Below are 144,179 nucleotides of genomic sequence, written 5' to 3'. Positions count from 1 at the left end.
CATGCAGCAGCTACTTGCCGTAGAATGAGTAGCGGACACAGTCCTGAGTTTGAAATCAGGCTCTGTTCCCCTTACAGTCCGTACAGTTCTGGGAAGGTGACCTAATCTATGTCCTCATCACTTTCTAGGAAAACAGAGTTAATTCGAAGTCCAGGGTGTTGATTAAATATTAGACGGCATGATTCACTGTGGAGTAAAATCCATTTTGGACCAAACACCAGCAGCTAGGATTATGTTTGACAATTTTTTCCAGTCTGAATAGACTGGGTTATGTGTTCAGAAATGACTCCTAAATCTCAGGGATTTGCAAGATTCAGCTTATGCTCACACACCTGGTCCACGGCGGGGTAGCCACGGCTCTGTGTCCCTCACCTTGGGACCTGGGCTCAGAGCATCTCCCATGCGGGGCATTTGCTGGGGTCATGGCAACAGAAAGGACAGAATTGTGCAATAACACAGTGGTTTCTCAAAGCTTCTCTCAGGAGTGGCAGGGGTCTCTTCTGCTAAGTTTTCATTGGCCGAAGCCAGTCACATGGCCATGCCTGTCCTCAATAAACTGGGACTACGGCAACCCACTCCAGTGTTCTTGCCTGGAGAATCTTGCGGACAGAGGAGCCTGGTGGGTTGCTGTCTATGAGGTTGCACAGAGTTGGACGCGACTGAACTGACTTAGCGTGCATGCATGCATTGGAGAGGGAAATGGCAACCCACTCCAGTATTCTTGCCTGCAGAATCCCAGGGACAGAGGAGCCTGGTGGGCTGCCATCCATGAGGTCGCACAGAGTCGGACCCGACTGAACTGACTTAGCGTGCATGCATGCATATAATCCTCCCACAGGGCCAAACAGAAGAGTCTGATCTATCACTGCTGCATGTAACAGAAAATCCCAAATACCAGAGGCAGGTAGGAAAGCTGTTTCTCTGTCTTGTAAAATAAGAACCAAAATAGGTCATCTTGGGTTAACAAGGAAGTTAATCCCGGGGGACCCACGCTTTCTGTACTTCCCTCCTATCATCATTAGTTGGCATGTTATTTTCACATAATAGGGAAGAAGCAAGTGTTCTTTTAGGAATGAAAGGAAAGAGTGAGTCCTCGAACTGCATTTAGGAGTGGGCAGGAGAAACCCTTAGCTGAGTGGATGAGAAACAGAATGAATGGGAACTTGACCCAACCGATCCGTTACGGAACAGAAAAAGAGGAAACAGCAACATAAAACACTCAACATAGAATGGAAATAGTAAAAGCACGCAAATAGACTTTGACACCAAACAGGTCCACCTAGGAGCCTCAGCGCTCAGAAGGGAACAGCAGCCGAGCCAGACTGCACCTTTACTGTCAAAACCGGCAAGATCTGGGGGTGACTTCATCTTCATCCTTCCCGAAGTCTCTCGAGGATCCATGTGTTGTTGTGCCAGAGTCTTCCTCAAGTATTTGTCACCGATGGGGATGTGAGTGATACCCTGGACATCTGCACATACCTTTTGTTTCAGCTCCCTGTGTCTTTGTAAATGTCCTTATTAATTTTGGCTAAAGTTGGTGCCTGCCTTTATTCCACTTGGCACACGTTCTGTTGGTTGGACCGACCCTGCGCGGGAGGGTCCAGGGACCCAGCCTGTGGCTCCAGCTGGGGCCTGGGCTCCGAGGGGTCATGTGTGGACAGCTGTGCAGGAATCTTCCCATCTTTGAGGGAGGCCTGGGGGGGGATGCTCCTGCCCCCCCGCCCCACCCCCATGCTCTCCGACGCTGCTCTCTGGCCTCCTACATGTTCCCAGAGAGAAATCCCCCTCTCCCCTCTCCCAAAGGCTACAGCCTCACCTACAGGAAGTTCTGCCTCGGGAAAGCAGGTAGACCAGATGGTGGCCAGCCCTGTCCAGGTGCCCCCTACACAAGGGACGTTTTTGAACAGGTAAGTGCTTTGTCTTTTCAATGTGCACTTAGAAGCAGGGCCCAAATGTTCTATGGCTCCTGCAAAGCGCTGAATCAGAGTGGTTCTTATCTTGAGGCAGCTGGCAGAGTGTCCCCACGGCCCCCCCAAGGCTGCTCAGGCGGACTCCCAGACACTAGCGCCAGCCTGTGCCTCTGCATTCAGGAGGTCACGGCTGTTCCTTCCGCTTCTCTGGGAAGTACGATCAGTAAAGGCGACCCCACGGCCATCAGGATGGCGCCAGCTCAGCACGAGGGCAGGCCTGCCCTGGGTGGCCCTTGCAGGGCTCTCAGCTTCCGTGGGAACTAGGGAAGGTTTCCAGTGTCCCCCAAGGCTGGGGCAGAGCTCGAAGACACCTTCTTCCATCCTCGCATGGCAGGCTGGGCACACACTGGTCAAGCAGGAAGAGGAAACTTCCGGCTTGATTAGTCCCTATACAGGAGGGTTGCCCTTTATCTTCAGACTAATTATGCAGGCGGCCCTGTCCTGCCGTATTGGCTTTTTAAGGACATGCTCAACGAAGCGGAGAAACTGAAAGTGTTTAGCGGATGTGGCACCTCTCCAAGTGCATGTGGCCTGTGGGCTGTCCTTGAAACCCCAGCACTGAACATCAAGGTGAAATGTGCCTGGAAGCCCAGCACGGACTCAACTAAACACCATCATTAGGTTCACATCTCAGACTGCATCCCACTCACAAGAGCACATTTCTGCCAGGACCAACCCTTGGATGTTCTACCTCAATCCCAACCCAAAGTCTCCGCTTTCCTAGAAATATCACAAGGCCAGAGGGCTCCATGTGCTTCTTGCTGACCCTCCTTTCAGATAAGCAGGTGATTGTTCCTAGGTCCCCTGCTTCTCAACCTTGTGTCAGAAAGACGCCCAGGATTCCCATGCTCTGACCCTTTTCCAGGAAAGTAGGCAGGAACTCCCTGGAAAGCAACTCTGCCGGGAGATCCATATACCAGAGCCCAAGGAACTGCTGCAAAAATGGATGAGCTGGTTAACCACATGGGCTGCAGATGAGTTTTCTATGCCATGGAACAAATCACCACAAACATCATGCTTTTGTCTCACAGTTTCTGTGGGTCAGAAGTCAGGCATGGCTTAGGTGGGTCCTCTGCTCAGGGTCTCACGAGGCTGAAATCCACGTCTCCCCACCAAGGCATGTTCTCATCTGCAGGCTCAACTAAGAAATAATTTGCTTCCCAACTCCTGCAGGTTGTTGGCAGTATGCATTTCTTTGTTGCTTTATGAACCTCTTACTGGGTGTCGACTGAAGGAACCCTGAAGTCACAGAGGCCACCCACAGTTCCCTGTCATGTGGTCCTCTCCACAGGAAGGTCACAGCAGGATACTTGCTTCTGTGAGGCCATCAGGAGACACTCTTGCTCCAGCTGGCTAAGACACTCATATATTATTGAGTATAACTTTGAGAGTGATATCTATCACCTTTGCATTTTCTATGCATTAGAAGCAAGTGGCAGGTTCTGTCCACATTCAAGGAGAAGGATTATGCAAAGACATGACTCCTTGGAGGTTGCTGGAGGGTGGGTTCACCACCACTGCCCACAGATCTGCTTAGGTTTGTATTTTACCTCTTCCACTAACAAGTTAGGCGGCCTTAACCAAGCTACTTAGCCATCTCAGCCCCAGGTCCCTCATTTGTAAAATGGGAGTGAAACCCACGCAGTCTAGGGAAGATCAAATATTCCATCCTAAGTATTTCACAGAGTGCCTGGCATATAATAAGCTTTCAAATGTTAGCTATGATGATGGTGGTGGTAGTGATCAATATCGATATTGCTGGCACTGACTCCCAGATCTGCCTTGGATATTAAGAAGCAGAAAGGTAACTCTGTGTATGGCTACATCCATCCTGGTTACAAAACCCTCTGAGAAGACCAGGTCCACAACACTGGCTGCTCCAGAAATCTCAAGAGAGATCAGTTTCAACCATGGCTGGGAGCAGGGGCATCATGGGATGCCAGGCAATGGTGCCAACCTCCCAGCCACTGGAAATCTGTTCATCGATTAGCATGCTCAGAGGATGCAAGAAATTCTGTGCTGCTGAGATCAAGGGGTGAGTGGCCTCTCTGGATCCCGTGGAATAGGACACATTGAGCATCTCTCCCAGCGGGCCACGTCTGATGCCTCACCTGCATCCTGCAGAGAGCTCTCCTGAATCCTATTCATCCCTGCCTCTATAACTCTATCGCTTGTTCACACAGAATAACAAAAGCCAAGTTTATTATCACTAAGAATCTCATTAATTCCATGAGAATTTTTAAATATCAAGTAAAATACACATTCAACCCCAACATCACCGCAACAACATAAACACAACCATGAAGTGCACAAGTCAAAAATAATAATATCTATAATAACTCACACCAGTAATAACAGCAATAACCTACAACGAATTTTTCAAGTTTAGTGACACTGTGATCTCACACTGGCTCAGGGAGGGAGGTACTCTCCTGGCCTGGTCCCTTTCTGAGTAATGCATCATGGGAACTTGGTTGCTCTGGTGATGCAGTCAGGTGACGCCTCATTTGTACACCATTGCCCTGAAGGATGCTGGGAGGCCTAACTCAACCTGAGCCTCTCAATGCTATGGCATGCCTGTGCAAGGAACACATACTGGACACTTAGACCCTCTGAATTTTTTCATAGGAAAATTTGGGAAACTTTGAGCTATTTATTTTTCAGGGAGGTAAAAATTACTTTTCTAATTATTTTCCTTTTCTGAACAGCTGCAGTATGACTGGAACTTGAGGGGGTGGCTGTTTTGAGACTCACGGGCTTAGGAAAAAACCCTTGCTTTATTTCAAAGATGGAAATGATCTTTCAATAATATCCAGGAGAATTGGATGGGAGATAGTCATCAGCTCTTTTGGAATCCGTAGGCAGCTCTGTCATAGGAAGGGCTAAAGGTCTTCAGTCTATTTAGCTTTCCATTTGGGGAAATTTCCTCCAGAGGATTTTCTTTAGATCTGTAAAGCTCTATGTTTATGAGGCGTGGCGCCATATACTAAATAAGCCAGGATACACAGATGAGGGCTGCAGTTTAAGTCTCTGACTAGAAAACCCCATCTCGCTGCTTTCATTCTTTTGTTTAACAAACACTATGAGCACTTCCCATGGTTCTGGCCACGTGCTAGCCTTTGGGGATAAAACCACAAAGCCTTGGTGGAAATAAATATGGTCCTGTCCTACCTGTCCACTCTTAGAAGATAAAGACATGTCATTCCCAATATGGTGTGACAAGAGGCAAGCCCAGCAACCCACAGAGCATTAGATTAAGCATAGAGAAGGGAGGGACACCCAGCCCAACTTGGAAGAGGGACAGAGTAAGGCTTTCCACCACAAGTAAGTTCAAAAGGATAATCAGCACATGGGCGTGGGGTCCAAGGCAGTATTTCCTGGCCGAGGGGACAAAGTGAAAAGTCTCTTAAGCCTGAGAAAGCAAGACATGGGGGAGCTGGAGGCAGTTCTGAGGAGCTGGGGAATAAAGATGGGTAATGGAAAAGGAATCCTCTGGAAGGGCGCAGGGACCACCTCATCGTCCTTTCTGGGAAAGCAGCTTCACAGTGCAGCCTCTAAAAAGCCATTAGAACAACAAACCACCCAGCAGTTGTGAAGAGCCTGGATTGAGGGCTAAGGGTAAAGTTAACTTAAAAAAATTTTTTTTTAAATTTACTTATTTTTTAAATATAAATTTATTTGTTTTAATTGGAGGTTAATTACTTTACAATATTGTATTGGTTTTGCCATACATCAACATGAATCCGCCACAGGTATACACGTGTTCCCCATCCTGAACCCCCCCTCCCTCCTCCCTCCCCGTACCATCCCTCTGGGTCGTCTCAGTGCACCAGCCCCAAACTGAGCATTCCTTTATTTTTACATCATGAAGCTTTAAATCTTTCTGGTTTTATATGCTTGTTTGAGCAAACTCAAACAATACAAAACTACATGAGCTGAAAAGAGAATCTCCAGCAGAAATCCCTGTTAATAATTTATTGTCTTTCCTAATAGACTTTTTCTCTATGCATATACCAACGTATATCTGTATATCCTTGTTGATACTACTGTTATTATATACTCATTGTTATTATTATTAAATGAGTATTGTTCTAAGCCCTTTACATGCATTCTTATTTCATCCTGATGTCAGCAGTAAGAATTATCCCCATCTCAGAGACAGAGAAACTGAGACCCAGAGAGACAAGGTAACTTGCTTATGTTTATACAAGTGGTAAGAGGCAAAATTAGGATACAACCAGGCAGTGCTTAAAAGTTTGTGCATCTAATTACTATTCTCCAGTATGTGTTTGCATACACACACACAAACATATGTACATACAGTGTTTGCTATTTTACCAACTTGGATCATGGTATCCATACTGTCATTTTCAGCTAAAATATATCATAATTTAGGGACTTCTCTAGTGGTCCAGGGACTAAGCCTCTGCACTCCCAGTGCGGGGGGGGCCCAGGTTTGATTGCTGGTCAGGGAACTTGATCCCACATGCCACAATGAAAATCGAAAATCCTACATGCCACAACTAAGACCCAGAACAGCCAAAGAAAGAAAGAAAGAAATCCTTTTTGAAAAACATATCATAATTTAAAATTGAGCACAGGATTTGAACAGACATTTCCTGAAAAAATATCCAATGAACACATGAAAAGATGCCCAATGTCAATGGTCATTAGAAAAATGCAAATCAAAATCACAATGAGACATCACTTCATGCCCACTAGGACAGCTATAATTTTTTTAGTGGGAAATATCAAGTGTTGAAAAGGATGTGGAGAAATTGGAACACTTGTACCTTGCCAATGGGAATGTAAAATGGTTCAGCCACGGTGGAAAATAATTTGGCAGCTCCTCAAAAAAGTTAAACGTTCGATTTCCTGTATGATCTAGCAATTTCACTTCTTGGTATATAGTCAAACAAATTACAAAGAGATACTCAAACAAACGCATGTACACACGTGTTCATAGTAGCACTATTCACATAATTCAGGTAGAATATTCAATATTCAGTTGGTGTCCTCAGAAAAGTTTTGCGTCAGAAAAGTGGGGCAAAATTAGCCTAAGAATAAATGTTGCTTTGGGCCCATCTGACGAAACTTAAGAACAAACCTAAAAGAATCAGACTGGGTCTAATAATCATATCTCAGAACAGAGGTCAAGAATATTTATAGGCATAGAAAAATGGGTAGTAATTTTTCATTACATTCTCGGTATTACGATTGATGGAACATAGAGACTGGGTTTTCAAGTCTTTTGCTACAGAGTGTTAAACTTTATTTTAGCAGGCTATTAAATTTTTGATGGGTCACCTTGGTCTTGTTGAAGCTTGGTTTGAGTCTTTGTTAAGTCTATTTTGGCCTTTCCCTTAATCCTACAATGTTTTGATTACTCTTGGGGCATGGTCCTTATCCCTAAAACAGTCTTCCTGGGCTCTCCATTGAATGCCCTGTGTTTCTCCACTCTAGCTGAGTCAGAACTCCAATACTGGGTCCTCCAGTTTTCTGAAGTCTCAGAAATCTAACTCTCAGCCCTCAGCAGCCATTTTCTACCAGACCTTGTGAATGATCACCCTGGGGATAGGCAGCTTAGCATAGCAGTTGTCTGGGTTCCTGAAGGGAACCCCTTTATAGATTTCTGGGATCCCTTTCTATAGTTTTCTCTGCTCCATACCCTTAAGTTTCCACCGCTTCTGCAGCTCTGAACTCTGGTCAGTTTCCTCCACAAAACCTCTGCGTTTCTACCCAGTGCAACTGCGCCTCTGGGCTTGGGCTGCTCCTACCCCAGCTGAAGCTTCCAAACCACCTTCCTTGGAAGAAGGCCGGGGTGAGTATGGGGCTTGCCTCTTGTGCTACCCGCCTGTCAGGGTAGCAGCTAAGCACTTGCCCGAGGCCTGAAATCACTTGCTTCATATCTTCGTTTGCCTTTATAGCTACTTATAGTGGGAAGTTAAGGCTGATAACGGCTACTGAGTCATGGCTGGAACTAGAAAATCCATGATGTATATTTATTTGTTTATTTTTATCGAGGTAAAGGTCACATTAATATTTTAAAGTGAACAATCCAAGACTTTCCTGGTGGTCTGGTGGTTCAGAATCCACCCTCCAACACAGACGATGCAGGTTTGATCCCTGGTCTGGGACAAAGATCCCACATGAGGAGGGACCACTAAGCCTGCTTGCTGCAACTACAGAGCCCTCTCATCACAAGTCGAGAGAAGCCCGCACAGCGCACCAAAGATGCTCGATGAGAGGTCCCACGTGCTACAACCAAGACTCATCACAGACAAAGATAAATAGATATTTAAATAAAGTGAGCAACTCAGTTTGACTCTAGTTTATAGTAGTAAGTTCAGTGACCTAGAGGAAATTGAAAAGTTCTTTGAAAAACAAAACTTCCTAAGACCAACTCGGGAAGGAGTGAAAAATATGAATCACCCAATATCTGTTAAAGAAATTGAATTGATCGTTTAAAACTTACCCACAAAGAAAACTCTATGCCCATGTGACTTAACTGGTGGATTTTATTAAAAACTTTTAAAAAGAAAATGCCAATTTCGTACAAATGTTTTCAGAGAACAAAGGAGGACAATTCCAAATCAGCATAACCCTAATATCAAAATCTGACAAAGACATTACAGAAAAAGAAAATTCTAAGCCCAAATCACTTATGAAAATAGACCTTAACATCCTAAACAAAATATTAGCAAATTAAATTCACCAATTCATTAAAAATATACATCATGGCTAAATGCCATTTATCCAGGAATGCAAGGCTAGCTTAGTATTTAAAAACCAATGAACGCAAGTCACGGCATTAATAGAATGGGGGAAAGCAACCGTATGAGCACCTCAATAGACGGAAGAAACACATAACAAAATTCAAACTAATTCATTTTTTTAAAGAGAGAGAAAACTCTCAGCAAACAAGGGATAACAAGAAACTTCCTCAATCTAATAAAAATTCTCCATGGAAATCTATAATTAACGTCATACTAGTGGGGAAAGACTGAACACCCTCTGCTAAGATTCGTAACAACACAAGGATTCTTACCACAACTCTTCAACGTACTATCAGGGATCTTATCCAAGTAATAAAGCAATAAAAATAAATAAAATATATAAAATTGAAATTGAAGACCAAAACTACTTGCAGATAATTAATATGATTTAAATGCAAGGAGATCCAACCAGTCCATTCTAACGGAGATCAGTCCTGGGTGTTCTTTGGAAGGAATGATGCTAAAGCTGAAACTCCAGTACTTTGGCCACCTCATACGAAGAGTTAACTCATTGGAAAAAGATTCTGATGCTGGGAGGGATTGGAGGCAGGAGGAGAAGGGGATGACAGAAGATGAGATGGCTGGATGGCATCACCAACTAGATGGACATGAGTTTGAGTGAACTCTGGGAGTTGGTGATAGACAGGGAGGCCTGGCATGCTGCAATTCATGGGGTCGCAAAGAGTCGGACACGACTGAGCAACTGAACTGAACTGAATGCATGGAAAATCCAAAGGAATCTATTAAACCACTACTATAACTAATGGGATAATTTACATAATAAAAAGGTAATGTGAGCAAATCAACTGCATTTCTATTCACAATGACTCACAGAAAAAAAAATTTTTTTAATAACTTACAAGAATACCAAAAATGTTACATACTTAGGGAAAATTTTAACAAAACAGGGCATACTATAAAGCTTCTAAAAAACTTTCTGAAACAGGAAATATATTTATGATCTTGGGGTAAGCAAAAATTTCTTAAGACAAAAAAAGAGAAACATAAAAAATTGTACTTCATATAAGTTAAAAATTTCTGTTCTTCAGCATACCTAATTTAAAAAGTTAATAGACAGCCACAGACTAGAAAAAATACTTGCAATGCGTACAGTTGACAAAGGACTCATATTCAGAATACGTAAAACTCCTAAAAATTAAAAACAAAAGTGCAATAAAAAAGAACAAAAGACTTAAAGTATTTAAAAAACTGGATATCTAGTTTCTGATACCTAACAATCATGAGAAAAGCTGCTCCTGATCATTTGTCAACAGGGATATACACAATTAAAACCACAGTGAGATAGACCGTTATACACACTTAAATGGATATAGTTTAAGACACTGAAAGCAACTAGTGTGGGCAAGATTATGGAGCAACTGGAACTCTCATTTATTTCTGGTTAGAATGTGAAACGGTACTACCACCTTGAACAACTGTTTGGCACTTTATAATCAAGTCAAACGTACATTTATCATATAATACAGAAATTCAGGTTGGTCACACAACTTTATGCAGATTGACCCCAAAGTGGAAAAACCCAAATGTTCATCTATAGGGAATAAAAAACTGTGGTATAGAGACGAACAGCAGACAATTCAGCAAGTCTGCCCAGGCTGCCAGAACAAAATACCACAGACTGGATAACTTAAACAACAGACATTTATTTCTTACAGTTCTGGAGCCTGGGAAGTCCAGGATCAAGGTGCTGGTCAAACAGTTTTCTGAGACCTCTTCTCTTGGCTAGAAGGTGGCCACCATCTTGCTGTGTGTTCACTGGGCCCTTGCCTTGTGCTTCTTCTTATAAGGACAGTAATCCTATTGGATCAAGGCCCCACCCTTATGACCTCACTTAACCTAATTATTTCCTTAAGGACCACATCTCGAATATGGCCACACTGAGGTTCAAAGCTTCAAAATATGAATTTGGGGACAACACAAACATTCAGTGTACAACACCACCAACAAGGAAACTACAATTTCTTGAAACAGCTATGTAGTTGAAAATTTTAAAGACTGTAATTCCAAAAATATGAAGTTTAAAAAGAGACAAAATGAATCTATGGTGTTATAAACCAAGATAGCAGTTGCCTCTGTGCGGGTGAGGAGGAAAAGTAACATGAGGGAAATTTTTCAAATGATGGAAATATTTGTTTTTGATGGCTGGGATGATGACAAATGAATACATTTGCCAAAATGCATAGAGCTGTATCATATTTCCCCGAATTAGTACACTTATTTTATGTAAATTGTGGCTCACTAGAGTACATTTCTCTATATCAGCTCATAAGAATTTACATCCGTATAGCAACTATACAGTCTTCTATGTATGAATGCCTCATAGATTATTAAACTATTTCTGCACTGATATATATTTATACTTCTTACAAGTTTTTGCTATTATCAGTAATGCTGTAGTGAACATATTTAAAGGATAGACTTCTAATTGGGATTGTTAGAGCATTTTCTCTGTAAGGATGAAGAATCTGAAGCCCAAAAGCAAGAATGGACTTTTCCAAGGTCTCCTACAATTATGTGCTATGAAATCGGTGATGGAAATTGGAACTGAAGGTGTCTGTGTTACTCCACAGAAACACTGATGGGGGGGGCAGGAAGCAAATGCTAGGCTTCCAACCAGAATAATATAAACCATTTAGACTAATATTCCACTTCCTCCTTTGTCTAACTCCTACTCATCCTGTGGATAAATGATGCTTTGGGGCTACCTAATTAACATTATGCTGCATTAATTCCTGGAATCCCACAGTACCCTAGACTTAACTCACTATGTGCCAAGTAATGTGTTAGCACTTTAAATGCATTATTACCTTTAACTGTCACATCTTGTAAGGCACAACTGTTATGAATTCCACACCCATTTTATAGATGGGAAAACTGAGGCTTAATCAGTTTAAGTAAATTACCCAAAACAGTTGTATAAACAGGTTTCAAAACGAGGTCTCTGATATAGAAGGGACTTTAACTGTTACACTATACTTCTCCGGAACGATACTTCACAGGATGCTGTTGTAAAGGTTCAGGAAATGGTTGCAGTGTTGATTACTGACCTCTCAACAACCTGAAGGCACTTACTGTATCTTTATCGCTGTCCCCCTAACATCTGGCACATAGCGGAGCTCAAAGGGCTTAGCACCGTGCCTGGACACAGAGCAAGCACTCCATGGGCACTAATTATTATCATTATTGGAATCCAATAAACATTTGTTGGGTAAGTAAACATTGGCATGAATGACTAATTATCCAAAGTATTCTTTCCACAAATAAACAATGAGCAGACGGACAACAGGTTGCAGGCCTCTGCTCCTGCCAAGCATCTCCTTTGGAAGCAGCTGAACCGTGAAGGAGTGGCCAGCCCTCTGTTCACAGTCTGCTCCCCCGCAGGCCCCGGAAGGCCCCGCGCGGGCCGGGCCGTGTGAAGGGGAGAGCCGGCTGAGGTGGTGGCGGTGGGGGGGCTTGAGGGGCTGCTCAACACGAAGCTTTGGGCAACTCCACAGCACACAAGGAGCACACCGTCCACGCGCAGCAGATCCTGGAGCCTCCGGCGGATGTTCCTGTTCCGTTGCCGCCTCGTTAGGGGAAGGCCCGCGGCACTACGTCATGGGTTAAGGCTGGGAAGGGCCTGCTCGCCCGTGAGTCCGATGGCTGAGAGCTCCTTCTCCTGACCTACACGGCCCTGGGTGCTGGCCGGCGCTTGGCGCCTCAGTCAGCTGCTTAGCCAGCCTGGAGATCCGCCTAGACCTTACCCTGGGCCCCTCTCTGAGCCCGACTGTCTGTCTGCCTGGACCCTCTGCCCCAGGCCTTGAGCTTTGCTTGGCTTCCATCCTCAGCGGGGAGACCCCCTGCCCTTCCCAGCCCAGCTGCCTTGCTCAGGGAAGGTCTCCTCGCAGGCTTGAGATTTGACCCTTTCGCTGCTCTGTCCGACTGGCTGACCCTGCCCTCGTCTTGGCAGGGGTGGGGAGCAGGGGGCAGAGTGCCCCAGGAGTGTGGGGATCTGAGGTTGCACCCTAAGCGCTTGCCAAGACACAGTTTTCTTTGTCTTACCTGGGCCCTGTCTCACCCCGCTACTGCACTCTTCATTTTATGCCTTAAAAGCGCTCCCTCTCCTTTTATCGTGAAGTTTTCAGAGCCTTGCTCATTGAAGGCAATTTCGATTTATGTTTTATGATAATCCTGCAAGTCTTAAGTGAACATTTCTTGTTTGAAATGTCTGTCACTCTGTTATTATAGAAACAACGTAACCAGAAATACATTTTCACATAAGACTCAAAGTGAAAAGACGGATGGTTCTCGAGCTTAAATATCCTTGCATGGTTTGAAAACATCAAGACAAAGATATGGAAAAAAAAAGTTCAACACATGAGAAGTAGGGAGGAGGGATCAAAACAGGATCCAAGCATTAGGAGTTTCTGAAAAAGGCAGTATCGTATAATATCGGTTATGTGTGGAATCTAGACAAATTGTGCAAAGCAGGAGAGACACAGATGTAGAGAACAAAGATTCACTTCACTGTACAGCAGAAACTAACACAAAATCATAAAGCAACTGCACTCCAATAAACATTTTTTTAAAAAGGGGAGGAAAACACAGAGGGGAGGAAACTGTCAAAGAAATAATACAGGAAAATTTCTCAGAGACGAAGGACACAAGGCCTCAGAACAGCGAGTGAGGCAGGCCCACACCTGAAATGGGGAACATCACTGAGCAAGACGTTGGCCAAAATAAGGACAGCAGCCTAAAAGCTTCCGCTGATGGTTAGGTCCCTGTGACGTGACACCGTGAAAATGAATCATAGATTTCAAAAGGAAAATCTATATACCAATAGAGCGGTGCCTTCAAAGTTTTAAGGGAATTAGATTTACAACCTATGAGTCAATGCTCAGCCAGATCATCAATCATCCAAAGGCAAACTAAATAATTCCCAAATATAAAATTATTTCATGTTTTATATCCCACCATACACCCCTGCATAGGATGTCGCTTAGCGGTCTGCTCTGGCAATGTTAAGGGAAGAGACTCAAGACTGTAACCCAGATCTCCGAAAGTGTGGACTGAGCCCAAGAAACCAGTGAAAGGAAGTTTCTGGATGTTCACTGTCCAGACCGAAGCGCAGGAGCACAGAGGGCTCAAGAAGGTGGATCCTCAGGGAGAGGGAGTCTCCAGAGAATGCCTACTGGGAAGGAAAGTTAGGCAGAAATTGAGGAGATGACGAAGCCAACTAATGCAAGAAAAAGAAAGAAAAGCTGTTTGAAACTCCTGATCAAAGAAAAGTGTTGTAAGAAAGCAAGCACAAGCAGGAATGTCACTGGCCAGGCAAAGAGCCATATGCGTATGTATGCGAATCTCAGCCATGTAAACATTGTTTATTGGTTTTTAAATTTTTTTAATATTTATTTTTATATGTCTGTCTGCACCAAGTCCTAGTGCGGCACTGAGGCTCTTCAACCTTCATTGAAACCTAGTTGTGGCGCGCAAGATCTGCAGTTGCAGTTCATGAGATCTAGTTCCCTGACCAGGGATCAAACCCGGGCCCCCTGCATTGGGAGTGTGGCGTCTTAGCCACTGGGCCACCAGGGGAGCCCCTGTTTATTAGTGTTAGAATCAGTCTTTAAGCAAAGCATGGGCGGTTTCACGAATTACGATGGGAATGCTAGGGATGGAGACAATGGAAAAGCAGGTAGGGCGGAAACAGGGAGAAGAGGAAGGAGAAGGGAGGAGGGGGGCTGCAGGGTGAGCGGCCCCTTCTTGGGAAGCGTGGAGGGGGAGCATCATCAGAGCTAAGGGTGGGTGAACAGGGAGGGTGGAGTGTGTTTCCTAAAGTGACCGCTGTAGCCAAGACAGTGATTTGATGGTGTTGGGAAAATGAGACAAAGGAGAGGGAGGCGGGGTGAGTGAGGTGAACCGTTTTGCAACGGCAGAAAGTCAATGAATATGTTGTTAAAACATGAAATAGAGGATAGCAGTGTTTGCATAAGGATGTGCAGATAACGTTCAGAAGAAACAGCTCAACAGGTGAGAGGTGATTGCTCTGGGGATCGGAATGGAAGAATGGAGCACACGGGCTAAAAAGAAAAAATGTTTGAGAAGCGCAGGTACGCCCCCTGTGTTGTCGTTTTGAAGGTGTGTAAGTGCGTGATGAGTAAGCTTGAGATTTCTCAAATGCAGCTAGTGGTTGGAACGGCCGGGCAGCCGCCTCAGTGGCCGTTGGCTGCATGTTCGCTGGTGCAGGGCCCTCCCCACCCCGGCAGCGCTGGACACACGGGTCTTGTGGAGTTGAGGGGCAGTGGGGATGCCCACTTGTGTCTGGCAAGATCCAGGGGGGTCCAGTTCTTCCACCTCTAGCAGCTCATTTCATCCTCTCAGTGACCCTGTGAGCTGGGAATGGAGGGTCGGGGATGGGAAGGTGAGGAATTTCTGCAGCAGCCCCTCCAGGAGCGGCCTGTGGTCCATCTCCTATTGAGGGTGTGAGTGGGGAGGGGGAGGTGAGGCCAGGGAGCAGGGTAGACAGCTCCTGCAGGACGACTCTTGCTATGGTTTGAATCTCCAGGATCCAACAATGCCAGAGGGTGTGAGGGCCAGAATTCAGATGCAGGCTGTCCCCAAATGACCCCTAGCCACACCTATGTTTTAAAATTATATTCTTACTGTGAAAAATGTTGTGAAAACAGCATGCGGATGACTTTCCAAGAATGTGTTTCGATTGCCTGTAATCTTCCCCAGGCCTGTGCACAATAATCACTTACATCTCTTCTGTGATCCCTTCTGGTCTTTGTCTACATTATGTATAAATTGGGCATAGATGGGATCCCCCTGTCCGTATAACTCTGCAAGCACTCTGCCTCTCCTAAATGGTGTTGCTTGTTTCTACATAGTATACATAATTATCCATGTTAATAGCTGCATATTGTGTAGAATCATTTTTAATTAACAACAGCACCCTGGGTTAACAGTTCATCATTCTGCCAAGTATTACTTTATTTTCTAACCTCGCTTTTGTATAACGCTGTTCCTTTTTTGAGAACTCTTTCTTAACCACCTCAAAGTGTGTCGCAGGGGGAGCTGTTATTGTCCTGGCTCGATATATGGGGAAACTGCGACCTAGAGAGGCAATCGTGCCCAAAGTCGTACTGCCAGCAGGGTTGGGCCGAGAGGAAACCTTCTTCTGAGTCTTTTCAAGTTGAGAGCTCTTTTTGCCACACTGCCCTGATGCTAGACGTTGGTCAGTTCTTTCTCTTGTTGAGCCAGGTCCCTTCTCAGGAAGGAACTGTCACCTCATTGTATAGGTGAGCCAGCTGGGGCCCAGGCGAGGGCGGTGACTTGCCTAAGGTCAAGCTGCAAAGCCAGGAGTCAAAGCGAGGCAGGCTGACTCCAAAGTCAGATCTCTCTCCAGTAATTTACCTTTCACGTGACTGCCTTTCAGCTACTTCATGTAAGGTTGCTCTGAGCACTGGTATAGAAATAGCTGTCTGAGTCTCTGCTTTCAATCATTTTGAAAGAGGCAAAGTGAAAGTGAAGTCGCTCAGTCGTGTCTGACTCTTTGCGACCCGTGGACTGTAGCCCACCAAGCTCCTCCGTCCATGGGATTCTCCAGGCAAGAGTACTGGAGTGGGTTGAAAGAGGCAGGAGAGCTTTTAAAAACAAATCAAAACTTACACTCTTTGTTCCCAACTTTTCTGGCGGTAGGGGTCAAGGACAGAGAGGTAAGCACTATGTCAGAGTGCATGGGTGAGTGAAAATATTTGCAAACCGTATATCTGATTAAGGGGCACGCATCCAGAATATTTGAAGAACTCTCACAACTCAGTAATAAAAGACAAAAGACCCAACTTCCAGATGAAAAGGATGTGAATAGATATTTCTCCAAGAAAAATATACAGATGGCCAGAAAGCGCATGAAAAGATGCTCAAATCATCACTCACACTTCGCACCCACTGGGATAGCTAGACTCAAAGAGTCCGACAATAACAAGTGTCGTTGAGGACGGTGGAGAAATCAGAACCCTCAGACACTGCTGGTGGGAATGTGAAATGGTGCAGCCCCTTTGAAAACCAGTCTGGCAGTTTCTCAAAACAGTTCAAACATTGAGTTACCGTATGACCCAGCAATTCTACTCCTAGGGAAATACCCAAAATCGAAAACGTGTTCAAACAAAAACATGTACAGGAGTGTTTATAGTAGCGCTATTTACAGTAGCCAGAAGGGGTGGGAACTATCCAAATATTCATCAGCTGATGAAAGGATAAGCAAGATAATCATAATATACATTAGTATAGCAGCTGTATTCATTATTGCCCCAGCTTGGAAGCAATCAAGTTATCCTTCAGTAACTGAGTGGATAAAGAAAGTGTGGTGCATCCATACGGTGGAATATTAGTCAACCATAAAAATGAATGACCTAACAAGTCATGAAAAGACACGTTCCTAAAGGAAAGAGGAACGTGCTGAAAAGGTTATGTGCTCTGTAATTCCAGCTATGTGGCACTCTGGAAAAGACAAGACTATGGAGACAGTAAAAAGATCAGTGGTTGCCTGGGGTTAAGGGGAGGGAGGAGTGAATAGGAGGAACGCAGAGCATTTTTAGGGGTGACCTATTCATACGACTATACAAAGAGAAGGTAGATACACGTCGTTATGCATCTGTCAAAGTCGTGATGGTGAGGTGTCAGTACCAGTTCATCGGTTATAGTAAATACATTGAATGAAGTAAATGCATTTATATTTGACAGTGAATGTCAAATCTGGTAGCAGATTTGAGAGTAGAGAAGGTTGTGGGTGCAGGGGAGGGGGCCAGGAGGTATATGGAAGCTATACTTTTTCCTCAGTTTTACTGTGAACCTAAAATGCCTCTAAACAATAAAATCTAAAAATTAATGAAGCGTTGATACATGTTACAGCTTGGATGAACCTTAAAACTGTTATACTAAGTGAAAGAAGCCAGTCACAAAAGACCACATGGTGTTTGATTCCATTTGTAGGAAATGTTCAGACTAGGGACGTCTATAGAGACAGAAAGGAGAGTAGCGGCTGCTTAGGGCCAAGAGATGCAGAGTAGAGGTGGGGAAGAGGGAAGCAATTCTTCATGGGGATGCGTGTCTCTTTGAGGTCAGAAAGATGTCCTAAAGTTGTGGTGATAGCTGCACACACTCGTGAATGAATGAAAACAATTGAATCATGCCCTTTATTTTTATGTCTGATTTTTATCTGGCTGCATCGGGTCTTTGCTGCACAGTCTTTCCCTGTGGCACATGGATGCTAGCTGTGGCGCGCAGGCTGTTTTTAAAAAGAAGAAGGAGGAAGAGGAGACAGGACTGAAGTCTCCCAGAAGCCCCTCCTAACCACCTCCATCTGCAGCGAAGAGCCAGCCCCCAGCACAGCCCGCACTACCCCCGGCCTGAGGGATGGGCGAGGAGGGTGAGCTTTCTGCCAGGAGATCTCAGGAGCACAGCGCTGCTCCACTGAGCCGCCTCACGGGGGTCTTCGCCTGGTTGGGCACCTCAGCAAGCCACACCCTCTCCACCGTAACCCTGACGGAGACTGTTACGGATGCGACACGGTGACCTGTGCATTGGATTGGCAAAATGGGCCCACAGGAGACACGAGCAGGCTGAAGGCAGCCAGCCCTGCATCCGTCCCTCGACCTGGGCAACCACAGGCCAAGGCAGGTTCCCGAGGCCCACGGAGCCTGTCACTTGACCTGTAGAGTTTTCTTTAAAACGTTACTAAAGTTCAGAGCTGAAAAAGACATTGGAAGTTGTCCAGAGAGTGGCTTCTAGACTTTTCTATTTCACAGCCTATATCATCTCCAAATAGCTGGGAGACTGGCCAAGCTGACATTTTTCACATTGCTGGCTGTGTGCTCAGTCGCTTCAGTCGTGTTGGACTCTGTGCAGCCCTATGGACTGTAGCCCACCAGGCTTCTCTGTCCATAGGATTCTCCAGACAAAGATATAGGAGTGGGTTGCCATGCCCTCCTCCAGGGGATCTTCCCAACCCAGGGGCTGAACCTGCGTCTCTTATGTCTCCTGAATTGGCAGGCTGGTTCTTTACCACTAGTGTTACCTGGGAAGCCCTTTTATTTTGCGAAATTAAAACAATTTTTTAAAACTAACATCATTATTTGATTTAACAAAAGAACAATTGACAAGATAGAATATCAGAAATAAAGAGAAGCCATTTAAATGGAAAAAATGGAGCTTTAGGAAAAACTTGCTACATTTCTCCTTTCCTCTCCCCTCCTCACCCCTAGCTCCTGTAGCAAAAGCTTGCCAAATCCTGGAGCAGGAATGGCTTGGGGGCCCAGGCTTTGGGCATCAGTCCCCATTCAGCTCTTGAATCTTCCTGAAGCCAGCTCTGGAAACGTGTGTCTCCAACAGCTGGAGTTTAGGGTCAGATAGACCTTGGTTCAAATCCTGCCTTGTAATATCCTGGCTATGCACAGACTTCTGCAAGAGTCTTACTTTCTCTGAGCCTCAATTCCCGTATCTTTAAAATAATCCTTGTCTTACAGATTTTTTTTTTTTTGGTGGAAATTATCACAAAATAAAAGAAAAAAATATGAGAGTCTTTGGCATATAGTAGGCACTACATTGTTACTTCCATGCCATCCTGAGATAATCCAGGCCGTTTTCCTGGCATTTGAATCAATGAAAAGTTATTCCCTGAGTAGAGGTAAACCTGCCTTCCTGTAAATCCATGCTGATCTCATCCGTGTGCTTTAGGATCACATGAAATAAACCTAATCCTTCTGTCATGTGACAGATCTCAGTTCCTTTTTGATCTTCTGTTCTCCAGATAAGTATCCCATCTCTGTCAATCATTCCTCAGAAAAGTTCTCACTACCCTGCTTGTATTGGTCAGCTATAATAATGCTGTGTAACAAACCTCTCCCAAAACTCAAAGGTCAAACAAACAACTCAATGGCACACGTTTCACTTAGCAGGGTTTGACTCCAGGCTTCAAGGTGTGTCCAGATCTGCTCCAGGTATCTCTCATCTTCCTTGAACTCCCCAAGGCCTGTTCTTTTAATAACAAAGGTAGAAGCGTAAGGAAAGTGAAAGTGACGTCGCTCGTCGTGTCCGACTCTTTGCAACCCCCCAGGCTCCCCCGTCCATGGGATTCTCCAGGCAAGAATACTAAGTGGGTTGCCATTTCCTTCTCCAAGAAGTGTAGGGAACTATACTCATTTGCGCCAGCATATTTCCAGGCTTTGTTGCCCTCTCATATCATTGGCCAAAGAAAGTCAGAAGGTCAAGCCTGAATTCCAGAGGCCATGGCAAATGTATGGATGCAGAATATGGAGGAGAGAGGAAGTGAGACCGATAATTCAGTCTTTCAGCTGTTCCCTTCCCCTTTGTCCTGTTTCCGTTGACTTTGACGTCTTCCCATTAGACGCATTTTTCTATGATCTCACTGGGATGCAAGGAGTGAGAAACTGGGGAGGAAAAATCAAGACCTTGCCTGATCAAGCCCTACCTACCTCTCTGACCTCACCTCCTACCCCTCTCCTTACTGCCTATATATTAGCCGTACAGGGTTCCTTTAATTTTCTTGAAGACAGTAATTTCTTTGCCACCCCAGGGTCTTTGCGTGTGCTATGCTTTTGTGTGGAAAACTCTTCTCCCCCTTAACCTCTTCCTCTGCTCCAAGATAGCTTTCTTCTCATATTTAAAATAGAACTTACCTGTCATGTCCTAAAATCGATGTCTTTCCAATCATTGGATTCAATTAAGCCTCCCTCTTTTGTTCTCTAGGGTCTTGTGTCTCTTCCTCCGGGTACTTTCCCTTCATCTGTATTTATGTGCCTATTTATTTTTGTTTTTCTTCCTCTACTAGACTACAAGTTTCACGAAGGCAAAGGCCAAGTCTGCCTTGCTCACTGCTGCATCCCCAGTGCCCCGCAAAGACCCCAACACACAGCAGATGCCTCCTGCACGTTTACTGGGTGAAGAAATGTAGGATTAAGTGCAAAAGGATAAATGAATGAATGGATTCCATCACTTTCTTTCCACTGCATTCATCCACATCCTCTTGCCCTCTGTTCAATGACAGAAGGCAAAGGGGGAAAGGAGGCATAAAACTGCTCTCAGAACACAGCCCGGCAGAGGCCCCTCATCTTTTCTCAGGTGCACGGCCTTTGTCACCAGTGCTTAACTATTTTTGATGAGGATTTGCTTCCACGACTCATTTTGCTTAGAGACTTGCTCAGAGGAATTCATGCCCTCTGACCGCACGCTCACCGTTTAGAGAGGTGACCAGATGCGCGCCAGATGGCTTAGGATCAAAACCATGCCGCCAATCAGTCACCGGGGGACAGACGACAGGGTCCGCACAGGTGGACTGTGGAGAAATGGAGGTCCAGGGAGCTAACTGCTGCTTGCAAGGTGGAGAGGTTTGGTTTTCGATGCTCCGAGTGCCCAGTTCGGTCCCCACTTCAAAATCCTTCTTTGTCCTCCCATGTAAGCTTTTCAATGAGACTTTGCTCTTCACCCCACCCCCCCCCACACACACACCCCCCACAAACCCTGAACCAAGAAAAAGGCTTGGTCTTTTCGGTCTGCGGTTTTTTGAAAACATCTACACCTGTTTCATGAAGCCCTCTGTAGCATAGAGAACAAGCACACCGTGGGCCAGAAAGTCAATGTGAGTCCCATCTCTCTGGCCCTTACCATCTGGAGGATGCAGGCAGGTAGGTAAGTTAAAAACCCTCAGTTTCCTCACCTGAAAATGGGCATGGACACCTCTAATTATTGAGCAGTGTTGAGGATTGGTTGAAACAAGATAACATCAAAGTGCTTCCTGAACTGTGAAAGGTGATTCAAAAGTGTGATGTTACTTACCTTCTTCAGTCAACTAGGGCTGTGTCATGGAGAATAAGGGGTTAAAGATTCAGGAACAAAAAACTCCTTCTACAACAGAAGAAAAGAGAATAATGCCCACTTCCAGATGCACTTGAAGGGCAGATTGCCTAGGATGGGATTGCAATCGGGTCTCCAAGTGAGAGAAATGATTGCCATCCTCATCAATATTACTGCCAGCTAAGGCTGTGTGAGGCGCGATCAGGTAATTGAGGTCCCCAATTCAGTTTTCATCCAGACACCAAGATTAATAGGAGTGACTTCTGGGAATTAACTCTTTATAGCTTTCTAATGCACAATGCACTTGGGATTTGACATTAACATTTAGACCCGCACATTTGGAAGGCAGAGATCTGCTGTCTGGTTTAGCTAGCCCAAATGTTGCAGAGGCCAAGGTCACTGCATTTCTGTATAGTTGTCAGTTCTGGTTGACCTGAGGACGTTCACCTACCTGAGCCCCTGGGCAGCCACTTCCAAGAGGTTGTTGTAGGTCAAAAGGACCGCTGGGAGAGAGAGAATGGTGAAGACTGGGGGCAATCCAACTTCGATGTCCTAGAAACAACAGCAGACCAACGGCACAGAACCACAACACCTCTAAACCACGCAGCAACACTCTGCTGGGTCAGGGCCGTGGCACCCACATCATTAACTCAGTAAGTGTTTACTGGACCTTGATCATGCACCCAGTACCATATTACTGGGAAAAACCCTACAGTAGACACAGACAAATCCCTTAGGGGAAAAAACCTTACCCATTTTCATGATGAAAACACCCAACAAACTAGGAGAGGAAGGGAGACTTCCTCACCCTTTGTAAAGCCATCTACTAAAAACTCTCTGCTAACGTCACACTTAGCCTGATGCTTTACCCCTAAGTTCAGGAAGTAGACAGACAAGCTCACTTCCGCCCCCTTCTAATCAACATTGTACTAGAAGTTCTAGCCAGGGCAGTTAGGTAAGGGGGAAAGTGATCCAGGGTGGAAAGGGGAAAGTAAAACTATCTCTATTTATAGATGATCTGATCTTACAAATGGAAACCGCTAAAGAATTCACACACTCCAACACCAAAAACAATTAGAGCTAATAAGCAAGTTCAGCAGCGTTGCAGGATCAATACACGCAAATCAGTTGTACTTCTCTACACTAGCAGTGAACAATTCAAAAAGGAAGTTAAGACAATAATTCATTTCACAAAAGCATCAAAGAGAATAAAATAACCAAATAAATCTTTGGTTAGGAATAAATCTAACCAAAGAAGCATATGAGTTGTACTCTGAAAACTACAAAATGTTGTTGAAAAAATTAAATAAAACTTAAATAAATGGAAAGAGATCATGTGTTCATGGATTGGAAGACTTAATGTTAAGATGCAAAATTCTCCAAAATGTTGTACAGCTTCAGTGCAATCTATATAAAAAAATCTAACTGCTTTCTTTGCAGAAATGAATAAGCTTATCCTTAAATTCACGTGAAATTTCAGGGGACCCCATATAGCTTAAACAACCTTGAAAAAGAACAAAAGTGAGGATCTCATACTTTCCAATTTCAAAACTTGCTACAAAGCTACAATAACCCAACACCGTGGTACTGTCAAAAGGATACATACTTGAAGTGAAGTGACGTGAAAATCGTGCAGTCATGTCTGATTCTTTGCGACCGCACGGACAATATAGTCCATGGAATTCTCCAGGCAGAATATCGGAGTGGGTAGCCAGTCCCTTCTCCAGGGGACCTTCCCAACCCTGGGACTGAGCTCAGGTCTACCCACATTGTAGGCAGATTCTTTACCACCTGAGCCACAAGGGAAGCCCAAGAATACTGGAGTGGGTAGCCCATTCCCTCTCCAGTGGATCTTCTCGACCCAGGAATTGAACTGTGGTCTCTTGCATTGCAGGCAGAATCTTTACTAACTGAGTTATCATATATAGGTCAATGGAATAAAACTGAAAACCCAGAAATAAACCCATACATCTATGTGTGACCAATTGTTCTGTGACAAGGAAGCCAAGGCCATTCATTAGTAAAAGAATAGTCTTATCAAGAAATGTTGCTAGGAATGGGATATCCACATGCTTTTGCATGAAGTTGGATGCCTATCTCATGGCATAAACCAAAGTTAATTCACAATCAGTCCAAGACCTATATATAAGAGCTAAAACTATTGAACTCTTGGAAGAAAACATAAGTATAAATATTTGTGACCTTGGATTAAGCAACAGTTTCTTAAATATAACACCAAGAGCACAAGCCAATAAAAGAAAATACAAAGTAAACTTCATCAAAGTAAAAACTTTTCAAGAAAGACCCAGTGATTTCACTTTGGTGTGGAATCTGAAAAGCAAAATGAACAAACGTAAAGCAGAAACAGGGTTATCGACACAGAGAACAAACTGGTGGTTACCAGAAAGGAAGGACTGGGGGGATACGCGAAAATAGGTGAGGGAGATTAAGGGGTATGAAATTCTAGTTATGAAATAAATGTCACAGCAAAGTAATGTACAACACAGGGATATAGTCAATAATATTTCAGTAACTGTATATGATGACAGATGGTAATTACCCTTATGGTGATCATTTTATAATGTATAAAAAATACCAAATCGCTGTTGTATACCTGAAAATAATATAATACTCTAAGTCAGTTATACTTCAATAAAAAATTTAAACTCATGTATCAGAGAACACTATCAAGAAAATATTGGGTTGGCCAAAAAATTCATTTGGGCTTTTCCATAACAACTTACAGAAAAACCTGAACAAATTTTTTTTGGCCAATCCAATAAAAAGACAACACACTTCTGTGTGTTCCAGAGGAAAAAATCTGGACTTCCCTGGCGGTCCCAGTGGTTAAAATTTTGCTTCCACTGCAGGGGTACAGATTTCATCCTTGGTCAGGGAATGAAGATCTCTCATGCTATACAGCCCTCCAAAATTTTTAATTTAAAAAATTTAAAAATTAAGTTTAAATGGAAGAAAATACTTGTAAAGCATACATATGAATAAAAGTCTAGTATCCAGAATATATCAATAGCTCTTATAACTCAACAACAAAAAGACAATCCCATTTTTAAATAACAAAGGCTTTGAAGAGATATTTCTCCAAAGGACATATACAAATGGCCAATAGGTGCATCAAGAGATGCAACGTCATTAGTCACTAGGGAAATCAAAACTATAGTGAGATACCACTGCACCCCCACTGGAATGATTATAAATCATCAAAAAGGCAAACGATATTAAGTGTCGGTGAAGATGTGAAGACATTGCAACCCTCATGATTTGCTGGTGAGAATGTAAAATGTTGCAACCACTGTGGAAAATAATTTGACATTTCCTCAAAAAGTTAAACATAGAATTTCCACATGTCCCAGAAATTATTCTCCCTAAGAACTGAAAACAGATGTCCAAACAAAAATTTGTACGCAAATACTCATAGCGGTGTTATTCACAATGGCTAAGATGGTAACAAGCTCTATGTCCATCACTGATGAATGGATAATCAAAATGTGATATATCTATGCAGTGGAATATTATTCATCCATAAAAAGCAATGAAGTACTGATTCATGCTACGACATGGATGAAACTTGGAAGCTGCTGAGTGAAAGAAGCCAGACCCCAAAATCCACACATTTCAATGCAACGTTCAGAGTAGGAAAATCCATACAGATAGAAAGCAGATTAGTGTGGGTCAGGAGCTGGGAGAAGATGAAATGGGAGTGATGGTTTAATGAGTGTGGGGTTTCTTTGGCAGGTACTGATTATGTTCTATCATTGGCTGGTGGTGATAGTCGCAAAACATTGATGCTAAAAAAAAAAATCACTGAATTGCACACTTGAAAGTGGTTGAAATGATGACTTCTGCATTATAGTTTAAAAGAAAAATACATGGCAAGTCAAGATGTTTGCTGGTGGACTCAGTTTCACCAAGACTAAAGGTAATCTAACTCTCTGTTCCCTGAATGTACATTTTGAGGCCCCTATTTTTAACCCCGTTATGACTTTGACCACACATGGCTCTCCACAAGATTGTAAACTTTATGAGGGCAGGGTTGGAGCCTGAATCCCAGAAGTCTATCCCAGTACCGACAAAACACTGGAAACAGTGGGGCCTCAAAAGCTCAGAGATGCCACAGAGACAGCTGATCTAAGGGGGAAATAGCACAACCTTTGTTCCTGTCCAAATCTACGGTCCCTCTTAGAGTAACAGTATGAGAAGAAAAAGAAACTTCCCCCTAACCCTGCCGCAAACATGTGATAGCACAGAGAAACAATTTGAATTCCCTCCTCTTGCCTTCGTTCAAATTCTAAGGCATCAGGGCTGGAAAAGAAAGCATCTCTTGCAATGGATGCTAAGGTTACCGAAGGGAAATCATGTTGATTATTGAAATGTGAAGATCCATCCACTCAAAGCGCCAGGAGCTATAAAAAGCAGAATGAGCCATCTCCGTGGAAGAATCAGGCAGCCTTTCAGGGGTTATGATGGCAACGCTCGGAATGCTCATTTCAGAGCAAGTAGGAAAAAAGGAAAAGCTGAAACTATACTTCACCACCTGACATTTTCACCGTCCTCTCCGGGCTTGGCCAACCTCCACTCTCAGATGCTTGGACACTCGACTCATCTTCCTCTCGCGCCACAGTGAAGGCATATCTTGGGGTGTGGGCTAGAGTTTCAGCTACATCAAAATCTGCTAGTGGCCCACCCAGGATCTTACCTGGGTTCAGTCTCACAGCCTCTTGCATTTCTCCAACCAGACATGTCCCTAGGTCTTGGCTGAAGCTGACCTCTCCCCCAACACCACCGTTCCGAGTAACTGACCCTTATTGTTCCGTCAAGACTCAGCTGAGACTTCCTCTCCAGAGGGAAGTCCTTTCTGATCCCAGGTTGCATAAGACTACCCTGTTTCCATCCTCACAGCCTCCCGGACCACTCAGCAGAGCCCACCCCTGTTCCCTGCCTTTTCTCACCAGCCTGTGAGTGCTTTGAAGGCAAAGGAGCTCCGAGTTGACTGTCTTTATTTAAATCAATAACCAAGTAAACCCTCTAGGCCATGTTTCCGCCTTCGTGAAATAATGGGGTTGGACAAGATCCTTGATGTGGTCTGAATACAGCCCACAGATTGATTTGGCTGACACAGTATTTATTGTATTTAAGCAAGTCTTTGAAAATTGGGCAAGTTTATATTAAAGTCTTGATCTCTGCCTTATCTTGAAAACTTGAGTGATTTGGCAGCTTTGGGCCTCATTCGTGGATGGAGCGGTCAGATGCCTCTCTAGGTGGGGTGTGTATTGGTCCCTTACTCATCTAGACTTCTGAAGGCCTTGAACTTGAGTCCTGGTCTAGATGTCTTCTGCAGCTCCAAACCTGCGGCTCCACCACTCCCTGTTTCCAATTTCGCTTCTTTTTCCTTCATCCAGTCAGCATCATCACTTTTTTTAATCTTGGTGAGAGCCAGTGAATTGAGACCTCCAACTTGCCTTGTTCTATTTGCTCATCTGTTTACTGTCTTGGTACTTCCAGGCAGTAGTCACAAGCCTCCCTGTTATTTCCTAAAAATTAATCACTAGGTACAAGTTAATAATCCCTGAAAACCATTAATGCCAGTCCTCTGAAAAGCACTATGGCTTTTAGGTTAAAAAGCACCCTCCTCTTTCCCAGCACTGAACTGGGAACGGTAAATGCCAATTTCCAAAGCACATTTCAAAGGTAATCCAACTGAATATGGACTTCTTAAAAGTACCTCAAATTCCTGAGCAAATCCTACCTATATATAACCACTTAAGCAATTTCAAATACATTTCCATTGCATAATTATGCAAGGGCTTTGGTCATAAAACATGCTGCTGCAAACTTGAATGAAATCACCAGAGATTGTTACTCATAAGAAAAATGCCCAGTTGCAAGGATACCTGTCATCAATTCCTCAATGGATTTCCATCTTGTCATTTCCCACCAACCGAGTGGCCCCAATCAGCCCACACTCAGCTCGTTGGAAAGGCTGTACAGAGCGAGCAAGAGCCCTGCCCGGAGAGGAAACTCAATTAGCATCTAGCTGGGCCTAAGCAGATTGGCTCGTAATGCTGGGGATTTTGAGCTTGAAAGCACAAGTCATTATGTTTCTGTATATTAGTGAAAAGGGACCATTCTTTCCTCCAGAAACCTGCTCTTCCTCCTACATTCCCTAGCGACAGGGTTTAGGGCAGTGGTTCTCATCTTTAGCGTACATTAGAAACACTCGGGGCTTTTTTTGAAAAAGCTGAAGTTCAGACACTGCTGATGACCAACTCGGCCAGACTTTCAGAGAGGGAGCCAGCTGACATCAGGATGAGACGCTGATCCGGATCCCAGAGCACGGCCTCGTTACTGGGCTGCTGTTACCGTGGTCCCTGGACCAACTGCCTCAGCATCACTCGGGAACTTGATAGAAATGCAGAACGCTGAACCAGAAACTCTAGTTCTGGGCACAGTCATCTCCAGCAGAACAGGTGTTCCAGGTGATTCTAATATATGCTAAGGTTTGCGGACCACAGGTGTCATGGATTCAGTCAGGTTTGGGTTTTCTCAAGACAACCACTTACTAACTCCGTGACCTGAGGCAAGTGCTTTCCCTAGCTGAGGCTTGGTTTTCACATCTATAAAATGGGTATAATGAGGAATTAAATGGGACAGTGCACAGAGTGCATTTGATATGCTTTCTAATATAGAATCAGCACCCAATTAAATGTCAGCTAATATGATTGCAGCCATGAAATTAAAAGACACTTACTGCTTGGAAGAAAAGTTATGACCAACCTAGATAGCATATTCAAAAGCAGAGACATTACTTTGCCAACAAAGGTCCGTTTAGTCAAGGCTATGGTTTCTCCAGTGGTCATGTATGGATGTGAGAGTTGGAATGTGAAGAAGGCTGAGTGCTGAAGAATTGATGCTTTTGGACTGTGGTGTTGGAGAAGACTCTTGAGAGTCCCTTGAACCACAAGGAGATCCAACCAATCCATTCTGAAGGAGACCAGCCCTGGGATTTCTTTGGAAGGAATGATGCTGTAGCTGAAACTCCAGTACTCTGGCCACTTCATGCGAAGAGGTAACTCATTGGAAAAGACTCTGTTGCTGGGAGGGATTGGGGGGCAGGAGGAGAAGGGGACGACAGAGGATGAGATGGTTGGATGGCATCACTGACTCGATGGACGTGAGTCTGAGTGAACTCCGGGAGTTGGTGATGGACAGGCAGGCCTGGCGTGCTGCGATTCATGGGGTCCCAAAGAGTCAGACACGACTGAGCGACTGAACTGAACTGAACTGAATATATCCAGGTCTCCAACTTGGAAGTTTCTTTCCCATTTCCCTTCCCCATCACGCCCCCTCCCAACATCAATCCTTAACCAAGTCTAAACATCTTTCACTCATTTTTTATATTTGCTTACTTGGCTGCGTCGGGTCTAAGTCGTCACACAGAGGGTCTTTGCTGCAGCGCGTGGGAGCTTTCCATTGCGATATCTGGGCTTCTCTCTAGTTGTGGTACCCGGGCTCAGTACTGGAGCACTCGGGCTTAGTCGCCCTGAGGCGTGTGGGGTTTTGGTCCCGTGGCCAGGGATCGACGCCACGTCCCCTGCACTGGGAGGCAGAGTCTTAGTCCCTGGATCACCAGGAAGTCCTCTGCCATTCACTCTAATACTCCCTCACTCCTCCACTCCTCCACCACTGCCTTTAAGTCCAAGATCTCCTCACCCTGCACTGATGGGAGAAGCAGATTCTGCACAAGGGCTGATGCTAGCAACGAGACAACAAAGGGAGCGAGACAAAGGCGCCTTGTGGACGCCAGAATCACAGTCCCTCCCGAGGAAGAGACTGAGCCAACGCCGGTCTATTCTGTCAGCCCTTTCCTTCTGGAATGTCACGCTGGGGCACAAGTTTGGCCCTGAAATTTTAAGAAAACCCTTACGCCTGCAGACCTGCTGCCCAAGCCGCAGAGTCAGAGCCGGAACTCCCTGAGTTACTTGTTGGGGCCCCAGGCAGTCTTGAGACCTGCTGGAAACGTCTCCTGGCCTCTTCTCAGCAGCTCCCCTGCTCCCCCAGCCAGAAAGTGAGAAAGCCACGTTGAAGACCTAGGCCAAGGAGCCTCATTTCTAAGTGAGTCTCGATTGATTTGTCCACGAATCCCACCTCCAGGTGGGCCCTCGCGCCTCCCCCTTGAAAAGCAAGATTGCCTGTCGGGAGAAATGGCCCCTCACCCGTTCTTCTGGGTAACTGTGCAGAAACTGTTTCCCCCGGCAGCAGTCACATGGGTGGAATAAACGAGACAGGGGGGCTGGGGGCCAAGGCTTGGTGACCCAGGGAATGAGGCTTCACCGCGGCCACGTGTGTTGGGACCCCAGGGCCTCCATCCTGTGCCTCAGGCCCACAGGACACCTTCCCACCCTCAGGCCTCAGGCTGGTCCTTGCCTCTTCCTGGCTCCTGCCCCCCACCATGAGTCCACAGAGCACCCCTCATCTCCTCCACCCTTGGGTTCAAGGATCGCCTCTCACCGAGCTGGCCTTGACCAGCCTGTTCACAGCAGAACAGCCCCCACAAACCATGCACACCCTCTCCATCTGCATAACCTTCCCTCACTGTGCTCTGCTTTTCGCTGTTAGCTACCGTCTTTGAGCTCAGAGCCTCTCAAGCTTGAGTTACATCAGCATCATCTGAAGGGCTTGGTAGAACACAGGCCATTCCCCCAGAGGGTCTAACAAGCCCTCGAGCGACACTGCTGCTGCCCATCCAGGGACCTGGCTGATGTACCACAGACCCTGCTGGATGCAACCCCACGGCAAGCTGGAGAGGGTGGTCTTGAGAGTCGGACATCCCTGGGTCCAAGTACTAAGTCTACCCCTTCCCAGCTGTGACTTTGGGCAGATTAGGGACAGTCCTGGGTTTCCTTGACTGTAAACAGGATGGTCAGGACTGGTACCAAACTTGCAGGGCCCAGTGTAAGAAACACACATGGAAACACACAGTTCAGTTCAGTTCAGTCGCTCAGTCATGTCTGACTCTTTGCGACCCCATGAATCGCAGCACGCCAGGCCTCCCTGTCCATCACCATCTCCTGGAGTTCACTCAGACTCACGTCCATCGAGTCCATGATGCCATCCAGCCATCTCATCCTGGGTCGTCCCCTTCTCCTCCTGCCCCCAAACCCTCCCAGTATCAGAGTCTTTTCCAATGAGTCAACTCTTCACATGAGGTGTCCAAAGAAGGTCATAACTTTTCTTCCAAGGAGTAAGCGTCTTTTAATTTCATGGCTGCAGTCACCATCTGCAGTGATTTTGGAGCCCAAAAAAACACACAACACCCTGCTAAAAAACGATGATGGATTTCCAGGTGTTGACAGCAGAGTATTAAACTGAGTGCAGGGCTCTTTCTGAGCCCAGGGCCCTGCATGCTGCCACTGTTTGCATGCCCGAGCTGCTGGGCCTGGGTGTGATAATAAACAGTATCCGGTTTATTAGGCTGCTGTGAAGACCAGTCAGCATGGGGAAGCGCCTTATACAGTTCCTGGTATAGAGTAGATGCTGAAAACACGACTGTCCCTGCTTACGTAACTTTTAAATTTCATTTATCACCTATTTACGGCTGTGTGGAGAGTGGAGACTGCTCTCTCGCTGCAGTGCCGGCTTCTCTCTGCAGGAGGTCCCTTTGCTTCGGAGCACGGGTGCTAGGCGCGCAGACTCAGTAGTGGTGGCCCACGGGCTTGGTTGCCCCAGGGCTTGTGGTATCTTCGCGGACCAGGGACCGAACCTGCATTCCTTGCATTGCCAGGTGGATTCTTAGCCAGCGGCCCACCCAGGAAGCCCTCCCTCCTGAAATCTTACCTTCCTTTCCACCATCTGTTACCTCTCGGAGGGAGCTTTCCGGTACATGGCCCCAGTCCTCACCCTCGAGCTTGGTCCTCCTGGGAGCTGGCGGCAAAGCCCTCCCAGCCCAGCATTCAGCTGCCAGCGGCTGCAGATTGCTGGCTCTGCTGCTCCCAGGAGTGAGGGAGCGGACCCCCTTCCAGGGACCCTTTGTTGCCTGGGAAGTCCCAGTGGGGACGTTCTGGGAGGGGCAGGCTGGACCATAGAAGAGAGCAAAGGCCAGCCCATGGCTGGGCCGCTGGCCCCAGAGCTGCTCCCCAGGAATGAGGGCGAGCCGACAGGCGGGCAGGGTGACCGCTTAGCTCCCCCGGGGTTGACGGAAACCCACGCTGGGCTGGTGGCTTGCTCCTCCCACCCATCCGAGGGAAGAAACCGAAGGACACATATCTAGACCTGGAAGCACCCCTTTCTCTAGCTTTACTATGTTAGCTCACCCTGCAGACTCTCAAAGTATCAGGCCGGGCAGAAAAGACCAGCTCCTCTGTGGGTGCTGAGCTGGGGGGCCTTGTTGAGCAGCAGGGAGAAAGCAAGAACCTGGCCCCCAGGCACCATCTTGACGCCAGTCCTGAGCGCTGTTGGCGCCTCCGACCACCACCCCCCCAACCGGCCTAGGCCGAGAGCCAGCTGAGGTCCTTGCCCCACTGCAAACAACGACAGGACACCCAGCCTCCTGCAGCGGACACATGACAGCAGCAAACAGGGTGGGTGGGAGGGGCGGGGGAGGCGGGGCCGTGCAGCTCCTGCTTTAGGTAAAATCTCAACCATAAAAACCTACAGACCCAAAGACAGGGTCACATTTTCCAACAGCCTCATCCTATCATCGCCCACTAAATTCCTTTTTGAAGTCAACTCCCCAGGTAAATAATGTAATTCAATTCGCAAAACATCCCTTGCGCTTCGTCTTTCAGAAACAGCCACGTCTGTCATGGGAAGTAGTGTGCACACACACACATCTGTGTGTCTTGCGCGCACGTGCAGCTCACAGTAAGGGGGCCCGCTGGCCCAGGAACCGCACGGGCGCCCTGCTGCAGGGGAGGCCCTGTGATGGCCCTCCCTCGCTCTGCGACCCCGCACGAGGTCCTTGTCTTTCTGCTGTGCCTTTTTCTCTTTTGTTCCTGTAGGAGTCGTGAAGACGGGTGATAATGAAAATTAACGAGGTGCCTGACACAGGGTAATAGCTAATCAGAGCAAATGGGTAAGGTAGCTAGGATGGCCACACCAAGTAGGAAACGCGCCCGGCATGTGGAAGCTGCCCCCCAGATGTCTGCTGAGAGGAGTCGAGGACCCTGAGTTGCATCCCGTGGGGCTTTGCCTGATCCCACATGGAGAAATGGCAAAGCGGGATTGCCTCCTCTCCCTCCTTCCTCCGGCGGTCTCCTTCTGGGGTTCGTAGCCCTTTCCTGACCTCTCTAACTGGGAGAACACCTCCCTTGGGTGTTCTCACCATCACTTGGATGGCTGGAGGATGAGGAAAGTCTGAAGTACAGCGATGTGATGGTTAATTTTATGAGTCATTTTGCCCGGGCCGAGGGAGGCCCAGGTAACTGTCTGGGGACTTCCCTGGTGGTCTGGTGGTTAAGAATCCTCCTTGCCATGCAGGGGATACAAGTTCAATCCTTGATCCAAGAGGATCGCACAGGCCACAGAGCAACTAAGCCCATGCATCACAACTACTGAGCCACACTCTGGAGCCGCAAGCCGCAACTAGAGAGTCTATGCGCTGAAACGAAAGATCCCCCAAACACAAGGAGGATTCCACACGCCACAGCTAAAACCCTACACAGCCAAGGAAGTAACGCTGTTGTTGTCTTTGTTCAGTCGCTCTTTGAGACTCCATGGACTACAATGCAACTTCGCTCATTGTCCGACTCTTTGCGACCCCATGGACAGCAGCACGCCAGGCTTCCCTGTCCTTCACCATCTCCCAGAGTTTGCTTAAACTCATGTTCGTTGGGTCGATGAGGCCATCCAACCATCTCATCCTCTGTTACCCACCTCTCCTTCTGCCTTCAATCTTTCCCAGAATCAGGGTCTTTTGTCTGTGAGTCAGCTCTTCCCATCAGGTGGCCAAAGTATCAGAGATTCAGCTTCAGCATCGGTCCTTCCAAAGACTATTCAGGATTGATTTCCTTTAGGATTGACTGGTTTGATCTCCTTGCTGTCCAAGGGACACTCAAGAGTCTTCTCTAACACGACAATTCCAAAACATCAATTCTTTGGCACTCCGCCTTATTTATGGACCAAGCCTCACATTCGTACATGACTACTGGAAAAACCGTAGCTTTGACTATATGGACCTTTGTTGGCAAAGTGATGTCTCTGCTTTTTAACATGCTGTCTAGGCTGTTACAGCTTTCCTTCCAAGGACAAGCGTCTTCTAATTTCATGGCTACGGTCACCATCCAGAGTGATTCTGGAGCCCAAGAAAATAAAATCTGTCACTGTTTCCACTTTTCCTTTTCTGTTTGCCATGGAGTAATGGGCCTGGAAAATCCCATGGACAGAGGAGCCTGGTAGGCTGCAGTCCGTGGGGTCGCTAAGAGTCGGACACGACTGAGCAACTTCACCTTCACTTTTCACTTTCATGCACTGGAGAAGGAAACGGCAACCCACTCCAGTGTTCTTGCCTGGAGAATCCCAGGGACGGGGGAGCCTGGTGGGCTGCCGTCTATGGGGTCCCACAGAGTCGGACATGACTGAAGCGACGCAGCAGCAGCAGCAGCAGCAGCAGCAGCAATGGACCTGGATGACATGATATTAGTATTTTTTAGTGCTGACTTTTAAGCCAGCTTTTTCAGTCTCCTCATTCACCCTCATCGAGAGGCTCTTTAGTTCCTCTTTGCTTTCTGTCATTAAAGTGGTATCATCTGCATATCTGAGGTTGTCAATATTTCTGGTAGTCTTGATTCCAGCTTGTGCTTCATCCAGCCTGGCTTTTAACATGAGGTACTCTGCATATAAGTTAAATAAGCAGGGTGACAATATACAGCCTTGACGTACTCCTTTCCCAATTTTGAACTAGTCATTTGTTCAATGTAAGTTTCCAACTGATGCTTCTTGACCTGCATACAGGTTTCTCAGGAGACAGGAAAGGTGGTCTAATATTCCCATCTCTTTAAGAATTTTCCACAGTTGTTATAATCCACACAAAGACTTCAGCATAGTCAATAAAGCAGAAGTAGATACTTTTGGAATTCCCTTGCTTTTTCTGTGGTCCAACAGAGGTTGGCAATTTGTTCTCTGGTTCCTCTGCCATTTTTAAACTCAGCTTCAGTCAGTTCAGTTCAGTTGCTCAATCATGTCTGACTCTTTGTGACCCCCTGGACTGCAGCACGCCAGGCTTCCCTGTCCATCACCAACTCCCGGAGCTTACTCAAACTCACATCCATTGAGTTGGTGATGCCATCCAGTCATCTCATCCTCTGTCGTCCCCTTCTCCTTCTGTCTTCAATCTTTCCCAGCATCAGGTCTTTTCCAATGAGTCAGTTCTTTGCATCAGATAGCCAAACTCAGCTTATACCTCTGGAAGTCCTTGGTTCACGGACCGTTGAAATCTAGCTTGAAGGATTTTGAATATGACTGTGCTAGCATGTGAAAAGAGCACACTTATGTGGTAGTTTGAACATTCCTTGACATTGCCTTTCTTTGGGATTGGAATGAACTGACCTTTTCCCGACCTGTGGCCACTGCTGAGTTTTCCAAATTTGCTGGCATGTTGAGTGCAGCACCTTAAGAGCATCATCTTTCAGGACTTGAAATAGCTCAGCTGGAATTCCATCATTTCCACTAGCCTTGTTTGTAGTAATGCTTCCTAAGGCCCACAACTTCACACTCCACAATGTCTGGCTTTAGGTAAGTAACCACATCATCGTGGTTATCCAGGTTATTAAGACCCTTTTTGTACAGTTCTTCTGTGTATTTTTGCCAGCTCTTCTTAATCTCTTCTGCATCTGTTAGGTCCTTGTTATTTCTGTCCTTTACTGTGTCCATCTTTATATGGAAAGTTCCCTTGGTATCTCCAATTTCCTTAAAGACATCTCTAGTCTTTTCCATTCTACTGTTTTCCTCTATTTCTTTGCATTGTTCACTGAAGTCTTTCTTATCTCTCCTTGCTATTCTCTGGAACTCTGAATTCAGTTGGGTGTATCTTTCCCTTTCTCTTTTGCCTTTCACTTTTCATCTTTTCCCAGCTATTTGTAAGGCCTCCACAGACAACTACTTTGCCTTCTTGCATTTCTTTTTCTTGGAGATGGGTTTGGTCACCTCCTCCTGTACAATGCTACAAACCTCTGTCCACGGTTCTTCAGGCACTCTGTCTACCAGATTTAATCCCTTGAATCTATTCGTTACCTCCACTGTACAATCATAAGTAAATAAGTAAATAAATATTTTTAAAAACCACAGCATGTCTTGGTGTATCTTGGAAAAGGTTAGCATTTGAATCAGCAGACAAGAGTAAAGGAGATCACTCTCCACAATGGAGGTGGGGACCCTCCAATCTACTGAGGGCGCTAGTGGGGCAAAAAGGCAGAGAAAGAGTGGACATGCTCGCTTTGCCTGAATCAGGACACCCATCTTCTCCTGCCCTGAGACATCAGCCTTCCTGGGTCTCAGGCCTTCGGGCTCAGACTAAATTACACCGCCTGCTGCCCTCCACCTCCTGTGGGCAGAGAGCAGCCAGGGGTGCCTCTGACAAATATAGAGCAACATCCGTTCAACTCTGTTTCTCAGGAGAATCATGACACAGGCAATCCCTAAAACAAAGCAGGGCCTCAGTGGGGTTTTCTGAACAGATAGGGACCCAGTGGGGGCACCTTGAGGCCCAGGCCTCAAGGAAGTCCTGTGTAAACTTGGACATCTCTCCAAAATGTTCAGTTCAGATCCTGACACTGACGCCACCCAGGACGTGGCATCCACCCTCCATCTCTAAATGTCGCTTCCATGCTCGCGCGCGGATGTCAGAATGACGGCGCCGTATAACACTGAACACACACACACCCTGTCCACGGGAAACAAGTGCAAACACTGAACACACACACACCCTGTCCATGGGAAACGAGTGCAGAGGGCCACCAAAAGGCGGGCAAGAACATCGCCTTAGTCTGATCAGGCCACAGACTAGGCGGCTCATGCACAACAGAATTTTTTTAATTGGAAGGTAATTGCTTTACAATGATGTGTTGGCTTCTGCCATACAACAAAGTGAATCCGTCATAATTAAATCCATATATATTCCCTCCCTCTTGAGCCTCCTTCTCGCCTCCCACCCCAGCCCTCTAGGTCATCGCAGAGCACCAGGCCAGGCTCCGGCGTCACAGAGCAGCCTCCCTCTAGCTCTCGGCTTTACACGCTGTAGCATTTACGCGGCCGAGCCACGCTCTCAATCCTTCCCGCCTTCTCCTTCCCCTGCTGTGCCGTTCTCTACTTCTCTACTTCTGCGTCTCCATCCCTTCATTGCTCGTTATTAGAGACATGCAAATCAAAACTACAATGAGATATCAGCTCACCCCAATCAGAATGGCCATGATCAAAAAAAAAAAAAACCCCACAAAAACTTCAAATAATAAATGATGGAGAGGATACAGAGAAAAGGAAACCCTACTGCACTGTTGGTGGGAATATAAATCGGTAGACCCTCTAAGGAGAACAGTATAGAGATTCCTTAAAACACTAGGAATAAAACTACCACATGACCCAGCGATTCCACTTTTGAGCATACACCCTGAGGAAACAGCAGAAATGTATTCCTCACAATTCTGCAGACACGGTGTCTGGTGAGGACCTGTCTCCTGGTTCGTGATCAGCCATCTTCTTGCTCTACCCTCACGTGGCGGAAGGGGCAAGGGGACTCTGGGGTCTCTTTTATAGGGTCACTAATCCCACAGCATAATCACCTTCCAAAGGCCCCACTTCCAGACATCACGATGTTGGGGGTTCCGTTCTAGCATCGAATCTTTGGGGGAAACAAACATTCAATGAACAGTAAGTGCTCATAATAGCTTATTTGTAATAGTTCCAAAACGGAAATAACCCAGATGCCCATCAATAAGAGAATGGGTAGATAAATTGTGCACTTTCATACGATTGGAACGCTAACAATAAGAATAAACCACTGCTACACACAAAGATATGGATGGTCGCATACATTATGTTCAGTGAAAGAAGCCAGACTCTGGAGAATGTACTTTGCATTACTCAATTTATATGAAATTCAAGAATAGACAAAACCAGTCAATGGTGACAGCAGTCATAATGGTGGTTATCTCTTGGGGGGTAGGGCACAGAGGACCCTCTAGGTGCTGTAAACATCCTGATCTGGTAGGGTGACGGGGCTGTGTCATGCTCACGCCGTCGCTTCAGTCGTGTCTGACTCTTTAGTGAGCCCCATGGACTGCTCCCCACCAAGCCCCTGTGTCCATGGGATTTTCCAGGCAAGAAGACTGGAGTGGGTAGCCATGCCCTTCCTGACCCAGGGATTGAACTGGCGTCTCTTGTGTCTTCTGCTGATTCTTGACTGCTGAGCCACTGGGGAAACATATATACGTGTGTGTGTGTATGTGTGTGTATGCACGCCATCAAGTAGTATCCCTCAGATTAGTGTACTTCACAGACACTTTGCTATTTGTGTTATATTCCAATAAAAACAAAAGAATGCTTATATTCCTTTACCAGATTCTACTGTCTGTGTGAGCTGTGAACAAATAAATCCAGTAACTGTCTTGGAAAAGCACTTTTAAATTGCTTTATATTATTTTTTGTGCTAATGGGCTTAACTTTGAACATGTTTACATTTGAAATATGCTACAATGTTTACAAGCCATTTTGACATGTCTTCATTGGGTAATAAACCACAGCTTAAAGAAAGGGCCCCTGGGAACCTCTGGGAGGTCTGTGCTGGATGCAGACCCAGGACAGGTGAAGGCGGCGGGAGAGGTCTGTGGACTTCCAGCACACAGCTGGAGACGGGCAGCGGGGAGGGGGCAGACTCTGCCCACGTGCCTGCGCGGGGGCCCCTGGGGGACAGGAGGGTGGCCTGGGGTGCCAGTCTGGGCTCCAGTCCCAGCGCAGCCCCATGCTGGCTAAGGCATCTCAGCTGAGCTATGAACCTCTGTGCCTCAGGTCCTTGGCTGCAACATGAGGGTAACAGTTTAAACAACCCCAGAGAAGGTGTCAGGAGAGTTAAATCCGCCACCAGCACCCGGCCTGGCACATTACAAGTGTTCAGTAAAGTTTCCTGATTAGCCTTAAGATGGTTGAGGGCGGATTATTGTGGGTGCAGTCTTGCCTGGACCTGCCTTAGAAATGCCTTTTCTAAAGGCAGGAGCCAAAGAAAGAAGCTTTAGGATTAACTCTTCCAAAATAGCAAATGTTCTCTCTTTGGCGTTAGGTCTAACTCTGGCTGCCTTATTACACCCCAGGAGAAATGTGTCCTCATCAAGTCACAAAAGCCTGGCTTCAACCTGCAGAGGGAACAGGGAAAAAAAAAAAAAAAGCCTGAAATCTTGAAAAAGCCGATAGCTCCAGGTACACGTTATCCAGCCCATCTCTGATTTGGAGGTTCGCTGAAGCATGGCGGACATGTGGTTATCTTGGGTCCTATATGTCGCTTCTGTAAATAGACTTTTGTTTTTAAAAAAATGACTGACTTGGGAAAATTGAAAGAAAGACGAGGAGTGGGGAGAAATGCTTTTTCTCTCTAACCTCTCCCGTGGAACTGATGGGTCTGAGAACTCCAAGGAGCCCGGCTATTCACACGTTTATTAATGTCTTGCAGCCTCTGCTTCTCCGCTTTTATGAGGGACACAGCCGGCAGAAACTGGGAATGCAGATGCTGGAGTCAGACCCCAGGGCGTGTCTTCGCACCATCACTTCCCAGCTGCTGGGCCTGGGACCAGGCACTGGAGCTCCCTGTGTTTCTGCTTCCTCGTCTCTAAATGGAGGAGATTATGACCCCTGTCTCCCAGGTTCTTGTGAGGGTGGTAATATATGTACGGAACAGTGCCTGGCATAGTAAGTACTCAATAAATGTTTGCTGCTGAGCACAAGCATAGAGCACCCAGACACAGTCTTGCAGAATAATGAGTCCGTAGTAGCTACTACGTCGGGCTTCCCAGGTGGCTCAGCGGTGAAGAATCCACCTGTCAATGCAGGAGATGTGGGTTCAATCCCTGGGTCAGGAAGAGCCCCTGGAGAAGGAAATGCCAACCCTCTTGAGTATTCTTGCTCGGGAACTCCATGGACAGAGGAGCTTGGTGGGCTACAGTCCGAAGGGTTGCAAAAGAGTCGGCCACGACTTTGCAACTAAACGACAAATAGCAGTGTCAGCTGTTGTTATTGCCATTTAGATGGCCCCACGGCATCTGGGCCTGTGGCTGCAGGTCTCTACTGAGAAATACAGCTTCAGGGGACGCACCAGTGATGCTTCAAGGCCTGGGAGAACACCTCCACCTTCCTGAGGTCTGCCCAACCTCCGAGGGCAGCAACCTTGCAGCTCAGAGGCATTTTAATGTCAGAGCGGGAAAAACAGGACTTCGAGCAGGGCTTGCCAACTTCTGGGATCTAATGCCTGATGGTCTGAGGTAGAGCCGATGTCATAATAATAGAAATAGAGTGCACAGTAAATGTGATGTGCTTGAGTCATCCCCAAACCACTCCCCACCCCTTCAGTCATCTGTGCAAAAACTATCTACCAGGAAACTGGCCCGTGGTGCCACAAAGGCTGGGAACCACTGGAAGGAGGAACCAAGGCTCAGAGAAGGCAAGCGACCTGCCCAAGGTCACAGAGCAAACTCGGGGCTGAGCTGGGAAGACAGCTCAGGGCCCGTGGCTCTCTGCAGCCCTGCGCGGCCCAGCCCCCGCGGTCCGCCGTGCCGGAGCTCCTGTGTCCTCGCCCGGTCCTCCCCTCCTCCCCATCTCCTGGGCGGGCTCTCCATCAGGTTACGAGCTCACCTAATTCTTGGCCACATCCTGCTGAAGATCCATTTTTCTTACTGAATCAGGCCGCCGTTAGGTCCTGAAAGCCCCATAAGTCTTCTATGGCTGAGCAGATCCCGTAATCTATTATTCCACAGTCCTATTTATATGTATTTATCCATATGGCTATATAAATAGGGCTTTGAGACATATACGTGGCAGGTTATTGCTGTAGCATGGCTGTTCTCCCCAAGAGGAAAACAAAAATGATGTATGGCTGAGGCCCTTTTCCATGCAGAAAGCGCCCGTCTGATTTATTAAGAGTTAGGTGGCAGCCACATGCTCCAGAGGTAGAGAATCTATTGCAAAGTTATCTAAGAACAGGACAGTCTCAGCTCCAGATGCCAAAAGGCAAGGCTAGGGTGTGGCAGGCGCTCACAGAGGCTTGGAGCACCTTCTCTCCAGGCCCTGGCCGCTCCCAGTCTGCTAACTAACGAGGAGCGCTTTGGGTGCAAATTGAAGCCAAAATGGAGATTTTGGTCTAACAGTACTGGGGTGTCCGGGAATCCAGAGAGGAATATGGCCAGGTCTCAGGAATGGCTGAGTCTGGAGAGATGACACCGGCGTGTCTGTCTGTCTCTCCGGCACCTCTCCATGCCTTGCTTCTGGGTCCCTCCAGAGTGACCTCCTCCACACAGAAGAAAATGTCCCCAAGTTCTCTCATTGCTTCCAGGGGCTGACTCTGTGTTTCTCTGATCCCAGATCCAAAACCCCACGGACCTGAACTCCTGCCCTCTGCCTGGTCCAGGGGCCATAAGCGGGACTGTGAGAGACCAGAGCAGCTCCTGCAGGCATCTCATGGACGGACTGGGTGCGAGGAGAAGCAGTTCCCGGGTGAAAGTGAAGGGATTTTACCTTCTCTCTTACTCAGAAAAGGCATTTAACCTCCCTGTGCTCCCGCATCCCTGAGCGTAAAACCAGAATAATGGTATGCTCAAGGCAGAGATTTGCGACCGTTTTTGTTCCCTGATGTCTCTCCAGTGCCTAATCGAAGCCTGGAACACGGTCACGTTCCATAAATATCTAACAAATAAATGAGATATAAATCTCCAAATAAATGAATGAATGATAACTCCCTTGCAGGGTTGTTGGGAGGATTAATTGCAATAATAAGAACTAGCATTTAGAGGTCACGGGGTCAGAGACTGCTTTCTGCGTGTAATTTAGTACATGACGTGTGCTCAGAATAGTGCCCTGTGCACGCATGCACACGTGACTATAAACTAGGGCCCCAGGAAGCTAGGCACCGTGGCAGACAGCAAAAGCAGGATCCAGGTCCTTTCTGAAGAGATGAGGCCAGCTTCCCCGTCACTGACGTCTCTAGTCCAGCAGTTTCCGGCCGCGGATGGAGAGGTGACTGAGGACGCTGGCGCAGGGGTGCAGGTGCGTATAAAACATGGTGATGAAGAAACAAGTTGATCACAGATACCTTTATGACCATTTCAAAATGTAATGCACATTGCCGTGTTTAATGAAATACAAATTCATTGTAAATCATTCATGAGCTCAGAGTAGCCTAGCATGGTGGCGTATTTTCTCAATCATGGAAATCCGTAAGTATGTCTGTTTTTATGGGGAAGGTGGTGACGTTTTAATTTTGAGTGAAAACATTCAGATTATGAGTCTCTGAGCTAGGCCTTCGTCCCCACATCACAGATGAGAGTCAGACTTGGTTTGGAGGGCTGGGAATTGACTCACCCAAGGCCACCCTGCAAGTGGGGACCGGCTTAGGGCAAGAACTCAGCTCTGGGACCATCAAGGTTTCAAGAGGGAAGGGTATCACACTAGAGGAATTGAGGGGCTCCGCTCCTTTCTTTCCTGACAACTCCGATACAGGTGGAGGGGGAGTCAGAGGGTGTGCTCTGCTCTGGAGGCATGTAATTCTTCTCTTCTTAAATTTTTGAGTTACAATTTGCATACCATAGCAAGTAAGTTCCCTTGCTTCATTTGCACAATTCTATGATTTTGGGTATATTTGCAGAATTGCGCAACTATCACAACAGGCATAGGTTTTTGTTTTGTTTTGATTTGTTTCGTTTTTGGCTCTGCAGCATATGGGATCCTAGTTCTCCGATCAGGGATTGAACCCAGACCCTCTACACTGGAAGCATAGAGTCTCAACCACTGGATGGCCAGGGAGGTCCCGAGGTGTGATTCTTACAAGCACTCAGAGAATGATCTGGTGTTTTCTGGTGAAGTTGAGAGTATGTATATCCTGCAATTTAGAAATTGAGTCCTACAGAAAGAAGCTCTATCCCTGGTGGCTCAGATAGTGAAGAATCTGCCTGCAATGCAGGAGACTCGGGTTCGATCCCTGGGTTGGGAAGATGCCCTGGAGGAGGAAACAGCAACCCACTCTGGTATTCTTGCCTGGAGAATTCCCTGGACAGAGGAGCCTGGCAGGCTGTAGTCCATGGGAGTGCAAAGAGTTGGACACAACTGAGCAACTAACACACACAGAGAAGCTCTAGACGTGTGAGTGAGGAAATATGCTTAAGATGTTTCACTGGGGCTTTGAAAAAATGGAAATAGAGTCAATGACATCAAGAGAAAAACATAAGCTGCAGCATTCAAAGACTTTCTATGCAGCAGTTAAAAAGTATAATCCGGTCACATCCATCCACAGGAATAAACCTCATGGCTGGAAAAAGGAAAACCTGGACGGGCCCTGGACTTGTTGTAAGACCTTAGTCCTTTCTCTCCAGGCCTCAGTTTATTCTGTAAAATGGGAACTTGTGATTAGACCTGTGGTTTTCGAAGTGTGCTTTTGGCAAAGCCCTAGAGAGGCTTCAGGTGGGCTCTACAAATTCAGATGCAAATGTCACCTTTCAAAGAGATTTTAAACTGTTTTGAAACTGAAGGAAACAACACGCACATTCCAATGTGCTTTGTACAAAATATTAACCCTCCAGGCGCTGGCTTCACAGACCTCAGAGTGAGATCCCACCTTCCTCCTTTCAGCCCAGTACATCCTGAGACCGCAGGGCGGCAGCTGTTAAATCTGCTGCCGTTTTTCAACTGCTCCACTGAGGAAGTCGAGGTTTTTTTCCAATGCTGTGTAACCAAAGCAACAGATAGCAATAAGTTCCCTATTGTAGAAGATAATGGTTGCCCATAATTTCAAATTTGTATTTTTTATGAATTTAATTTACTAATGCTTCCCTGGTGGCTCAAATGGTAAAGAATCTGCCTGCAATGCAGGAGACCCAGTTTTAATCCCTGGGTCAGGAAGACCCCCTGGAGAAAGGCATGGCAACCCACTCCAGTATTCTTGCCTGGAGAATCCCGTGGAGAGGAGTTTGGCGGACTACAGCCCATGGGGTTGCAAAGAGCTGGACACAGCTGAGCCACTAACACTCGCTCACATTTACTAACGCAATAAAAATTTTTAAAATAACCTTTTTCTTTTGCTAATTTTATCTTCACAGAGGACTTATGGCCCCAAGAGTTCCTGAATATGTGCATCCAGTTAATTTCATTTTCTCCTAATATTTGCCGTCATGCATTGCAGTGCTTATTTGTCAGAAATAAGAAACCAACCTGGGTGTGTTGCTATTAAGCGAAAGCTAGATTTTATTCAGATTTCACTGTTTTTGTAAACAGTTTGCAGACACCTGGAGGAGCCGACCCATGGAGTTGATTCGACCCTGGCAGCCCCAGGGGGCACCGTTCCGGCACTGGTGGCTCTACCAGGACTTGCTAAAAAGAGCCAAGTCCCCAGCTCTTTAGTGTGGAAGCTTCACACCCTTTTTAGGTTGAAATTGCCTCTTCAGGCTATTCGTCCTGAAGGGACTGGGATGCTCTTCTCCAATGGAATGGACAGGAGCCAGGCATCCACCTATTTGTTCGTTCTTTCAACAAGTATTTAAGCACCTGGTACGTGCCCGGCGGTCTGGGAGCTAGGGCTACCGATGGATCAGGCAAATTATTGCCCTCCCAGAGCGTAGAATCCAGTGCAGGAGACAATGATAAACAAGAGAGAGGGAAGTCAGCTGCACGACATGTTAGATGGTGAGGCCTAGAGGGAAAAAAAGTGGGAAAGGAGATATGAAAAGCTGCGGGGGTGAAAGTTTAGGTAAAGGAGGAGCAGATGTCGGGGGAGAACGTTCTAGCAGAGGGAGTGGCAAGCGCGAAGGGCCTGAGGCAGGAACACGCCGTGTGCTTGAGAAACAGCAAGAGCGCTCCTGAGGCTGCAGGGAGGGTGGGGGCGGGGAGCCACTTAGGAGCCTGGACGGAACGTGAGGGGCGGCCCGGAGCCTTCCGGAAACAACAGCTAGAGACTCTTGGGCCGCACTGAGGCTCTAGGTCAGCAGCAGGGGCTGAGCACCCGTAGTGTGAGCTTTCACGAGTGTAACCACGTGTGACTCCCGGGTACAGCCCAGAATACACCCCGACACACAGTGGGGAGTCTCAGATACGTCCCTGCATGAAGAGAGCCGGGAGAGGAGGAGCGACCTGGGTACCACGCCAGGCCAGCCGCCGGCACCTCTCCTGACCCGGCTCCCTGAGACTGGGGAGCTGCAGACGCAAGGCGTGGTGTTAGGCAGCCTCCCGTGGCCAGCCTGCCCCCGGGAGGAGCTGATGGGGGCGAAGTGACGCGGGGCACCTCCCAGGCAGGTGCCCTTGTGCTGGCGGCAGGCCCTGAACTTACCTTGGAGAAATGAACTCTGCACCTCTTCGGGCCCTTGAGAAATAAAGAGAAACTTGGGAAGCAAGAGGAACCTCCTACGATTCACTGCATGGTGGGGCGGCGGGTAGAGATACTTTCACGTGAATATTAAACCCAAGTCTCCTTCTGCACATGACTGAATAAACAAAGTGTGGTCCATCTGTTCAGCGGATCTCAGCGATAAAAAGGAAGGGGCCCTGACGCGGGCACCAACACGGTCTCCACAAAGGGGGCTGAGTGAAAGGAGCCAGGCAGAAATGAGCACACACTGTTCGGTTCTGTGTATACAAAGTCCCAGGAAACACAAGCTCATCTGCAGTGAAAGCAGACTGCTGATCGCCTGGGGATGGGAGGGAGGTGGGGAGCAAGCAGCGGGGTCACACAGGGGCTGGAGAAAATTGGGGGAGTGATGGGCATGTTCAGTATCTTGGCTGGCAATGGCTTCGCAGGTGTGCCCATATGCCAACATTTATCGAGTTGTGTGCTTTAAATATGTGCAGCTTACTGTATACCAATTATGCATCAATTATACACAGAGTTGGGAAACGAAAACGGAGTAAACACTCCAAGTAAAAGTTAGAGATAGAAGGGGAAAAACAAAAAGAGTGACTTTATTTTATGGTCCAAGGTTTTATTATATTTTATGTATATATCCACATTTATACATATTTAAAACATGATTATACGTTCTGTATTTCATGTATAATTATAGACATGATTATATACTATAATATCTATAACTTTGATGTATTTGTATTATACAAATATATTTGATTTTTATGTATTTTATATTTTATCGTATATGAGTTCATACATTTATATTTAACATGCTGTGTATAATTTATACATGGTGGTGGTGGTTGTGTCCAAATCTTTGCAACCTCACAGACTGTAGCCTGCCAGTATCTTCTGCTGATGGGATTTCCCAGGCAAGGATACTGGAGTGGGTTGCCATTCCCTTCTCCAGGGGAATCTTCCCGACCCAGGGATCGAACCCAGGTCTCCTGCATTGCAGACGGATTCTTGACTGGGCCACCAGAGAGGTCTTAATTTATACAGACTATGTTATACAGGGCCTCCCAGTGGCACTAGTGTGCCTAGAACCCGCCTGCCAAAGCAGGAGACGTAAGAGATGCCGGTTCAATCCCGGGGTCGGGAAGATCCCCTGGAGGAGGGCATGGCGACTCGCTCCAGTATCCTTGCCTGGAGAATCCCACAGAGGAGCCTGGAGGGCTACAGTCCACGGGGTAGCAGAATCGGACACAACTGGAGCAACTTAGCGTGCATACATGTTATATAAAATTCTGCATTTATTCATTTTCTATATTAACATATTCTGATGTGTACACATGTGTTTATATAGAGCATCCCAGGCTCCCTTAAGGGGTGACATTGATTCAACCCCCTCATCGCACAGGCCGAAGCTCTCACCAAGATTTCTCAAAATTCCCAGCTGTTGGAAGTTGTAGGCTTCCAGCCCTGGCTGTGGCTGAATCCGCACCCCGGCACTGGTTCATACATGAGACACGTCTTCTCTGCACACACGGCTACCCTCCAAGCAACCTCAAATACAAAGCTGCTGCTCCCCAAACTGAGTCTTCAGTGAAGGCTGCAGCGTCTCAGCAGCGTCTCCCAGCAGACAGCTTGGAAAGGCCTCCTCTTCCTCGGGGCTTCTCCTGGGCCACCCCGCCCAGCCCTCCCCCATCACGGCTTCCCATTCGCCTCTGTGCCCCTCCCTGTTGGACCACCTCGTCTCTGCTCCAGAGCAGGGTGAGGCTGCCTGCCCAGAACCCCTTTCCAAACTCCAAATGCTGGGTGGAACAGAAGAGCAACTGAGAGGCACGTGTGGCCACGGACAGCTATGCTTTGCAGCCTCCTACAGACGCACACAGGTTCGCCACCGCACGTGCATGCGCGTCCACACGCATACGCACACACGCTTACACCCTCATCCACCCCTGGGATGCTAACCCCAAAAGCAGTGCCTGGGCCCATCTCCCGGGCCCTGGCCCGCGCCCAGGGCCCCCCCAGCGCCTGCCTCCCTCCCTGCTCTCTGAAGTGTCTCCTTCCTGTCCTAAAGTGCTGTGCAGCGCCCCCACTCTCTCCCTCCAGGGGCTTCGCTTCCTGAGTAAGTAGCGAGCCCGCCAGTACAAAGGCTGAATAAACAGTCGGTAGAAATTAACTTGAACGTTCAGGGAGAAGAACAAAGACTTTCGACGTGAGCTGGGGAGGGAATCATAATTGCTGGAGAGGGGGGAGCGGTGGGCCCCAGGCTGCAGGCGGCACACAGGCAGGGATGTTGACAGTGGCAGAGACAGGCAGGTGCGATGCTGATTTGATAAGTGGAAGGGCGAGAATTCGAATGTAATGGAGACGCTGATGGAAAGGGGAATTGGGACTGAGAAAGGGGAGGCGTCTGCAGGCAGCCAGCTGAGGACGTATGCTGGGATGGGGGGGCTTCCCAGCTGAGAAGGAAAGGGCATCTGGAAGCGGGGTCCCCCTGGAGCCATAATTACGGCCCAGGAGGCCTCCCACGGTGGCTCAAGGGGGGAGTGGTGAGGGGACCAGGAGCTGGGTCTTGAGTGTGGAAGGGAATAATGGGTCCCCTGGATCCAGGGACAGGGGGTGGACCCCACCCTGCAAGAACCCACAGAAGCAGCTGACGATGGTGTTGTCTTCTGAGAGACTTCTCCAGAGGACCACTCAGCTGGTGCTGCCTGTACACCATTTAACAGCTGAAGGGTATAAATAATAAACAAAATATCAAGTGCATCCTAGATGCCGGAAACTATGTTAAACTCCCACAATTTGAGAAGGTGCTGGTATTATTGACCCTAATTCACTGATGAGCAAACTGAGGCCCAGGGAGTTAAGATCCGCAGCTTTTAGCCAGTCTCAGCCAAAAAAGCTAGAAAACAGTCATGGAATTCCCTTTGGAGGGTTCCATCCCCTGTTAACTGAGTTTCTATAGTATCCACCTGAGGTCTGCTGCACTTCATCATTCATTCATTCAACCAAACACTTTTGAGTGCCGATGACGTTCTGGGGTGTCTCATAGACCAGGTGCAGAAATAGAAGATGGGCCCTGCTCCCTAGGGACTCGCAAATAGTAGGAGGCAATGTCTCAGCAGAAGGGTGTTCCGAGCGCCTCAGTGGCCCAGTGGGGGTGGGAAGGCCACCATTCCACATCTGGGTAGGAGGCTGGGAGTCCGGGGATGGAAAGAACTCAGAAGTACTTTCCTAGAAGCGAGAACCTCACGTGTCAGGAGAAGAGACAAGCAGCGCCAGAGACCGTCTTAGCAGAGGCATGGAGAGAACACTCGAACTTTCCACAAAGTTTGGAATAACCGATGAAGGTTAAGGGTGGTGGTGAGCTCGGATGCTCTGGAGGCCACGGGGCTCTGGAAGCCTTTTGGGGACACACCAAGGGTCTCTTCTGAGGGTGGTGAGAATGGCTGGTGTCTCCATCCGGCCTGGAAATGCGGATAAAGAAATCTTCCGGGGAGGTTTCCCTTCCTGCGAGAAATGGAGGTGGCTCCCCGGGACGTGCGGCCTGTCCACTCAGGTTAGTGGGTGAGGGTAAAACATCAATCCCTGACCTTCCAGAGGGAGACCTCGCCAGGCCTCCTCCCTGTGCCCAGGAAACCCCAGGAGGCACGCACGATGTCCCGGTACTAAGTCGCTCCGTGTTCTCAGGGCTGAAAACGGACCATAAATATTCATGGCTGGAAACAAGCGAGGCCCGCCTGCTCCGAAAGAAACCACCGGAGGGCTCCTGGCTTTCCTCCTCCCGCCTTTAAATGCCAGGTCAGAGCTCAGGAAGAGCGACACCTTCTAAAACCCAGCTTCCTTCATTTGTTTAACAAAAGACATCTCCCTGCTCTGTGGCCTCTTAATTTCCGCAGATGTTAAAGTGCAGAGAATTAAAGAATCAATGGGCAATTAAGGAGGCACTGGCAGGTTCTGGCCAAGAGCAGATTATTTATTTATTCAGCCAGCCACGCTCGTTTTTAAAGCGCCAACTTTCCATTTTGTTTCTGACATCAAAAATAAATCACACTAAACTGTACACGTCACAGCTGAAAAAAAATTATTTGCATGATGCATTGCTCCTTTGAAAGAGCAGGAACCACCTGCGAGAGGAATTTTTGTCTGCGTTCAAAAAAAGAAAAGAAGATATGAATTAATTCTGGCACTGGCCTCCCCTTAGGATACTGATAGGCTTGATAGAGACACAATTTTAATATACTAGTAATCTTTCCCCCTCGTCTCAAGGTTCTTTTTGATTTCGGAGCATCCATCTTTGTGGATCATCTCGAGAGGGTTGCAAGATTTTAGTTCATTAACAGTGGCTGCTTTGGTGAAATTTCAGAATGGGCAGAAACAAATAGCCATCCATAATGGAGACCTAGGCTGAGCAGCCTGCGCTTCTTTTCGCTGCTCAGGACCTTTCATCTAAGGTGGGGGTTCCCTAGTGACTCCCTTTCTACCCCCATCCAGCTGATACCATTTGACATGCCTAACCTGAAAAGAAAGATATAAAATCGCCACCCATTCCCTTTTCCCTAACTGTTCCCCTATTTGGACCAGCCCGATCCAAATATGGACAGTGTGGACCTGTCCCTGCACCACTGGCCTTCACTGTCTCCCTTCCCAGCCTCCCCTCTCCCCCAACTCACCTCTCCTTTCTCCAGCAAGGCCTCTAGCCACTTCCACTTACCTTCATTCATTCAAACTACCCCAAGGTTCACGTACTGTTGAAGCCTGGCTTGGAGAATTTTGACCAGAACTTTGCTAGCGTGTAGAGTCTTCTCTTGTGTTGTTGGAAGAGGGTGTTTGCTATGACCAGTGCGTTCTGTTGGCAAAACCCTGTTAGCCTTTGCCCTGCTTCATTTTGTACTCCAAGACCAAATTTGCCTGTTACTCCAGGTGTCTCTCGACTTCCTACTTTTGCATTCCAGTCCCCTATGATGAAAAGGACATCTTGTTTGGGTGTTGGTTCTAGAAGGTCTTGTAGGTCTTCATAGAACCGTTCAACTTCAGCTTCTTCAGCTGACTATGGCTCAGATCATGAACTCCTTATTGCCAAATTCAGACTTAAATTGAAGAAAGTGGGAAAACCACTAGACCATTCAGGTATAACCTAAGTCAAACCCCTTGCAAATATACAGTAGAAGTGACAAATAGATTCCAGGGATTAGATCTGATAGACAGAGTGCCTGAAGAACTATGGATGGAGTTTTGTGACATTGTACAGGAGGCAGTGATCAAGACCATCCCCAAGAAAAAGAAATGCAAAACAGAAAAATGGGTGTCTGAGGAGGCCTTACAAATAGCTGAGAAAAGAAAAGAGGCAAAAGGCAAAGGAGAAAAGGAAAGATGTACTCATTTGAATACAGAGTTCCAAAGAATAACAAGGAGAGAAAAGAAAGCCTTCCTCAGCAATCAATGCAAAGAAACAGAGGAAAACAACAGAATGGGAAAGACTAGAGATCTCTTCAAGAAAATTAGAGATACCAAGGGAACATTTCATGCAAAGATGGGCTCGATAAAGGACAGAAATGGTATGGACCTAACAGAAGCAGAAGATATTAAGAAGTGCCAAGAATACACAGAAGAACTGTACAAAAAAGATCTTCATGTCCCAGATAACGACGATGATGTGATCACCCACCTAGAGACAGACATCCTGGAGTGTGAAGTCAAGCGGGCCTTAGGAAGCATCACTACGAACAAAGCTAGTGGAGGGAAATGAATTTCAGTTGAACTACTTCAAATCTTAAAAGATGATGCTGTGAAAATGCTGCACTCAATATGGCAGCAAATTTGGAAAACTCAGCAGTGGCCACAGGACTGGAAAAGGTTCATTTTTCATTCCAATCCCAAAGAAAGGCAATGCCAAAGAATGTTCAAACTACTGTACAATTGCACTCATCTCACATGCTAGTAAAGTAATGCTCAAAATTCTCCAAGCCAGGCTTCAATAGTACATGAACCGTGAACTTCCAGATGTTCAAGTTGGATTCAGTAAAGGCAGAGGAACCAGAGATCAAATTACCAACATCCACTGGATCATCAAAAAAGCAAGAAAATTCCAGAAAAACTTCTGCTTTATGACTACGCCCAAGCTTTTGTGTGTATCACAACAAACTGTGGAACATTCTTAAAGAGATGGGAATACCAGGCCATCTGACCTGTCTCCTGAGAAGTCTGCATGCAGGTCAAGTAGCAACAGTTAGAACTGGACATGGAACAACAGAATGGTTCCAAATAGGAAAAGGAGTACGTTAACGCTGTATATTGTCACCCTGCTTGTTTAACTTCTATGCAGAGTACATCATGAGAAACGCTGGACTGGAAGAATCACAAGCTGGAATCAAGATTGCTGGGAGAAATATCAATCACCTCAGATATGCAGATGACACCACCCTTATGGCAGAAAGTGAAGAGGAACTAAAAAGCCTCTTGATGACAGTGAAAGAGGAGAGTGAAAAAGTTGGTTTAAAGCTCAACATTCAGAAAACGAAGATCATGGCCTCAGGTCCCATCACTTCATGGGAAATAGATGGGGAAACAGCAGAAGCAGTGACAGACTTTATGTTTTTGGGCTCCAAAATCACTGTGGATGGTGACTGCAGCCATGAAATTAAAAGATGCTTACTCCTTGGAAGAAAAGTTATGACCAACCTAGATAGCATATTCAAAAGCAGAGACATTACCTTGCTGACAAAGGTCTGTCTAGTCAAAGCTATGGTTTTTCCAGTAGTCATGTATGGATGTGAGAGTTGGACTGTGAAGAAGGCTGAGCGCTGAAGAATTGACGCTTTTGAACTGTGGTGCTGGAGAAGACTCTTGAGGGTCTCTTGGACTGCAAGGAGATCCAACCAGTCTATTCTAAAGGAAATCAATCCCGAATATTCATTGGAAGGACTGATGCTGAAGCTGAAACCCCAATACTTTGGCCACTTGATGTGAAGAACTGACTCATTGGAAAAGACCCTCTGGGTTGTTTGGGAAAGATTAAAGGTAGGAGGAGAAGGGGATGACAGAGGATGAGATGGTTGGATGGTATCACCGACTCAATGGCCATGAGTTTGAGTAAGCTCCAGGAGTTGGTGATGGACAGGGAGGCCTGGTACGCTACAGTCCATTGGGTTGCAAAGAGTCGGACACGACTGAGCGACTGAACTGAATTGAACTGAACCCCAAGGTAGATTTTAGGACAGTGATTCTCAAACGTTACGTGCAGCAGAGCTACCTGGCTGGTACGTTAAAGTAGATTCTGACTCAGTGGATCTGGGGTGAAAGTGAAGTCGCTCAGTCGTGTCCAACTCTTTGCAACCCGTGGACTGTAGCCTACCAAGCTCCTCTGTCCATGGGATTCTCCAGGCAAGAATACTGGAGTGGGATGCCATTTGGATCTGGGGTAGAACCTGAGAATTTGCATTTCTAATAAATTCTGAGATTGAGACTTTACTTGAAGAACCACTGTTCAGAGACAATCAGTTGGGAGAGGAAGTCAGAGGGAGGGAACACTTCCAGAAACTGGTGCTATGGTGCCATCTAGTGGTCTAAGGCCACAGTGGCAGCAATCTGCGCAGGATGAATTGCAGACCCTTGTAAATGACTCAGGAAATTGTTGACTTGTGTGGAGCGCATTTCCCTTGGTTAACTCTTCTTTCTTTCTTCCTTTCTTTTTTTCTTTAGGCATACTTCTGATTGAAGTTCAGTGATTCTTTTTATCCTCCAAACAACAGGCAGAAAAGCAACAGGAAGACAGCCTTCTGAAGCCAGAATCTCAACAATGCAAACTTTGGTGTGTGTCCCCCAGATGCTTCCAACCTAAGGCATGACAGTTCCGACATACTGGCAGACAGCAAGACAGCCACCTGGGTTACACAGGAATTAATTGCTGATTTAATCTAACACAAAGCAGTCCTCAGCACTTCCTGGCAGCCAAGTCAAAGTAGGAAATAAGAGTTCCATCTTTTCACAATCGGAAGCAAGGGAGCACACCTGTTAAAGAGGACTATTGAATGCCCCAAGTTCTAGAAGTGGATCTCATATTTAAGAGGGCAGGAATTAGCTGAGGAGGTTGTGGAAAACGCAGATTCCCAGTGTCACTCTCAATAAGAGTTTCTGGTTAGGACCCCACACATTGCATTTTTAAGAGTCACTCCAGATAAACGCTGAAGCAAAAGACATGAGCCCCTAATCCGAGAAAGACTGTATGAAAAAGTGACCTCCTGTAACGACGTGCTTCTCCCCAGCACGGTCCAACAGGAACCTCTGATCCACGTGAGCCACCTTCACGTGCCCATCAGCCATTTACAAACACAAAGAAAGAAAGAAGAGAAAGACAAAAAGAAAAAAAAATTAAAAATTTAAAAACACCAGGACTTCCGTGGTGGTCAGTGGTTAAGAAGCCACTTTGACATGCAGGGAACGCGGGTTCGATCCCTGGTCTGGGAAGACGGTACATGCTGTGGAGCAATGAAACCAGTTCGCCACGGCTACCGAGCCTGCGCACCCTGGAGCCTGGGCTCCACAGCGAGAGAAGCCACCGCAGTGAGAAGGCCATGCTCTGCAGCCAGAGAGCAGCCCCAGCTCACCGCAACGAGAGCCTGCACGCAGCAGCAGAGACCCAGCGCAGCCAAAAACAAAGAACATAAAAATGTTTAGAAAGAACAAATCAAGCAATTATCCAACTTAAAAAGAAAAACCAAAAAAAATTTTTTTTAAGAAAAAAATACAGGGTGCGTATTTTCTTTAACCCACTACATCCAGAATATTATTTCAACATGTAATCATTTTTCTCACAAAGCATATGCTTGACAACACACCTCAGTTTGGACAAGTCACTTTTCAAGAGCTCTTTGCCTGTGGTCAGAGGCTGCTGCATCAGATCGTGAGGCTCTCGACGCCATAGTGTCCATCAGAACTTGGAGTGAGGACAGAAATGTTCTGTTATCCGCGTTTGGGCATCATTTATTGAGTACTGTCCACCAGTGCCTGTGCAAAGCGCTTTATAGGCTTTATGCCTGCTCACCCTCTTGTCAACCCAGTGTTAGGGCTCTCAAGACAGGGAGGGTGCTGGGAATTGACAGATACCACATCCCTGTGGTCGACTGCTACTGTGTCCACGCCTGGGGGGCCCAGGAGGAAGAACTGGGTCAAGAGCCTGAGCTAGGCTGCTGGCAGGGGAGATACCCGAGTGAGGCTGGACAGAATCCCGTCGATAGGGGTGATTGGGAGAGATTTAAACACTGAAGGGGATTCAGGGGTCGGGTGGGAACTGCCCAGCGTCTGGTAGACAGGGCTTACAGGTGGCAAGAAACAGAGGTGGATGAGGAATTTACTGGAAGGTGACTGGGAATCAACAGCAGGACATCAGAGTCACCTGCAGAGCACCCACTCTAGTGTTCTTGCCTGGAGAATCCCAGGGACGGGGGAGCCTCGTGGGCTGCCGTCTGTGGGGTCGCACAGAGTCGGACACGGCTGAAGCGACTTAGCAGCAGCAGCAGCAGCAGCAGCAGCATACAAGTAACTACTGAGGTTAAACCTGGTCCTCCCCCATGGCCCAACAAGCACCCTCCCAGGTGCGGGCTCAAGAGAAATGGATACACGTGGCCACTAAAAACACAAAAAGGAATCCCAGCACTTCAATTCATTACAGCCTGAACGTGGCAACTGGAATGACGGTCGTCCAAAGGCTGGAGCAGAGAGCTGTGGCGTGTTCACGGGGAGGAGTTCGCAAGCAAGGCACCACCGAGGCACGTCACCTCTCACGCAGCACCGCGACCTCACGCACCTCCTGCGTGACCCCTCCCCAACAGGTGAAACTAACCCTAGGGTGACAGAAGAATGATGATTACTCGGAAGGGGGTCCCAACCAGAAAACGTCGCGAGAGAAGCCCGGGAGGCGTTCCTCTTTCTTCACTGGATGATGGCTACCCTAGGTGTGATTATGCAAAAAATGTCTGCATTCTCTGCTCAAGATCTGTGCACTCTATAGACAAATATAGTGTATACGCTATACTCCAAAGGCAATCATTTATATGTGTGCGTTTGTGTATTATATATATGTTAATATGGAAAGTGAAAGTCGTGAAAGTGTTGGTCGCTCAGTCACATCCAGCTCTTTGCAACCCCATGGACTGTGGCCTGCCAGGCTCCTTTGTCCAAGGGATGTCCCAGGCAAGAATACCGGAGTGGATTGCCATTCCCGTCTCCAGGGATCGAACATATGTCTCCTGCATTGCAGGCAGGTTCTTTACCAGCTGAGCCACCAGGGAAGATTATATATATATATATATATAATATATATTTAATATTAAATATATATAAAATAAATGCCCAGGCTGTTGAGATCAATTAAATCTGCATCTCTGGGGACTGCCTGGTGGTCCAGTGGTAAGAATCCACCTTGCAATGCAGGGGACAAGGGTTCGATCCCTGGTCAAGGAACAAAGCTCTAATATGCTGCAGAGCAACAAAACCCGCAAGCCACCACTGGAGAGGCTCCGTGCACCGCGTGGAAAAATTCCGTGTGACTCAACCAAGACCCAGCGCAGCCAAATAAACAATTTTTAAAAATCTGCATCTCTGAGAATGGGTCCCAGGCATAGGTGGTTTTTGAGGCGATTCCAAATACACAGCCAAGACTGGACATGACTGACAACCCTTGGATCAGTGTTTCTCAGACCCTGCTGTACACACGAATCACCGGGAGTCTTATTAAGAGGAAGACATGGGGGGCCTGAGCGTCCCTTCAGGTGCTGCCAGCTCATTGAGGGGTGGCCCAGTCTTTGCTGCCTGCTCCACCCCAGGCTCCAGCCTGGTCACCTGCTCAGGAACAAGACCTTCAACAGGGGCCGCCGCCAAGACACCATCCCAAGGAAACTGAGGCTCTGGAATTCTCAACAAAGGAATTTCTAGTTGAAAGAGGCAGGACATAGTGACTTAAATTTTGGGTGGGGGGGAACAATGCACAAATGTTTACAGTGGGGAGCGGTCCGTCAACTTTTTCTATAAAGGACTGGGTATTGGGGGCTTTGCGGGGTGGCCTCTATCCAAGGTGCTCAGCTGCGTGGCTGCAGCAGCAAAGCAGCCCTAGACAGTACACACACAGCTGCTGCTCTGTGCAGATAACACCGTTCACAGACTCAGGCCTGCCCTGTGGCCGTGGTTTGCATCGCCCTATCGCTCACATGTGCTGAGCAGGAACAGGGGAACCTCCTAACAGTCCCCCGAAGAGGAGACGTGTGTCTGGGGGACAGGAAAGGAGGTGGCTGTGCCCTCTTCTCTCCGTTCTTCTTTGGAATCATGTATTGTGTTCATCACCTATTAAAGAACAAAAACCAGACAAGACTTGCACATAGGACGTACTTGCAGACTGCCTATCGGGAGGCCTTCTCTGCTCTCACTTTTACCAGCTCCGTTCCTCATGCCCGGGAGCCAGTCCCGCGGGCCAACTCCGTCTCAGCAGCACACCCGGCTTCTCCCCCCGGCTGCTGCCCACCTCCCTCGGCCTCCCCTTCCTTCAGCAGAGCCCGGTGGAGGCCGCCTCCTGCTGGGCACAGGCGAGTTGGCTTCAGAAAGGGAAGCTGAGGCACCACATGCAGAGAAAAGATCAGCCTAGAGTCTGGAAGGCCTGAGTTCCAGTCCAGCTCTGCTGATTCGCAGCCCCTGGTGCCCACCTCACCAGCAGTTGTCAGGATCCCATAGAAAGCGCGGGAGGGTGGCTCCACCAAGCCCGCCTCCCCAGGTAGAGGTGCCTCCAAAGACCCAGAATGTGCTCCATCTTTGCAGCCTCCTGGCAGGATACTTGGGCTTATGTGGCAGCTCAGCTGGTAAAGAATCTGCCTGCAACTCAAGAGACCCCGGTTCGATTCCTGGGTCGGGAAGATCCCCTGGAGAAGGGACAGGCTACCCACTCCAGTATTCTTGGGCTTCCCTTGTGATTCCACAGATAAAGAATCTGCCCACAGTGTGGGAGACCTGGCTTCAATCCCTAGGGTGGGAAGACCCCCTGGAGGAGGGCATGGCAACCCACTCCAGTATTCTTGCCTGGAGAATCCCCAAAGGCAGAGTAGCCTGGAAGGCTTGCAAAGAGTCAGACACAACTGAGCGACTAAGCACAGCACAGCAGAACGCTTGGCATACAGCAGGCGCTCAATGGAGAGAAGAGACCAGTGGGAGCAGGCAGAGCTTCTGTCCATCACCAAGCCAGAGGCCAGGAAAGACAAGATAGCCACCCCAGGTCGAGACAGGAAGGGGCCGTCTGTCCCCACCTGTTAGCTGGGCCTATTGCAAGCAACAAACAGCCAAGATCTCTCCTAGATAATGCGCTTTGTAAAAATACAAAATAAGTTAGCCCCCAAAGAGGAATCGCCAGGAAGGCCCTTAGAGATCAGTGTAAAGTCAAACCTGGCAGACACCTCTGTACGCACCTAATTCACTCTTTCACAGACGGGGGCTAGGGAGTAAGGCACTTGCCCCCAAGGCCACGGCCAGAGTTCAGTGTCCTCAGAGGAAAGTCTGGGGCCAGAACGACACCACTGATCAGGATAAGCCACACATAGCCCCCAGACCTCATGACTCAAGACAGACCCACTTGGGATACCCCACACTCGCTCTGAGGGTGACTGCCGCTCCGTTCCTCACCATCTTCTCCTGGGCCCCCGGGCACGCAGGCTAGTCTCCACCCGGAACTCAGCGGATGCTGGGCCAACGGGGCACACGCTGCCTCCTGAAGCCTCAGCCTTGGGACTGAGGGCACCTCGACCCGCCCTTCGCTAACGACACCCGGTGTCAGAATGTGCAATCCTACTGTGTGGAGGGGGAGGGAGGGCAGTTTTTTTGGCAGGCATCTGCTCCAGTAGAGACACTACGGCTGACCTCAGGACAAAAAGAGAGGTTCCAATGGCCAACAAGTCATACGTGTTCTGAAAACACACAAGTCAGAAGAAATAAAACAAACAGAAGTGAATCAAAAGCACTTCCCCAGTGGCCCAGTGGACAAGAATCCATCTGCCAATGCAGGGCACACAGGTTCCATGCCTGGTCCGGGAGGATCCCACAAGCCTGGGCACCAGTACCCGTGCGGCAACTGCTGAGGCCCACGTACCCTGGAGCCTGAGCATCGCAGAGAAGGCGAGCCCCCACGCTGCAGCTAGAGAGCCCACTCCCCACAGCAAAGAGCCAGCACAACCCAAGATAACTTTAAAAGTGAATCAAAATTACTCAGGAACAGGTACAGAAGAAAGTGTTCTGCCCGTTTTCCTCGCAGTTTTGATTATTTCTGATCCTCCATTTAGGTCTTTAATCCATTTTCTCTGCGTGTGTGGTGTTAGGAAGTGTTCTAATTTCAGTCTTTCACAGGTAGCTGTCCAGTTTTCCCAGCACCACTTAATGAAGAGACCATCTTTGCCCCCTTGTACGCTCTTGCCTCCTGTCAACGCTAAGGTGCTTGTGTGTGTGTACCAACGAGGTGGATGAACCTACAGCCTGTAACAGTGAAGTCAGAAAGTGAAAAACAGACGTTGTATATCAACCCATATATATGGAATCTAGAAAGAGGGCACTGATGAGCCGAAAATTTTTGACCAAGCAAATGATAATGAAAGCAAAAAAAAAAAAAAAAAAGCGAGCCAATCAGAAAGCAACAGGAAAATGAACTAAACACCTAATAATGTTACAACAGTGATCACGCTCAACAAGTGAAATCCACCTACTGACTTTCCAGATTTCGCCAAAAAGGAAAGCAGTCGAGGAAAGACAGGAAAACACGATGTCAATACATACAAAACCCTTTAATGTACTTCTCTTAGAAACGGATAGCACAGGCCAAAAAGGAAAAAACTGGGGGAGGGGGTGGAGGGAGACAGCAAAAAAGGGAAACAGATTGGATTTACAAGCTGAATTTAATAGATCACATAAAATTTTATACCAAACCAACAGTAAAGCATCATTATTTTCAGGGGTGGCACAACATTTTCCACAGTCCCCTTCCCCCCCCAAAAAATCATTCTAGAGTTTATCTGGAGAAATAAATGCACCAAAGAACCCAGCATTTTCTGAGTAAGAATATACGCATGAGGCTGTCAGTACTGGAGTGAGAGTGATGAAGGCGACAGTCCAGTCCTGAGCTGCCCAGACCAGCAGCCTCCAGCCCCCTGTGGCTGTGGAGCACCCGAGCTGCTGTGAGAGCAAGCACACACATGGGACTCCAGACTTCGTAAAAAAACACCCAAATATCTCGGTATTCCTAACACCCATTACACGCTGAAATAGGTTACACACACCAGTATTAATTTCATCTGCTCTTCCCTTTTTATTGAGACTCCTAGGAAATTCCAAACTATACACGTGTCTACTCCATGTCTCTGGACAAAGCTGGTCTAGAAACTGGTCTGGGTTTTCAATTTTCTGTCCACATTCTTTGATGGCCATAGAGACTGCTTTCCTTTTAGACCGCTTGTCTGGCCTTTTAGATCCCCTGTCCGGCCTAGGTGCCACAAGTTTCTCCTGGGTTTGTTTACATAAATTTTAATTTTTCTAAGAGGCAAAATGATGGATCTCTCCCGTCTGTGTTTTTCCAATTCTCAGTTCTGAAACTCTCCTGAGAGGCTGGTCAGTGAGCCCCTGTGGTGTCTGGGGACACAGGAGGGGGAATGATCATTCTCACACTGTCACAGAGGAGCTGTGGTGGAGAACCTGGCTTTCAGCCTCATGTCCGCTCCACCCACAAACCGCAGTCCCCACCGTCTATCTCTGGGGTCAGCCCTCGCTCACCCGAGGTGGGCATGAGGACCAAGTGATGTTTAGCCACAAAGTCACGTCCACCCTTTTTGTGACCCCATGGACTGTAGCCCACCAGGCTCCTCTGTCCGTGGGATTTTCTAGGTAAGAACACTGGAGTGGGTTGCCATTTTTTCCTCCAGGGAATCTTTCTAAGACAGGGATGGAACCTGTGTCTCCTGCATTGGCAGGCAGATTCTTTACCACTGAGCATTTTGAGGACCAGGGATTCCTGTGAAGCAGCACGGTATCTGACAGTAAGTTCTCCACAACTCCAGCTCAACCTTGATCTTAAGCCTACAGTGGTGCAGCAGTAACCCCAGAACAGACACCGACACCCTACTAGGTCCACTTCTTTCTCCCACAGCAGCGCCCCAAGGACCAGAGGGGGGCTACAGCCCACATAAGCACCTGCAGCGAGAACAGGCTGGCTCTCCGGCTCCTGTGCTCAGCCATCCACCTCGCCCACACCCGGGGCAGACCATCCCTGGGGGAGATCTCCAGCCCCAGCTTCTCCCATTTAAGAGTTCAGTTTACACTTAAGCTGCTGCTGCTAACTTACTTCAGTCGTGTTCGACTCTGTGCAACCCCACAGAAGGCAGCCCACCAGGCTCCCTCGGGTAATTCCAAGAACACACCAACAACCAGAGGGACGCCATCTGGCCTGGCAGAATAAGGACCTCCATGAACCCGGAAATCTGCTCCTCGGTAAAAGCAACATGAGTAGCAGCAAAATGGTCAAAATTAACTCTTTCAGAAGTCTGGAAGTTAATCCAAGGCCCATGGCAAACCTAAACAGTATCTATCCAAAGCGTACAGGCTCCTCAGTGACTTATGTTTTCTCCTATATTCCAGCCCTGAGACACCAAGCACAACCTCCCGACCATGAGCCTGGGCCCTTGGTCCTGACCCCATCACTTGTCAGCCCAAGAGCCTTCCCAGAGGAAGCCTGTCTCGGCCAGACCGCTCTGGTTTGGCCTCCATTCCGTCACCTCCCCTGCCCTCTGCCCTGCACAGAATCATGGGTTCCGGCTGTCAAAATCCCTCCACTGCTCCCCAAGAGAGAAGCCACGCCTGCACCCCCAGCAGTGAGACCTCTTCATACTAGCCTAAAGGCTGCCACACACCACTTTCCGTTCCATTGATGCAAGCTGTAAAGAAAAAGCTTAGCCCTGTGTATAACCCAACTTGACTAAAGTCACAACCCACTTATGGCTGGGACTGAAGGCTGTTGGCGGTTAAGACCACACGAGAGCTCACTGAGGGCCAAGCTCCATTCCAGCAGGGATATTTCCATTTCATTGCCTTATGAGGCTGATACCAAACAGTGGCAGATTTTTTCTTGGGCTCCAAAATCACTGCGGATGGTGACTGCAGCCATGAAACTAAGACACTTGCTCCTTGGAAGAAAAGTTATAACAAACCTAGACAGCGAATTAAAAAGCATAGACATCACTTTGCCAACAAATGTGCATATCGTCAAAGCTACGGTTTTTCCGGTAGTAGTGTACAGACATGAGTTGGACCATAAAGAAAGCTGAGCCCCAAAGAATTGCTGCTTTGGAACTGTGGTGCTGGAGAAGATTCTTGAGAGTCCTTGGGACTGCAAGGAGATCGAACCAGTCCATCCTAAAGGAGATCAACCCTAAATATTCACTGGAAGGACTGATGCTGAAGCTCCAATACCGTGGTCACCTGATGCCAAAAGCCGACTCATGGGAAAAACCCTGATGCTGGGAAAGATTGGGGGCAGGAGGAGAAAGGGCCAACAGAGGATGAGATGGCTGGATGGCATCACTGACTCAAGGGACACGAGTTTGAACAAAGTCCAGGAGAGAGTGGAGACAGGGAAGCCTGGGATGCTGCAGTCCATGGGGCCACAAAGAGTCGGACACGACTTAGCAACCAAACCACCACCACCACCAGTATCTGATCACGGAAACTGAAGCCTGTATTTCACCCACTTGGTACCCAAAGCCAGGGAGAGAGGCTGCAGCTCTGGAAAGAATGCCTTCTGTGCCCTGGGGCTCTCTCAGCACTCCAGAGACCCTGGAGGGGTGGGCAGGCCCAGAGGCCAGGGCTCAAGGCCCGGAGCCTATGTTTAAGAGGAGAGGCCTTTCGATCAAGACTTGGTTCTGCTCTTAAATCACTTCACAGATTTATTAAGAATGCACAAAGAATTTGGGCAACCAGTGCTTTCTCCTCAAGCCTGGCTGTCTGAGACTATCACAGGAGGAAACCAGGGGAAGGCTGGCCGCCACCTTGTGGAGCAAAGGGGAGGAAAAAGCCAGACGGAAATTTCTGGCTAAACTGGCTTCAGAAAGCCGTGAGTCTCCTAATTTAACTGGCACCCTAGGGCCCACCACGCTCACAACCACCCCATGACTCCCCAGCTGTGTTCACCAGGGGAAGAAACGGAAGCTACGGTGTATACAATTTGAGATGTATGTGTTTGTATGTTTAAGTTACTTAAACTGCACAACGCTGCCTGAACTCAGTCTAAAAAAGAATCAACACACACCACTGCAGGGTAATCCAATGAGGTTTTTTTTTGTTTTTTTTTTTAACAAATTTGTACAGAAAAAAAAAAAAAATTCCCCGGGTCACACGCTATACCATACGCTCACCCTGCCCGGTTATGCAGAAGTGATGGGAGCTGGGACAGGCAGCGGCCATAGATGACCCGGGGTGTGGAAAAACCGCGCGTTCCCTTTATTCTCCAGTGTATCTTGTACAAAATAATTACATTTTTTTTAACATATTTACAGAGTTTGCCCAAATAGAAAATGGTTACAAATCACAACTAGGCTTGGCAAGATAAGCTCCCCCCTCCTCTATCACTGACTAAGGCCAGAGGTGTGACTGCTCTGTATTTACAGATGCATTAAAAAGTCTGTCTTCTTAGAGACCCAGATGGAGTTCATAAAAAACGGTTAAACAATCATAAATTCATTTGTAAGCTATACAAGCTATTGATGCCCATCAGTCAGTTCATGTCTTGCTCCCTGAAGACTCGAAGGTAAAAGAATCCCTTCCCCAAAAGCAAGAACACATCCCTTGGCCTGTCTGCTTACAGGGGTTTGGGTTTGGGAGGAAACAGAGTAGAGGCAGGAAGAAGGGAGGAAGGGAATTGGAGGGGTGGGGTGGAGGGCAGGACAACCTAGTTGAGGCAGTTTTCCTTTCGTTTTTTTGTTTGTTTTATAAACAGCTTGGAACCAGGGTAAGCCGCCTGGCTCGTAACACGCCATCTGATGGCTTTGAAAAGAACCCACATTCCCTCGTCTCAGAGACGGAAACAGCTCAACGTGACTACAGTACAGAATGAAAGGGCTCTCTGGAGACGACAAATGTTTGTAATTCTGCTGTAAAGTCTTTGCCTTGAGTGCCAAGCCCAATTCCAACAGTGCAAAACAGACTCCAGAGGCGGTGCGGGGCGGGTCAGAGGCTTGAGTAGCAGCTGTCCACCCACTGAGCGAGTCCTCGCTCCACCAGCGACCGGTTTATCAGTACCACCTAGGAGAGAAAGGTCCTGGAGAGTGCGGCCACAGCACCGGGCCCACCTTCTGGGCCGGCGCGGTTCCCCCTCAGCCTAGGCCCTACCCCCGGCGCCTGAATAACCGGGCCGGGCCCACCAGGGGTTCATGGACAGGCTCTGCCAGCGGGCGAGCAGGCTGTCCACGCTCTAGTACCAAGAGACAGAGGAGAAAACCCCAAGGGACAAGGTCCACTAGAGCCCCGGGACGTCCTGCTACGGGGCCGCCACAGCTCTGCGGGGATCGTCAGCTGCACCTCCAGCCGCCACCCCCTCGACGACAGCCGCATGCCCGCTCCAACTGTGGCCACCAAGAGTGTCTCTGGGCGTGACGGGGAGAGGAGGCCAGAACTTACTTCATCTCCAACCACGCTCCACAGCTGAATCAGAGGAAGGCCGGTTGGGCTGTAACTTGTCACCTGAGAAAACAAAAACCGCCCATGGTATTAATAAGCTACCCCAAGCCCCTCTCCTTCAAGACTGCTGGCCGACCCAGGGCGTGGGCCACGGGAAGGCAGGCACTGAAGGTCTGCTCCCAAGAAGCCGGGGGAGCTCAGAGAGGCTGGAGGCCCCGGGCAGGGGCTCCCGAGACAGACTCCCCAGCCTGCCTGCACCACACACCTGAGCCAGCAGCGCCGTGTTCCCCGTCATCTCGCTCATAGCCGCGTCTGCCTCGGGGGAGAAGTGGTCATCGTCTGAGGAGAGGGAAAAGCAGCGTTCGACTCTCACTGAGGCCCGGCACCTGCCACACAGCTCACAAGTGTTCTCCAAGCAGACGTCACACGCTGCCACGCAGCAGGACCTCCCGGGACAGAGCCACACCCGTGCCGAGTGCAGAGCCCCAGGCCTCCCTGGGTACACTCGGGGTGCCTGCTGCATGCCACCCCCGGGGGACAGAGATGCTGTCTCCAGTGAAGTATCGCTGCCACCAACACTGAATTGGGGGCTGAATACACTGCTATCTCATGGAATCAGGAACACACGTTACAGGTGAGAACATCAGAGACACGGGTCAGTGGCTGACGGTCAACCCGCTCCCACAGTGATGCAGGTGCAATTCAGACCCCGGCAGCTGGCCAGACAGTCCACTTTGCACAGCGATCCCAGGCGGGCAGGGTGCGCGGACAGCACTCCTTGTCGGATCAACACTCCCGAACAAGGACACACCAAGGGTGAGAGGCAGGGAGGACGGGGGCACAGGGCCAAGGCCCGGGAGCACCTAGGGAGGGAGCAGTCTCTGCAGGAAGCCTCTCAAAGCCGGAGGCCCGGGTGGAGGCCAGGGCAGTGGGCCTGAAAGCGGGGGTCCAGGGACCAGCACCACAGGAGAGCTTGTTAGAAACGCAAGTTCTCAGGCCTCCACCCAGACCAGTCCATTGGAAACAAAGTGGCCGCAACCTGTGCTGCTTAAGCCTGGAAGGTGAGAACAAGGGTCTCACAGAGAAGACCTCCTTTCAACACCTGCTGCACCCCGCCCAGGCCCGCGGCCCCACCCGTTACCTGACAGGGGCATCACGCTGTCCAGAAGCACCTCCGCTCCCTGGAACGGCAGGGTCACAAAGTCAGACCTGAAAGACAAGCAAGGCCCAAGCTCAACCTGGACGCCACGCTGCCTCACCCCAGGCTGACGTGCCCCTCCTGCTCAGCGCTGTGACGCCGAAACCCAGTGAAGCCACCCAGAGGCGCACACGACAGGCGCAGGCCACTGCTCCCGGCTCGCCTGCGCAGGCCTGGCCGTGGAGGCGCTGCCTGCACTGAGCGCCCCAAGAGAAGCCGCCTCCCTCGTGCCCAACACCACCTGGACTTCTTCCACCGGACGGGCCTCTCTGCTCTGTCTCGCTGAGGCGAGGACGGGATTTGTTTGCATCATCCTCTTTCAAACAGAGCGGGCAGCAGCAGAAGAACCCGCCCACATCCCAGGCGCCCGCTCTGCAGACACCGACTGGACTCACCGGATCTGCCGCAGCACGTCCACTTTCACCCTCTTGTAGCCGCCATAGTCGACGTAGCGAATCTCGACCTCATTGGTGTCCTCGTAGGCGGCCACCACCTGGGCTCGCCACCAGGCCCCGTCCACGCCGGGGGCAGCACAGATGACCGTTACTGCGGACAGACGAGAGCGTGTGCCCAGAGCCAGCGCAGGGCAGGGCAGCCACAGGCCCTCCCGGGCCCAGCACGGACCAAGGGCAAGGCCTGCCAGCCGTGCATCTCTGCTGCCCCCAACGCCCCCAGACCAGAAAGTACCCACCCGCACCTCTTTCTCTGAGACGTTCTCTGAGGCCAAAGGCAGACACAGATCACCTGACATAAGCCAGGTAAATTTCAGAATCCAGGGAATGGGCCAGCACCTGCCTTCTATTCTGAAGGGAATGTCCCAGAAAGAACCCAGAGCCTCCAGTGCAGCAGGTCCCTGGCTAGCTGCCAGGGCCTGCTCTGGCCCACCGCAGACCAGACCGAGGGCTCCCAAGCCCAAGGCCCACTTCTTCTGGCCTTTGCTTCAGGACGGTGCTGAGAGCAGGAATGCTTGGGGCAGCCACGAGGCCAGACAGTAAGTGCCCCTGAGCGCCACCAACCCCGGCCTGGGGCCAGGGCGGGGCCTGCGGCACGGCTGGCCATGCTGTGTCCTGACCCTGAAGGGCAGGCGCCAGCACGGCCCAGTCGCCTCCTGGCCTCCAGTTCTGCCTTCACTTCCGGGCTGAAGAAACATCAGAGAACCTGACAATATTCCTCCGAAAGGAAAACCTTAATATAAAATGCCCCCCAAATTTCAAGTGTTCCTTATGTCTTAAAGCCCAGGTCAGGAGTCTCTGATGGGGCAGGTTAGAGACATTAGATCTCTGCTAATGAGGGCGATGAAGGTAACAGAGCTCTGGGGCAGGGGCCGCCTGGGCCAGTCACTGACTCCAGAGTCTTTGTTTTCTGACCCGTTGACTGGAAATGCCCCAATCCACCGTCACCAGACTCTGGGACCATCTATGAGAGCGGCGTCCGCAGCAGGCACTGTGCCTGTCTGACACACCCAGTGGCCACCCCGATTCCCAGACCCCATGGGCGTCCACCTCCCTCAACAGGCGAGCAGCAGAGCTGAGACCAGAACCCTCATGCCAACTCTATTCTGACCCCTTCTCTCCATCAGCCTGTGGAAACACCAGCTTGAGCTAGCCAGGAAATGGAGCCCAGCGCACCCCAGGCTGACACCAAGAACTCAGGGATGCTATTCCCAGGAAGAGCCCCAGAACAGCCTCCTGCTGGTTAAAACCACGGGCAGAACAAGAGGAGAACCCCCTAAACTTCTCCCCGAGCCTGGGCAGAGTGCAGGCGCCCCACTCCGGCCCCGAGGGCAGCGCTTACTCTCCACCGGGGTGGGCAAGGTGGGGATGCCAGGCTGAGAGTAGCAGAGATACATCTGCTGGTCCAGGCTACGCAGCGCGTGGAAGGTGGGGTGAGTGTGCTGCTGCACAAACAGGTGCCCGGCGTTGACCTGGTTGACCACGATGACCTCCACAGTGACGCCGTCCGGAAGCATGAGCTGCAGAGAGGGCAGGGGCGTGTGCACTCAGCAGCCCTTCTCACGCCTGGGATAGACTCTGAGGCCCCAGGGCAAGACTCCAAATTGGCACATCTTTGGAAAAGGCAGAGCAAACCAAAGCAACACGGCTCCTAGACAACAGAGGTGCAAGGAAAGCTCTCTTACGCCGTTCTAAGTGTTTGGCTCCCCTGCGGCCCTGGCCCTGCAACACCCCACGTAACCACGAGAGGTGGCCTCAGTTCAGCTGGGCAGGGAGGCCCCCAGGCGTCCACGGTGGATGGAGCGTCTGGCCGCCCACAGGCCTGGGCACAGCTTCTACCCAGTCCCCCTCTTCTCCAGACCCTGCAAGGCCCAGGGAAGGCAAACAGGAATGGGGTGGCCACTGAGAACAAGAGTAAGAGATGGTTAAGCCTGAGGGCCGCTCTGCCAGCTCCCTGGAATGGCAGCTGACCCCAGGAGTGCCAGCGTGACCGTCGGTCTCTCTCCAAGCTAAGGCAACACCTAGGTGCTGTGGACACAGAAGGGGATCCATGCCACCTCCCAGCCAGGCGGCCACAGAAAGAGCTTCGGGTGAGAGCTCCGCGCTGACCCCCCGGCCCTGCGGGCCAACAGTCATGGCTCCAGCCACTCAGAGCCCAAGGAGAGGAGGCCTCACCAACCGCTCAACTACTTGAAAAAGAGCGGGTTTGGGGCCAAGCCTCACAGGAAACCCCGATGATTCAGAAGTGAAGCGTGGAGTGGGGGTCAGCCTACTCCCGGATACTCACAAGAAAGGAAGGGACACCCACCCCCTCCCCCAAAGCACAAGGGTACTGGGAGGGAGAAAGACACAGGATGAAAAGGCCAGCATCTTAAACGTTTTCTTGGAGTGCACACCCACCCTACGTGTGAAGTGCAGTGTTCTCAGCCTTCAGAAACCTACAGTTCTGCTCCCAGTGAGACGAGGCTCCCAGGGCTGGAGGCGCACAGCAGGATGGGGTGACAGGCCCCAGAGGCCCCACAGCCCCAGCACACAGGCCCCAGAACGCCAGCCCCTCTGCGAGGGCTCCCGGGAGTGCAGGGGGAGCGGGGCTTCTTTCCCTTTATGGCCCAGGTGCCCCCCATGAGGATGCAAGGGGAAGGGCCTCCTTCACCAGGGCCACCGCCGGACCCGACTCCACCGGAGGGGTCCCTGAACCAGGGCTCAGGGTTACCAGGACAAGGCACAGCTCAAAGGCGTCCCGAGCCAGCCTGCACATGGCCAGTCAGGAGGGAGCAGTCCTTTCCAGGCAACTGCCTAGAGAACAGACTGCCCAGGCGGCAGAGGCGGGGAGAACGGTCCTTCCAAGCAGGGACCGAGAAGCCTCTGGCTTCCTACAGCAGCCTGGCCCCCAGCCCAACCCAGAAAACTAAAAGCAGAGCTGACCGCTGGCCAGAGGTGAAAGGGCAGGCCGCAGTGTGCCCTGGCCTTCCTTGCCCACGGCCTCGGGGGCTTCCACCTAGGGCCGGCCGGGAGGAAGGGGCATGCTCACCCAGGAAGTCATTGGAAGAGAAGGCAGTGCCAGCGAAGGCAGCGGGGGAGCGTAGATGTTGGTGAGGTTCAGTTCTTTGAACTTCTTGCCAATCAAGTTCAGCGCCTTGTCCACATGATGCTGAGAGCCTGAATGTGGGGCCAGACCACAGTCACAGGGCTCAGACAGAGAGCAAAACTGAACTCAGGCCCACCCCGAACCGCACCAGACTTTTCCCAGAGTTCAGGTGCACCTTTAAGGTGCCAAAATGCCAAGCCTCGCCTTAGGATGAAACACATCTAAAGCTGGAAGCCTGTCGCCCTTTCACATTTGGCCTCTATTGTTTATGACTGCACTAATGCAACAGGAGCTTAGCCGACGGGGAGGGCTGGCCTTTGTCCACCATCAGCCCAGGACCCCTGGCCAGTCCCCGAGTGCCCACCCCTTTCCCGCCAGAAGATCTGGGGGATCCCAAGTCTCCTTCCAATACCGGAAGTGATGAGGCTAACGGGAAGACTCGCCCACTCCCTTCACCTGGGGTGAGAAGCAGGGTTTTCTATTCAGAGACTTAGATTTCAAAAGGGAGCAAGTGGGACTCAAATGCTTCAAGTCACTTACGTTCCAGGTAAGAAAACTGTCATAAAACCCAGGCAGCGGCTGCCACTGACCTTCGATGTGGCAGACCTGGATGTTCTGGGTGTAAGGCAGGGTGGAGATGTAGATCTTGGCACCAGATGTCTGCTTGAGAAAGCTCACGTAGCGCCCCTGCTTGCCAATCAGCCGACCAACCAGGTGCTTCGGGAGAGAGACAGAGGTGAGAGGGTTAACAAGCAGCCACACTCGAGCATCCCCGAGACCCGTCCTCTGCTTCACACCAGCTCAGGCTCACACGTATTCTCGGCACTCACTCACCAGGCACTGTTCTGAGTGCAAAACAAACAGCATCTGTTTATCCCCATTTCACAGTTGATGGAACAAACCCAGAGAGGTTAAGTTAATTTGGCCAGGCTCACACAGCTACTGGCTTCCCTGATAGCTCAGCTGGTAAAGAATCTGCCTGCAGAGTGGGAGCCCTGGGTTCAATCCCTGGATGGGAAGATCCCCCAGAGAAGGGAAAGGCTACCCACTCCAGTATTCTGGCCTGGAGAATCCCATGGACTGTATAATCCATGGAGATACAGTCCATGGGGTCGCATAGACTCGGACTCAACTGAGCGCCTTTCCCTTGCACACAGCTACTAAGCAGCTGCACCAGGCAACAGGCAGTTTCCATTTCCTCCCCAGCAATGGGGCTCACACTCAGAGGCTGCAAAGGCAGCATTTTCGCCTCCTAGACACTGGGATGTTTCTAAGCACAAGGCTGGATTTTTGAGTCCTCTACCTCTCCAAGTCTGCTCAGGTCCAAAGAATGGCCTCAGTTCGAAAACAAAGGTCTAAAACCCCTGGGCTCCTGCTGGCAACTCCAGAGCACATGCACCCCGCGGGCCAGAGGAGCCACACTCAGCCCAGTATAAGCAAACCCCGAAGCAATCCCCAGGGACCCCACCCGGTGGAGCTGCTAGGGACACAGTCACCCTGCACCCAGAGCTGCCGGGGTGTGCCCTCTGCAAGCCCTGAAGGAGAGGAAAGAGGGCAGCTCTGCCTTCAGGGTCACTGGGGGAAAGGCATAACCAAGGGGGCCAGCCATGTGGGTCAAAGCAGCCTGCCTGACCTCGAGGTCACACCAGGCCAAGTCTCCACCTTGGCAGGAGGCTAAGGGCCCTGGAGAATGCAGTTGGGCAATTGTTTCTGAGCCCCTAAGACAAACGTCAAAATCAAGCTAATAAGATGTAAGTTAGAAAAGCAAGAAGCTAGAAATCACTTAAGTACCCAGGAATTGGGGGACTGGTGAAGCAAACTCACATTCACTCAATGAATCATGCAGATAAAATTCCATTTTCAAAGAATAACACAGGAAAATTAAGTTGTTAAATATTTAAAAGCATTAATTAAATCAACATAATCTTAGTTTTGTTTAAAAACCACAGGGTGCAAGATGAGAAGGAAATAAAAGTCTTCCTAGTCACTCTCGGGGGTAGGATTAAGCTGATTTTTATTTTCTTCCTACACTGCTATATTCTTCAAGCTCTCTAAAATACGGATTTATGCTGTGCTCAATTATAAAATACAGTCTGCGTTGGAGAGCGCGAGGAGAGCATGCTGAGGGGACTCCTGGCCAGCCCCTGCCCTCAGCCTCACTTTGCTAGCATCTCCAAACTGATCTGAGCCCTGCACACCAAGAAGAGTCCAGAGGAGGGGAGGAGCCGGGGAGTGTGAGAACGCCGCCCCCGAGGGCAGCTGAAGGTACTCCGCGCTGCAGGAGCTCTCCAGACTTGGGCAAAGCAGAGCATTCCCACTCCTTCAGCCTCCGGCTCCCCAGGGGCTTCTCCTGGTTTAGGTGCCCCCCCTGGCCCCCTCTCCCAAGCCTGCTGGCCCAGGGCCCGGGGCCACTTAGTGCTCGCAGCCCTTACCTTTGGCACCTCGATCTCCCAGATGATCAGGTCAACCTTCTTGGGATTGGAGCCTGCCTGGGCATTCTGGAAACCGTCAGGCTTCCTGAGGCCACAGCAGCTGTCCACCGAGTCCATGCTGTTCCCGTCTGAACCTGCAGGGGAGGAAGCAGCACCCACAGACACGGGCCCAGGGCAGTTAATAACGTACAACTTCCAAACTTGCACTCCCAAGAGGCCCCCGCCCCACGCCCCCTCCTCAGGCTTGGCAGGTGACTGTCAGCTCGCCGCCTAGAAGGCTCAGAACAGCCCCAATGAAAGGCGGACTGGGGGTGTAGACACACCTAATTTTAGCCTGTCACTTACAGCCCCACTTGCTGAACTGGCAGCCGCACCCAGCACAGCTGCTGGAGCAGAGACAAGTGGTGAACTGGGAAGAAACTGATGTTGGCTCAGCAAGGGGAGTCCATGGGGCGGGGGAGGGGACAGGCCAGCCGGTCCCCAAGGTCTCGGTGGCCTGTGCCTGGTGTAGGTCCTGGTGGAGCCCAACTGGTCATAGCTGGTCCACACACAACCAAGCGGCCCCTCTGATGAAGGGCCCCTGGGCACCAAGGTCCCAGGCCCAGGCACTCAGGCGGGGGCCTTCAGCCGAGCAGAACTACAGAGTCCCCACTTGCCCTTTTCCCGGTCAGGGCCGGGAAGAGTGGGCGACAGGAGGAGGGCCCCTCCCTCTGCTGAGGCCTGACTCGCGCACCGCTGAAGGCTCTCAGGGCTCCCGGTGGGTCTTCAGTTCTGAGAGGACACCCCCATTCAGGGTCTGCCAGGGGGCCCACAACCCAGGCACGGGTCAGACGGCTTCAGAAAAGTGGCTCTGGCTGAAGTATGGAAGACTCGACTGCCAGAAATAGGTCATTCCTGAGAGGCTACTAACTAGGCTGTCTTCCACATGGTTTCTCTAGGCCCTGGACATAATCCCCTACAGAGCGACCCCGGCCCTGCCTGCACAGAGGAAGCAGGCACTCCTCCGAGCTACGGCGAGGCGCCTCCCTCGACACTAGGGGCTTCACGCTGGGAAAACCACCCTTCTGGAGAGAAGTCTGCTTAGCAGACCTGGCCGATGCAGGCGTGGCTTGTACCCGGCCCCCAACTGCTGCCCGACCAAGCAGGATAGGCCTCCACCCTGATGACACTTAGAGGGGGCTCAGACCACACCGCGACTCCCACCAGCCCCCACCTGCTGTGCCCAGGCCCCACCCCTGCCCACCACCCCTCCTCTGCGGCCTAGACTCATCCCAGCAGCCGCCACTGCCAAACTGGGGTCCGCGTGATGAGGATGAGGGCCTCCTCTGTTTCCCAAAGATTTCCGTCCATTTTAAGATGCTTTAGAGTAACTTTCTAAAAGTAATTTAACGTTCCTGAAGTCGGGTGCATCTTATGGCCTCTGACTTTTCTACACTGGTGACTGGCAGCACTTTCCTATCACAGGCACACACGAAACAGCAGTGTCTCAATCAGTAACAGCACCTCACAGTGGCGACACGTGCAGCAGAGCAGCTGCTGGGAGCACTCAAGTCCCCAGCAAGGGCCCCATCCGTCCTGGGGCTGAAACGACAGGGAACGTCTCCAGGACAAGCAGGCTGGAGGCCCACGGAGGAACCCGCGGCCTCCTTCCGTGAGACGAGTGCAAACACCCCAGGGAAGCTGCAAAACCAGGGTCAGGAGCTGCTGACCTGTAAGTGAGCAGTCTGAACTGTCTACGCTGGGGTCAGCACTCGAAAAACCCATTGGACACTTCATTACCAAAGTGCCCCTTTCCCGGGGGTGGAACTGCAGCTGCACAGAAAGGAAATGGCTGAGGCTCTCTGCGAAGGAACAGGTGGCAGCAACAGGCAGGAAGGCGCGAGCCTCCCGCGAGGGTTCGAGGCTGTGGCCATCTCTGGGCACTGACCCCGAAAGAGCTTCTGGAGAAGGAAAGCAGGTGAAGACACGGGAACAAGCACATTATTAAAAGGAAATGATCCACTGAAAAAGCTCGCCCATTCTTGGTACTCAAGGGGATCAAAGCTGAAGGGGCCTCTCCGTCTTTAAAAAAGCTATGAGGAAGTTAGTGTGTAAAGACAGATCAGTATACTTGAGTTGGGTGAACCCAACTTTGAGCTGGTTCCTTCGGAAGGGCTGGGAAGGGTCCGTGGCTGCAGAACCAAGTTACCGCTCCCGTGGCTTTGGGGTTCGGGGCAGCACTCACTTCTCAGTTGCCCACCAGCTCCCCACTGCATCCCGACTTCTGCAAGCCGCTGGGACAGTGTGGAGGAGCGCCGCGGCTGCAGAGGCAGCAGCGGCGGACTAGCCCCTCTCCCAGCCGAGTGAGGGGACACCCCAGGCCCGCCTACCTCCCGAATGGTCTGCTTCCGCGTCCACAGTCCATCCGTCCTCGGTCCCCAAGTCCGACAGCTCCCCCTTCAGCACCCCATTGCTGACGGGCACAGTACTTTCAGGCAGCGGTGGGGTGGCGGCCTCGCCCCTGGGGCTGGGGGCAGTCTCCGGACAACAGTCTTCAAGCCCCGAGTTGCTGGCAGAATCTGAGTGCTGCCCGGAGGCGACAGCACTGTCCCCTCCAGGGACAGCCTGGCCGCCGTCAGACACGCAGGGGACACGGGTGGCCTCTTCCCCGGGGCCGCCTGCCTTGTCCAGGAACTCTCGGAGGGGGGCAGCCGGCGGAGGGCAGGGGGCCAGGGAGATGTGGTGTGCAGAGTTCTTTGGCTTCCTGTCCTTGGTGGGGCTGGACAGAGGGCTGCTCAGGCAGCTCACGTAGGTCTTTGGTGCTGGCAGGTCCCCTGCCGGAGGCTCTGCGGAGGGGACGGCCGTGTCCCCCAGACTCACGGGTGCCTCCGCCTCAGCCAGGGTGGGCTCCGAGGCCTCCAGGCCCAGGGGGGTTTTCTGGCTGGCGGGGGCACAGCTCTCCTCCTCCGGCCCCTGGGGCTGGGCGGCTGAGGCCTGACACACCCTGCCCGCAATCCTGCCCATGGTGGTGGCCAGCACCTCCTCAGTGGCCTCCAGGATCACTTTGGAGATGATCTGGAAGGCAGCCTGCTCGATCTTCTCGCTTCTGTCCCAGGTCTCCTCCCCGCCCTGCTCCTGGGGAAAGGCTCCATCCCAGGCTCGGCCCGCCTGGCCCCTCGGCGCCAGCGTCTCCTCCGGCACCGCCTCCGCCACAGCCTCATCCAGCGGGCAGCCCGGGCCCTTCTCTCCCGCTCCGGCCGCCCGGCCACTCTGTAACTCTAACTCGGGGGCTGGCTCCCAGGCCGCCGGCCCTTCCTCCAGCACGTTCTCTCCCAGCACCGCGTCCCCGGTGCCTTCGGCGCCCCCTGTCTCCCGGGCCTTCTCTCCGATGCACGGTTTTTCCACGGGGGCTGCAGGCTGGCCCTGGAGGCCCCGTCCCCCCGGCCGGCCCAGCACGGCCTCTCGCTTACACACTTCGACTGCCTCGTGGGGGAACGGAAGGCCCTTGGGAGCTGGCAGAGGACACTCCAGAGGGACAGCCTTGGCTTCGTCGCCCGCAAGGGCGAGCTCCACCTCCTTGCGCGCTCCCGGGCGGAGTCTCGTGTCCGCGGGGTTGGGAAGGCTGCCCGAGGACTCGGACCTCCGGCACGCCGGGTGTGCCCGCAACAGGGCCGGCGGCTCCGGCGAGGGCCTGCCGCTGCCGCACAGCTCCGTCTCGGGCGGCGGGCTGGCTACTCCAGGCCGCGCGTCTTCTGCTGCGAGCGCCTCCTGGGCCGCAGGGCCGGCCCGCAGCGCCACCGCACCGGCCTCCGCTGCTCTGTCGTGGCTGTCGAGGGGCTCTTTTTTACGGGAGAAAAACCACCACCAGCCGAGGAGCGCCAGCACTCCAGGCAGGGCCAGGGGGAAGAGTGAGCGGAACTGGATCGTCATCCTGGAGGCGTGGAGCAGTTACACCTGTGGGGAGAGGAGAGCAAGGGGGAGCCGTGAGAGCTGGTGAGGGCTCCTGATGGGACTCACTGCCCAGGAAGGCGCGGCCTTCCCTCCAGGCACACCCCGGCCTGTGACCCACGCGGGGGTGGTGGTGGAGGCACTGCCCCCGGCCTGCTGCCCGCTCATCCAGGCACACTCCCCTGAAACACACTGAGCCAGCTCCTGAAACCAGATCCTTTCCTGCATCACCTCTTGATGCCCAATTCTCCCTAGGTTCCCCCTGCCAAGGGACTAGCTGTTTTCATTCTCTAAACTCCCAGTAAACACTTCTATTCAGGTGGTATTGGAGCACTTTTAAATACCCATGGAAATCCACGTGGACATGTCCCGGGCAAGCATCCCCCAAATCACCAGCCAAGGAAAGAGTAGTTACGCCACAATTGAGTCAGAACAAAGGATGAGTGAGATTTTTCAAGGGATGGGGGGTGCCCCAAGGCGAGGGACCAGCAACACACACAGGGCTGTGGAAATCAAGTCGTTTGAGAGTCAAGCTGTTCCGCGGGTTCAATGCGGCTCTTGCACCCACTGCAGAGGCTGCGCTTTGTTCTGCGGTCAACAGAGAACCAGCTTTGGTTTGCAAGGAACACACACTCCCAAACTGTGCTTCTAGCTTATTACAGGAGCATGTCAAACGAAAGGAAGCTGAATACCTAGTCCGTCAGATCCAGGCCAAGAGGAATAAGAGCCCAGAAGAAGGCAGCAGACAAGAGACAGGAAACAGCTTTCTCCACCTGTAAGATGGGGACACGCTTTGTAAGGAACAGCTGGTGTAAGGCCAGGTGAGACATACATGAGATGCTGGTAAAGCAGGGTCAGCTCTCATGAGAGGTGCGTGACTGACGTGCTCTACAAGACACCTGCATGCACTGCCTCCCGACCAGCAAACTTTATTTTGTCTGCAAAAGTGACAATTCTTAGAACAAAAAATCCTCCACTGTTATGGTGAATTATTCCTTAATGTGGTTTGTGCTTTGTTGTGGATATAAGTGAATGCTTTAACAATTCTTTAATTGTTAAATTTGGACTAGTTTAATTTGGGCTTCCCCAGAGAGAGATGGGAATACCAGACCACCTGACCTGCCTCTTGAGAAACCTGTATGCAGGTCAGGAAGCAACAGTTAGAACTGGACATGGAACAACAGACTGGTTCCAAATAGGAACAGGAGTACGTCAAGGCTGTATATTGTCACCCTGCTTATTTAACTTCTATGCAGAGTACATCATGAGAAACGCTGGGCTGAAAGAAACACAAGCTGGAATCAAGATTGCTGGGAGAAATATCAATAACCTCAGATATGCAGATGACACCACCCTTATGGCATAAAATGAAGAGGAACTAAAAAGCCTCTTGATGAAAGTGAAAGTGGAGAGTGAAGAAGTTGGCTTAAAGCTCAACATTCAGAAAACGAAGATCATGGCATCCGATCCCATCACTTCACGGGAAATAGATGGGGAAAGAGTGGAAACAGTGTCAGATTTCATTTTTGGGGCTCCAATATCACTGCAGATGGTGACTGCAGCCATGAAATTAAAAGACGCTCACTCCTTGGAAGGAAAGTTATGACCAACCTAGATAGCATATTCAAAAGCAGAGACATTACTTTGCTGACTAAGGTCCGTCTAGTCAAGGCTATGGTTTTTCCTGTGGTCATGTATGGATGTGCGAGTTGGACTGTGAAGAAGGCTGAGCACCGAAGAACTGATGCTTTTGAACTGTGGTGTTGGAGAAGACTCTTGAGAGCCCCTTGGACTGCAAGGAGATCCAACCAGTCCATTCTGAAGGAGATCAGCCCTGGGATTTCTTTGGAAGGAATGATGCTAAAGCTGAAACTCCAGTACTTTGGCCACCTCATGCGAAGAGTTGACTCATTGGAAAAGACTCTGATGCTGGGAGGGATTGGGGGCAGGAGGAGAAGAGGACGACAGAGGATGAGATGGCTGGATGGCATCACGGACTCGATGGACGTGAGTCTGAGTGTACTCCGGGAGATGGTGATGGACAGGGAGGCCTGGCGTGCTGCGATTCATGGGGTCGCAAAGAGTTGGACACGACTGAGCAACTGAACTGAACTGGACTGAACTGGACTGAACTGAACTGAACTGGACTGAACTGGACTGAACTGAACTGAACTGCACTGAACCGTGCCTCAGCAGTTAAGAATCCACCTGAGAAGCAGGAGATGTGGGCTCACAATCCTTGGGACAGGAAGATCGCCTAGAGAAGGAAACGGCAACCCACTCCAGTATTCCTGTGTGGGAAATCCCAAGGACAAAGGAGCCTGGCAGGCTACAGTCCACAGGGTTACAAAGAGACAGACACAACTCAGTGACTAGACAACAACTAGCTGGATTTATCTACATCAGTGCACTCTGGAAATCCCAGAGCTTGCTCTGGCTTCCTAGGTGGTTTTAATGTTCAGCCAAGGCAAAGAAAGTTCAACCACTGCAAAAACAGGCCTGGAAACTTTGCTTCTCAAAGTGTAGTCTATGGACCAGAAGCACTGAGCATCACCTGAGAACCTGCTGCCCACCCCAGGCCCACTGAATCACACGCTGCCATTTAACAGGACCACCAAGGATTCCCCCGCACATGGCAGCCGGGGAAGGGCTCCAGGAAAGAGTGTTCTGCTCCGAAGGGAAGGGGCTGGGGACCGGTCATTTCCAGAAACCCCCGTGTCTCTAAAGAGAAGCCTCCTTGCTAATATTCAAAGACGAAGCACTGGGACTGGAAAACACGAAAGCGAAGCTGAGCAACGGCTGGGGCTCAGGAGACTGTCAATCCCTTCAGGCAGAGAGCTTCAGAGATGCCACCTTGGAGCTTCAGCTCCAAACACAACCTCACCAGATGCTTTCCCCTGCATCGCTTAATCCTCAACTACCTGGTTTGGAATACATATTACCATCCTAAAGGTCAAAACACCTCAAGGGGCTGAACTTGGGTCTATCCACATTAAATCCAGAACCCAAGGGTGTGCGCAAACAAGGCATCGTATAGAACAAGGAAAGAAGTCTGTACTTCTCTTAAAACTTAAAGATCCTACCCTATGATGCCCAAATCCCACACCCAGAATCTTTCCTTAAAAAAAAAAAAAAACACACAGGCAGACGTCCGTACGTATTAAGAATGTTCACTGGGAACTCAGGGTTGTTGCGGGGGGAAGGGTGGGAGGAAGGGATAGTTAGGGAGTTTGGGATCGACATATACACACTGCTCTATTTTAAATGGATAACCAACAAGGACCTCCTGTATAGCACATGGAATTCTGCTCAATGCTATATGGCAGCCTGGATGGGAGGGGCGTTTGGGAGAGAACGGATACATGTATATGAATGGCGGACTCTTCACAGTTGTTCAACTGAAACTATTACAACATTGCTTGTTAATCATCTATACTCCAATATAAAATAAAAGGTTATAAAAAAGAACGTTCACTGGGGTATCATTTGAAGCAAAACTCGGAGGAATGACTGCTAAATGTATTGCAGAACCCACGCATATGCCAGTTTTGGAGAAGGAAGCTGATCTCGTGGACTGACATGGGAAAATTGCCACGATACAGAAAACAAACGCTGCAGACCACTGTGCCTGTGTGACCACGTTCACATCATCTCAAGGAAGGCCTGGGGAAGAGCCACATCAGGCCTCTCGGTTGTGGAAGGGGGAGGTTTGTACATTGACCTTGCATCCTGCAAATCTTCCCAGACTTGTCTATTTATTTATCCTTATCTGTAAGTAGAGACAGTCTTCTTTCTTTCAGGAAGAGAATTTTAAACTTCTTTAACAGAGATTCTCCAACTTGGCTGCCTGTTGGTATCATTTGGGAAGCTTTAAAACCCCAAGGTGGCACCCAGATCAATTAAATCAGAATCTCAGGGTGAGACTTGGACGTCAGGTTTTGTTTTTTAATCAACCCAGGGGATTTCAATGTGCAGTCAAGTTGGGGAATCACTGTTCCCTAACAACCTGCGCACACCCCCCAAAAGGTGAGAGATTAAGGAGAATTGCTTTGTGTTCAATGTCTTTCACATAAAAAATTTAAAAAATGAAATTTAAGAAAGAAAACAGGTTAGGGGGGAAGGGGGTACTCAGGATAAGGCAGTCCGTCCCTGGCCTGTTATCAGATCAAGTCCCACCCAACAGATCGCATGCAACAAGAAGTGGGACTCTGGGGCTGGGGTATGAACCCAGGTTTTCTTCTCATCAGCAAATTCATATTCTACTTCTTCATTAATTCGGCAATCCCAAAGTTCATAGCTGTGATTCCCGTCATATTCTAGCCATTCTCTACTCCCAGGTAGGAGATTAAATGGAATGGGACGGAGAGGAAGAAAAAGAATCCTACATCTTAAAAAAAAAAAAAAAAAAGAATCCTACGTCTTAACAACTCAGAGTGGGCAGTCTCCTCACTTTACATACCAGGGGCCCAACTTTTACAGTCTTGAAAATTAGGGTATAAGTGGGGAGCTGCTATCCAAGATACAAACTGCTTCTCAAAACAGCTGGGAGAACCCACTCCCCACTCCCTTGGAACTGAAGCTGATGGCAGGGGTCTGCTCTCCTGCAGGCCCCGCCCCACTCCTGGATCAGATCTGTGCTACCATGAGGCAGAGGTCAGACACAGACCCCCGTCGAGCTTTGGTCCTGCACCCTGGACACGCACACCACAACCCGCCCCGTGCCAGGCCTCCCCTGCCGCCTCCCCATTCTGCTCCTTCCTGGTGCAGACTGGGGCCACGACAGGCGCCACGTGCCTGCTACTCTGTCCTTCAGGGACACCACTGCCACCTGCCCACCTCACCCTCCAGCCCAGCTGGGTCCGCACACACTGCGGCCCAAGCTCCCAGCCAGAGTCACCACCTATAGCCCCACCCAGCCCAAGAGGCCACTCAGTTAATGACAGCTCAGGAAACACTTTCTACGTTGCCAAGCCAGACTCAGAGAAGGCGGGAAACGCTGCTCCCGTGAAGCAACGCTACCCGCCCCACAGGACCGGGGATGTCCCAGCGGAGCCCCAGCGCCCACCACTCACCCGGGCCCTCGAGCCAAGGAGCCACGGCTTCCATGTGAGCAGCAGCACCTGGCCCTGCACTGCCCCGTCCCCTGCAGGAACCGCTCCCGGCTCCTGAGTTCAGAGCGAGCAGACCCCCAGACAGGAGCGGGGCGCAGAGCAGCTAGGGCACTGGGACCAGGGCCAGCAGCCCGTGGGCCAGCAGCCACTCCACCCAAAGGCAGCGCGCTCAGGAGGCAAGTGGGTCTCACCAAGGGCACGGCGGCCTGGGGCACCTCACAGGGAGCCCCACTTCCCACAAGTCAAGAACTGTCCCTCACTTCCTTGGCTCTTCAGTTTGGAAGGGCCCTACCTGAGCTAATGTCACTTGGATGGACTTGTGAATCAGTGAGGTGCCGATTTTCCCTGCTTCACAAGGCCTGACAGGCCCGGACAGGTGGTGTAGGAAGCGCCAGCCTCTCCTGAACACCGGCCACCTGCACACGGACACACACGCACACAGATACAGACACGCTCCGCAGCCTCCGCCGGCCCACCGCTACCTTCCTTCTCTGGGCCCTGGCTCTGTGCATGTGTGACTTGCTGTTTTAACCTGAACCTTTGAGGATACAAGTGGCATTTAGCACTGTAGGTCTAGCGGCCTTCACACTCACTCACTGGGAAGGCAGGTTCCTCCCCTAGGGCCTCCTATCCGGGAAGCCAAGGACACTGCCTCCCCTTGGAAACAGCCTCACAGAAGAATGCAGAAGGGACCTTAACACTGGTGGGGAGGACGGTCTGGCTATTTTGAATCTGGTGGAACTGAATAGCTGCCTGTTTATTTTTAGCAGGTCCATTTGCTAGGGAATAGATGCAGGCTGGCTGGCTTCCCAGTGGTCACACAGAGCCCAAGGCGGGCACGTGCCACAGCCCAAGACTGCAGCGTTCACTTGGACTCCCCAGGATCTGCAGAGAAGGCAATGGCACCCCACTCCAGTACTCCTGCCTGGACAAGCCTGTGGATGGAGGAGCCTGGTAGGCTGTGGTCCATGGGGTCGCTAGGAGTTGGACACGACTGAGCGCCTTCACTTTCACTTTTTACTTTCATGCATTGGAGAAAGAAATGGCAAGCCACTCCGGTGTTCTTGCCTGGAGAATCCCAGGGAAGGCGGAGCCTGGTGGGTTGCTGTCTATGGGGTCGCAGAGTCAGACACGACTGAAGCGACTTAGCAGCAGCAGCAGCCCTAGGATCTAAAGAGAGTTCTTCCTTCTCCCAGAGGCACCTGCAGCTTCTCACAAGAGCTTGCTGCTGCTGCTAAGTCACTTCAGTGGTGTCCGACCCTGTGCGACCCCATAGCCGGCAGCCCACCAGCTCCTCTGTCCCTGGGATTCTCCAGGCAAGAATACTGGAGCGGATTGTCATTTCCTTCTCCAATGCATGCATGCATGTTAAATCGCTTCAGTCGTGTCTGACTCTGTGCGACCCTATGGACAGCAGCCCACCAGACTCCTCCGTCCACAGGTTTCTCTAGGCAAGAATACTGGAGTGAGTTGCCATTTCCTTCTCCACAGAAGAGCTTACCCCTGGAGAAATACTGGTCTCACCCCCAAGCCTGATGACCAGTCCAGTCACTGCAGTCGAGAGCCTTCTGCTAAATAAGAAGGCAAATTTCCAGATTTATTAAACAAGAAAACAAGTGTTGGTCCCAGTAACTAAGTCAACTTGGCTGCGGTTATTGTTAGAAAGAGTGGCATGTGATTCATGATGGGGTGGGGCGGGGGAACTGATCGTAACGCAAGAGCCGAGGGAACACCGAGAGACAAGTCCAGTGTGGGCTTGGGCCTGGATCCACTCCTGGGTTCTGAATGGACTGTCCTACACTCTCCAGGTGGAAATCAGAACGTTTCTTCCCTTATTCCAGCATGATGTGTTACAGTCCTGGGGGGTTCACCAACAGGGGGCGTTAGACACCCCACCTCTAGAGTGTCCAGCACATCAAACCCTGGCTAAGGAGCTTCTCCTCTTAAGGGGTCCCTTCCAAGGACAGGAAATAGCTACATGACCCAGCACTTGCTGCCACCACCTTCACAGAACAGCAGGCTGCTGGCTGGGCCAACATCACCCCCACCGTCCCGCCCCCTCACCACCCTCCGCCCTGGGGAAAGGTCACACACAGAGGTCTTTGTATAGGACTACCAGGGTGTCTCTGGATTTGTACAGGACGCACTTACCCAATTACTCACCAGGCTGAGGTTATGCACATACATTTAAACCATGCAAATAAAAACTTCCTGTCACCAGAAGCTCACAATGCCAACAGAAGACTCTGGGTGTCTCTCACACACAGAACTGCACCAAGCTGAGCCCACTTCAGAAGTAGCAAAGAGAACTCCCCCCAGGAGGCTGTCTCAAAGAAGGCCAGGATCTCCTTAGGTTGTAATGGGGCTAACAAGAGAAACAGCTTCTAAACCAACACATGCTGGGGGGTGAAGGGGGCAGCAGAGAGGAGAAGAAAGAGTCGGGAGCCAGAGCCAAAAGCTGGCGGGGGAGGACACCTCTGTGACCTCTGCTGTGAGGACAAGGCAGGCAGGAAGAAGTTGTGGCAGCTGAGACTCAGCCAAAGCACAGCAGGTGGCAAGACCCAAGGCCTGGGCCACCCCCGAGGGGCAATCGCAGGCTAGGACTGGAGGCCACTTAGTCACAAGGGGCTCCTGAGCACCGCAAATGGGACCAGAGCAACAGAGGAACTGAACCTTAAATTTAATGTCAACTTAAACCCAAACAGCTGCGTGCAGCGAGTGGCGACCCAGCGTCCCGAGCACAGATGCGGTGCTAGAGGGCGTCCTCAGGGGCCTGAAGGAGACAACAAGGGCCGGATCAACGCCGCGACGGCCAGCGCCTACCTCGCCGGGCAGAGGGTGATCCTGCCCCTGAGGGTGGGGGATGATGGTGCGCTGGGCCGCGGACCCTCAGCAGCATGACTGAGGCCCTGCAATCAGAGTGCCGCGGCCATCCTCAGGCAGGTGGTCTCGCCCAGCCCGTGCTCACAGGGTTGTTACCTTCATCCTTAGGGGGCCTGGCTGGGCTGACTCGTGTCGGCACCCTAGAGATTCCACACTAGCTCACAGAGAGGCTGCCTCCACACCCTCCATTGTGATGGTCCAGCGCAGCCGCAGGCAGCCAGCACGGCCAGCCCACCACACTGCCCACCTTGGCGGGACCCGCGGTCCCACAAGTCACAGGGCGCTTCCCGGCTGCCCTCCAGGAGACTGGAGCCTTCTCCCAGTAATGTCTGGGTGAGAGGATCTGCTCAGGGAAGCCTTCTCCTGCTGAAGCAGAAACTTAGGATCTGGTACCAGAGCTCCAGTAAGAAGTCAGCAAAACATCCCATCTGGACATGGTCTCAAATCAAGACCTCCTCCTCCTCCTCCAGCTCAATTCAAAATTAAACTTTCAGTTTGCAAAACTTCAGAAACCCACGCAAGGAACACCCCAAATGCCCCCACCCCTCTGACTAAACCCACAACCATCTAGCGTCACTCAGCTTCAGGTGATAAAATCAGCATCTCCTACAAAAACCTTCCCACTGCATCCCTGAACAACGATGTCACACCCATCCTGCCCCTCATCCCTGGCTTCTGGCAACCTTCTTGCTTTACCAGTGAATTCTGACAGATCTCTGAGGACGGCGACAGATCAGGTGCCAGGGCAGTGCCCCCAGGCACGCGGAGCTCCCACCCATGACCCAGAACGCAAGACTGCCCCAAGATACGCAGGTGCGCGGGGACAGCAAGCTCACCCGAAAGCCAGGAAGGACGGCTCACGCCCGCAAGAGGGAGCAGAAAAGATGCTGAGAGGCAACAGTCGCACAGAGGGCTAAGACACTGACTTCCCAAACGGCAGACAGTGCGACAGGACCAACTCAGAAATGACCCAAGTGCATAAGGTAATTTCTACTCAACAAAAAATTCATTAGTGCCAACAAGGTACAAAGTTCAGCGGGGCACAGACGTGAACCAGACAGAAACACGGCCCTCTTCCTAGCCTTTAGGTTTCTTCAGGGGAAAATCCCCCAGTGACCTCTTCCTCAGTTGGTCTGGTACTGCCACTGGCCAATTGACAAGTTCAGCTCGAGAGGTGGGGGGGTGGATCTGGCCACCACATGTCCCAAACTTGACTGTCCCGGGGTACGGGAAGCCATGAGCACGAACGGCAGCACTGAGACAGTCAAGCAGGGCGGGGTGCCCGTTCAGCACGCAGACTTTCATGCCCGCCACTACCCGGTACCCAAATCTGGACCCCCTCTCATTTCAACTACTCCGAGAGTGAAGCCGGTCTGAAGCCGGTGGACTGATAGAAGAGATCCGAGGGCCTGGCTTTCTCTGCCGTCTTTCCACCAACCCTGTGCCTTCAGCCGCACAGCCCCAACTCCTGCCTTCAAAGGGGCTTGTCCTTGTGCTCAGAGCAGCTTGCTTCTGGATGGCTGCCCACCTTCACACGTGTCCTCACCAAGACAAGGAGTAAAACCAGAAAGGAGGGGAAGGAAGCAACACAAGAGAAGGGGAGGAGGAGGTTCCAGGACGCAGGGGCCCGGGGATGCTGAGCACGCGGTGTGCATGAGAGCTTCCCACCAGCAGACTGCTGTGGCCAAGGCCCAGGGGAGAGCCAGAGGCTGGAGAGATTCAAAGAGCACCAACCTACAGAAACACAGGAAATCAACTAGGGGAAGAGGAGGAAGGGAGAAGACCAGAGAGGAAACTCGGAGAAGCAAGAACTCTGCAGCCACGGCAATATAAATACCACAACCCTGTAACGTGACCAAATGCTGAGCTGCCCCTCTACTGAGACGATGAGGGCGGGAAATGGTTAGGAATGGGCCAAGTCCATATCTTCCAGAGTAGAAAAACAAAACAGACAACACTTTGTAAAAGGAAGGAAGGGAAAAAAAGCAAGCAGTACACTGCTTAGAAACAGAGCCAGCCCTCCTTACCCATGGACTCAGAACCTGAGGACAGACCCTACAGGGCCGTGAACGTGCGCGGGTTTGGATCTGCGGAGGTCTGGACCCGACTCCCAGGAGACCCAGAGACTGCTGTGCAGAAGTACTCGGGAGGGAGGCCAGCCCCCTCCAGAAGGGGTCAGGTCAGATGGGCGAGCACGCTGGGCAAAGGGCTGTTCTTTCAGACCTCAGCAGAGTCAAGTCGACTCTTTCTACAAGTAACCCTACGATAAAAAAATGGATACATTCCTAAGTGTTGACTACAGCGGATGTTCTATCACCATACAACTTTTACCTATGTGATAAATATGTATTAGCGCTAATCCATCTATGTGCAAACTTAGACTGCTTTATTTTCAAATACTAACTGATAGCAACCTCGCTTCAAGAAATCCCCAACTGCCCCCTGACACACAGCAACAATCAGAAAGAGAACATGCTTACTGAGGGCAAGCTAGCCTCAGGCAGCAGAACCCCTCAGAGCCAGCAGTTTAACAAAGATTAAATACCCACAGGGAGCCAGGTTCCACTGCAGATGGGGGAGCCCTCAGGGAGCAAAGATGGAGGGAGGGGTAGGGAGTCACATTTCAAGTAACAAGATAACACTGCAGAGATGTGGGAAAGCGTGTAAGAAACCCACAGCCTCTCAACAAGTTCAGAGCGCCGAGGCCTGGGCATCCCCCGGGCAATGGATTAGCCACTCTCCTGTGCATCCTTACTGTCACCCTGCTTATGAAACTTCTATGCAGAGCACATCATGAGAAACACTGGGCTGGAAGAAGCACAAGCTGGAATCAAGACTGCCGGGAGGAATATCAATAACCTCAGATATGCAGATGACGCCACCCTTATGGCAGAAAGTGAAGAACTAAAGAGCCTCTTGATGAAACTGAAAGAGGAGAGTGAAAAAGTTGGCTTAAAGCTCAACATTCAGAAAACGAAGAGCATGGCATCTGGTCCCATCACTTCATGGCAAATAGATGGGGAAACAGGGGCTGACTTTGTTTTTTTTTGAACTCCAAAATCACTGCAGATGGTGATTGCAGCCATGAAATTAAAAGATGCTTACTCCCTGGAAGGAAAGTTACGACCAACCTAGACAGCATATTAAAAAGCAGACATGACTTTGCCAACAAAGGTCCATCTAGTCAAGGCTATGGTTTTTCCAGTGATCACATATGGATGTGAGAGTTGGACCGTGAAGAAAGCTGAGTGCTGAAGAATTGATGCTTTTGAACTGTGGTGTTGGAGAAGACTCTTGAGAGTCCTTGGACTGTAAGGAGATCCAACCAGTCCATTCTAAAGGAAATCAGTCTGAACATTCACTGCAACAACTGATGCTGAAGCTGAAACTGCAATACTTTGGCCATCTGATGCAAAGAGCTGACTCATTTGAAAAGACCCTGATGCTGAGAAAGATTGAGGGCAGGAGGAGAAGGGGACGACAGAGGATGAGACGGCTGGATGGCATCACCGACTCAATGGACATGGGTTTTGGTGGACTCAGGGAGTTGGTGATGGTCAGGGAGGCCTGGCATGCTGCAGTCCATGGGGTCACAAAGAGTCAGACATGATTGAGTGACTGAACTGAACTGCATCCTGAACGGAACCAGCTAGGAGAGCTGAGAAAAGTGTTGAATAGTTTAAACGAGGAGCCAGGGCTGAGGCAAGCCGGATAAAGCCTACCCCGGAGAGGGGGAGCTTTAGCTCTAGAGAGCATGGTCAGAGAAGGTCTCTGCAGAAGTGGCAGCAGCGTGACTGGCAAGGAGTAGCTCTGCCAAGACCTGAGAGGATGGGAAAGGAGGGGGAGAAGCCAGGCCAGAGTCCTGCGGCAGTCACAAGCCTGGCTGACTCAAGAGCCAGCCAGAAGCGGAGGGCAGGGCAGGACTGCGGGCCGCTGCCTGAGGAGCTGTTCCTGGCACCGCTGGGCAGACACCGAGCTAAAGGCTAAGGTCCTGGGGGAACAGGCTCACCCAACTCCCTCCAGAGAGGGCACCCCAAGAGCCACGGGACTGCAGGTTCTTAATAAACAGAAGCCGACTGCAGAATCCACTCCAGGACAGAGCGCCTCTGCGGCTGGTAGCACAGCAGGGACGCGCAGGGTGTGACAAGAGGTTCCCTCAGCAAATTCATCTGCCAGGAAGCCCCGGGGGCACACCCCTCATTGCCCTTGGGGAACTGGAGCTAAGCTCTTACCCTCAGCCCTTCACACCTTCAAACGAATCTGTCAGAATAAGGGGGCCCAGACCCCCTCTGCAGAGGGGGGCTGGGGACAGAGGGCAGCGACGGACAGACAGACACAGGCACAGACAGACACACACATACACGCAGCCCCACAGAAGCCCTTGCCACTTTTTTCAATCAGACTTTGCGAAAACAATCTTGCTCTCCAGCCAACAAAAACCATAGGCAAGAGAGGACCTTATATGGCCCGAGGCTTCCTTAATCAGAGACAGGGAGAGGGGCTGGACGGCAGCTCCGAGTCAGGGGAGAAGGAACGAGGGAGCAGCAGGGTGAGGGAGGAGGGCGATGAGGGACAGCCCCCTTCTTCCTCTCGTGTGGGCCTCAGTGACCCCCAGGAAGAACTCCCCGGGAACGGCACGCGTCCCCCTTCTCTCGTGGTTTTCTTCTGGCTTAAGCCAGAGGGTGCCAGCTTCCAGGCTGCGGTTTAGTGGCCAGTCCTCAGGCTGGGTGACTTCCCGTGGAAACAGAACCCAGGCACTGGGTCATCCTTCCCCAGGATGGCAGTCCTGACCTACAAGCTCAGAGGGCTGCCTCGGTCACATGTCTGCCTGCCCAGGAGACAGGGCTGGGTCCCTGCCACAGGTCCCGATAGAAGCGGCAGCCCCGGGGACCTCAGGAGTGGCCACCCCCACCCCCACAGCCCCCCCACGGTCTCTAGGGGGCTTTCTTCTCCTTCCTCCCTGATTAAGAGGCGGCGGCTCTGGCGCTAGGACCTGCCCCACACTGAAGCCGCATGCACTTGGCCCTCCTAAAGGAACCGCCTGCTAAAAATAGCACGACAGCACATGCCTGGCCAGGCGGCCGCACCAAAACCAAAGGACAAAGCGAGGAGGCTATGCTCAGGCCCAGCCCATGCAGCTCTGGGCAAGCCACTCCTTTCTCTTTGGAGAGACAGGAAGGGGGAGGTGAGTGGGGTGGAAATCCACAGGGTGGAGGATGGGGGTGGAAACCTGTCCTCCAAGCCAAGGCTGGAGGGAAGTGATGGGGGCAGCCTGGGCCAGAGGGCTGGGCAGCCTCCTCCAACAGGGACCAAGCTGCTCTGGGCTGCAGCCTGCTGAGGGCCAGGGGACCGTCCTGTGACCCTGTGCGAGGTCTGACAGACCACACTATTATTAGCCAAGGACTGAGTGGCTTCACGACGGCCTTTTCAGCCAGGTGACTGAACTAAGCCATAGAGTCTTCAGAGCAGTTTACCAGGCCCTAAGGCAGGGCCACCTCGCTTAGGAGGCTGTCTCCTCTTAGTCACTGCCATTATTGTACAGCTTGAAGGCACTGGATGGTTGCATAATTCTGATGATAAAAACACTGGAAATACAAGGGCATTAAAGATCCTTAACTCCCGTTTCCCATACAATAACACTGAAAGAAATGAGATACAAATACCTCCCTCCTAGGGCTGAATGAGGCTGGAATGATCTAACAGTCTGACTCAGTTTGTGGGATAAATAAATTTACATTTTAAAAGCCTGGTTTCACTTTCTGGATGAGGATGGAAGGGTAACAACAGGGCAGTTAATAAGAAAGCGCCTGAAAGGGCCCGACCCAGCCCAGCCCTGTGTCCTGGAATCAGCTTCCTTTTCGCAGGGCCTTGGCTTCCACATACACAAAACTAGAAATTCTTAACTTCATAGGGTTGAGAGAGAATAAAAAGGGAATAATGTGCAAAAACCCTTCTAAGTTATCAGGTATACAGCAAATGCTCAATAAATGCCGTATCAATCTTCTACTGTCAGGCTCCAAGAGAAGAGTTCACATTATATGCCAAAGGCCAGTCTAGCAGGGTTCAAACTAAGCACACCCAGGACTAGATGAGGGGCATATGGAAACAAAGCCCACTCCCCAGAGCCAGACCCACACCAAGACTTGGGGATCCCCACTGGGAACCAACTCTCCCGAAGCCTTCGGTAAAGAGAGGCTTCCCACCGCTGAGACGGCTGCACGGACAGAATGAAAATAACACTTGTCTGTAAGGTGTGCGCAACCTGGCTTAGAAAGGCCCACGCTGGGACCCTGTAAAAGCCACCAGGCGACTAAAGGACCAAACAGCAGTCGTGCTGACAGGATGGCCAAGGCCAATGACACAGGCCTTGGAGGAGCAGCGAGGACCTTACGATGATGAAGAGTCTCTCAAGCCAAGATGGCTTTCCAAACGCTTAGCACCCCGCCTTCACTTCTCACTCCCATCGCCAGACCCCTTGCTACACGCCTCTCTCAAACTGTCTCATAACTGATCACTGCCCTCGAAACTGGCAGACCGGAACTTGCATCTGAACATGCCATGGAGAGAGCTGATAAATAACTTGTCACCAAAGATGTTGGGTTTGCAGAATATAGAAGAGTAAGGCCAAACATGTGATGCTTTACAAAGCGAGACAATGACGCTTTTAGAGTTGGGCAAAGAACTAAGACCAGTGCTGTCCAACAGAACTTTCTGTGGCGATGAAAACGTTCCTGACCTGCACTGTCCAGTACCGCAGCCCTGGGCCACATGAAGCCACGTGAGCAGGTGGAATGTGGCTAATGTCACCAAGGAGCCAATTCTTAAATTTTCCTTAATGCTGTGAAAAGCTTGAATTTAACTAGCCACCCATAACTAGTAGCTGTCTATAGGACAAGGCAGCTCTACACCCTCAGCCCTAAGGATGGATTCAGGAAAAAATAAAACCATTTAATACAGTAGCACCTGAGAGCTAAGTGAACTTCAAATCCACTTAAAACAGTGGACTGACTTTTTTTTAGTTTTCGGCTTGTACTATCCTGGCATCCCTGGCCCAAACATACCCCACCCTGCAGGCAACTCCGCCTCCCAGCAGCTGTAAGGGGCAGACTAACTCCAGGGCTCCCAGAAGCTCGATCTGAAGGCATTTTACGCTAACTTCATTTCCCCAGCTGCAGAAACGGAGACCTGCCCGAACTCCAGCCAGGTTTCAGCCTTGAAAGCTGTAGAGACCTCAACCTCCACTCCACCCTGCCACCCCCAATCAAGACTCCTGTTAGCTAAACCCTCAGGGATGAAACAAGCCCTCAGCACTGCTCAGCTTTACTTCCCGAACTTTCCTGGGGCCCTGTTCCGTTCCCAAGTGCATGGGCCTCAGTGAGGACCAGCTAAGCGGAGGCAGCCAGCCTGTACTGCCAGATGGGGACAGCAAGTTTTAGCATCAACTTCTGCAAACTTATCAAACTGAGCTGTAGAAACATTCAGATGGCAAGAATTGAACAGAACAAAGACCACTTAGAACCATACAGGAGAGGAAAAGGACATCCTGAAAGGTCCTTAAGACTAAAAGCAGTCCTCAGAATGCTGAACCGTCACACACACTCTTTTTACTGCAAGAATCTGCTTAGGAAGCAACAGACAGAAAAGGTGAAAACCCCATGGACTTGACGACCCCTTGTTCTCCTCGCAAAAGCCCTCCAGAGGACTGAGTGTAAGTCCAAACCCAAACTTAGTCAGTTTCTCTATCCTTCAATTTGTATTTTTATTTGCCACTGAAACAATCCCGAAAGACCTCCAGCTTCACCCTCCTCAACTGTACTCAGAAGTGTGAGGATTAAAGGATTAGGGAGGCACCTGCTTGTAACTCACCTCACAGAGTAACTATCAAGGAAAAGGCGTCCCCTAAATTTTAGCTTGTCTCCACAAGTGACTTCTCCAGCCCCTCTGTCCTACCCAAAGCACTGTGCTTCTTCTGCACTGCCCAAGTTTAAAATTAGGTACGAGGGCCAGCTGGTTTGCTCAGTGAGAACGCCACACACAATCAGTACTTGATGTTAATAATCAAAGGTGAAATCTGCGTGAGGCATTACACCAGAAAGGGATGTAGATGAAAAGACGTGCCCTAGGAATGAAGCTCTGGGATTAAAATACATCCCACACAGATTAGCAACTCAAATAGTATGAGACAATTTCAAGGAGCTAAGAGGCCCATAAGGACCAACCTCCTCCCCAGAGGAGAGAAACTCCCTAGATAGCAGAGTGAAGGCATTAACTCACACCCAAACTTCCCCACCAGAGCACAACAGTCCACACTGCAGAGAAGACCCCTCATTCAAGACTCACAGGGAAGATTAGGAAGGAAGCACTTGGGGAGAATGGGATGGAAAGCACCAGCTCACCAGGCACGTGGCTTGAGCCAGGAGGCTGGCAGGCAATGTGTAGGAAGCCAATTTTTCCTCCTTCCAACCAAGTTTCCAGGTGAGAGGTTGGGGAATAGAGACCTTTTATTAATATTCAAGTCACTTAACAGATTCAAGAGAAACAAAGTCAGTCTCAGAGACTCTTTAGAAGGAGGGAAAAAAAAATTATGTGTGAGTACCCAACACGTGCCAGGCACAGCGCCGCGCCCCACAAATATTATCTCAATTTGTTTTGAGAATGAAAGACTGAAAAGCTTAAACTAGCCTACACCCACAAACGATGATTTTGACCTGGCCTGGGTTCAACGCCCAAGAATAATTTGCATTACTAGGCAGAATAAATTACTTTAAAATATTGACGCTGAGCAACCTTACACTGGAGATATATCTCCTTGGCACCTGAGCAGTCACTTTCAACAGACATCCTCACTGACACCATGCAGTGGCCAAGTACTTCCTAGAAACAGATAGTCAAGGCAGAACAGATAGTCAAACAAAGAGCTAGACAGTAGACCAGTCTCACTCACAGGCTGGGAGGGGATCAGTTATCTGCGACTTCAGGGGGCCATCACCTGAAAATTCGTGTGACAATAGAGCCTATTTAATTCAGACAGGCACCAAGGCTTCAAAGATTTGCATACCTGTAGGATCCAGAGAACCTACTATAGCCCAAGGCTATTCTTCAACGAAACACACACCCAGGAATTATCACCCAGAACCCATAAAGGAAGTTCAGAAGTTAAAGAGGAAAGGTTCAACACAAGTCAAAAAAAGCTCCCCCAAGACTACTTCACTTGTCTCCAGTGCTAAGAATGTCTTAAATCATCAGCAGGTGAATCCCTTGAACTTCAAGAACAGAGGAATTTGACAGACGGGCACATCATGCTCCCCTCTCTGCACTTCAAAGATGCTCTGTACCTTTAAGAGCAAAGGGGATGGGCAGTGAATGCTAAGAGCTCAAACTTCTAACTAGAATTTAGAAGAAAATTATTTGGGAAGGACTTAGTTTCAAGAATATGGCAGCAAGGTAAGGTTACTAGTTCCCAGAATTGACAGCTTTTTGTGAATGGCGTTTCTTGATCAATAATTTCGACAAAGGAGGTGGGGGTACTGGAGAGCAAACCAACCAACAGATATGACTGTACCGAGTGTCCAGCAACCCAGATTAACCTACAGGAGATACATTTAAACACCAGACAGCCTGTACTTCCCCAGGGGAAAGACAGCTAGTTCAACCTCAGGGCTCTGCCCATACACCCGACACGGCTTGAGAGGCCTCCTCTGACACCTGGAGTTATGTACACCGGGCTGGTGTTAGCTGAGGACGAGGGGGCAAGCAGACGCCCGCCAACCTCGTCATCTCCGCGGGAAAGGGGGACCGCGAAACGCGCGGTCTTCCCAGCCAGTCGACTGGGCACCACCTGCCACCAACAGCTCCTGTCCTTCTCTGGGCCTCCTCCGCGCGTGGGAAATAGGAGCGAGCGTACCCAAGGTGGCACAAAACAGGAGAGCTGGTGAAAGCTCGCCCCCGAGGCATCCAGACCAAAGCCTGCCCACGCACACTGGGACCTGTGACCCCGAAACCAGCGTACTCCCGCCGGGCCGAGCGGGGCGCGAGGTCAGCGGGCGCCCGGGACGGCACGCCTCCGCCTCCCCGGACACCCTGTAAGGGGGCTGGGAGAGACTGTCCTCGAGAGAGACACCAAGCCTTCGATCCCGGGACCCTAAACCTTCCTCCTCCCGTAACAGGGTTCCAAGCACAGCCGATCTCCGAGCTCAGCCTCGCGGTCCCGCAGACCGAGACCCCGTGCCCTGAGTTTGCCGCGTGCCGCTCCCAGGGGCTGGGCTGCCCGCTCGGGTGTGCCACCGCGGGGCCTCGGGGCGGCGAAACCCGGGGCACGACGGGGGAGCCCAGAAGTTGGGGGAGCTCTCCGAAGTGGCCAGCTCAGCTCCAACCCCGGAGGAGGCGGGGGAAGGGCGCCCGCGGGCCTTCGGACACTCCCGCGCCCTTGTGAGCACCTGGCCCTGCCCGCCGCCGCCGCCTCTCCCGGCGCAGGCCGGGCGCACGCGACCTTTGAAAGGGAAACGCGCGCGAGGCCGGGCGACCTTGGGTGGGACGCACTGGCGTCCGCGCCCCGGGCGGGTGTGAGCCGCAGCTCGGGGAAAGTTAAGCCGCGGAGAGGCGCACGGAGCGCCGCGCCCGCGATTCCCGCCCCCCCCGGGACGGGGACGCGCGCGCGGGGCCCGCGAGGCTGCCGAGGGCGGCCGCGGCGCCCACCAGAGGCGCGCCAGGAGGGGCCCGGCGGGGCGCGCGGGCGGCGGGAAGGAGCGGGCCTGCCTGACAGGCGGCGCCGGCCCGGGCGCCTGAGCGCCGCCCCGACGGCGCCCCCGCAGGTGCTCCCCGGTTCACCGGCGGCCCCCACTCACCGCTCCTCGGCCCCCGTCAGGGTGCAGAGTCCTCGCGCCGCCGCCGCCCCCCGGCCCCCGGCCCCCGCCGCTCCCGCGCGGCCCCTCAGCGCAGCGCCCCGGCCGCTCCCCCACGTGCTCGGCCAGGCCGGGGGAACACAGACACATTAAATACCGAGGACGCGCGGCGACGTGCCCGCGGCGCGACGCAGGCCCCGCCCCCCGCCCTCGTGCCCCGACGCCGGCCCGCCGCCCCTGCGCGTGCGCGCCGCTCCCGGCCGCGCCAGAGGGGGCGCGGTCTAGAGCGCTCCGCCGCCGCCCGCCGCCCGCCGCCCGTCGCCGCCGCCGGGCGCTGCCCGTGCTCTCGCGAGATGAGCTGTCGTCTCGGTGGGGCTCGGGAGACAGGCCGCGCTGGATGCTCTGGGACGCTTCTCGCGCGTTTCCGTCGGTGAAGCTCCGAGCTCTGCGCGCCTTCGCCCGCCTTGGCCGCGGGCGGTCTCCGGGGCTGGTGAGACCGGGAGGCCCCTGGACCAGGCAGAGGGGCCGCTGATGGGCAGCGCTTCCCTCGCCTTCACTTAAATAGATGTATTGTGTGATTCATCATTGCATTGTACGTGATTTGGTGATATTTAATAATTGCACGGTAATTGCATAATGGGAGTGCCTGTCACAACTCAAATGTCACTCTTGCCCCTTTTCACAATTTCGTGATGTCGAAGTGACACACTTTGCTCTAAAGACGGTTGGGATTTGGAATAATTCTTGCCAAGAGAAAACTTAGGAAAATAAATTGCGCCCCCCCCCCAACTCCCCGTACAGGTGGACAGGGTCGGGTTCCCGCTGGCCAGGGAGGTGAGGACAGGAAGTGAAAAAAGATCATGTTAAGAACTATTACTTATGAACATGCTTAATCCTCCCTAGTTTTCAAATGCAAATTTAAATGATGAGATAATATTTGCCTATTGAGTTGTAAGTCTAAATTCATATATATATGTAAATATGAATCCCAATTGTATGATGTTATTAGGGACAGGAGGGAAACAATTAGGAAAGAAGTAATAAGAGACCTATTTTAATTTCTGTGGTTCAAAAAGGCCTGAGGTGAAATTTAAACTGAAACCTGCCTGATGAGAAGGAGCGCATCTAGCAAATTGGACTTAAGAGTTGGATTGGGAAGTATTCCTGCAGAGGCAGCTACATTGCCTGTGTGGCAGGAAACAGTGTCTGACGAGCTAGATTGGTGTGAATGGACTGCAGTGAGGAGGGGAGAGTGCTGGAAAAGTTTGGAGGACTCTCAAGGGAAGGGTCTTTTTGGGGGGTGAGGGAACTGGGTCAGTTTATAAACCATAATAAAGCTTTGATTTTGTTTTAGTGTTCAGCTCCCGGGCATGCTTCTATTCTACCCCAGTGCCTTTGCACTAGTTATTCCCGCCCACTGGAATATTCTGCAGAATTCAACTCTCACCTCTTTCACCTCCTACCAAGTCTGTGAATCCCTCCTTGGAGACCCTGTTTAATAACTGTAAACAGACACAGGCAATTCCCTGTCCCTTCACACCTTATTTATTTTTCTTCACGGCATTTACCACAATCTACATACTATTTCTTTTCCTGAATGGAGGCATTGTTGAGAGTAGAGCGCAGAGAGGGCACTCAGTAAAAATGTTTAGTGAATGAATGGGAAGCCATAAAGAGGATGAAGTAGAGAGTGACACTATCATTTCTGCTTTGAAATGGGAGTTGCGGAAAGGACAGGCTAGAGCAGGGGGTCCCCAACCTCCAGGCTGCAGAGGTACCTCCTTTCGGATCAGCGGTGGCATTAGATCAGAAATAAAGTGCACAATAAATGTAACGCACTTGAATCATCCTGGAACCAAGGCCGCCCGACCCCGCCAGTTTGTGGAAAAGCACTCTTCCACGAAAACAGCCCTGGGTGCCAAAAAAGTTGGGGACCGATGGACTAGAAGAAGACTGGCACAGAAAAAGTGAGAGTAGTTGGGAGGCTGGTACAGAGGTTCAGATGGAAAATGATGTGGCCCGAGGCAAGAGCCACGGCAGTGAACCAGAAGAGAGACGCTTTGGACGCAAGGTAGATTTCAGAAGTGGTAGCGACAAGGCTGGCTCATGTCATGGACGGTAAAGAAGAGGGAGCCAGTCCTCCTCTCGCCTGGGTTATGGGTGTGAAGTGGGTGCAACTGACCCAGCTGGGGGCAGAGAATCATTCATTTCCTTTCGGGCCCATTAAGTCTAAGGAGAGAAGCTGTGGTTGCACCAATGGAAAGTTCTGGTCCAACAGACAGGTAGATTTTTATCACTGTAAATTATAAAAGTGGCCCTCTGGTTTTCTACATCTCGTACACTTTCATGAATGTTTTTTGTTTGACTCAGCTTTCAGTTCTGGGTCTTTGTTGTGAAGTTTCTAAGCCTGTCCTAAAACTGAGTGAGGGCTTGATACCTAACCGTGGGGAATTTCATCAAAGCATCCTCAGACATGCTTTCATCAAAAGCAGTCCAGTGGCTGAGACTTGTCTAAGACTCTGCACTTCCAATGCAGGGGCATGGGTTCAGGCTCTGGTTGGGAACTTAAGTCCCACATGCAGCTCAGCTCTGCCAAGCAAACAACCAAAAACCAAAACCAGCATCTTGTGAGACTCTTGTTAAACATTAGTCAATTGTCTTTTCCCGGCAACCTCTCCAACGTCAAGAGCATTTATTTAAGAAATGCCTGCCTTTCCTACTGGAAGTGTCTACAGAGAGAACTTTTTCAGTGCTAACAAATATGAAAGTGAAAGTGAAGTCGCTCAGTCGTGCCTGACTCTTTGTGACCCCGTGAACTGCAGGCTTCTCCGTCCATGGGATTCTCCAGGCAAGAATACTGGAATGGGTTACCATTTCCTTCTCCAGGGGAATATGAGAAATGCTTGCCTTTCCTACTGGAAGCGTCTACAGAGAGAACTTTTTCAGTGCTAACAAACATGAACTGTCTCCTTTACGGGTAATACAGTGAAGGAGTGGCTTTCCTCCTTCAGTCTAACTGCATGAACAAGTAAACTAACCTCTCTGGCTCTTCATTCTGCTCCCTGTTCCTGTAACTACAGAGCATTTGATTCTGCCCTGGACGGTGTGTGTCTGCAGGAAAGAATAAATTATTTCCTTCCAGAGAAGTCAGTGGAAAGATGTGGCGGGTAAAAACACTGACGGCTGATACTTAAATGAGCACTTAATGCCCAGCACTGTGCCCAGCACCTTATTCTAACCTCCCCCATCCTCATTCGCACAGAAGTAGAGACAGTTTGTTTTTTTTTTAAACTGGAGGATCATTTCTTTACAATGTTGTATTGGTTTCTGCCATGCAACAGTGAATCAGCCAGAAGTATGTACCTGTGTCCCCTCTCTCTAGAAACTTCCTGCCATCCCCCACCCCTTCTCACCCCTCTAGGTTGACGCAGAACACCAGGTTGAGCTTCCTGTGTCACACAGCAGCTTTCCACTAGCTGCTTGTTTTACATATGGTGATATATTTGTTTCAGTGCGACTCACTCAATTCATCCTGCCCACTCCGTCCCCTGCTAAGTACCCAAGTCTGTCCTCCAGGTCTGCATCTGTATCCCTGCCCCGCAAATCGGCTCATCAGTACCATTTTTCTAGGTTCTGTGTATATATGTGTTAATATATGATATGTGTGTTTCTCTCTCTGACTTACTTCATTCTATATAACAGCCTCTAGGTTCATCTACCTTACTGGAACTGCCTCAAACTCATTCTTTTTTATGGCTGAATGATATTTCATTGTATATATGCACCACAGCTTCTTTATCCATTCCTCTGTTGATGGACATCTAGCTTGCTTCCATGACCTGGATATTGTACATAGTGCTTCAGTGAACTCTGGGATACCTGTGTCTTTTTGAACTATGGTTTTCTCAGGGTAGTAGTGGGATTGTTGGGTTATATGGTAGTTTTATTCCTAGTTTTTTAAGCAATCTCCAAACTGTCTTCTACAGTGGCTGTATCAATCTACATTCCCACCAACGGTGCAAGAGTGTCCCCTTTCCTCCACATCCTCTCCAGCATTTATTGTTTGTAGACATTTTGATGATGGCCATTCTGACCAGAGTGACGTGATACCTCATTGTAGTTTTGATTTGCATTTCTCTAATAATGAGTGATGTTGAGCATTTTTTCATGCGTTTATGGGCCATCTGTATGAGACACAAAATTTTTAACCTGAGAAATCTGACTCGGAACCCATGGATTAACCAGTTCACGATACTAGAAGCAGATTTAGGAGTCCAGAAAGCAGTTTTATGCAGGAACGTGTCTGCTGTGATGAAGTCCTCCCCAGTGATGAAGTCCTAACCCCCAGTACCTCGGAATGAGACTTTATTTGGAAATAGAGCCGCTGCAGATATAATCAGTTGAGCTGAGGTGGTATTGGAGTAGATTGGACCCCTAATGCAAAATGATTGGTGTCTTTATAAGAAGATGGCCTTGTGAAGACAGGGAAACGGGGAATATCCTGTGATGCCGGTGGATTGGATTTATGCATCTGTGAGCCACCAAATGCCAAAGATGGCCCACAAACCACCAGGAGCAGGCAATAGCCGAGGAAGGAGTCCCGGGCAGGCTTCAGAGGGAACAGAGCCCTGCTGCCATCTTGGTTTGGGACTTAATCCCCCCTGGACTGTGAGACAATACATTTCCATTCTTTTAAGCTGCCCAGTTGGTGGTGCTTTGTTACAGCAGCCTTAGGAAACTGATATAGTGCCCATCTTTCTTGAACCCGTAGATGGCAGGTGGTACAAGAGAATGTGATGTCATTCAGCAGGTGATAAAAGGGGGCTGTCCCCTTCAGCCTGTCTGGACCCATGTGCCACATCTTCACAAGGCAGAGGCCCCATCCAAGTGGCTATGATGAAAGGGCCTCAAATTAGTACTAGCCAGCCTCGGACACCATCACCGCTACATCGTTCTGGGGAATTTTCCAGCTACATTTTGAAGATCTTAATTCTGGTTCTATGCAGTGGGTGTCTGACAGGGGTATTGTTAGCCATTTCCCAGAGCCCTCTCCACTCTTCCCTGTTTTTTCCAGTTTTGAAGTGGAGCGTGAGGAACTCTGCAAGCTATTTCAGACAGGGTGAAGTTCTACTCCAAACCAGTTTCTGTCCTTCAGCTCTAGCTCCACTCGTGCGTATAGAGGAGCAATCAGAGACAGTTACCTATCTCATTTTATTCCATGAGAGGCATCTCTTTTGGGTTAACTGTCGGGATCCATGAGGCCCTACATGCTGGGTGCTGTATGGACATTGAATTGCTTGGACCCTCTAAGAAAAATTGTGGTAAGCCCTCTCTGGCAAGGTTTGTAATCTTTAGGAAATATTTTTGCTAGTTTGCATAACTTACTGTGCACCATTGCAGCTGGGATGGACTGAAACAGCAAGGTCTGGAAGTCTCAAACAATGGCAGAAAGATAGGAACTTCCCGGGGATGAGACATTTAGCCAAAGTGATGGTGAACCGCACATAGCAATATGGCAGCTCAGATACCACACCCAGATTTTCCATTGCCCTCAGGCTCCACATACTCGGGTGTTTCTCTGGAACCGTCTCCTTGCTCTATCCATTCTAAAACCTGGCATGTTTCTTAGTCATCTCTATCTTCTGTTTGATCAGGCATTCCAGTTTCCTGTAGACTAGCACATTTTACCCAAGACTGCCACTAACCCACCCAGTGACACTGTACAGATTAAGCAACAAGTGTCCCTTCCCCCAGAGAGACAGCTCTATGCCAGGCACCATGGTGAGCACAGCCTGGATTTTAGCCCCTACCTGACCTTGGGCTGTATCCCCTTGTGCAGAACTTGCCCTGCACAAGCCTCCATGACATTCCTGCAGTTGGAAGGCAGCCCTCTCAGAGAGAGTGCTGTCCACTATGACACAGGCATCTAACCAGATGTCAGTAGGTTTTGGCCACCCTACGGAAGTGACTTTGTTCATCTTCTTGCTGCCAAAGCCTAAAGCATTGCCTTGATCAGCGCAAGTACACTTGTTGCCTCAAGTAACTTTGCCTAGCCTCTGTTTCCTCGCCTCCAAAATGAAGATCATAATAAGACCTACTTCATGGGATTGTTGTGACCGCTAAATGAGATATTCAACATAAAATACCTTGCACAGTGCTGAGCCCAGGAACAAAAACTCATTGCATTTCAAGTGCTTTTATCACTCAATCAAGAGCAAGTCAAGATTCACAAAGCAAATAAGTACTCACAACTACTCTTTAGTGTGTGTTTATCTGGCTACATCATGTCTTAGTTGTGGCACTCAGGAGCTTCATTGTGTCATGTGGGGGCTTTCGTTGTGGCGTGGGGGCTTTCTAGGTATGGTGCACAGGGTCCAGGGTGCCAGGGTTCAGTGGTTGCAGAGCCCAGGCTTAGTTGCCCCATGACATATGGGATTTTAGTTCCCCACCCGGGGATTGAACCTGGGCCCCCTATCTTGCAATTCTTAACCGCTAGACCACTAGGGAAGTCCCTATTGACAACTATTTTGTGCCAGGCCTACTGAAAAGTGTTGCGGTTACCAAGGTGAATACCCACAATGTGGTAGGGAAAGCAGATGCAAATGGACATAAAGAGGGCACAGCGGGGTCAGTTCCGTGACAGAGGTCAGTACAGAGGTGGGATGAGAGGTGGTGAATGTCAGTGAGTTTCATTCTGCTTGGAACGGGGTTAAGGAAGCTCGAATGTATCACTGGCATGCCTCGGCATTTGACATTCACCAAAATAAAATGTATTACTTCAGTTCACCCCCCAAACAAATGGCTTAAAACAACCCTTGATTATCAGCTCCAGATGTTGGCTGGGTGACTTGACTGAGGTTGGAGAATTCACGAGGGAGTCACCTTTGTCTGGTGCCTCAACTGCTATGGCTGGGACAGCTGGACTAGCCAGGGATTTCCCTCTCTCTCCATGTGCTCTCCAGCAACGAAGCTGTGTAGTGGCTTGGGGTTCTGAGAGGATGAAAGCTGAGCCTGCCAGGCTTCTTAAGACCAACATCCAGACCTAGGCAGCATCACTGGGCTATATTCTATTGGTCAACAGATGTTAACACGATAGTCCAGGTTCCAGGGTCCAAGGGAAGAGTGTCAGCAGGCTCCACCTCTGGGCGGGAGAAGAGGCAGAGAACTGTAGATACGTTTACCCACTCCCTGATAGCTCAGTTGGTAAAGAATCCACCTGCAGTGCAGGAGACCCCAGCTTGATTCCGGGGTTGAGAAGATCTGCTGGAGAAGGGAGGAGTGAGGTAACAGGGCTGGTAACAGAACAATGTCTTCTACCTGTTATGGGAACACCCAGCAGACTTCTAGTACTGCTTGCCACTCCCTGAAAACCTCAGCAATTAAGCTGTGGAGTTGGGGCATGACTTTGTGAATTTCTTCAACCTTTTGGAAAGCAATTTAGTAATCATTAACAAAAGTCATAAAAAAAAACGTTCATATCCTTTGACCCAATAACCAGATTTCAAGAAAATTATCCCAAGGGAACTGATTCAAAAGAAAAGCAAAGTGCATACATACCAAGTTCTTCATTGCCATTTTCTCTAGAGCAGCCAAAAATAAACAGCTTAAATGTCCAGTAGTGAGGAAATGGTTAGCTAAATTGCAACACAAATAAGTACTTGTTGGAATATTATGATTCCTAAAGTGACAATTATTATTACTACATGAAAGCCTGGAAACATTTTTAAACAAAATGCTAAGTGACAAATTCAGAATTCACAAATTTCTCTACTTAAACAGCAACTAGAGCCAGACAAGGAAAAAAAAAATGTGTTAGGGTTTTGGAAGTGATTTTGAAATTGATTTATTTTCTTTAAAAATATTCTTTATTATTTTACATCAAAATCAGAAGAAGAACATAGGCAGAGCCGTATGGGAAAGTGGTTTACGAAAACAGAAAGGCCACATCACAAAAGCCAGGGTGTAAATGCTTAAGCTGCTCCCTGGAGATTCCAATTCAGAAAGTCCCAGATAGGGACCAGTTTCTTATGTCTATTTTTTCAGAGCTCACAAATGATTTTGATGTACATGAGGATGAACTTCATCATTATCCTTTCAAATGCTCTAATAAACACTGATAAGAAATAGCAATACAAGGAAAACCTATATATTAATAACTAGAACCTTTTTTCCCTGATAAACTTTGTCCCTCCTTGTGGGCCTTTTCCATTGCCAGTTATTTAGTTATACTCTGATGAACTGTAGCCTTTGTACATAATCCAGAACACAGAAAGGACTGCTTTCAGTAAACATATGCGGTTCTGCACAATGTAAGGAAAAAACATTACAGAAGAGCTGATGGTCTGGGGTTGAACAGGAAGAGTAATAGCAGCAGAAAAAAATGTCATCTCCATAACAGGCAAAAGATAGCAATAGAATTGCAAGGACGTTCTCCCACTGTGACCAGCTGCGGTCCTTTCCCAGGGAACAGAGGTAATAAGTAGGCTCATGAAGACCAATATGCATATTTTTCTTTCTTTTCATCATGCTAGCATTAACCCATAGGGTGTTATTGTTAAACACCAAGAGTAGGATCAGAAAATGCCAAATAGAGCCTTGTTCTACCCAGCTTAGCTTCCACAGAATGTAGTAACAGAGACAATAGATTCTTTACGACAGTCCTGGAGTTAACCAATTTTCACAATAACTATTCCCTGAAACCATCATTTCCCAAACGGAGCGCTTTGTAAAAAACAGTTCCTCAGAAGGCTGAAAGGTATTGCCTGAAAAGGAGTTATGTGATGAAATAAATTTGGAATGCAGGATTTAACTGAGGTAGAGAGGTTTCTTTACAGGACTTCTCAGGGCCTTTGTGAATCTCTGAGAAATTATAGTATGAAATATGAAAACCTCCTCCTAATCAATGAGACATGCTTTGCAAAACACTTCCATAGACCATATGGCTTCCAGTAAGAATTAAATAAACGTTAATTGTTAAGTCAAGGAAAATCAATACACAGTATCAAATCCTAGGTTTACGTTGTGAAATTTGCATGTTTTACATCAGGAAAACTAATTTTTGTGTGAAAAGTAAGAGATAAAATTTCTAATCAAGAACCACTCCAGACAAATCCTCAGACCTGGTGAAAAAGTTGACTACCATTTCCAGACAAAAGAAACTTGAAAAAAAAAAAAGAAAGGAAACAATTAGAAAATTAGATTTTAAAAATACTATTCATAATAGGATCAAAATCTACAAAGCTATATAGGGATAAGTCTTAATTCATATATATTGTCAAACATCTATGAAAAAATTTAAAGGCCTAAAAGGATTCCTAAGCAAACAGAGAGATGACACCATGTCTGTGGCTGGGGAAACTCAGTGTGATAAAGATATGTTGAAATAGTCTCCACCTTTCATTTCCTTTGCTCCCAAATGAAGACTTATACTTCTCATTCTTTCATTTTCTTGATTTCTATAATGTCCAAAAATGAAGAAGGTGACTGCTCTTTCCTTGCCGGAATGTCTTCTGCCTATCTTAGCAAGCCTCTAACGAAATGTTTCAGGGTTCCATCTAAGGATGCTCAATGTGAGGACTTCCCTGCTGGTCCAGGGGCTAAGACTCCACGCTTCCAATGCAGGGGGCCTAGGGTTCAATCCCTGGTCGGGAAACTAGATCCTGCATGCAGCAACTAAGACCTGAAACAGCCAAATAAGTATATTTTAAAAAAAAGATAAAGATGCTCAGTGGTATCCTGGTGATTGTTTTTAAGTTTCTAATATAATTCACAAGGTCTTAAAGCATATTCATTTAATATCAGATTCTATAAGAGGCCTAGGCAATTTATTTGTGTCTTCCAACCACTAGGTATCTCTTTGGATACCTCAGGTAGAAAGAACTTTTCTTATGTTCAAAATGGCCAATTTAACTTACTAAATGGGGTACGGTAGAGATAGATAAAGGAGGGTGATGGCTGCTGTTTCCCCTCCATCTTCCAAATCTCACGCAAGTTCCTCTTTTGGCCAACTCCTACCTGGAATCATACAGAGAAAGGGATCTTGGGAACTGCACATCCCCGCTGAGTCAAATAGACATAGTACAGATTTTATCCTTTATCCAGAGAGAGAAAGAACTTCCTGTAAAATTTCTCCAGTGAGGACAACCAGATGCTATAGCACCTGATTTAGCTGTTAGTTGGCTCTCCAACAGTCTGACCCTCCAGTTACTTCTCAATGGGCAATTTTTCTCACCCCCTTCCAGGTTCCCAGCTCTGGAGCCCTCTCCTCTTACACCTAATAGCCCTCGATCCTTCTCCCAAATCTGTAGGCTCAGCCTTCTCACAATTTCTAGGACCAATTCTAACTTTATGTTGTTATTTAAAATATGTATTTATTTGGTCATGCCAGGTCTTCATTGTGACACACGGGGTCTTCGATCTTGTTTTAGTTGCAGCATGCAAAATCTTGTAGTTTGGGTATGTAAAATCTTTTTTTTTTTTTTTCCTTTTAATTGCTGCATGTGGAATCTTTAGTTGCGGAATGTGAACACTTAGTTGTGGCATGTGGGATCTAGTTCCCTGACTAGGGATTGAACCCCAGCCCCTTGCTTTGGGAGCTCCGAGTCTTAGTCACTGTATACCACCAGGGAAGTCCGCGAGTTCTAACTTTAGAAAAAGAAAATTAAGGATATTTAGTCTAACGCTTGGGGATACAACACAAAGTCAACTTTGCTCTGAGATCAGCTTCGACTTCTTGCTCTGTCCTAGGTCCTGTTGGCTGATTTCTGCCTTACCCCGGGGGCTAACAAGGCTCTTTTGATAGTTCTAGTCCTTCCAGGACTAAGTCCCTGCCCTGCTTTGGGCTCCACCCAAAACCTGCCTCTGAACTCCAGCTGGGAACAATGGCTGCTATCTGCAAACATACTTTCCCCAAACCAGCTCCTACAAGTTTGGTTTTCAATTGCACCAAGCCCATGACTTGCTTGAGCAATATTCTTCCAAGCCGTTCTGAACCCCTGCAATGCACAAGTGACTCTTGTTCTCCAGAATCAAAGGGTCACCTGTGTGTTGTGCGTAGCCTCTTATCACATACTCACCTTCCTTTCAACATTCCCTAAAATTTAATTCTCCTGTGATGACCAGTTTTTGTGCCATACTCAAAGAACTTCTTCAAAATCTTTTTTTTAATAGAATGCAAGGGGACCTATTCATTGTTTCCAGCCCAAGGCAGCTGACTTTGACTATGACATCTCATTCTTCCATCTAAATTTCTCTTCAGTTTAATAACAGTATCAGCAGCTAACTTTCTCTTCCAAAGGAAAAACCATCTTGGTTATTGTTATTTTTCAGTTACCTGAAGAAAGTTCCCGTATGCTCCACTCTAAGCAAAGAACCACAGTGTCATGGAGAGATGGAAGACTGGTTTTCACTCAGTTAGTTTCCACGTGCTCAAGGTGTTTAAGATGCTTGTCCTGGCGAAATGACAAATGGCTGCATGTCATGGATCTTTGAGGTCACTCAGATGTAGTTTAAGTGGTAACTGTGACATCCAAGAATACCAGGGGTGTTAATTTATTACTCCCTCTGTTCCTACTTCTATCTGCCTCTTGTAGCAGATGACCTTGATGCCTCCTATTTTATGCAAAACCTGCTTATTAGTGATTGCCCTGTGCCCCAGATTCCGTGTTCTACCTGCGAAACCAGAGAGCCTCCCCGCACCCACACCTGTGGGCTGCCTTCCCAGAGCAAACGCTGGGTGGGTGTGTCAGGGCCAGGCCCCGCCCCTTCCAGGGCACTTGTTTCTTCAATCCTCTGGACCAGATTGGCTGGGGTGGCTGCCATTCCCAATAACGCATTGACTGCCGATACACTGACTCATGGAAAGAGCTTTAAACACCTCTGTTGGCCCCAGTGAAACATATCACGAGAAAATAAAAGAATCCCTAAGAGAGCTTAGATCATTAATTCATCTCCAAGGAGCCATCTAAACTCCAACAGGTTGAGCAAGATTGTCATTGACCACTTTATAGCCGTTGGATTGGGTTCTAGTTCAAACATATGATCCAGAGGCACTTTTACACACTTACAGCTTGCCGAGCTCTTGTGTAATCAGTGTAGCTATATTTAAGTCTGTTTTATAGAAGTTGGAGCAGCAGAGTTTTATTGTTCTAGGTGATTATAGATTTTTATATTCTTTTCTTCTAGGAAGTATTTTTGACCATATCCCTGACTTATTTAGTGCTGAGTCCTTGGTTAGGAGCCCACTGTTCCATTTTAATAGTATTCCTATGAAGAAATAAAGTACATATTTATTTTTTCAGTTAATTTGTTCGTCTTCAAATGATCCATTCTACTGCCAAGCACTTTAGGAGCAGTCTGCCTCTGATTTTCATGCTGAGTATGTGTGTGTGTCTGTGTCTGTGTGTGTAGCTGATAGTGATGGAGGGGGTGGGATGGGGGTGTGGAATGGATATGATCCTTGGAGAAGAAGTTCTGTTCTAGGACTAATAACTGTGACGTTTCCCAAATGACCGAAAAAGTTGGGAGCCTGCTGGTTGGGGTGATCCTGAGCCAGGTTCTTTCGCAGGTTCAACGCCTTCAGCTTCCCTTAGCTTTCCTCCCATAGACTTTCAGCTCATTCTTCTTCTTTTTCTGGACAAAGTAGAGCCATTCTTTTTTTTTTTTTTCCTGACCCTGCTTTGGCTAGAGGCCCTAGCATCTTTTCCTTGAAGCCTTGGCCTCTCCTAAGCACCTCCCAAGGATGTCCACCTCTTAATCCCCAAACAGGTAATATGCTATCTTGCATGGTAAAGGGGACTTGGCAGATATCATTAAGTGCAGGATCTTGAGATGAGGAGATTATCTTGTATTAGCTGTGTGGACCCAACATGATCACACAGATCCTATAAGAGGGGTGCAGAACTATAAGAGGGTTAGAGCTAGAGGAGGGGATATGACTACGGAAGCAGAGGTTGGAGTGATGCGGGGCTAGGAGCCAAGGAATGTGGACAGCCTCTAGAAGCTGGAAAAGGCAAGGGAACCATGTCTCCAGAAAGAAGGCAACCTGACCAATATCTTAGCCTAGCAAGATCCATTTTAAACTTCTGATTTCCAGAACTGTAAGAGAATAAATTTGCGTTGTCTTATGCCCTCAGTTTGGGGTGACTTCTTACTGCAGCAGTAGGAAACTAATACAGTGCCCCAGCCAGCACTGACGAGCAGGTGGAGACAGAGGGCTTATCTAGAGCCGTGCTGCCCGACATGCTAGCCACAGCCACACGTAGCTATTGAGCAGTTGAAGTGTGGGTGGTCTGAGTCAAGGTGTGTGGCCAGGATGAAATACACACCAGATTTGAGGGACTTCATTAATGCTTTGCATTTTTCTTGTTGTTTAGTCACTAAGTCATGTCCAACTCTTTGTGACCCCATGAACTATAGCTCACCAGGCTCCTCTGTCCTCCACTGTCTCCTGAAGTTTGCTCAAATTCATGTCTGTTGAGTTGGTGATGCTGTCTTACCATCTCATCCTCTGCAGCCTCCTTCTCCTTTTGCCTTCGATCTTTCCCAGCATCAGGGTCTTTTCCAATGAGTCGACTCCTCCCTTCAGGTGGAGCTTCAGCCTCAGCCTCCGTCCTTCCAATGAATATTCAGGGTTGATTTCCTTCAGGATTGACTGGTTGGATCTCCTTGCAGTTCATGGGACTCTCAAGAGTCTTCTCCAGCACCACAATTCAAAAACATCAGTTCTTTGGTGTTCAGCCTTCATTATGGTCCAGTTCTCACATCTGTACATGATTATGTTTTAGATACAGTGGATTAAATAAAATATGTTATTAAAATTACTTTCATCTGATTCTTTGTTTACTTGTTTAAATGTAACAACTAGAAAACTCAAAGTTGCACCTGTAATTTGCATTATATTTCTCTTGATCAGCTCTGTTCTTCGGATTTGTATTAATCTCACTGCTGGGGTTTCTGATGTTACTGTGAAACTAGACTGGGTTGGCCCAGGGCTCCGCTTCAGCTCAAATGCCTCTGAGAACTCCAGAGGCACCAACAGTATCTCTGCTGAGTACTCCAGGTCACTGCCAGAAGGAGGACCAATCCTGAACTGCCCTGAACCTGCCTGGCTTGAGTCTTGTTAAACCTACCTTATGTTTTCTAGGCTGGGGGCCATTGCTAAGAAAAAGAACACAAAAATAGGTATGGGTCTTGGAAAAGTCTGTGCAAGTGAAAGACTCAGAAGCTTTAGCCTCATTTAGCCTCATGGTAATCTGCTGCTTCTCTCTCTCCCAAATCTCATCTGGTGGGGCTCCTTTCTCCTAGTAGCTGGTCTGCCAGGGATCCCACCCTCTATCGATTCTCACTCTTCCAAAGACAACATCCAAACGGCCCACCATAGCCCTTAACCTAGGTAAAAGAGACCCAGCCATGAACTTTAGAGGACCCTACAAATACCGCAATAGGTGTATTACGGAATGTGAGCATGCCCATCATTTGGAGTTTGGCAGTCGGTACTGCCGCAGCAGGGTTCATAAACCCTAAACATTTGTTCTCATGATGCACACTGTTCAGATCCCAAGAGGTTACTTCCTTACACTTCTGACCCTTTGTCCTTGAAACACAAAGGGACTGAGACCAAGTGTCGTGTAGATTTGCCAGCAGTGCTCCCGCTAACGTAGAGCTAGACACTGCCTCCAAGTGCAAGGCGGAGGAAGCACTTAAGGAAAAAAGACAAATCAACTCACTGCTTCAAATCCTTCCCCTCAGCTAGCTTGAATGCATAGATTCCTGCATAACAAGGTATCATTTCCCCAGAGGTGCCTGGCTCTGGTATTGGCCAACTGCTGCAAGTGAGCGCTAAAGGATATTTTATATCATTAAATAATTCACATTACTCTTAAATTTGTACATATGCAGGTTCAGATGCAACATTCAGGAAACAGGAGTTGGCAACCAGGTGAACAAGTGCAGTGGCAACTAGACACACACTGAACGCTAAAATGGCGTTTTCACTAACATGTGAATAAAATGTGAATGTGTCAAAAATTTAGATATCCATTTTAGTTTTATTTAAATAATCTTGAAAATGAGCACAAGATCTTCATAGAGATGTAAAGTACAAAGGTGGAGCTCAGGGACTTCGCTGCAAGTCCAGGGGTTAAGACTTTGCACTTCACGGCGGGGGCACGGCTTCAACGCCTGGATGGGGAACTAAGATTCCCCACACGGTGCAGCCAAAAGCGGAGCTCAGAGAAGGGAGAAGGTGCAGGGAAAAGAAACAGAAAGCAGTCCGCTTACTCAGAGAACAGGCTCATCGTTGCCAAAGGGGAGAGGGCAGTAGGGAAGGATGAATGGAGAGTTTCAGGCGAGCAGATGCCAGCTCTGCTGGCATCCATATACAGAATGGAGAAGCAGCAAGATCCTACTATACAGCGCAGGGAACTGGATTCAATAGCCTGTGAGAAAACATAACGGAAAAGCATATATATGTGCGTGTGTATGTATATTGTATGTATAACAATCACTTTGTTGTACAGTGGAAATTAACATAACATTGTAAATCAACTGTACCTCAATTTTTAAAGGAGCATTCTACTTAAATTTTCAACAACTGAAAACAATGCAAGTGAGCGGACTTCTGCTGCGCATGACCCACATAAAAAAAAAGGATTTTAGAAATTTTTTGCTTAATAAAGTTCTCAATAATCAAAAGAAAATGAACAAAGAAACCTTCCAACTCACATTTGGAAAGATGAAATCCCTGCAACTTCATCTTCTCCAGTAAATGAACGCTTCATTATTCATTAAAACGATGAGAACAACAACAGCAACAAGAAGATTTGTTGATAACAAAGTTATAACTCAGGAAGCCAAACGCAATTCTGGCCTGTCCAATAATAGCATATGAAGAAAATTGCATTTATAAAACCTGAAATTAAATGTGAAAACCAAAAACATCTGGAGCTTTACTGTGCTTATTGGACAGTCATCCTGAAAAATAGCTGTCATGTCCTTCTGACAGCGTAAATATGTTTCTAGCAAGAGCCAATTCAATTCAAATTAATGATTACAATTTTCCATTGCACCAATATGGCAGAATTAAATTTAATATTTCATTTTACAGTAAAATTATTTTAGATGGGAAAGAGATCCTAGAAATAGCTATTATGTATTTTCATATCCTCAGTCCAAAAGCAATATTTTGTTACTGCTATGGCAAAATTTTACATGGTCACTTTTGGCCAATTAAGGTGTCTGTGTTTGGAATCGCTTAGGTTCTCGACTGAAATGAAACATCACTTGCATGCAAAAAATATATATATACGAAACTACTACAATTAATTTTTAAAATATTGAATAAACAGCAAAATAAAAATAGTATTCAACAGAGGCAAATGATATTCTTAGATTATGCATAAAATTGTATGTGTTCAGATGACCAATGGGCACAAGAAAAGAAGCTCAACATTACTAATTACTGCTGCTGCTACTGCTGCTAAGTTGCTTCAGTCGTGTCTGACTCTGTGCGACCCCACAGACGGCAGCCCACCAGGCTCCCCCGTCCCTGGGATTCTCCAGACAAGAACACTGGAGTGAGTTGCCATTTCCTTCTCCAATGCAGGAAAGTGAAAAGTGAAAGTGAAGTCGCTCAATCGTATCCGAGTCTTAGCGACCCCATGGACTGCAGCCCACCACGCTCCTCCATCCATGGGATTTTCCAGGTAAGAGTACTGGAGTGGGGTGCCTTTGCCTTCTCCGTACTGATTACTAGAGAAATGCAAATCAAGTTTACAGGTGGCACAAAGGGTACCACTCACATCGGTCAGAATGACCATCAATAAAAAGCCTAAAAATAACAAATGCTGGGGAGGATATGAAGAAAGGGGAGCCCTCCTACAATGCTGGTGGGAATGTAAATTAATGCAGCCACTAGCAGAATAAGATTGAGGTTCTTTAAAAAACTAAAGATAGAGTTGTCCTATGACCCAGCAATTCCAGTCCTGAGTATATATCCAGACAAAACTATAATTAAAAGAGAGACACGCACCCCGATGCTCGTAGTGGCACTATTTATAATAGCCAAGACATGGAAACAGCCTAAATGTCCATGAACAGATGAGTGGATAAAGAAGATACAGTATATATACATATATATATCCACACACATATATACAATGGAATATTACTCATCCATAAAAGAGAATGAAGCAATGCTATTGTAGCTACATTGGCTGGATCTAGAGATTGTTGTACAAAGTGAAGTAAGCCAGAAAGAGAAAAATAAATATCAAGCGATATCACTTATATGTGAAATCTAAAAGACGACCCAAATGAACTCATCTATGAAACAGACTCACAGACAAAGAGAACAGGCTTGACTTCCGGTTCCCAAGGGAAGAGGAGGTGGAGAGGGTCAGATTGGGAGTTTGGGATTAACAAACTATTATTTATAGAATGGATAAACAGTAGCAAGATCCCATTGTATAGCATAGGGACTAACATTCAATATTCTGTAATAAACCATATGGAAGAGAATTTCTTAAATTAGAGGATAAAATAATATGTGTCCAAATTTAATCAAGAATAATTACACTTTTTTGTGGCAATGGGCAAATCAATATTTATAGCAAACAATGGAAAATTTCTAGGTTTAATAAAAATTATTTTAAAATGTGATTAAAAAATGTTCAGCATAAAAAAAGGAAAAAAGAAGAACTTCCTTGGTGGTCCATTGGTTAAGAATCTGCCTGCTAATGCAGAGGACATGGGTTAGATCCCTGGTCCAGAAAGATGCTACTAGCCATGGGCAACTAAGCCCATGTGCCACCACCACCGAAGTGCTTGTGCCAACAGTCTCAGCTCGGTTCAGTTCAGTCGCTCAGTCGTGTCCAACTCTTTGCGACCCCATGGACTGCAGCACGCCAGGCTTCCCTGTCCATCACCAACTCCCGAAGCTCAAGCTCATGTTCATTGAGTTGGTGATGCCATCCAACCATCTCATCCTCTGTCATCCCCTTCTCCTCCTGCCTTCAATCTTTCCCAGCATCAGAGTCTTTTCCAATGAGTCAGTTCTTTGCATCAAGTGGCTAAAGTATTGGAGTTTCAGTTTTAGCATCAATCCTTCCAATGAATATTCAGGACTGATTTCCTTTAGGATGGACTGGTTGGATCTCCTTGCAGTCCAAGGGACTCTCAAGAGTCTTCTCCAACATCACAGTTCAAAAGCATCAATTCTTCGACGCTCAGCTTTCTTTATGGTCCCACTCTCACATCCATACATGACTACTGGAAAAACCATAGCTTTGACTCGCTGGACCTTTGTTGGCAAAGTAGTGTCTCTGCTTTTTAATATGCTAACTATGTTGGTCATAACTTTTCTTCCAAGGAGCAAGCGTCTTTGAATTTCATGGGTGCAGTCACCATCTGCAGTGAATTTGGAGCCCAAGAAAATAAAGTCTGACACTGTTACCATTGTTTCCCCATCTATTTGCCATGAAGTGATGGGACCGCATGCCATGATCTTAACTTTATGAATGTTGAGTTTTAAGCCAGCTTTTTCACTCTCCTCTTTCACCTTCATCAAAAGGCTCTTTAATTCTTCTTCCCTTTCTGCCAGAAGAGTGGTATCATCTGTGTCTCTGAGGTTATTGCTATTTTTCCTGGCAATTTGGATTCCAGCTTGGGCTTCATCTAAACCAGCATTTCACATGATATACTCTGGATATAAGTTAAATAAGCAGGGGGACAATATACAGCCTTGATGTACTCCTATCATGATTTGGAAGAAGTCTGTTGTTCCATGTCTAGTTCTAACTGTTGCTTCCTGACCTGCATACAGATTTCTCAGGAGGCAGGTCAGGTGGTCTGGTATTCCCATCTCTTAAAAAATTTTTCAGTTTGTTGTGATCCACACAGTCAAAGGCTTTGGCATAGTCAGGAAAGCAGAAATAGATGTTTTTCTGGAACTCTCTTGCTTTTTCCATGATCCAGCAGATGTTGGCAATTTGATCTCTGGTTCCTCTGCCTTTTCTAAATCCAGTTTGAACATCTGGAAGTTCACTGTTCACGTACTGTTGAACCCTGGCTTGAAGAATTTTGAGCATTACTTTACTAGCATGTGAGATGAGTGCAATTGTGCGATAGTTTGAGCATTCTTTGGCATTGCCTTTCTTTGGGATTGGAATGAAAACTGACCTTTTCCAGTCCTGTGGCCACTGCTGAGTTTTCCAAATTTGCTGGCATATTGAGTGCAACACTTTCACAGCATCATCTTTCAGGATTTGAAACAGCTCAACTGGAATTCTATCACCTCCACTAGCTTTGTTCGTAGTGATGCTTTCTAAGGCCCACTTGACTTCACTCCAGGATGTCTGGCTCTAGGTGAGTGATCACACCATCATGATTATCTGGGTCTCGAAGAACTTTTTTGTACAGTTCTTCTGTGTATTCTTGCCACCTCTTCTTAATATCTTTTGCTTCTGTTAGGTCCATATCATTTCTGTCCTTCACTGTGCCCATCTTTGCATGAAGTGTTCCCTTGGTATCTCTAATTTTCTTGAAGAGATCGCTAGTCTTTTCTATTCTATTGTTTTCCTTTATTTCTTTGCATTGATCACTGAGGAAGGCTTTCTTATCTCTCCTTGCTATTCTTTGGAAGTCTATGATGGGTATATCTTTCCTTTTCTCCTTTGCCTTTCACTTCTTTTCTCAGCTATTTGTAAGACCTCCTCAGACAATCATTTTGCCTTTTTGCATTTCTTTTTCTTGGGGATGGTCTTGATCACTGCCTCCTGTACAATGTCACAAACCTCCATCCATAGCTCTTCAGGCACTCTGTTTATCAGATCTAATCCCTTGAATCTATTTCTCACTTCTACTGTATAAATCATAAGGGATTTGACTTAGGCCATACCTGAATGGTCTAGTGGTTTTCCCTACTTTCTTCAATTTAAGTCTAAATTTGGCAGTAATGAGTTCATGATATGAGCCACAATCAACTCCCAGTCTTGTTTTTGCTGATTGTATAGAGCTTCTCCATCTTTGGCTGCAAAGAATATAATCAATCTGATTTCAATATTGACTATCTGGTGATGCCCACGTGTAGAGTCTTCTCTTGTCTTGTTGGAAGAGAGTGTTTGCTATGAACAGTGCATCCTCTTGACAAAACTCTGCTAGCCTTTGCCCTGCTTCATTCTGTACTCGAAGGCCAAACTTGCCTGTTACTCCTGGTATCCTTTGACTTCCTATTTTTGCATTGCAGTCTCCTATAATGAAAAGGACATCTTTTTTGGGTGTTAGTTCTAGAAGGTCTTGTCAGTCTTCATAGAACCATTCAAATTCGGCTTCTTCAGCATTACTGGTTGGGGCATAGACTTGAATTACCGTGATATTAAATGGTTTGCCTTGGAAAAGAACAGAGATCATTCTGTCTTTTTTGAGATTGCATCCAAGTACTGCATTTTGGACTCTTTCGTTGACTCTGAGGGCTTCTCCATTTCTTCTAAGTGATTCTTGCCCACAGTAGTAGATATAATGGTCATCTGAGTTAAATTTGCCCATTCCAATCCATTTTAGTTCACTGATTCCTAAAAGGTCAATGTTCACTCTTGCCATCTCCTGTTAGACCACTTCCAATTTACCTTGATTCATGGACCTAACATTCCAGGTTCCTGTGCAATATTGTTATTTACAGCATCGGACTTTACTTCCATCACCAGTCGCATGCACCACTGGGCATTGTTTTCACTGTGACTCCTTCTCTTCATTCTTTCTGGTGTTATTTCTCCACTCTTCTCCAGTAGAATTTTGGGCACCTACTGACCTGGGGAGTTCACTTTTCAGTGTCAAGTACACTCCAAAACAAGAGAAGCCATCATAATAAGAAGCACACACACGGCAACTAGAGAGAAGCCCCTCCTCGCTGCAACTAGAGAAAGCCTGCGTGCAGCAATGAAGACCCAGTACGGTGAATAAATACATAAATAGATTTTTAAAAATAAATTTAAAAAGTGAAAACAAAAGAGAAAAAAGGAGAAAACAACCACAAAAAAGCAGGGGAAAAATTCTCAACATGCAATGTAGGTTTAAAAAATGCATCTGATGATTGTTATATAGAATGCAGCTAATCCGCAATCTCAAAATGAGATAATTTAATGTGATTTAGAGTAAAAGAAAAATCATACACAACATATTTAGAAGTAAATTTCATTTTACTCAATTTACTAATACTTAGATTATCTTACAAAATATAATCAAAAGTATTATACTTCTTTCCCTTTATTATTATAAATGAATATATTTCAAAAGTCATGGAAAATAAGTAATGTGTATTATATACATTGATAAACCTCGAGAAGGAAAAAACACCAAGGAAACTGAAATTAATATTCACTGTAGGAACAATTACAGTCAGTTATTTTTGTTATTTTGCTGGCCTTAGGTCATGTTAAGAACCACAGCTTTATGTATCTTTTAAAACATTTTGTTGTCGTGGAGACTTACCTGGTGGTCTGCTGCCGATGCTGCTAAGTCACTTCAGTTGTGTCCGATTCTGTGTGACCCCATAGACGGCAGCCCACCAGGCTCCGCCATCCCTGGGATTCTCCAGGCAAGAACACTGGTCTAGGGGTTGAGAATTTGCTTTCCAATGCAGGGGATTCGGGTTCAGTCTCTGATTGGGGAACTAAGATCCCATGTGCTATGGTGTGGCTAAGCCTGCAAGCCGCACCTGCTGAGCCTGTGGTCCGCAACTGATACCTGCGCAGCCAAGAAACATTTTCATGAAAGTATGTTTGTTTTGTTGTGATGAAGCTGTATTTATTGAAATAAAGAGCTAGAATATGTTAATTAAAATATAAATATATTATTTAACTGTTTACTTGTTTGGCTATAAATTCTTCTTATTTATACACATGGCACATTAGTCTAATATTTATATTCTTACCTGGGACCAACTCACGTTAGGTGTAGACCCAGTTGCCACCCACCAGATCTGACTTTCTCAGCTCTGCGGCCTCAGAGCCTTTAGGAACCCAGCTTGCAGCCACGCCAATTTGCCAACTCCCCGTCACACCCGTTCCCAGCCTCTTCCACAATCCACATAGCCCTTTGTTGAGGTGCCATCAGGTCTCAGGCACCAGGGCACATGTGTAACTACCATAAAAGCCCCTAAAGTGTGATGCACACTAAATCCAGCAAGTATGAGGAGCCGCCTCAGAGTCAAACACGTGTTGCAGCTGGTGAAATAGTCCTGTTTCTATCTCCCACCCTCTGGACTCCCAGATAACCAGTGTTCAGTAAGCATTTGATAACTGTGAGTACCAGTCCCGAGGGAAATTTATCCTAATCTTCCTCACCTAGAGTCTAATTATGTAATGGCCATTCATGTGTGTGAACTCAAATGACTGTGTAGAGTTAAGGAAGTCATGTATTAATTATTCAAATGATTGGTCTGCTGTACGAATTACCTTCCCCCAGGGTTCCCAGCTGGCTTTCCTCTCCCATCAGCCACTCTCTTGTGGGACACAAGATCTTTCCACTTGTCAGAGCAGCACATTTGCTGGTTGAGACACTGAATATTAAGTATGTATAGAAGAGGGCTTCCCTGATGGCTCAGACGGTAAATAATCTGCCTGTAATGCAGGAGACCAGGGTTCAATCCCTGGGTGGGGAAGATGCCCTGGAGAAGGGAACGGCAACTCACCCCAGTATTCTTGCCTGGAGAATCCCATAGACAGAGGTGCCTGGCGGACTACAGTCCATGGGGTCACAAAGAGTCAGACACGACTGATTGACTAACACACTTTCTTTTTCATACAGGGATGAACACTATGGGTTCAATCACCAATGGCTTAGAGGATCTCCTCATGTTTTATAACACTGCTCCCTTCTGTTATCACAAATCCTGAAGAGTAGCTGCAGAGAGAACTGAGTGGTAAGCTGGGCGCACATCCGGATAAGCAACAGACTGCCCCAGGCTCTTTGATGCCCGGGACAGCCTTGAGTCTCTGTGGGAGGCTTTCCCTGATAGCAGTGCTTGTATTCATTAAAAAAAAAAAAAAAAAAAAGACTGAGAGTGAAAAAGCAAGCAGGCAAAAAGTAAGACAACTGAAGCCTGCCAAGACAGGCTGGTAGCTTATCCATCCCCGGGCATCTGGTCATGCAGTTTTGCTAGGTCTTCCAGAAAAATCACCCACTGTTTCTTTTATAGTGAAATTTTTTACCATTCCATAAAAATAGCTATGTCTTGTACAAACTAGAGGAATCAGCAAAATAGTGTGCAGCCAATTGCATATGAGCAAAGTAAAACATAATTTTAAAAATAATCTGCATCCTACTCACGCTATCATTGGTGAACTCTGGTGTATATCTTTTCAGTTGTGTGTGTGTGTGTGTGTGTGTTTTATTAAAAATGAGATCACATTGTAAATGCCATTTTAGTAATCTGCCTCTTTATATTTGGAGAAGGAAATGGCAACCCACGCCAGTAGTGTTTTTTCACGGTTTCAAATTTTCTGCTCTATTATTGTTGTTGTTATTGAAAATGAATTTTCATTTGTTTATTTTTGCTTTTATTTTGGGACAGGGTGCTCAGGGCTGGTGCACTGGGATGACCCTGAGGGATGGGATGGGGAGGGAGGTGGGAGGGGGGTTCAGGATAGGGGACACATGTACACCCATGGCTGATTCATGTCAATGTATGGGAAAACCAATACAATGTTGTAATTAGCCTCCAATTAAAATAAATACAAATTTTAAAAAAGAAAATGAATTTTCAATATATGATAGCTACTTTTGTGTGTCATGGACTATACTAAGCACTTCTCTTATGCCATTTGACCATTTCTGTGACCCTGGGAAGTAAATATTATTACCCGCATTTCACAGATTAGGAAATTAAGTCTCAGACTAAGTCAATTAAAATAGGTCAGAGGACTTTGCTGGCGGCACAGTGGTAAGAACCCACCTGCCACTACAGGGGACGTGGGTTCCCCCCCTGGTCCAGGAAGACTTCACATGTGGGGGATCTAAGCCCATACCCACAGCTACTGAGCCTACAGGCCGCAAGTACCAAAGTCCGTGCAGCCTGAAGCTCATTCTCCACCACAAGAGTAACCACCACAGCGAGAAGCCTTCATACGGCAGTGAGGAATAGCCCCTGCCTGCCACAACTAGAGGACACCCGCACCCATCCACGAAGACCCAGGACAGCCAAAGACAGATCGATTAATTTAAAAATAAAATGCGTCAGAGTTAGTCAATGGCGTAACAGGTTGGAGCTGCATTCTCTTTGCTGACAGAGTTCGGGTATTTAACTCATACGATAATAATCCTGACCAGCAGCATTGGCTGTTCTAAAAATCTTTTTGCTAGAGACATGGACAGATCGACAGGTAGCAGGTAGAGCAACAATCGAAAGTTATACAGAAGCATGTAAATATAGCTGCTCACAGCACCATGTACACGGGTGTACCTGGGTGTTTGCAGACACACACACACACCAGTATCATCCAGCATCAGAAGAAGGAAAGCCAGAAGAGAGAGTAAGGTCAGAGGTGACATTCGTTCTTTCCCTGGATGAGTGTGGGCATCTCCGAGAAGCAGAGACTACGCTTGAGCTCCGCTCTCGCCCGTATAACCAGTTAACTCATTGGTCACCTTTGGGAGCTCCCCTTCCTTGTCTCACCCACCAGCTGTGCTGTTTCCTAAGAAAAGCAAACTTCTTTTCTTTCATTTTCTCCCTGAGGTTTTTGGGGCCTGTGAATATCCTACTTCTTTTTTAAAAGTTAGTTTATCAAAGTATAGTTGGTTTACAACAGGGTGTTAATTTCCGCTGTACAACACAGCGATTCATTTCTACACGTGCAAACTTCTCCCCCGACCCTCCCATGGCAACAAGTCTGTTCTCTGTGCTCATGAGTCTGTTCTGTAGATGAGTTCATCTGTGTTCTATTTCAGATCCCACATGCAGGTATGGATGCAGGTATGCCTGCTGAGTCGCTCAATTGTGTCTGACTCTGTGCGATGCTATGGACTGCAGCCCGCCAGGCTCCTCTGTCCATGGGATCCTCCGGGCAAGAATGCTGGAGTGGGTTGCTGCGCCTCCTCCAGGGGATCTTCCTGACCCAGGGCTTGAACCCACATCTCTTGCACTGCAGGCGGGATCTGTTTGGGCCTGGCTCAGCATCCCCTGTCTAGCAATGGAAACATCGCTCGGTTTGGCAAAAGCACACCACCTCCATTGTCAGCTCCTGTTTTCCAAGTGGGGCTGACTCACTCCCCAGCTGCAAGAGGAGGTGTAAACACATGCATCGGGCCAGACTAATAAGAGATTGGACCAGGAACCTTGTGATACAATCTAAACCAATGGAAATCACGCCAGAAGTTTCGTAGGAAACAATGAGAAAAGATTCTTCCTTTCGGTGTGTGCTAAGTCACTTTGATCTTGTCCAGCTGTTTGCAACACCATGGACTGAAGCCCTCCAGGAGCCCTCCAGGCTCCTCTGTCCATGGAATTCTCCAGGCAAGAATACTGGAGTGGGTTGCTATGCCCTCCTCCAGAGGATCTTCCCAAACTAGGGATGGAACCTGTGGCTCTTAAATCTCCTGCATTGGCAGATGGGTTCTTTACCACTAGCGCCCCCTGGGAAGCCCCTTCCTTTCAGTGAAAGTGAAAGTCGCTTGGTGGAAATTAAGAAACTGCTGATAGCTATGTTTTTAAATCATGACTAGGGAGACTCTAGCTGAGCATGAAGCCCAGACAAAAGGGAGATGGATCACTGAAGACATCTTTCAGTACCTAGATCCAACTGTGTCTGAAGCCAGCTACCCCTAGGCTCAGGTGAGTCAGCAAAGTCTTTTCTGCTCTGGCCAATTCGAACAGGATTTGCCATTTGTAACTGAAACAGACTTTAGTATTCACAGGGCTCTTCACAAAGACTCTGCGTCTTTCTTCTGAGAGAGACGTGATAGGACCGTACTTCCACATTCTCTTTGAAGTTAGGGGTGGTTACGCGACCTGCTTTGACCAGTTACGTGTGAGCAGATTTTAAAAAAAAATTAATTTGGCTGCACAGGTCTTCGTTGCCACATGTGGGATCTTTAGTTGCAGCATATGGGATCTAGTTCCCCTACCAGGGATTGAACCCAAGCACCCAGGCATCCAGGCCCCCTGCTTCGGAGCATGCAGCCTTAACCACTGAACCATCCAGGAAGTCCCTGAGTAGATTTTTTAAGAGCCAGCACTGTCTGCGGCAGTTTTCTCTCTGCCAGTAGCAATCAGCAATACTCCAGGTAGCGTCTTTCCCATCAGCCTGGTTCCCAGAGTGAGGGTGGTGTGGGACAGAGCTCCCAGCTGACCTGCAATGGACACGTAGCGTGAGCAACATACAAAGCTTTATTTTTTTTTTTTTCAGCCACTGCGATTTCGGAGCTTTTGTTACTAGAACATAACCCACGCACCATCCTGACCAACACTAATACAGACTAGTTTAGAGAGGAAAGAGATGGTTGCTTTGTTAATCTGTGTATCATTTAAAATCATTGGCATGCACAGTAACGTCAATGTACTTAAGGCCACTGAACTGTGCTCTTAAAAATGATTAAAAGAGTGCAGCTCCTTTAAGGGGGTTACAATATTATCACCCCTTCATTGCAGGCTATGATCCCAAGTACCAGATCTGGGACATCAATCCCCTTCACGAACAGTGCTCCTCATTTACATTATATATATATACTTTGGCTGAACTGCACAGCTTGTGGGATCTTAGTTCCCTGACCAGGGACTGAACCTACACCCTTTGTATTGGAAGTGCAGAGTCTTAACCACTGGACTGCTTCTTTTATGCTTTTAAATTGCTCACTTCCACTTTGCTCAGCACCAGACTGAGGTAGCCCCTTCTCTCCATCCTCAATCCCACTAGAGCACAGAGAACATTGCAGGGGCACGTATATGAGGTTTCTGATTGGACTGTAATTATGAAAAACATTGAATTTCAAAATTTCACTCTTCTGTTCAAATATTATATGATGATGAGCCATGAGAGCTCTGAAGGTATCATTAAAAGGACAGCTTATTTTTTTGTGGAAAAAAAAAAGTCAATTTAAAATAGTCAGTTGTGTTCTATCTGTTGATATATGTTTATCACAATAACAAATATCACCATCAAGCAATCAAGTATTTATTAGGGCCCCAGGGGATAATTCCATGTAAATGGCTCTGGTGGCCTAGAAGACATTCTTTCTTGCCTTCACTCAGCAGACTTTTACTGAGCATCTACTATGTGCCCATGACCGTACTAGGCACTGGGGGAAAGAGACGCATTTCTGACCTTGAAAAGCTTTCATCTAACAGGAGAGCATTCATCACAGCTGGTCACCATCCTTAGCAGCCCCCCTCCCCTTCAGTTGCATTACTGCTAGACCCATCCGTAGCCTCATCAAGCAGTAATGACTCAAAGACATTATAGCCATTTAGAGAGCACTCCCTCCTTCTAATCTGTCTGCTCTCTTCTTCGCCAGGAGAGAGGGCTTCCCTGGTGTCTCAGTGGTACTGAATCTGTCTGCAAGGCAAGAGACCCAGGTCCGATCCCAGGGTTAGGAAGATCTCCTGGAGAAGGGAATGCCTGGAGAACTCCATGGACAGAGGAGCCTGGCAGACTACAATCCATGGGGGTGCAAAGAGTCAGACACGACTGAGCAACTAACACTTTCATTTTTCACTAGGACAGGGTTTAAGAGGACAGGTGGGAGGGTCTAGCAGGCAGAGTTCAAATCCCAGCTCTACCACATAATAGCTTTGTGACCTGGGCAAATTATTTAATTTCTCTGTGCGTCCTCCTCTTAAAATGGAGATGCAAATAGTACCTGCCTCGAGATGGCTGTGAAGATTAAATGAGGTATTTCACATAAACACGTAGCCCAGTGCTTGTACAGAGCAAATGCTGAATAACTGTTAGTTATCATTGGTAGTACTGATCCCCTGTGATGCTCGCATATCCAGCCCACTAGTGGAAGCTACATCAAGGAGTCTGTATTCCAAGCTTCTGCAATGTGGTGATAGAGCTGGACGCACACTTCTTGCCTCTGTCTGCCAGGGACCACTGCTGGTCCACAGCCACTTGGGAGCACCCTCGAGTTAGCCACAACCTGTTTCTCCTTCTGACAGGTGGCTCTGTTCCCGGCCAGCAGGGTTCAGTCAGAGCTTTTCACTATCTCCTTTAGTCAGAGCCTGGGAACTGGGTGTGTCTCCCGGACCAGAGGCGGGAGGCTGGTTTCCAACAGTTAAGGGAGGCCACCTCTGCCAAGCTCAGTATCCCAACTTCCCAGCCTTGTCAACAGGGTTTGTGTGGCTGGATTAATCTTTCTCCCCTTCTTTCCTTTCGGCCACGCCATGTAAGATCTTATTTCCCCCATCAAGGATCGAACCCCCTGTTGCACTGGAGGCATGGAGTCTTACCCACTGGAGCGCCAGGCAAGTCCCTGGATTAACATTTCAAAGCATATCCTCACTCTCATCAAATTTCCGGAAGCACCCCCACCCCCACACCCCGCAATTTTACCATTTGCAAGCCGGAGTCACCCTTCTGAGTTAGAAAACAATGGTGCATACACTGGACGGTTACAAGATGCTGATGGGCTAAACAGAGAGACCGGAGGGCAGATGTGTGGAGAAAATCTGCGTGTGAAATCTCTCTGCGTGCATGTGTGCTAAGCCACTTCAGTCATGTCCAACTCTGGCCACCCTGTGGACGGTAGCCCACTAGGCTCCTCTGTCCATGGAATTCTCTAGGCGAGAATACTGGAGTGGGCTGCCACTTCCTCCTCCAGGGGATCTTCCTGACCCAGGGATCGAACCTGAGCCTCTTCTGTCTCCTGCATTAGCAGGCAGATTCTTTACCACCAGCGCCACCTGGGAAGCCAAAATCCCTTTGCTGCTGCTGCTGCTAAATCGGTTCAGTCATGTCCAACTCTGTGCGACCCCATAGATGGCAGCCCACCAGGCTCCCCTGTCCCTGGGATTCTCCAGGCAAGAACACTGGAGTGGGTTGCCATTTCCTTCTCCAATGCATGAAAGTGAAAAGTGAAAGTGAAGTCACTCAGTGGTGTCCAACTCCTAGTGACTCCATGGACTGCAGCCCACCAGGCTCCTCTATCCATGGGATTTTCCAGGCAAGAGTACTGGAGTGGGGTGCCATTGCCTTCTCCGCAAAATCCCTTTAGATGGTAATAATTTTCTTCCAGGCAACCACAACGATCTTAACCAAATCTAATTCCAATTTTTTTTTAAAGCGCATCTCCCTTATTGAAAAATTCCAAAATATCTCGTTTGGATTTGCTTCTTCTATTCTCCTTATCTTTAGAAAAGTTAGCAGACATATTTTAGAGCAGTTTTAGGTTTATAGAACAATTGGGCAGGAAGTACAGAGAGTTCCCATACAGCCCCTCTCCCCAAGTGCACGCTTCCTTGTTTTATTAACATCTGGCATTAGTGTGTTATACCTGTTACAACTAATGAACCGAAATTGATGCGTTATTATTCACGAAGGGCCCTAGTTGATGCTAAGCCTCCATCTTTGTGTCATCCAGTTCCATGGGTTTTGACAACCGTGTAATGTCGTGCAGAGTATCAGAGAGTGCTTTCACTGCCCTGAAAATCCCGTGCTCCGCTTATACCTCCCTTCCCCCTCCCCCTGGCCATCACGGAGCTTTTTACTGTCTCTGCAGTCCTGCTTTTTCCAGGATGTCATATATCTAGAATCATACAGTTTGTGATCTTTTCAGAGTGGCTTCTTTTGTTATCAGTATGCATTTATGCCTCCTCCAAGGCTTTGCCTGGCTGGGTGGGCCCCTCCCCACCTCCTTTCTTTCCTCCTCTCCAGCCTTGAGGAGGTACAGGTTGACACAAAGCATTGTGTAACATTCAGGCGTACAATGTGTTGACCTGACATATTTATAAATTATAAAATGATAACTGCTATAATATTAGCTACCGCCTCTGATCCATCACGTAGTTACCATTTCTTGTGTGTGTGTGTGTGTGTGTGTGTGTGTGTGCGATGAGGCTGTTGAAGATCTACTCTCTTAACAACTTTCAAGTAAATGAAACAGGATTATCAGCCATAACCACCACACTGTACCTCAGATCCCCAAGCTTGTTCATCTCCTAAATGGAAGGCTACACTCTTTGACCCATATTTTCCCCACTTCTGTCACCCCCGCCCCTGAGTGGCTTGCTTCTTTTATCACTGAATAATATTATATTGTATGAATGTACCATGATTTGTTTATCCATTCACCTATTGAAGTACGTCTGGCTTGGTTCCAAGTTTTGGCAGTTAGGAATAAAGCCTCTATAAACTCTTGTATGCAGGTTTGTGTGTGGACATAAGTTTTCAACTCGTTTGGGTTAATACCAAGAAATGTGATTGCTGGATCATATGGTAAGACTATGTTTAGTTTTTAAGAAAGTGCCAGACTGTCTTCCAAAGTGACTGTATTACTTTACATTCCTACTCTTTTGGATTCTCATTTTTCTTCATTAATGTGTAATGAGAATTTTCAGTCACTTAGAGGAAATCCAAGTATACCATCCTTCCAGATAATAACCATCTTTCGGTCATTCTCAGTTATATGAATCAAATCTATTTCTATTTTTTTAACCACTGTCTTTTATTGAGATGGTAAAGAATTTGCCTGCAATACAGGAGACCTGGGTTCGATTCCTGGGTCGGGAGGATCCCCTGGAGGAGGGAACAGCTACCCACTCCAGTATTCTTAGCTGGAGAATTCCATGGACAGAGGAGCCTGGCAGGCTACAGTCCATAGGATCTCGAAGAGTCAGACATGAATGAATGACTAACGTTTCTCTGAGAAATCCCCAAACAACTAATTTGGAGTTTTCTTCCCCTTGCTTATTATCTTTTGAAATCTTTTTATTATGGAGAATTCTGAACACAGTTCAGAGAGCAGGTGGTCAGTGTAATGAGCCCCGTGTGTAAGCGTCGCCACCCCCAAGCCAGAAATCCATGACCAATCCTGTCTCATCCATACCCCTAGCCATGTCCCCTCCATGTTTTAGTTTTCGACTAGTACTTTTATTGAGGTTATACCTTTATTAAGGTAGATCTTGTATGCAATAAACCACATCCCTTTCTCAGTGAACAATCTGATGAGATTTAACAGATGCACAGGCGGCATGGTGGTAAAGAATCTGCCTGCCAGCGCAGGAGACACAAGAGATGCAGGTTCAGTCCCTCGGTTGGGAAATGGCAACCCACTGCAGTATTCTCGCCTAGAGAATTCCATGGACAGAGGAGCCTGGTGGGCTACAGTCCATGGGCCACAAAGAGTCAGACACAGCTGAGTGACTGCTCACGCACAGAACAGAGGTATACAGCCTTGACGCTACTGCCGTAATCAAAACACAATACGCTTCTACCATCCCTCAATCTTCTCGTGCCCCTTTGCAGCCCCTCTCTACTGCCATTCCCAGGCAACCGTGATCTATCTCTTTTTTCCTGTTTTTAATTTTTTAATTTAATGAATGAATTTATTTCAATTGGAGGCTGAATTACTTTACAATATTGTGGCGGTTTTTGCCATACATCGACATGAATCACGATGTGTGTACGTGTGTCCACCATCCCGAACTCCATCCCCATCCCATCCCTCTGGGTCATCCCAGCTCATAGGCTTTGAGCGCCCTGTTTCATGCATTGAACCTGGACTGGTGATTTATTTCACATATGGTAATATACATGTTTCAATGCTATTCTCCCAAATCATCCCACCCTCGCCCTCTCCCACGGAGTCCAACAGTCTGTTCTTTGCATCTGTGTCTCTCTTGCTGCCTTGCATATAGGATCATTACCGTCTTTCTAAATTTCATATATATGTGTTAATATACTGTATTGGTGTTTTTCTCTCTGACTTACTTCACTCGGTGTAATAGGCTCCAGGTTCACCCACCTCATTAGAACTGACTCAAAATGCATTTGTTTTATTTTTACAGCTGAGTAATATTCCATTGTGTATAGGTACCGCAGCTTTCTTATCCCTTTATCTGTTGATGGACATCTAGGTTGCCTCCATGTCCTAGCTATTGTGAACAGTGCTGCGATGAACATTAGGGAACATGAGTCTCTTTCAATTCCGGTTTCCTCGGTGTGTATTCCCAGTGGGATTGCTTGGTCATATAGCAGTTCTATTTCCAGTTTTTTAAGGAATCTCCACACTGTTCTCCACAGTGGCTGTACTAGTTTGCATTCCCACCAACAGTGTGAGAGGGTTCCCTTTTCTCCACACCCTCTCCAGCATTTATTGCTTGTAGACTTTTGGATAGCAGCCATTCTGACTGGCGTGAAATAGTACCTCATTGTGGTTTTGATTTGCATTTCTCTGACAGTGAGTGATATTGAGCATCTTTTCATGTGTTTGTTAGCCATCTGTATGTCTTCTTTGGAGAAATGTTTGTTTACTTTGGCCCATTTTCTGATTGGGTCATTTATTTTTCTGGTATTGAGCTGCAGGAGCTGCTTATATATTTTGGAGATTAATTCTTTGTCAGTTGTTTCATTGATATTATTTTCTTCATTCGGAAGGCTGTCTTTTCACCTTGCTTAGTTTCCTTCATTGTGCTAAAGCTTTTAAGTTTAATTAGGCTCCATTTGTTTATTTTTGCTTTTATTTCCATTACTCTAGGAGGTGGGTCATAGAGGATCTTGCTGTGATTTATATCAGAGTGTTCTGCCTATGTTTTCTTCTAGGAGTTTTATCATTTCTGGCCTTACATTTAGATCTTTAATCCATTTTGAGTTCATTTTTGTGTATGGTGTTAGGAAGTGTTCTAGTTTCATTCTTTTATAGGTGGTTGACCAGTTTTCCCAGCACCACTTCTTAATGAGATTGTCTTTTCTCCATTGTATATTTTTGTCTCTTTTGTCAAAGATAAGGAGTCCTTGCTGCTGCTGCTGCTGCTGCTAAGTCGCTTCGGTCGTGTCCTACTCTATGCGACGTCATAGACAGCAGCCCAATAGGCTCCTCTGTCTCTGGGATTCTCCAGGCAAGAACACTGGAGTGGGTTGCCATTTCCTTCTCCAGTGCATGAAAGTGAAAAGTGAATGTGAAGTCGCTCAGTCGTGTCCGACTCTTAGCGACCCCATGAACTGCAGCCAACCAGGCTCCTCCGTCCATGGGATTTTCCAGGCAAGAGTACTGGAGTGGTGCATGGATTTATTTCTGGGCTTTCTATCTTGTTCCATTGATCTATATTTCTGTCTTTGTGCCAGTACCATACTTTCTTAATGACTGTGGCTTTGTAGTAGAGCCTGAAGTCAGGCAGGTTGATTCCTCCAGTTCAATTCTTCTTTTTCAAGATTGCTTTGGCTATTCAAGGTTTTTTGTGTTTCCATACAAATTGTGAAATTATTTGTTCTAGTTCTGCAAAAAAAAAAAAAAATACATTGGTAGCTTGATAGGGATTGCATTGAGAAGGCAATGGCACCCCACTCCAGTACTCTTGCCTGGAAAATCCCTTGGGTGGAGGAGCCTGGTGGGCTGCAGTCCATGGGGTCGCAAACAGTTGGACACAACTGAGCAACTTCACTTTCACTTTTCACTTTCATGCATTGGAGAAGGAAATGGCAACCCACTCCAGTGTTCTTGCCTGGAGAATCCCAGGGATGGGAGAGCCTGGTGGGCTGTCATCTATGGGGTCACAGAGAGTCGGACACGACTGAAATGACTTAGCAGCAGCATGCATGACCTACCTTTTTTTTTTAAAAAAAAAGTTTGTTTATTTTTTTGGCAGTGCTGGGTCTTTGTTGCTGTGTGTGGTCTTCTCATTGTGGTGGCTTCTCTCATTGCAGAGCAGGGGCTCTAGGGCACAGGGTCTTCAGTAGTTGCAGCAATAGGCTCAGTAGTTGTGGCACTCAGATTTAGTTGCCCCGCGGCATGTGGAATCTTCCTGGATCAGGGCTCAAACCGGTGTGCCCTGCAAAGGCAGGCAGATTCTTAACCCCTGGACCACCAGAGAAGTGGCTTGATCTACCTTTTCCTTTTTGACAACATATGTTTCTTCCTCATATTATTTTGAAGCCGATGTCAGACATTGCTTAATCTGTAAACATTTTAGTATACATTTCTAAGAGATAAGACCATCTTAAAAATATACAATGTCATTATTACACTTCATAGTTAATGATAATTCCTTAATATCATCAAATATCCTGTGCAGAGCAAGTGTGCATCCTCCAAGCATTGGCAAAAGGGAGAGAAATGTGAGCAGACCAAGCAAGCAGAGTGCACTGCTGGCTGCGTGGAGCCCAGGAGCGTTTTGCCTGCATCCAGCTGTCCTTTGCTCTGCTAGATGCTGGATGCCCTCTGCTGGGAGTTGCCAAATAAATGTACAAATGAAAATGTTAGGATGCTCAGTTGAATAGTTGGATTTGAATTTCAAATAAGCAACGAATAATTTTCTTTTAGTATATCCTGGACTTTCCTGGTGGTACAGTGGACAGGAATTCACCTGTCAGTGCAGGAGACATGGGTTCGATCCCTGGTCTGGGAAGATCCCACGTGCGGCAGAGCAACTGAACCCACGAGCCACAACTGTTGAGCCCGAGTGTGCCAACTGCTGCAGCCCATGTGGCTAGAGTCCATGCTTCAGAGCAAGAAAAGCCACCGCAATAAGCCCGCACACTACAGCCAAGAGTAGCCCCGACCGACAGCTAGAGAAAGCTCGCGTTAGCAATGAAGACTCAGTGCAACCAAAAATAAGTAAACGCATACGTGAAACTGAGAGTGTTAAGATCAATGGAACAAAACAGAAAGCCCAGAGATAAATCCACACACCTATGGACACCTTATCTTCGACAAAGGAGGCAAGAATATACAATGGATTAAAGACAATCTCTTTAAGAAGTGGTGCTGGGAAAACTGGTCAACCACTTGTAAAAGAATGAAACTAGATCACTTTCTAACACCATACACAAAAATAAACTCAAAATGGATTAAAGATCTAAACGTAAGACCAGAAAATATAAAACTCCTAGAGACCAGACCACCTGACCTGCCTCTTGAGAAATCTGTACGCAGGCCAGGAAGCAACAGTTAGAACTGGACATGGAACAACAGACTGGTGCCAAATAGGAAAAGGAGTACGTCAAGGCTGTATATTGTCACCCTGCTTATTTAACTTCTATGCAGAGTACATCATGAGAAACGCTGGACTGGAAGAAACACAAGCTGGAATCAAGATTTTCAGGAGAAATATCAATAACCTCAGATATGCAGATGACACCACCCTTATGGCAGAAAGTGAAGAGGAACTAAAAGCCTCTTGATGAAAGTGAAAGAGGAGAGTGAAAAAGTTGGCTTATAGCTCAACATTCAGAAAACGAAGATCATGGCATCGGGTCCCATCACGTCATGGGAAATAGATGAGCAAACAGTGGAAACAGTGTCAGACTTTATTTTTTGGGGTGCCCAAATCACTGCAGATGGTGATTGCAGCCATGAAATTAAAAGACGCTTACTCCTTGGAAGAAAAGTTATGACCAACCTAGATAGTATATTCAAAAGCAAAGACATTACTTTGCCGACTAAGGTCTGTCTAGTCAAGGCTATTGTTTTTCCAGTGGTCATGTATGGATGTGAGAGTTGGACTGTGAAGAAGGCTGAGTGCCGAAGAATTGATGCTTTTGAACTGTGGTGTTGGAGAAGACTCTTGAGAGTCCCTTGGACTGCAAGGAGATCCAACCAGTCCATTCTGAAGATCAGCCCTGGGATTTCTTTGGAAGGAATGATGCTGAAGCTGAAACTCCAGTACTTTGGCCACCTCATGCAAAGAGTTGACTCATTGGAAAAGACTCTGATGCTGGGAGGGATTGGGGGCAGGAGAAGAAGGGGACGACAGAGAATGAGATGGCTGGATGGCATCACTGACTTGATGGACGTGAATCTGGTGAACTCTGGGAGTTGGTGATGGACAGGGAGGCCTGGCGTGCTGCGATTCATGGGGTTGCAAAGAGTCAGACATAACTGAGCAACTGAACTGAACTGAACTAAACTGAGAGGAAAACATAGGCAAATCACTCTCCGACATAAATCACAACAGGATCCTCTATGACCCAGCTCCCAGAATATTGGAAATAAAAGCAAAAATAAACAAATGGGACCTAATTAAAATTAAAAGCTTCTGCACAACAAAGGAAACTATAAGCAAGGTGCAAAGACAGCCTTCAGAATGGGAGAAAATAATAGCAAATGAAGCAACTGACAAACAACTAATCTCAAAAATATACAAGCAACTCCTGCAGCTCAGTTCCAGAAAAATAAACGACCCAATCAAAAAATGGGCCAAAGAACTAAATAGACATTTCTCCAAATAAGACAAACGGATGGCTAACAAACACATGAAAAGATGCTCAACATCACTCATTATCAGAGAAATGCAAATCAAGACCGCAATGAGGTACCATTTTACGCCAGTCAGAATGGCTGCGATCCAAAAGTTTACTAGCAATAAATGCTGGAGAGGGTGTGGAGAAAAGGGAACCCTCTTACTCTGTTGGTGGGAATGCAAACTAGTACAGCCACTATGGAGAACAGTGTCTGCGTGGAGATTCCTTAAAAAACGGGAAATAGAACTGCCTAATGACCCAGCAGTCCCAGTACTGGGCATACACACTGAGGAAACCAGAATTGAAAGAGACACGTGTACCCCAGTGTTCATCGCAGCACTGTTTATAATAGCCAGGACATGGAAACAACCTAGATGTCCATCAGCAGATGAATGGATAAGAAAGCTGTGGTACATATACACAATGGAGTATTACTCAGCCGTTAAAAAGAATCCATTTGAATCAGTTCTAATGAGATGGATGAAACTGGAGCCGATTATACAGAGTGATGTAAGCCAGAAAGAAAAACACCAATATAGTATACTAACGCATATATATGGAATTTAGAAAGATGGTAACAATAACCCTGTATGCGAGACAGCAAAAGAGACACAGATGTATAGAACAGACTTTTGGACTCTGAGGGAGAGGGAGAGGGTGGGATGATTTGGGAGAATGGCATTGAAACATGTATAATATCATGTAAGAAACAAATTGCCAGTCTAGGTTCAATGCAGGATACAGGATGCTTGGGGCTGGTGCACTGGGATGACCCAGAGAGATGGCATGCGGAGGGAGGTGGGAGGGGTGTTCAGGATTGGGAACTCATGTACACCCGTGGCGGATTCATATTGATGTATGGCAAAACCAATACAGTATTGTAAAGTAAAATAAAGTAAAAGGAAAAAAAAAAAAAGAAAAAAATGAAAGTGAAAGTGTTAGCTGCTCAGTCGAGCCTGACTCTTTTTGACTCTATGGACTGTAGTCTGCCAGGCTCCTCTGTCCATGGAATTCTTCAGACAAGAATACTGGAGTGGGTTGCTATTTCTTTTCCCAGGGGATCTTTCTGACCCAGGGATTAAACCCAGGTCTCCTAGCATTGCAGGTGGGGGGTCTTTACTGTCTGAGCCTCCAAGGAAGCCCACATAAATAAGTAAAAATAATTGTATCCCATGCAATACTTGGGGCATCCTTAACACTAAAAAGTGACTCACTGTTTCTCAGAAATTCAGATTTAACAGGCATCCAGTACTTATCTGGCAACCCTACCTCCCCTGCAACTGATAGAAGAAGGCCACTGTCATGAGGGCACCTAGCAGGCTGGCAACTCAGAAAGCAAAGCTCCATCTAACCAAAGCGGGACTGGGTAGAAGGCACTCAAAATCCCCCAAAGAGATAGGACATCTCCCCGCACTCCATCCCCAGCCCTCTATCCCCCCTGGTGGACAAATCCCTTTCAAGTATTTCCAGCTGATCTGACTTTGCAGCCTCAAAAAGAACCCAACTTAAAAGACCCTTCTGCTTTTTCAACTGGTTCTGAAAAGAGGTGACTTTAAGCCCAATTTAATCTGAGGCACCCTGGGAATGGGGGCATCAAAGGTGGGGCTAGAGGTAAAGAACCTGCCTGCCAGTGCAGGAGACCAAAGAGGCACGGGTTTGATCCCTGGGTTGGAAAGATCCCCTGGAGTAGGAAATGGCAACCCACTCCAGTATTCTTGCCTGGAGAATTCCATGGACAGAGGAGCCTGGCGGGCTACAGTTCATAGGGTTGCAAAGAGTTTGACACCACTAAAGTGACTTAGCATTCAGGCTTGCACACTGTGGGAATGAGCTTTCCCTGGCACTTTTATTCAAAGTTGCTCTTTTCTTTGTAATGATCTAAGTGGCCATTGTTATATTGGGAATCCCATTTCAGTCTCCAGCAGTCCTTTCAGAAATAGAAAACCCCACTTGCTCAGACATGTTGTATCAAACGGCAAGATGATCTCACCAAGCACTGTCTTTCTCCTAATTTATTTTGAGCGTAACACATGTTAAGAACATAGTGGTGAGCCAGGCTGATAGGGCTAGAATAGGATAATCAAATAGTTAGCTTAGAAACCCCATTAGGGAATTGTAGATAGAGAGGGAATTTCAGAGGGCTTTGAGAGATCACAGTAAGACTAATGATCACTCCAGAAAGGAATGGGAAAATTCTGAAACAATGTGGGCTTGTTTGAAGCCTAAAGCAAAACAGGTCACTTAGCATCAAAGTCAGATTGGTTTGCTTGACGATGAAATCAAGATAACTTGCTTAGCAACAAAACCACGCAGCAGGAGCAGGAGACACCCCAAAACAATAAAACAATGGTGCAATAAGACCTAAACCCCGCCCGGTAAGCTCAGTGAGTTAATAACACCCCCCCCCCCCCCCCCCCCCCCCCCCCCCCCCCCCCCCCCCCCCACCGCCAGCCAAACATGCTCTTTGGCCCCTAAGATGTGCTCTTTGCACAGTGTCCCCCACCCCAGACAATAAAACAATAGTAGAAAAATAAGGCCTACATCCTACCCAGTGTCATCACATTAATGATCCCTCAAACACGCCCTGTGCACACAAAAGATCAATCATTTACTGAAAGGCGACTTTTCAAAATGAAAGACGGCCGTTGTACCGAGACCTGAAGGGCTATGACAGAACTGGCCCAACTATACGGGGACAAGCAGACGTCCCTTCCCTATCCAGGGGAGGAACTGATGATGGAAACCTGTCTACTCAAGAAAGACAGAGGGGAACTCCTCCCTTTCCTCTCCCTTCCTCTGATTATAAAAACGTAACCCACAGAATCCTTGGGGTAGTGCAACGCTTGCCTGCCTAATTGTGAACCTTACAAGCATCCTATTCTAGCAAATCACTTCTTATCTATCCCTTCGCCTCTGGCTGAATTCCTTTCTGCACTGAGACACACAGGACTGGGGTGCCGGAGCTCTTTGGGGCCCTGGAAACAACTCCTAACGGTCTGAAGTCTGCGGGTCCATCTGTGTCAAAGGCAAAAAGACTTCGCCCCCTTGTCTGTAACAGGGAGCTCTTTACCTTCCATCACACGTGTCTGCACCTGGCAAATAACGTCCCACTCAATGCAAACTTTTTGGCTGCACCTCGAGGCAGGTGGGATCTTGGGTGCCCAACCGGGAATCAAAACTGTGCCTCGTACAGTGGAAGTGCGGAGTCTTACCAGGGAAGTCCCAACACAATTGTTTTTTTATCGTCATTTTATTCATTGTGAGAGCTTCCCAGGTGGTGCTAGTGGTAAAGAGCCCGCCTCCCAGTGCAGGAGACATAATACACATGGGCTCAGTCCCTGGGTTCAGAAGACCCCCTGGAGGAGGGCACGGCAACCCACTCCAGTATTCTTGCCTGGAGAATCCCAGGGACAGAAAAGCCTGGTGGGCTATGATCCATAGGGTCACAAAGAGTCAGACACAACTGAAGCAACTTATCAAGCATCTGATACATACAGAGGAATAAATAAAATGACATGTACAGTTTAATGTGTCGTTATAAATTGAACACCCATATAAGCATCAGTGAGGTCTAGAAGGGCACTCAGCCGCACCACCTCCCACCCGGACTTGTCTTGTGAACCCCCCACCCCAAGCCACTTCCCCTTCCACCTCCAGAAGAGGCTGCTATCCTAACCTGTGGGCTTTATTTCCATTCTTTTATCTTGAGTGTCCCCACTATTTGTGTTCTGCTAAGCAAGCCCCTGTTTCTGAACTTCGTACACACGGAATTACATTATGTGAATTCTTTGTGACTTATTCCTTCCTCCCACTTGTTCTCAGAATAACATGTTTTCAGGAGTAATGAAGTGTCTTCAGAAAAATTACTGAAGTGTCTTCAGAAAACACACTGACCGGTTTTGCCTTCCTGGCTCAGCCACTTACCTACTATCTGTGTGACTGTTCTTTCCCCCCTTGGTCAAATTACAACAAGTTATAATTTGAGCACCTCATGTCCAGAGCAGGAAATCACTTCATGTATCATTCTGTTCTCAGAGGCTCCCAGGGCCTGAGACCTGATGAGTCTTGAGCGAATGAAGGAATCATTAAGTGATATATGTCAGGGCCAAACCCCATGGCTAATTCATAGCAAATGGTCAAAACATGGTAACAAAAATTATAATTGTCACCAGCGGTGTTTATCTGAATATGCGCCTTCCTGCGGGGTCAGCCTCTACGGTGGCTGCCGGTGGACCCTGCCTTCTGACCCTCTTTTACTCACATCCCTTGACTATGGACTGGATTAACTGACGCCCTTCTGACAAATAGAATGTGGCAGAGGTGATACGATGTCATTTCCAAGATTCAGTTTTAAAGGGCCACGACTTCCACCCTGGGTCCTCTTTCTCTCTGTCCCTGGGGGAAGCCTGAAGCCATCCCACGGGGTAGTCCTGTGGAGAGGCCCCTGTGAGGAGGGGCAAAGGCCTGCCAACCACACATGAGCAAGCTCAGAGGCATACTCTCCTTGGAGGAAACTTCAGATGAGTCTGCAACCCCAGGACACTGGGCTGCAACCTCATGAAAGACCTTTAGCTGGAGGCTCCCAGCCAGACCAGGCCTGGACTCTTGATCCACAGGAACTATGAGATAATGACTGGTTTCTGTTTCAAGCTGCTGCATTTGGGGGCAATCTGTTACACAGCAGTGGATAACCAGCAGACTGGCTCTTCTTGGGTGAAGGGGCACTGGCAATGTATAGGGCAAGTGGCAAACAAGGAGACGCACGTTCACATCCCCACTGAAGGACGGACTCCTGCCCAGACGCATGGAGGACAGCGAATGGACAGTCTTTGAGGCCCAGCCCAGCTTTCGAGCTGAGATCACGCTCTTCTTAGCTGCCTTCCCAGCCCACGGGTGAGCTGGAGTGGGGTGCCAGGACCTGGCCATTTCCACCCAACTCAGGAGCCCTCTGAAGGGCAGTCTGCCTACAGAGCGCCACACTGGGCTCCAGAGACTTTGACAGGCCTGCTCAGCAGTCACGTCTTTCCACGGGTGTCACTCCCCACAAACCCTTCCTCGTGCCAAATCCCATGCAGCCAGACCAAAGACGTCCGCCTCATAGAAGCCCAAGCTTTCTAGTCAGGCGACACCTGGTCCAACACAGATGCCGCCCCTTTTTAGCTCCGTGTCTCTGTGCAAGATACTTAACCTTCCTGAGCCTTTTTTTCTCGTATGTAAATTGGATGATAAATAGCATGTGACTCAAACAGGACTTTTCTTTACAATGTATCACAGAATGAGCAACACATATCACTAGTAAGTGCTAGGTAAAGGACAACTATTTTCTATCCAGAGACTGCATACCAACTACCACTTTATATTTTCCATAAAGTTTTATTGGAAATGATTCCAATAATATGTCCAGAACATATTGCTTAGTATTTATCTATCTATAGTAGACCTTTGCTATTCATGAGGGTGTTGACAAGAAAAATTAGTCAATTGACCTAAGAAAGAAATGGAAAATTTTATTTGAGCCTAATTTGAGGATCACAATCCGGGAAGAGCATCTCAGAATGCTGACGACTGCTCCACCCCTTAGAAGCCAAGACTCAGTTATGTAAGTTTTATGAGACAGAGGGCGGTACATCAAAGGACATATTATTGACAGTTTATATGAGCCAGACCTGAGTGTCATCACGGTAGGTGCCATCACCCCTTACAAGAACAAGAAGGAGAGCTATCTTTTAAGGCGTTGGTTGATACGGTGTTTCCCGAGTGGCTCAGTGATAAAGAATCTGCCTGTGAAGCAGAAGGTGCAGGAGACGCTGGTTTGATCCCTGGGTTGAGAAGACCCCCTGGAAGGGGACATGGCAACCTGCTCCAGTACAACTTGCCTGGAGAATCCCATGGACAGAGGAGCCCGGTGGGTCACAGTCCATAGGGTAGCAAATAATCAGACACGACTGAAGCGACTGTGCACACACACTGATCGATACTATGAGAATGCTTCTCTAGAGCAGGTGTTCTTGCTGATGGGAGAGGTCTGGTCAACGTACAGACACAGTGTGCACAGTAGGGCAGAGAGGAGGCCACAGGGCAGACACAATTTTTTGTTTCAATTTCTAGTCTTGCCATAAAAATATGACATTTATTTCACAAGGGTTATACCTGCTGTCTTTATGAAACCCTCAACTACCAACTGCCCCTGTAGCACATATTGTTATCCATAAAATGAAATCAAGTACAGCTCAAAGGAATACATGACTCAAGTCCTTCACAGTTCTATAAATAAGGAACCAAACCTTTATAAAGCTTTTGAGTTATGCCAAAGCAACTTTTGTTTACACTGAACTTGATTACATCAGAGGGCTGAGTCACTTTGAATGCTGCCCTTTTAATAAACCCAGTCCTGTGAAATTTAACATGCCTGAATCTGTTCCTCCCACAGTCTGTCTTACTTTGATGGATAATTCCAAGTCAGCATGTGAAGCCATCAGTGGCACTCCCCACTTCCAATCCAACAGCATGTTTTTGCTTTCAAAATCTCTCAATCCATGGACCTCTTTCCGTCTCATGAGTACCACCCTAGCCTCCTTTCTTTCAAGAGCCTCTTAACAGTCTTCCTCTTGCATTCAGACTAAAGAGCAAACACTTCACCCAAGCTTAGAGGCTCTGCGTGAACTGGCTCCTCCCCTCCAAATCTCACCTGCACCCGCCAAACTCTCCCTGCCTTAAGTCAGGTTTGCGCTTGTCTTAGGACCATCCCAGAGGCACTTCCTGTGTCTAGAACTCTCCTCCACACACTGTGCGCCTTGCAGCCTCTTTTTCCTCCTAAAGAATCTGAGCCTGAACATCCTCTGTTAACCGCCTTCTCGAGCAGCTTCCATCACTCTCAGCCGCAGCACTCAGCTCACTTTTCCTGCTGCATGCATCCCACTTTGCTGTTCTTGTTGTTCAGCTGCTAAGTCATGTCCAACTCTTTGTGACCCCGTGGACTGCAGCGCACCAGGCTTTCCTGTCCTTCACCATCTCCCAGAGTTTTCTCGAACTCATGTCCACTGAGTCGGTGATGCCATCCAACCGTCTCAGCCTCTGCTGTCCCCTTCTCCTCCTGCCCTCAATCTTTCCCAGCATCAGGGTTTTTCCAGTGAGTGGGTTCTCCGCATCAGGTGGCCAAAATATTGTCACTTCAGCTTCAGCATCAGTCCTTCCAATGACTATTCAGGGTTGCTTTCCTTTAGGATTGACTGGTTTGATATCTTTGCTGTCCAAGGGACTCTCAAGAGTCTTCTCCAGACCACAGTTCAAAAAGATCAGTTCTCTGGTGCTCAGCCTTCTTTATGGTCCAGCTCTCACATCCACACATGACTACAGGAGAAACCATAGCTTTGCCTGTGTGGACCTTTGTCGGCAAGGTGATACCTCTGTGTTTTAATACACTGTCTTGGTTTGCCATTGCTTCTCTTCCAAGGAGCAAGTGTCTTTTAATTTCATGGCTGCAGTCACTGTCTGCAGTGATTTTGGAGCCCAGGAAAATAAAATCTGTCACTGTTTCCATTTTTTTCCCATCTATTTACGGGGGAACCAGATGCCATGATCTTAGTTTTCGGAATGCTGAGTTTTAAGCCAGCATTTTCACTCTCCTCTTTCACCCTCATCAAGAGGCTCTTTAGTTCCTCTTCAATTTCTGCCATTAGAGCGGCATTATCTGCATATCTGAGGTTGTTGCTATTTCTCCTGACAATCTTGATTCCAGCTTATGACTCATTCAGCCTGGCATTTCACGTGGTGTACTCTGTATAAAAGTTAAATAAACAGGGTGACAATGTACAGCTTTGACATATTCCTTTTCTAATTTGGAACCAGTCCATTGTTCCATGTCCAGTTCTAACTGTTGTTTCTTGATATGCATACAGATTTCTCAGGAGACAGGTAAGGTGGTCTGGTATTCCCATCTCTTTAAGAATTTCCCACAGTTTGTTGTGATCCATACGGTCAAAGGCTTTCGTGCAGTCAATGAAGCAGAAGTATATGTTTTTCTGAAATTTTCTTGATTTTTTTCCATGATCCAACAATTTGATCTCTGGTTCCTCTGCCTTTTCTAAATCCAGTTTTTACATCTGGGAAGTTCTCGGTCCACATACTGCTGAAGCCTAGCTTGAAGGATTTTGAGCATTACCTTGCTAGCATGTGAAATAAATGCAATTGTGTGGTAGTTTGAATATTCTTTGGCATTGCCTTTCTTTGGGATTGGAATGAACACTGACATTTTCCAATCTTATGACCATTGCTGAGTTTTCCAAATTTGCTGGCATATTGAATACAGCACTTTCACAGCATCATCGTTTAGGATTTAAAATAGCTCACCTTGATTTCTATCACCTCCACTAACTTTGTTTGTAATAATGCGTCCTAAGGCCTGCTTGACTTCGCATTCCAGGATGTCTGGCTCTAGGTGAGTAACCACACCCCCGCTGTTATCCCAGTCATTACACTTTTTTGTATAGTTCTTTTGTATATTCTTGCCACCTCTTCTTAATCTCTTCTTCTTTGGTTAGATCCTTGCCATTTCTGTCCTTTGTTTGCATGAAATGTTCCCTTGGTATCTCTAATTTTCTTGAAGAGATCTCTAGTCTTTCCTATTCTATTGTTTTCCACTATTTCTTTGCGCTGTCCACTTAAAAGGCTTTCTTTCCTCTCCTTATATTCTTTGCAGTTGAAGATGGAGAAGGACTATACAGTTAGCAAAAACAAGATTTGGAGCTGACTGTGCCTCAGATCCTGATCTCCTTACTGCAAAATTCAGACTTAAATGGAAGAAAGTAGGGAAAACCACTAGACCATTCACGTATGACCTATAATCAGTTATGATTATACATTGGAGGTGATGAACAGATTCAAGGGATTAGAGCTGATAGACAGAGTGCCCGAAGAACTATAGACAGAGGTTTGTAACACTGTATAGGAGGCAGTAACCAAAACCATCTCAAAGAAAGAGAAATGCAAGAAAGCAAAGTGGTTGTCTGAGGAGGCCTTACAATAGCTGAGAAAAGAAGAGAAGCAAAAGGCAAAGGAGAAAGAGAGAGAGAACCAGCTGAATGTAGCTGCTGCTGCTGCTAAGTCTGAATGCAGAGTTCCAGAGAATAGCAAGGAGCGACAAGAACACCTTCTTAAGTGAACAGTGCACTCCGTGTTGTCTTGATGTATTTATTTGTTTACTAAGGGTTTCCCTCAGCCTGGTACAGTTTCTCTGAGTGCAAAGGGCTCATCTGTTTTGTTCACCCAGTACCACTCCCAGTCCTGGCCAAAATGCAGCCTTGATAAATATCTGTTGGATGGGTTTCCTAGTTAGGAACACCACTTAATTAATTTTTCCCCTGTTGCAAAAGCCACACTTTTTTGTCGTAAAAAAGATTCAAAGGTACAGATTTTTTAAAAAATTAAAAACACATTATTGGATCTTTCCTGTTGGCTAATACTCTGTGCTCCCAAAGCAGGTGGGGCTGGGTTCAATCCCTGGTCCGGGAACTAGATCCCACATGCTGCAGCTAAAAGATGCCGTGTGTCACAACTAAGACCTGGCATGGCCAAATAGTTCGACAGAAAACAAATATTTTTTAAATAACCACGTTATCTCACATTTTGAGATAGCCTCATTAGTCTTCAGAGGTATTCTTCCAGGGTGATTTCAATGCAACTCTACCCACATGTACAATGATATATATGTTTCTACGTCCTTCAACTTTCTGGAGTGACAATAGCCAAACAAAATGCCTTGCTCCCCAAGCAATAGACAAACGGAACTCAAGCCTTCCAGAGGGGCTATAATGGGGTTTGGCATCTTAGAGGGGTAAGCATTATGATGGAGACAATCGGTGACCAAAGCCTTTGGGGAGGTCCTTGGAAGAGGAGGAAGAGGCAGTTAACATGGAGAAGAGCCCCAAGCTGGAGGAAAGGGGGAACATTTGACTCATACATAATAAATGTGTATGAAGTGAAAGTCACTTAGTCGAATCCAACTCTTTGTGACCCTATGGACTGTAGCCTGCCAGGCTCCTCTGTCCATGGGATTCTCCAGGCCAGAATACTGGAGTGGGTTGCCATGCCCTCCTCCAGGGGATCTTCCCGACCCAGGGACTGGACCCAGGTCTCCTGCATTGCAGGCAGACTCTTTACCAACTGAGCCTCCAGGGGAGCCCAAGAATAGTGGAGTGGGTAGGCTGTCCCTTCTCCAGCGGATCTGCCCACCCGGGAGTTGAACCAGACTCTCCTGCATTGCAGCTGAATTCTGTGCCAGCTGAGCTACAGATGAATGTGTTTGACTTAGTTTATTCTGTCTCAGCCAATTTAGGTTTTTCCAGCGGTCTCAAAACAGCCTTTGTCATCGTTCAGCCAACCTGCCCAGGAGGATGCTAAAAGGAGGCCAACTGGGTTTCCAGACAACACAGAGGGAACAATTCTCACTGCATGAGTTTGACTCCAATCAAACTTAGCCAGGGACTTCCCTGGTGGTCCAGCGATTAAGAATCCACTTGGCAACGCAGGGGATGTGGCTCGATCCCTGGTCGGGGAACTGAGACCCCATGTGCTACAAGGCAACTAAGCCTGTGCTGGGCAACAGGAGAAGCCTGCACGCCACAGCTAGAGCACACGTGCTGTGATGAAGAGCCAGCGCAGCAGCAGCAACAAAACGGGACCAGTCGGGGACAGTCTGGTGTCCTGGGAGCCCCCAGGGCTGTTTAGAATCTGTGTGCGGTGAAGCAGAGTTAGGGTATGGGGGCCGCCAGACGGTGTCACGATTGAAACAGACGGACAGTCCCTGGCCAGCTCCTTTTCAAGTTCGTCCACTTTCCCAACAACCCTGCACCTCAAGGGAGGTGCTTTTCACCCCTTTCACAGGGCGGTTAAGTAACTTGCCCAGAGTGACTCGGCCAGAAGGGGCAGAGCTGAGGTTGGAACCCAGTCTGTTTGGCCTCAAAACTTGAATTCTTTCTGTGGCTCAGGAAGCTGCGTCTACAGGGCTGTCCGTGGCACGATCCTGCGTTGTTGTTAGAAATCACGATAACAACTGACACTTAGTGCGTTGTGCACTGAAAACTCTGTAAAGCAGGCACAGTTATTTTCTTGCCTTTGCAGATAAGGAGACTGAGATTGGGAAACTGAATAACTTGCCCAGCTTCACACTATTAGCAAACAGCTGAGCTAGGATTCAAACCCAGAGAGTCTGGCTCTAAAACCCACTCCATTTATGCCCCTCCTGCCAGAAACAGGGGCCAGAGGCTGGTCGACATGAACTACCACAGGGCTTTGGGGAGGGCTGGGGTGCGGAGGTGGCGGGGGCCGATGTGACTATAACACATAGTGAAAGCATGGGCTTTGCAGCCAGGCAGTTTCAAGTTCACATCTACCCTCACCTTGGGGGCTTCCAGCGTCCCTTCTCCGCCCCCAAGCAACTCTGGCTGTTGTTTCCCAGGGTGGTGACGCGCACGCACGAGAGGAACAAAAGTGCCGTAACCTAGTCGGGGCTCTCCTGTCTCCTGTGTCCAGCTGCTCCCTCTTTTCACCCAGGGTCTGCAGACTGCCGAACTCCGGAGCTCCTCAGAGTTTCCTAAAAGGAGGCACTCGCCACAACAGGAAACAACGGAAACATTGCTAAAGATTTCAGAGCAGAGCCCACGACTCACAGGAAACAATCGCATTTTTTTTTTAATTAAATATTTATTTGGCTGCGTGGGGTCTTAGTTGTGGCACTATAGTTGCCCCAAGGCATGTGGGATCTTAGTTCCCCAACCAGGGATCAAACCCGAGTCTCCTGCATCGGAAGGCAGATTCTCAGCCACTGGGCCACGAGGGAAGTCCCAACAATTTCATCTTTATTCTTCCGTCCTTCTTTCCAGCCCACGGCCCATTTGGTGGTCACCCCTCACCCCAGCCTCCCCACCTCCCACCCAACCACGTCCCCTGCCCGAGGTGGCAGGTAATGGCCCAGGGAGGAATTTCCGCTTCTCTGGGTTTTTCCTTCTTCCTCTCTCTCCCCTTTCGCACCCCCTACACACCCAGATCCCTCTTGCAGCCCCTCTCACTTGAGTTGGCGAACCACATCCCCTGGGTGCAGCCCTCCAGCCCCGGTGATTTGTTAAAGGCTTTATTCCAAAGAAGTGGTGTTCTCCTTCTGCTTGGAATCCCGGTTAACACAGTAACTCCTCTACCAACCTCCTTCACTGATGCTCTTTCGGAAAAGGAAGGCAGTGGAAAGCTGCTGTGCCTGGGAGGGGAGGGCAGGGGAGGCATTCAGCTGCCTTGGCCTGGGCTGGCCTTTCCCCCGTGTCCTCTGTGTGGAAAGGTCACTGGTTTCAAAGGTCTCGGCAAGTCTGTTCTGAGCACCCGTCTTTCCACCTCTGGATTTCTAGCCCATTCTAACAGCGAGAGGGATTTGTCTCCGGTGAAGGTTGGCAGGAATCTCTCAGAGAGCAATTACCTTGAAGAGCCATCCCTGGAGAACACGTTCTTTTGCTTCCAAATTGGAAAACGCACATGTCATGCCAACGAGTCCAGAGGGCACTTGGACCTCTACCAGCTGAAATGCTAACAGTCTGTAAAGAGAAAGGGGGCAAGGAGCAAGGGCAAACGTCTAGCCTCTGGGGCAGCAGGCAGGTGGCTTTTAAAGAAAAAGCCCAAGATAAAAACGAGCTGTGTTGCTGGTGAAACACACTGGAACGTGATTCTAAAATCCTTCAATGATTAAAGTTACATGCCCAGTCCTTTTTCTTTTCCCCTCCAAGAGATTATAGATTTCACTCCCTAGTTCTACAACCCCCTCCTTTACCCCTCCTTTACCTTTGTCTATTTCAAAAGAGACTGATGACAGAAACCTCCAAAAGTCCGTACATAAACGGATACTTTGACTTGCTGAAGGTTAATGATCATGTAACAGAATGGCTGAAAATGACGACAGATTTCTTTTTCATGCTATTGGCTTTGAGATACACTGTGATCTTTTTTGGAAACAGATTTGTTATCTCTGCTGCTGCTAGGCTTTGCCTAAGACAACACTCCACTTTGCTTTTCACAGGTTAACCCTGATCGGAGTAGTTCAGAGGTGCGCAGACTGGTGAGAAGAAATTGGCTCAGATTAACATTTTGCTTTGTATAAACACAAACTGGATGCCCCCTCTACAGTTTGCTTGAGAGGTGACTGCAAGCAGCCAAAACTTCAACCAGGATGAGTTAGAGAGAAAAAGGAGATCTTGTAGGAACTGGCCAGGCCTATCACACATGGTTTGGCGGCGAGGACCATGAGCCTGGGGAGATCTGGCCTGGAGAGAATTCTTTACACCAGAGGACATCCAGTGAAGCTATGTCATTGCTGATGATATTTCGTTCTGGAGAGGCTGCTCTTTGCTTTTGAATCTGATCCCGTTTTTGATTGCTGACAAATTCCATTGGCAGTAAAGAGCAAGGGCCAGGATTGTTTCTAAACATCTCAGCAAAATATTTCACTCCCTTTGCTGCTTCCAGAAATGAGTCCCTTTTTTCTGATGAACAACAACAAAATCCCTGATTCCCCATTCCCAACAGATCATAGATCTGAGCCCGCAAGTATCTGTGTTTTCACCAAAATGCATTCTAACACAACTTTCTTTTGACTTGAGATTTTGCTTCTCTTTTTTCAGATTGACATTGTTGTTTCAAAATATTTTCTCAGGGGTTTCTTTTTCCCAGCTCAGAGGAAAACAGGGCTAGACTTGGGCTTTAGCAAATTAAAGCAGATTATTCTTCTCAGAGGAGAGTTAAATGTGTTCCCAGAGAAATGCCAAATGCCACTTTATTTTTGGTTGCTGTTCTCTCAAGAGGGCCTTTTAATAGTTCTTGGAGTAGGGATGGTAATCTCTGGAAACAAGATAAACTGGGAGATAGTCACCATTCTCCTACTCCTTTCTTTTACACTTGAGGCAACTAAATTGGGAGTTGGATGTCATGAATTCCATAGTTTTACTTGGAATTTCCTCCTATTGACACTGAAGTATTATTTTTTGT

At 48.2% G+C, this 144,179-nt stretch overlaps 1 protein-coding gene across 6 annotated transcripts; it reads right to left on the bottom strand.

The window, feature by feature from the left end:
- Positions 1–58,950: 58,950 nt before the first annotated feature.
- On the bottom strand, positions 58,951–93,967 carry AKAP1 (A-kinase anchoring protein 1). Of its 6 annotated transcripts, XM_042255250.2 has the most exons (12): positions 93,781–93,900; positions 73,385–74,948; positions 72,725–72,955; positions 71,016–71,149; positions 69,174–69,300; positions 68,527–68,654; positions 66,838–67,015; positions 65,439–65,589; positions 64,987–65,054; positions 64,111–64,184; positions 63,846–63,908; positions 58,951–63,470 (listed from the first exon to the last, which is right to left on the bottom strand). In XM_042255250.2, exons 2-12 carry the CDS (start codon positions 74,922–74,924, stop codon positions 63,396–63,398), a joined length of 2,769 nt encoding a protein of 922 aa, XP_042111184.1. In that variant the 5' UTR covers positions 74,925–74,948; positions 93,781–93,900; the 3' UTR covers positions 58,951–63,395. The 6 variants fall into 6 exon arrangements, with proteins under 6 accessions (XP_042111184.1, XP_060251091.1, XP_060251089.1 ...); XM_060395108.1 differs by lacking the exon at positions 93,781–93,900 and adding an exon at positions 93,935–93,967 and having other exon boundaries at positions 58,951–63,908; XM_060395106.1 differs by having other exon boundaries at positions 58,951–63,908.
- Positions 93,968–144,179: the final 50,212 nt, after the last annotated feature.

The sequence above is a fragment of the Ovis aries genome, chromosome 11 (assembly GCF_016772045.2).
Source record: "Ovis aries strain OAR_USU_Benz2616 breed Rambouillet chromosome 11, ARS-UI_Ramb_v3.0, whole genome shotgun sequence".
Classification (NCBI taxonomy): domain Eukaryota; kingdom Metazoa; phylum Chordata; class Mammalia; order Artiodactyla; family Bovidae; genus Ovis; species Ovis aries.
The sequence above is the reverse complement of the archived record's forward strand: the minus strand, read 5'-3'. Positions and strand labels throughout refer to the sequence as shown.

Excerpts from the sequence above, each read along its gene's own strand:
- AKAP1 (XM_060395108.1), bottom strand. The coding sequence starts at position 74,924 with ATGACGATCCAGTTCCGCTCACTCTTCCCCCTGGCCCTGCCTGGAGTG. Across the intron at positions 68,655-69,173 it reads CCAGGTCTGCCACATCGAAG|GCTCTCAGCATCATGTGGAC; the intron begins GTCAGTGGCAGC and ends CCCCACATTCAG. Across the intron at positions 65,590-66,837 it reads CTTGCCCACCCCGGTGGAGA|TAACGGTCATCTGTGCTGCC; the intron begins GTAAGCGCTGCC and ends GTCTGTCCGCAG.